Consider the following 137929-nt stretch of genomic DNA (forward strand, 5'->3'; position numbering starts at 1 on the left):
GTCGCAGAACATCTGGTTTAGATCTATCTCGTTTGAGTTTGAGGAAGGACTTCCTGTGCTGTGCTCCTATACTGGACGCCCAGCCCCTGGCCCACAGCGAAGAGCCTGTGGGGGACGACAGTCCCTGCTCCCATAACTGCAGGAAGACCCTTTGTCTGTGGCAGTAGGATGGTCTGAGACTAGAGGACAGCCTGTGGTCCTGTGAACAGCCTTGTTGGAGGCTCCTGCCCACTGAGGAGAGGCTGAAAACAGCTGCAAGGAGCTGCTGACCCAGCTCTGGGGGTCCTGGGCACTCAACACCTGTGGAAGCAGGCAGTGGTGGACAGCTGCAGCCCTAGGCTGGCAGAAACCCTGGGTCCCACCCTGTCCTGCCACGGGACACCTCCGATGGCTTTCCCAGGAGCACTGGTGATCTCTGGTACGTGGAGCCAGTACAGTGGGGATAGGACCCCTGCAAGCACCCCCCCCCCCCAGTTCACAGGGCAGTGGCTCCACCCTGTGGTGGGAGCCACAGTGCGGCCACCACCCTCTGGCTGCTGGCAGCCTGGGCTGGGCTGCCACTCAGAGACACTCAGTGGGGGAGCCTTTGTGCTTGCAGTCACCCCCTGGCTCCAGGATCCTGGAAGGTTGTGTAGACAGGAATCTGAGCACGTGCTCCCTCTCCCTCCCTTGTGCTGTGTTTTTCCCTGTGGCCAGCAAAGTCCCGCCCCTAGTCTGCAGAGCTGCCAGGCAGACACTCCTCACACAGAGCTGCAGGGGCCACCAGGGCCTGGGTCCTAAGGCACTGGTGCAGGGTGGTGCCTGGCCAGGCCAGGCAGGTCTCACCTAGGCACAGCCTGTCCATCCGAATTTGCACCAAATGGAGGTCTTGGTGGCCTCCATCAGCCCTGGGCCCTGGAGAGAGGGCTGTGACACTCCCAGTTTGACACCCCTGTTCCGGAAGGCCTGGAGCTGTAGGGGAGGGAAAGAGGGTTCTCCTGCGGCCTGTAGCACCCTGAACTCCTGGGTCCTCTGCCCCCTCCAGAGAGGAGAAAGGAGAGGCTGGAGGCTTCAGGCAGGTGTTTAGACTCCTGTGTGCATGTGTGTGTGACATGAGTGTGCCTGCATTTGTGACTGTTGTGTGGCTGAGTCCAGGAATCTCCATGATAAACCTGACTCCTCCAGGCAAGTGCATTTGTTGAGCATGCCTCTCTCATGTTCTCTCACACATGTGCATGTGTTCATATACACACAAGGGCACAGTCACACTACTGCACACATGCCAAAGCACATGTAGATACAGGCATATACACATACACACATGAGGTTGCACCTCTACGCACATGACAGAGACACACAACTACACATGTGTGCACACACAAGGCTGCAACCCTGCACACACGCCAAAACACACATGCATATATGGGAGTGCAACCCAGAACACGCCAAAATACACACAACTCTACATGTGCACACATGAGGGTGCATGTTTGCAGACATGCTAATGTATGCAGTACGCCTCACATGTGAACACACCAAAACACACATGTACAGGCATGAGGGTGTACCCCGCACACAGACCACTATATACACTCTTTCACATGCACACTTGAGTGCACACCCATGCATGCATGCCAACACGTACACCTATCTGCTCACACTGTGCCCAGTGGATGTGCACATATACACATGCTCCTGCTCGCACATGGTCCTGACTTGGACACACTGCTCCCGCTGTCAGTTGTCAGCTGCCCAAGGGGCGGAGCCCAGGAATGCCTTCCTGATTCCAGCAGTTGCAGATGGCACTGGAATGTGGACCCCTTGGGGTCTTGGCTGTCAGCAGAGGGTTGATCTGGCTACACAGGCCCTTTGGCAGTGCAGGGAGGCTTCCTGCGGGTGGGGGTCCCTGGCCTGCCTGGGTTCTGGTTGCCCTGGTCACTGCAGGACCCCTCCACACCTGGCATTTTTGTGGCCCATCACCTTCCTCTGTCTCCACTGGGCACCCTCCCACACAGGGTGCTCTACCCCTGCCCCCCCCGACTGGAGTGGCCCCGTAGGTCTCTGCCCACAGAGTGCTCATCCGCACCACCACCCCTGCTGTGGACAAGGTGTGATGAAAACCCTGGAATCTTCCTCACAAACTCGGGTGAGCCACCCCCACCCTGTGCCCAAGGCAGCCGCCCGAAAGGAGGACCCAAGGGTGGAAAGCCATCTCCCTGCACTGCCCTGAGCCAGAGTCCAAGATGGACGAGCCTCCTGCCCCCTCCCTACCCCCAGCTGCGTCCAGAGCCCCGAAAGGTTAGTGCTGAGGCATCCAAGCTGAGGCACTCGTCCCGTGGGCCTAGTTGGAGTGTAAGTAGAGCCAAGAAAGGCTGCCGGGCTCCCAATGCAAAATTGCGGACTCTAAACCCTCTGGCTTCATGGCCCGGGCGAAAACCACCCGCAGGGACAACTGATGTCTGTCCACTCCCCTCCCTCTTCCCCTTCCCCAGGTCACCTGAGTGCTAGGAGGTTGGGAGGGAGCCTGGAGAGCCCGTTGGAGTGGCTATTGAAAGCCAGCTCCCCTCCCCTTGCTCTCAGGTGTGCCTCCACCTGGACCTTAGCCAAGCACCAGGAGGGCTTCCAGAAAGGTGGTGGGATGACTCGGGGTCCAGGAGACCCGGAGGCCCAGCCCCCAGAAGCCCAGCAGGGTCAGGGTGTTGCTGTGTTGGGGCATTCTGGATGGGGCTAGTAGCAGGCCCTGTGGTGGGCGAGGGTGTGTGAGTTGAAACTCTGAGAGAAGGTTCTGGAAAAGGCCAAGCTGGGAGGGCAGGGGGGAAGGTGGTCCTTGGAAGACAGGTCCCTCCTAGAAGCATAATGGTGACTGAGTGGTTCCAGGGGGTGTTGAAGAGCTTGCCTGGGGCCCTCACGCTGTCCCCACCCTTGAGGAGGGTGTGTGCCTGACCCCTTTGCTGCCCCAGAGCCCAGCTCAGGTCAGCCTCCTCCATGGGGGTCCCCAGACTGAGGTTGGGGTTCTGCTCCAATGGGCCTTGGTGACTTTGTTGCCTTAACGTCACTGATGGAGACCTGCAGGTCCCCTCCATACCTCGTTGTTCCACAGGGCGGAGGCTGGCCAGCACGTCCCCCGGTGTCTGAGCAGCACGGGCACCAGCTCTGCACCCTCCGGAGCTGCCCAGATGGGCAGGGCCCACACACCTTGACACCCAGACTGCCCACCTGGTGTCTTGCTGGAAACTCCTGCCTGGGATCTTCCTGGCCCCACAGGGGTGTGCACCCCAGTGCACATGTGTCCATGCCCACCTCCATGTGTCCACAACCTGGTCACCTCTCCGTCTGCACTGTTTCCTTGGCTGCTTTGCACTTTTGTCCCTGCTTCAGAGTCCTTGGTGCACGACTTCCTCCTGCGCACACTTCCCGTGGAGCCACGGAAGCAGCCACGGAGCAGGTCGCTGCCCTGCTGTCCCTCTGCACCCTCGAATTCTCTAGGGATAGAGGCCCAGGGGTGAACTCTTGTTTTGTAACCTCACCCAAGTCACTGTGGGGCCACCTGGGAGAGTGGGACGGGGGCTGGCGCAGAGCATGTGGACGTGGTGTTCTGCGTGGACATGCTGGGAGGCCGGGTCCTGTGCTCTTAGTAAACAGCGACTCCACCAGAGTGTGGCCCTACTCACTGTCACGCCGCCTCGGGGCTCAGGGCCGTCAGGCGGGAGGTGGGCGGCTGGCCGGAGCAAGCAGGTCCAGGACGGGGATCCTGTTAACAGGGCTGGGGCCCTGTTAAAAGAGCAGGTGCTACCCCCTTCATGTGGGGGTGCTGGCAGGGCCCCCACTCCCAGCCTGAGCTCCAGAGGAAGATTGCAGAGGACCCCAGCCTCTGGTGGCCCCAGGCATTCCACGGCTCAAGGCGGCATCTGGCCTCCGTCTCCCCAGGTTTCTCTCCTCTGTGTTGTCTCTTAGAAGGACACTGTGCATGGATTTAAGGCCTGGGTTATCTGGGAGGACCTCACCTCAAGGCTCAACTGACATCTGTAAAGACCCCCCTTTCCCAAACAAGGCCCTTTCCCACACAGGCCTCTGACCCTCCTTCCAGCCAGCAGAAAGGGGCCCTCAGGAGAAAGCGGGCATGGGGCCCCTGCGAATGCCCCTTGGCTTGAACAGAGCCATACCCAAATTGGCAGGAACTAGTACCAACCTGGCAGCTGGCCTGGGTGCCCGATTAACCTGGCCACATCTGGGCTCTCACGCCCCATCCCTCCACCTGTTTAGTACGGGTTGAGGTGCCCTCCAACAATGTGCCCCACAAACCCTAACCCTGCCCCTGTGGGCAGAAGCCTGGCAGTGCCCTGGTTGGGCACTCGACTGCCGAGCTGAAGACTGAGAACAAGCATCCACTGAGAAAGGGGTGCAGTCCTCGCTGTGAAGATTCATACCAAAGGGCCCCTCCCAGCATGACCACAGTGGGTCTTAAAGGAGTGGGGAGACAGCCAGTGGGGACTTGACCAGACCGTTCACAAGCAGGGCTCACTCAGCTCTGCACACAGGAGGACTCTTGTGGCAAGAGCCAACTGCCAGGTGAGGGGAGAGTAGAGCATCCAGGTGCCTCCGACGGTTCTGCTCCTGCACAGGTAGATCTGGGCCTCCCAGCTGAGGCTCTCTGACTCTTGCTGCACTGCCCAGCCGGTTATGACGGCCAGCTGCCGGGGCCAGCACCTCACTGATGCCCGCTTCGACATGCTACTCTGGGTCAGTGTCACCACTGCCCACATGGTGGCATCGTCCATCGCTCACTCAGTTTCCTTGGGGGAAGTAGGGGGATGGGGTGGGGGGCATTGGAGATTGGAAGGCCCTGCCAGTCTCCAGGCAGACCCCTGTAACAGACACTCAGAGGACAAACACTGTCCAAAGCCCACAGACAGCAACGTGTTTCAGACCCCTGGTTCTGAGAAACCAGAAGCTATGACCAGGTTTTGGATTTTGTCTGTGCACATCCTGTTCTGCCCCTAGGACAGCTTGAAGAATCCGTGGCCACTGGGAGAATCCTTTCACTCTTGTCCAGTTAAAGAACTTAATGTGCTTGAAGCAAGAGATCGGGTTTTTAGTGAGCAAGATGATTGAAGAATAAAATCAGGGTAGGATTCATGTTAAAAACAACAGCAGCAAAACCCACCCAAACTACCTGCTCCATATATTTAAAGTAATTTAGAGTTTCAGTGGCCACTAGAGACTAAATTACAAGACGCTCAAAGAAGACAAATTATTCTAAGGTGGCTCTCTAAAGTGTCTGATAAACATGCCAAAGAGAAGGCTATGAGAACATGCGAATGTCCCAGCTCCAGAGGATATTATGGGATACAATTATAATGATTTCTCAAACAGCTTGCTTTGATGAGTGAACCGATAAATTAACACTTGTATGAATCAAATGACGCGGATACTAGTACCATTGAACTTATTAATAAAGTAAATTCTGTCTGCGAACCGACTAACACACAGTCTTAACAATAAAGCCTTTCTAAGTTAACCGAGGCTCAGTGCGCTCGCTTTCTTAAGGGGAAGGGAGGGGCAGGTTGCTCTAGACCTCAAGGGAGAAATCCCTGGAGGGGAATCGAGGCAGCTCTGGAGGCAATAGAAACAATGGCGGCCAAGGACAAGCAAGTCTGCCCAAGAGAAGAGCAAAGAAAACCCGGTTTGTAAAACCAGCTTGATCCACGATCAAGTTATCGCCCAGCTCTCAAAACGACCTGCTTCAACCTCAATAGACGCGAATAAACGATGTTTCCTTTTTTGTAGCCATGGAAAGCTGAGGGCCAGGAGGAGCGTGTGTGCGGACAAATCCCCTGCCTCGTGATGTGCAGCCTGGGCCGCCGGGTCCTGGGTGGAGCTGGAGAAGACCAGCCCTCCTGGTACTTCTCACAAGCACACGGCTGGTCAGCATGTCCACAGCGGCAAACCTTGCTGCAGGAGCAGGTGCACTGCTACCGCTTGCCCAACTCGGCTCAGTGGACCCTCTTCTACCTGCCCCCAGCACTGGTGTTAGCCTCCCCCCCCATCCCCCCCCCCGCCATGAACTCAGGCACATCTAGGTTTGGACCCTGCCCACCTTGTTACAGACAGACAGGGTTGTCTGTAGGTAGGAGGGCTTGTGTGTCCCTAAACAAACAGACGTTGGTGAAAGAATGTGATCGCTCTCTTCCTTGACCCTGACCCCGATGCAGGAGGTGAGCACACTATTTTCTTTGTCTTTAATTTCTCCTTAGTTGTGCAACCGTTCCTTAGAACCCAATCAGTTGTGGGGGCTGGTTTCCCCCCCTCAGTAGCCGTGAGGATTGTTCCCGGTAGCATCAGGACACAGGCAAGGGGAGCAAGGCTCTTTGTACCACCAGAGGGAGGGGCCAGAGCAGCCTGCCCCTCCTCGTGCTCTGGGGCTGAAGCTGGCTACTTAGCTCATTGAAATGAAAGTAGCGGATAGCAACGGCTATCAGTTTATCGGCCCTCATAAACACGCATCGATAGAGAAACATGCACGGAGGGAGCAGCAAACAGACAAGACTCCAAAGGGTTATGGAGAGGATGTGTTTGATTGGGTGAAGGTGCTTGTTTGTCACAACCAGAGTCTGACAGGTTCATTTGTGAATGTGTTTAAGAGCCTTCAAGTCGAATTGCAGAGTGCCTAGGTGCTCACTGTTAAGAGAGCAAAATTGCCTGCAATCACTCAGTTAAAAAGTTAATTTTATTCTCACTGAAATCTGCCTTGAAGGCAAGATTTTCACAGAATAAATTCCTGAATCAGCAACCAAGCCACATAACATTAGCAGAGACGAAAGCTTTCATCTTCACAGTCTTTGGTTAAATGACTCAAATGTTACTTTTTGGTAACCTGCAATAAACGCATATTAATTTTAAAACGTCATTCAAAGTCATAAGGAATTTGTTTCCATTTTCTAAAGAAGAAAAGGCTTAAAAGATTAATTTACTGTGACTCATGAAATGTCTTGTCAAATAAGGAGCGGTGTCGGTTTTGCTTTGAAGCGGAAACATATGTTAATAATGTTTGCCTGGTGTGAGGCAAACTACATTGTATTATGCTGATTTTCTCGATAATTTGGTGGCAACTTTGTTTCCTTTGGAATGAACATCATCAAGGTCAACCTCTCTCATGGGAAAAGCCATCTCCTTACTCAGGAGACGTTATTACTATTTGGACGCTTGGAAAGTGACAGCCAGCGTGCGCCTTAGAGGCCACCTCCCCTACTGTGGACATGCAGTCGGCAGAAACTGGTCGCTGGAGAAGGACATCGTGCTTGGACAAGTAGAGGGGCAGCGAAACGGGAAGGCGCTCTGTGAGATGGACGGAGAGTGGCTGCAGCAATGGGCTCGAGCATGACCATGGTGGGGAGGATGGAGCAAGACTGGACAAGGCCCCTCTGTTGACGCAGGGCTGCTGTCGTAGGTTGGAACGACGGGAGGGCACCTAACAACAACAGTCAGATGGCTCGGGCTGCCTCGACGGTTTGCCGTCATGTGGGGGTTATTATGTTGCACCAAAACTGCTTTAAGAAATAGGGATAACCGTTATACTTAAAACACATTTATAGCTCAATTGTCTTTTAAAATAAACCTCTTTGGCTTGATGCCCAGGAGGTACAGTGGTTGCATGTTAGGCAGCTAACAACAAGGTTAGCAGTTTGAAACCACCAGCCACTGCTCCGGAGAAAGATGGGGCTTTCCACTCCCATGAAGAATGGACAGCCTCTGCGCCTCCCACAGCCGCTCGGCCCTACCCTGCAGCATCGCTGTGAGTCAGACTGGCCCCACGGCAGGGAGCCCTGCTTTGTTTCTCTGGTCTCATTGGACTTCACGTTAGTTTTGAAGTTGACCCTGTCAAGTTGTTCACATTTCATATTTATTATTACAAGTTAACCGTAAACATTGGCAGATAAGTTAAGTACAATGCTTCAGCAAAATTAACTATAACATTCCAAGGGAAGGTACGCTTGGTGTTTATAGAGCGAGGCATTTGCATCAAGAAGATGCATCTCACAGCTGTAAAAGTGTTTAAGTCCAAGGCTGGGCAGGTACCAAGCCCATGGGCCAGATGTTGGCTGGAGACTCCTCCTGACCTGAGTAACTGCAGAGGCTGAAGAACCCGAGGTCAGCAGGAAGATGACAGGCTCGTGGATGCAGAAGCAAATGGATGGCAGGCCGTTGGGTCAAGTCGTGAGAACTGAGGATTCATGGGCTGGATTCTGGAACCAGACCCAACAAAAAGCAAACCAACTTTTCCACAGAGTCCACTTCTACAGGAAGCAAACCACACTCCTAAAGTCAAGAAAGATGTGCAGCGGGGCTGTATCCTCTCACCATCTTCAGTCAATCTTTATCTTGAGAAAGTCGTCAGAGAAGAGGGGTGAGGTGGAGAAGCATGATGGATCAGGAGTGGAGGGAGGCTTACTAACCACCTGAGGTGTGCAGGTGACACAACCTTGCTTGCTGAAAGTGAGGAGAAATTGAAGCACTTGCTGATGAAGATCAAAGATTGCAGCCTTCAGTGCGGATGACAACTCAGTGTCAAGAGCACCCAAATCCTCACAATGGGACCAATGGGTAACATCATGATAAATGGAGACAAGGTTAAAATTGGATGCTGATGAAGACAGAAGAATCAGTGTATTTGAATGACGGTGCTAGCAAAGAATCTTGACAATCCCATGGGTGGCCCAGAGAACTGCCAAGTCTGTCCTGGAGTAAGTACAGCCAGAGTGCTCTGGAGAGGCAAGGATGGGTAGACTTCATCTCATGTGCTGTGGACCTGTCAGCAAGGCAGTCCCAGAAGAAGGAAATAATGCGTGGTCGCGAGGAGGGGCAGTGGAAAGGAGGCAGACCCTCCACAAGACACGCTGAGACAGTGGCTGAAGAAGAGGCTCAGACATCAGAGCCGCTGTGATGGCAGTGTGTGTGTGTGTGTGTGGGGGGGGCGTGTCCCAAAGTCACGTATCCGGCGTCAAATTGGACGTTTCTTCTTACTTACACAGCTGCAGGACTTGACATGCCCCAAACAGGAGGGCAGGTGACAGGCTGCTGGTTCTCAAGCCTGCAGTAGACCAGTTCAGCCCATGAGCTGCTGGGTTTAGGGGCTGACAAACCCAAAGAGGCAGTTCAGATGGCCAGCTGCTGGCTCTCCTTCTAAGAATTGCAGGTCAGAAGATGCAGTTGGAGTCAGGTCAGAGCAAAAGAGAGCTGGACAGAGTGCTCGCATGGGTTGGATGCTGGCCATACCCATAGGGAGTCCCTCTTACTTGAGCAAGGCAGTGCCAGAGTGTTACTTGAATACGGGCGGTAAAGGCGGTCACCTGGGTCTCACCCTCTAATAAAGCGAGTGAGTCCAGCCTCATGAACAGAACAGACCACTACTTTCCAGAGGCCAAGATCACAGGACAGCACACAATGGCAGACAATCACAGCCATGCTTCACCACAGGGCCCACCAAATCAGCACACGACGGTCGCTGGTTCCATACTCCTGACTTGTGTTGGTAGTCACCTGTCCACTGCACCTGGTGGCCACAGCACCTCATTTGCCTGGTGCTGTCCAACCACTGTGTCACTGGAAGAACCATGTTAAGAATTCGCCACACCACAGCCTGCCTCTGTTCGCTCCACCTAGTAAAACTGCCCTCTCTCTGTTCAGGACATACCACCACATCTTGTTCTTTGCTAGCTAGCGGAGTGGAAGTCTGGTGTTATCTGACAGCTGATGTCCATGGTTATCAAGCAAAGCCCATAGTTTCCATTAGTGTTCACACTGACTGGTGCAGACCTGTAGGTTTCTGCAGAATGTCCCACAGGACATGGTCCCTGCCCTCAAGATGCAGCTCACCCTCCCCTGGAGGTTCTCCGCAGGCCCACACTGGGTCCCGCAGTCCTGGGCATCTTTCCTCATCCTGGGAACGTGGCTCTGAGAAGGAGCCAGTGTCCAGGCATGCAGCCTAGAGCCCCCATTCTGGGGTCAGAAAGGGGGTGCTGTCTTTCCTGTCTGCCCCATGGGGCTTTGCTCTGGTGGTCATCACCATATGTTCCCTGAGACAAGGGCTTAAAGGGCTTTGGTAATCTCTGAGAGCAGGGCCTTGGGGAACCTGAAGATCTAGAATGTTCCACTGCTCAGCAGTAAATGGCCTGTCTAAAGGCAGAGAAAGTGCTGGCTGCAGGGGACAGTAGGGAAGGGTACATCCCAGGGACAAGCCTGGAGTGGATCCTGGTCCAACACCTTGAGGTGCTGGGAGGGAGGAGAGGCCAGGACGAGGTTGCCCCGGGCCCACCAAGCCCAGCTCCAATCTGACTGGAACCCGAGTGGGAAAGAGGCCCCCACCAGGCAGGCTCTACCTCACACTGCACCCCCTTACCCTGTGACCAGAACCATCCAGTGGGTCTGCCCTGTACCTGGACCTCCTAGGCTGATGGCCCCTACTTCCCGGAAGCCTGGTAACAAATCTGTCTCAGACTCTCAGAGAGCCCCCCTCCCTGTGGGGGTCCCAGCCATGAGGGCTGGCAGGGGACAGGCCTGCTCTGCAAACCTTGGTAACATTTGAGTGCTGACACCGGGGCTTGGCCCTTGGGGGAGGGGAGAGGTCAGTGTCCCCCAGCCCCGTCTCTTTCCACAAAGCCAATGGGAAAGATCTTTCATGAGGGTGCAGCTGGACTGCAGTCCTCTGGGAGAGAAGAGGTTTGCCACGGGGAACTGGTCTCTCTCCGCTGCCTCTCTCCCTCTTCCCCTCCTCCCTCCTCATCACCCACTCCTCATTGTGTGCTCCCTCACTCCCCCCAAAGTTTGCTCTGCCTCTTGCCCTTAGAGAGAAGGCGCCCCCCCCCTGGGGTTTGGCCTCTTGGCCCTGTGGCCCCTCTCAGACCTCCACGCTGGGGACAACTTGGGGGGAGGGGCTGGAGTTTCTGTGAGTCTGAACAGCTTCTGTGTGAGGCCTGTCCCTCACCCAGCTCTTGTCTAGCACACCCCGTGGGGTGGATCCCCAGTCAGGGGTTCCCAGGGGGCTGTCCCCAGGGGCTGGGTTTATTCTTCACTGAGGATGGCACAGGGCTGAGGCTAGGGAGCCTCGAGTCTCCGGGGTGGGGGGCCCACTTAGTGCACACACCGGAGTCCTGTGGGCCCAGCAGCAGCGTGGGAAAGCAGGGTTCCATGAGGTCGGACGAGCCCTTTCTTCTGTGCTCTGGGGGTGCAGGGTCCCTGGGCTGCAGAGACCTGCATCGGACCAAAGCATACCCCCATATGGGTTCTCTCATTATTCCACCCCTCGTGTGAATTGGGGTAGCAGATGACCCGTGTCGGTTGAATGTACAGGAAGCTGTACTTGGCATCACGTGGGGCTGGGGGGTCTCGCTGAGGGCCTCCTCACTGCCAACTCAGGTCCATGGGCAGGGGGGACAAGTTGGGGTCTGTGCTGCCCTGCCTCCCAGCCCACCAAGCTGTGGTGGAAAGCAGTGCCCTGTGGGCCTGTTGTCTGCAGGGGGCGTCCTGGGCTTCCCACCTGTGACTGCCTCCTCCCAGCACTCTGTGGGAGCTCTGAGAGATGGGCCTCTCCTCCACCTGCAGCCCTTCCGAATCTGCTGCCTTCTGACCACAGCCCTCTCCAGCACCCACATCTCCCATGGCTCACGAGGACCTCCCCTCTAGGACCCTGCAGTGGTTCCAGCCCCCATCCCCGAGGCTTATTCCTCTCTTGCCACCTCTAGCCCACTGGCAGGGCCCTCCTCCCCAGCCCCTGACTTAGAGCAGACTGCCCCTGTGGGTTTCTGAGACTGTCCGTCTGTTTACGGGAGCCCACCACCTCATCTTCCAACCATGGAGCTGCTGGCGGGTTTGAAACACCGACCTTGCCATTAGCAGTCAAGAGCTTAATGCAGGGCAACACCAGAGCTAGCTTCCATCCTTCCCCAGGTCCCCCTGGCCCTTTGAGCCTGTCCTGTTCAAGTGGCTTTGATGCCTGGGCCTCAGGCCACACAGTTTTTGTTGGGCCAGGTCTGCGTACACCAGGTGGGTTACAGGCAGGAAGGCTGGATGACCTGGTATCAGCTAGGTCCCTGGGAGTGGGGGGTTGGGGACCGGGGCTGGCCAGGGCTGTACAACTGGCACACCAGCCTGGTGGTAGTGTCCCTGAGGGCTGTCTCCTGTGGCTGCTGGGACAGGTGGGCACCGTCCAGCAGGCATCACAGGAATGGACCCCATGGCCCTCCCCCAGGCGGCCCTCCATCTGGGTCTCATGGTGAGGGGACGGGGGTCTCTGTGTCTTAAAGTGGTCCCGTGGTCTACACGCTGAGACCCCCACCTTGGGGGGTGTACTTGGAATGCACCAGCAGGGCTGCTTTCAGAAGGAGGCCCTTGGCTCCATGAAGACTGGCTGTCTCGGACACCCTGTGGGCAGCTCAACTCCGTCCTACAGGGCCTCTATGGGTCGGAGGCCACTTGACAGCAGTTTGTGTGTGAGTGTGGCCCCACTTGGAGAGTCCAGAAGCTTGGGGCCCCCAGGCAAGCCCTGCTAGCACCTATCTCCAGGTCAGTGCTGTTCTAGGTCCTGTCACCCACCCAGCTGCTTGGAAGGTCCAGAGCTCACCCCCCCCTTTATCCCCCCCCCATCCCAGTGTCCCCCTGTGGCAGTGTCTCCTGTCGCAGTGTCGTTCCACCCCCATGGTTTCCCCCCATCAGGAGCTGGCTCCTTGGACTGCTGGGCACCTCTTCCTGCTGCCAGCACCACTGATCCCCCCTGCCCCGCCCCAGCCCACTGAAGCTAGGAGCAAACAGCCTAGCAGCCAGCAGGCCCCGCTTCCTCCTTGACATTCACGAAGGCTGGTTCTTCCTGGGCGCGGTGGGCTTGACATTTGCATTGGAAGAGATTTCTGCTAACTCCGTGCCTGGCGGGCTGGCAGCAGCAGGCAGGCTCGCAGAGGCGGGCGGTAGCCAAGTCCTCTGAGGACACAGGTGAGGCATGGGACACTGCCTCAGTCACTGCCACCAAGGTGGCTGGGGACCTGAGGCCACCACTTGGCACCTTCACTGACCCTCTGCCTCAGTCACTCTGCACCCCATCCCCGAAGGGGCAAGGGTCCCATCCAGCCCAGTCAAGCTGCCAGACAACCAACCTCTCCCTGAGGGGTGGTGGTTCTGGGGTGTGATGCGGGGGAGCAGAGGACTCCTCTGTCCTCTCCTGGACTGCTCGCACTTAGTGACTGTGCTCTGTAGGGCCTGCCCGGGACCGTTTGGCAGAGTTGGGCAGGGCTGTCCCTGCCGCTGGGGTCCTAGGCGCCTGTGCCCATTCTCAGCCCTGTGCCTATGGGACCCCGGCACCCTGACCCAGGCCACTGCGCCGGCGCACACCCCCCAGAAACCGCCTGCCGTTCGGCAGACAGAACGCAAGCCTGCGCTTGGGAGGGAAGGCTGTGGGATAGGGGTTACCTTTCAAGGCCCCCCCCACCCCTGCTCTCTGTACAAGCGTTCGTGGTTCACCCTGCCCTCGCCGTGGCCAGTGAGCCTGGGGAGCGGGGGGAGCGGGGGTGGAAGGGGCGGCACATTGCTCTTCCTAGGGCAGCCTTCAGAGGTGGGCCTTCCCACGGCCTGGCACACTGTGGCAGCGGGGACTCGGGGAAACCGAGGGTCACAAGTGCCCAGTGTATGACGAGGAGACAGAGGCTGTGCCCCAGGCTGTGAGACTCAGCCCCAGTTCCCTCTATCTCTTCCCCTAGATGGTGGCTGGTTAGTGATCCAGTGGGGTACCCTCCCCTCAGCTCCCCTACATGTGCACACACATGCACATTCAAGCACAGGCATTCACACCCACACGCACACTCGAGCACATACACTCATACACAGGCATGCTTGAGCACACACATGTGCTGCACACACTTCCTGTGACTGCCCAGCAGGGGGCAAGGTAGGGACACACTCACACAGGCTTCTCTCTAGCCACCCGGCTTCTGCTCCAGGCTGGGCAGGGTCTTGGGACAGCTGGGTCAGGGAGGCACCCTTGGATGCTCAGAGCTGACCAGTTGGCAGCTGCATTGTCAGTGGGAGAACCTATCTTGTCATGGGTTGGTCCCGTGGGCCCCCTGTCAGATTTTGGCTTCAGTGGTGCTCTGACTGTGGCCGATGGGCCCCTGGAAAGGGTGGTTCCTGCACTTGGGTCCCCGCCCGAAGCCCCTCCCAGCCCTGCTTCCTGTGGCCCCTCAGCCCTGTCACCGGCTCTCCTGCCCGGCAGTGCGTCGTGTTACATGCTGAGTAGAACTGCTCAGGTGCAGCAGACAGACAGGTGATGGGCCTCTCAGACCCCACCCCACCCCCCATTATCACAGCTTGAAGTGTGAGGCTCACCAGGAGCAAGTTCCCCTGAACTACCCAGGAGGGGCTGTATGGGGGCCGGAGGTGCAGGTCAGTTGGGCTTCTGAGACATTCAACGACAGGTGGGTGATGGGGGAACACAGGGGCTGCAATTTCCACCCACCGGCCACCTTGTCCTTTCTGCATTCGTCACAAGCCACCGACTTGTCCACAGAGCAGCGAGTGACGTTACCTGCAAGCTCTGGAACGCCCACGTGATGACTGAGTGAGACAAGGCAGAGAAGGTGTCCGGGACCTGGATGGCCGAGACTGGGTGCTACCTCCTACCCATGCTTCCCCGCATGGTGTGGCTCTCCTGTGTCCTGTGAATCCTGACCTCTGTGTGTGCATGAGGCCGGGTGGGGTGGGGTGGTGGTGTTTGTTATGTGAATGAGGCTGGATGAGGTGGGGTGCACTCAGTCACCGCTGTACTCTAGTCTTGATTTTTATCTCTTAAGAGATAAAAGCAGAGAGAAGCCAGCAAAGAGAGGGGACCTGACTTACCACCAAGAAAGAAGAGTCAGGGGAGGGGCACATCTTTTGTGTCTGGGATCCCTGTGCTGAGAATATGCTAGACCAGGAGGCAGTGATCTGAGACACCAGAGGCGGGGGCATAGGGAAAGCAGCCTCCCAGGTTGTGGAACCAGCAGATGGTGTGGCAGACTTCCCAGCTCACCCATCCAGGGGGCAGAGCTTTAGGGCTGGGTTTCTGGCTGAGTGGGAACATCCAGGCACTTACTGAGGGAGCTAACAGGGTTTCTAAGTCTTCCCCTCAGGCTGCCCCCACCCCCAGAGGCTGACTGACAGGCTAGAGTAAGAGGCTGTCTTGATTTAAGAACTGTATCCTCATTCATTCCAGATCCTAAATTGTACCCTGTTGCTTTCCTGACAACCTGCTTAACTGTCATGTTGGCACAAACCGAAGAGCACAGCAGAGGAGGAGGACATGCTGTGGGTGGCATGATGCCAGTCAGAAGTGGTCAAATTGGAGAGAGGAGGTGTGTCTGGTCTCACCTTGCAGGAGTCAGCTCTGGGCCGGGCCGCGGCTCTGCAAAGTTAGTAGAGGTCACAAGTTCCTACCTACCAGTTGGGCCAGGTCCTTGGATCAGTCCCATGACAGATCGGTTGCCTGTGTCACAGTGAGGCCATGTTGCAGCCCTGACCCCCCAGGAACTGCGCATATGGCCTCATCTTTAAAGCTGTTTTCAGGCTGACACGAAGCCACTCTGTGTGCTGTGGGTCTAGTCAGTCTGAGTGGCCCTCTTCAAACAGGGCCACGGGCTCAGGGAATGTGGCCTTGTGACCTCGCACACAGGGTAGATGGTCAGCTGGAGCCCACAGCCCCCCTGTGTCAGGAGGCCAAAGCCAGGACAGCAAAGGGCCAGACACATGCGATTCCTTTGGGGACACAGAACCGTCACTGGGCATGGCAACCCAGGTGGACCTAAGGGACACCTACCCTGTTGGGGGTGTTGGCAGCAGGGCAGGGTGCAGGGGAGGCTTCTTCATTTGTATCCAGCCTGGATCCCACCTCAGGCTGCTCCTTCCCCTACTCTGGGTGATGCTGCCTCTGCTCAGGGCCAAGAGCTCGGGCCCCTGTTACTCCTGTCCTCTAGGAGGGAGCCCCAAGTTCTCAGATCCTCCTGGTCCAGTGCCCTCCCCCAGAACCTGCCTTCTGCACCAGAGCCCTGACACCCAGCCCACAAAAAAAAAACCTCCAGAGTCCCTGGTGCCCTGCCTTTCCTCCCCACCCCCATCAAGCGCTGGCTGGAAGGTGAGAGGACAGGGTGAAGGCCAGGTAGGTGGATGAGTAAGCGAGGGAACAAATAATCAGGATGGCTTGAGGAGGCCTCCGGCTGGCAGTGTCCAAGGACGGGGCAGTGCCCACGATGGGAGGCTCTGCCATCCCTAGCCAGAACCTAGCCTCCCACCCCAAGGACCCTGAGGCCCCCCATGATACCAGCAGAGCCTTCGGACTCGTGAAACCCCTGCTGTGCACCAGCGACTTGGCTCGGGGCTGCAGACATTGTCCACTCAGTGTGCTAGTCTCTACAATGGTCGAGATGTCCCCAGAGTGCTCCCTGCCACCGCAAGCTGCTGCTGAGGGGACCCCTGCCAGCCGTGATTAGCTGCTCCAGCAGACAATGCACTCAGCCCCCAGCCCCTCCCCCACCCACTCAGTCCCAGGGCCTCCCCCACCCGCTCAGGCCTCTTAATCATATTGAGTGCTTTCAGGTCAATTCTGACTCACAGTGACCCTTTGAGGACATAGTAGAACTGCCCCCGTGAGTGTCCAATGCTATAAATCATGGGGTGGGGGGAGCGGCGGGGTAAACAGCCTCATCTTTCTCCCCCTGCCCCCCAGCAGCTGGTGGTCTCAATATGCAGACCTGTGAGCAGCAGGCTAACCAGAAGCCAAGACCCTCCAGGGTCCCAGGGCTCAACCCCAGGCCCTCCCCTCCCTCACCCCTGCTCCCTTCCCCTCCCCCAGCTCATTTCTATCTACACCTCCTCAGCCCCCAGCTCCTGTCCCCTGCTCTCAACTCCCCTCCCCTCCCCCCTGCTCAGCCTGCCCCACAGGCCTGTCCTTTGTCTCTGTCCAGGGGCAGCTTACCATGGCCCTGGGCTGAAAGGAAGGACAAGAGCAGCCTTTTTGTTTCATGGGAAAGCACCAGTCTGAGCGCTGAGTGCAGGTGGGCGGGCGGTGGGCTCCGTGCTGGCCTGGGTGCAGAGCCTGCGTTCCTGTGGGGTCCCCAGAGCCTGCTGGCTGTCAGAGCAGCACATGGCTGTGCTCAGCAGAGCCTGGGGAGTGAGGAGGAAGAGCGGGGTGGGAAGCAGACCCAGTAAGTGGAGAAGAGAGGCGCTCACCTAGAGAATGGGGTCTTGCCTGGCATGGGCAGAGAGCAGCCAGTCAGGCCAGTGCCCTCTGGTTGACGAGGGTCCTGACAGCTGTGGTGCAGGGCGCATGACCCCTAGGAGGTCTACCACCCACCCATCTGGCACTCTTGTGGCCTCTGAGTTCTGCGTGTGGACCCCCTGCTTTTGCAGCCCTGCCTGCGGTGGAGACTGACCTGCTGCTACCTGTTCCCTGATAGTGTGGCCAAGTCTGTGGCTCCACTTGCCAGGCTCAGTGTGGACGTGTGGGACCGGCTCCCTCATGCAGGCGGTTGGCTGCTCTGGGCTGCCTGCAGCTGAGCCCAGCCAGAAACTGGACCGTGTTTTCAGTGACCATGGTGTCCCCTTGGTAAACCAGAAGGCTTCTCATTGGGGCTCCTCTGGGAGGGTGTCAATGCACAGACACCCCAGAAATCATGGATCTCCCCCACCAGGCCCTCACTGAATAGGATGAAACAAAACCCAATATCTGTGGGGTGGACCCCAACCCATGGTGACCCTGTCAGGCTGGGCAGGCTGGAATGGAAAGCAGATGGCCACCTTTCTGCCTCTCCACAGCGTTGGCTTGGACTGCTGTCTTTCCATGAGAAGCCAAGCGCTTTAGCCACGACACCACCAGGGGTCCTGGCAAAGAACACACACCAGCCAAGTCCACAGGTCCAGAAAAGTCTTCAACCACAAAGCACTGGTCCTGGTGGGGCTTCTCAGGGCAGGAAGAGCCCTGGTGGGGTCAAGTGAGGTGCAGGGAAACCCAAGACTTAAGCTGGGTTGAGGGCCGAGCACACTTCAGTGGGGTTTGCAGGAGCTTGAGGCACCCCTCCCCTACCTCCTCTTGGGGTCTCAGCACCCCTCCTTTGCCCACAGTCTGGGCTGCACCCAACACTGTGCCTCAGGTAGCCCTGGGGCAGCTCCAGCCCTGAATCCCTGCCGGATAGGACACCTGGCCAGAGTTCCTGGCAGGGTCTCCCCTTGGGTGGAGTGTTCAGCTGCTGTCCTTCAGCATTGTCTGGCTTCTCATCAGTCACTGCCAGCTGGGGCCCAGGTGGGTGTCACAGTAAAGACTTGCACGGGCCTCTGGGTCTGGAATCTGATGCTGTTCTCTGCTTCCCAGACCCGGGAGCCTTGGGAATTTTGCTCCAAATGGATTTCAGCTCCTGGAGACCTTAGGGCCTTGAGGTTCCCCCTCAAAGGTGACAGATGCGGACAGCTCAGTGCACTCCACAGTGACATGTCTGTCCTCCGGGGACCCCCTCGGGAGGCCTTCGACCCACTGGCTGGTGACACTGGCATTTGCCACCTCCAGCAATAGCCGCAGCTCTGCTCTGGGTCATGTTGTTGAGGGCTGTTGGTTCTGATGCAGTATAGCCAGACACCAGATCGCTTCTCCCTGAGTGGCTGACGTATTCAAACCAGCAGCCTTGCTGTGCTTCACACCCCCACCCCACCTCCCACCCCCGCCACTGAGCTCCTGGGCGACCCTCACCGGCACCACACTCAGGACATTCCTGGAACGCCAAGCCCTGGAGATGATCAGTATCGGGCCATCGCGACAGTGACATGGAAGGACGCTGCTGTGAGATAGAGGACCGACCAATGGGTCACAGGGCCACCAGCACTGGAGCCAAGGGCCTGCTTAGAGGCAGGCCTCCCATGTTCTGGGTCCTGGGACCCCGACCTCCAGTAAGCTCAGGAAACCCAGGAACTGCTTGGGAGAAGCACAGGGCCCCAGACTCAAAGGCGAGGCGCCCCAAGTGCTGGATGAAGGCTTTAAAAAGGAGTCACAAGCATACAGACCCATCGAAAGTATCAGGAATGGGCTCTGGTTCTTCTAAGGAGGCAGCGAGCAGACCCCATCCTGTCTCCCTGTGTGGTAGTGACATCGTCTGGTGTCAATTTGGGACATGAAAGGATTAAGAGTGAAGGGGTGGAGTCTAGTCTGTCAATCAGGTCATAGCCAATGAAGCCTCTGTGTGGGCATGGCCTTCTCCTGAGAATTCTGGGAACCCCTGTATTTCCTCCTTGGAGGTGGAAGACACCTCTTACTGCTCACTCCCTGAAAGACACTCTACTGACAAGACACATGGACCTACCCTGATGCAACCAGACTTCTGGAGCCGGAGAAGCCATGTAGAGACCCCTGCCAGCACTGAGATGCTTACAACACCACTGGATCCACAAGACTTCCCCCCACTGGCCTGTGATCTTCCTGCATTTTGCATGTATTTTGTGAGTCTGAAGAGGACTTTATAGATTGGTATTGGACACATGGGCTAATATTGGACTTGATCTGGACTGGGCTGGGATGTTTTCTCAATATTCAATTGCTCTTGTAGATAAACCTTTCTTACACACATATGTGTGTCTATGGATTTGTTTCTCTAGTTGACCTGGACTAACACACCCTGCTTGGGAGACTAGATGGAGTCTGAAATGGGAGCAGGAGTGAGGGTGCAGGCAGACTGACAGACAGACAGACGGGAACCACTGTGGGGTTGCTTCCCCTCATGCAGCTCACAGCCCAGGCTCAGTGCCAGGGGGCAGGGACTAAGGTGGAAACTCCAATTTTAAAATGCCTTGGTCCTTTTCCAAGGCTAGACGGGGCCCTGACTCGGTGTCCCTGTGGCGGTGGCGGCGGGGCAGCAACTGTCCCCCAGGGACCCCAGCACGTCCTCCCTGACCAGAGGAGCTGGGGAAGGAGTTGCAGGGCCAGACTCTCTCTTTTCTCTAACCCCAAACTGACCCAACCTCAAGGGGCTCAAGGCCCTGCCATTCTGTCCAGAGGACCCTGGAAACCAGACAGATGGACAGGGCCCTCACAGAACTGTGCCTGAAACACCGGGAGCCCCGAGTTGCCGTGAGTGGGAGGGAGTGCACACAAGGAGGACCACATCGGCCCCAGAGCAGTGAGGCTGGATTTAACAGTCCTGCCCAGGACTTGAAAATGTACAGGCCTTGGAGCCTCAGTGCGCAGAAGGCCGGTGGGTGTACAGCTCTCAACAGGTTGACATTCCCAGAGCGTTTCATGAAGACCCCGAGTCACCTGGCATAATCTTCAAAATGTCTAGGATACGATTCGAGAATCCGTTGTTCAAAGAACCAGGGACACTTCTGTGATTTTTCAGAAAAAACACCATCGACAACACCAAGTTCAATAGAAGACACGCTGAACCACCAGCCGCTCTGAGAACCCTAACGAGCCGTGGTCGCACCGGCCAGCGGGTGTTGGACCGCTCACCTCAAGGTTGGTGGTTCAAAGCCACCAGCATCAGCAAAAAGACCAAGCCTCCCTGCTCCCAGAGAGAGGGGCAGCCTTCGAAACCCTGTATTGAGTGGGGTGGGTCGGCGTGGGCTCAATGTCAGTGGGTTGGGTTTGGGCTTTTATAATCACCATGCTCCAAGAGGTCAGAGAAAACACTCTAGAAATGAACAGCAAGATAACAAGCCCCCGCAGAGAGTCGGATTAAAACAAAGCACAGATCACTTTAGAGCTGGAAATTGTAATGGTAGTAAACAGGAGCTACCAAGGATAAAGTCAACAGCAGACTGGGAGTGACTGAGGATGGTCCGTGATGATGTGTGTGAGTCTGAGTGCACTAGAGAAACAAATCCAGAGACATTCATAGGTGTGTGTGAGAGATTTATATCAAAGAGCATTGTACATTAAGAAAACATCCCAGCCCAGTTCCAATCAAGCCCATACATCTGATCCTAGTCCACAAATTCCTCTTCAGACTCACGCAGACACATGCAATGATGCTGGATGCAGGAAGGCCACAGGTTGGCGGGTGAAAAGTCTTGTGGGTGCAGTGGCGGTGGGAGCCTCATAGAGCTGTCTCTGCAGGTCTCCACCCCTTCACTCTTAATATCCTCACGTTGACACAAGATGTTGTAATGACCCCAGCAGGCCAGGAGAAGGGACACAGCCCCACCCAACGTAAACCCAAGGGAAGCGAGTGGAAAGTGGACACCGCCCAAAGGCCCTGCCTCGATGTCATCGGAGCCCCAGGAGTGGAGACGAGAGTATGGTGCGGGAAAAGTGTTTCAAGAAGTAATGGCTGAGAGCCCCCAAACTCCGTGAGAGATGTGAACTCATAGATCCAAGAAGCTCCGTGAACCTCCAGTGGAACAACCCGAAAAGAAAGTCACCCTAAAAAGAGGTCAGAGTTGGCTGAGAAATCAAAGAGGAAAAAGTCAATGTAAGCAAAGAGAAACAGTACATTGTATGTGCATCTGCATCTGAGGACAGTTATTTCATTGCCATTGTCACCTTTGCCCACCAGCCTTGTCATCATGGTGATGCCATTTTCACCACCCCATCACCATAGTCATCCCCACTGTCATGTTCATCACCATGCATCCTCACCATCACTGTCCTTTATCCCACCATCACCATCCAGCAGCATCATCATTCCCACCATCACCTCCACCTTCACCACTACCATCCACCATCACCACCCACCACCATCCACTATCACTATCCACCACCATCCACCACCATCCACCACCCACCACCACCATTCACCACCATCCACCACCATCCACCACCACCATCCACCACCATCCACCACCACTACCATCCACCACCATCCACCACCATCCACCACCCACCACCACCATCCACCACCATCCACCACCACCACCATCTACCACCATCCACCACCATCCACCACCACCCACCACCACCCACCACCACCATCCACCACCACCCACCACCACCATCCACCACCATTCACCACCCACCACCACCATCCACCACCCACCACCACCCACCACCACCATCCACCACCATCCACCACCCACCACCACCATCCACCACCATTCACCACCCACCACCACCATCCACCACCCACCACCACCCACCACCACCATCCACCACCACTACCCACCACCACCACCCACCACCACTACCCACCACCACTACCCACCACCACCATCCACCACCACCATCCACCACCCACCACCACCATCCACCACCACCCACCACCACCATCCACCACCACCATCCACCACCACCATCCACCACCATTCACCACCCACCATCCACCATCACCATCCACCACCATCCACCACCACCCACCACCCACCACCACCACCCACCACCATCCACCACCACCCACCACCCACCACCACCACCCACCACCATCCACCACCACCACCCACCACCATCCACCACCACCCACCACCCACCACCACCACCCACCACCATCCACCACCACCCACCACCACCATCCACCACCACCACCCACCACCCACCATCACCACCCACCACCACCCACCACCCACCATCACCATGATCCACCATCACCATCCACCACCATCACTCTTCACTACCTCCATCCACCACCCACCACCATCACTCTGGTCATTGTCATAAGCAGCAGTGGTAACAGCATATCCTCAGGGCCGTCTCCATCGTCAAATGGAGGCTACATGGCTCCCAGGCCTGCCCACCCCTTTGGCTGCCTCCACCTTGAGCATTGAGGAGGCCAGAACTAGGATTGGGAGCGCCTTATCTGGGCTGCACACCTGCACCTGCCCTGGCAGAGGACCTGCTCCCTGAGGATCTGCCAGGTTGGACCGCTACCGTTGGAGCCAGTGTTTCTGTGCAGCCCCCTGAGCCTTGGAGACGTCCCTGATCCTGCTCTCTCTGGCTTCACCCAAAGAGCACAGGGCCAGGCGATGTGTCTGTCCCGCCCGCCTGCCAGTGTGTGACCAGGGACCTGCTCAGGGCCTGGAAGACAGGGATACTTGGCTAGACTCTGACCTTGACTTCAGCCTCCCTGCGCGCGCAGCAACTCAAGAGCCTGCTGCGCTCCAGTGTGCCCTGTCTAACTTGACAGCATGGAGTCTCCTCATCCCCTGTGGGAGCAGGCTTTGTCCTGGACACTCACCCCTTCCTGGGGCTATGGGGTGGCTGGGAACTGGGGCTCTGGGAAGGCACCGAGAGGGGGGCTGCTTCTTTGGTCCCATCATCTGGATCATTTGAATGCTCTCCCAAGGAAGTGCGCCTGCATTCTCTGGGGAAAGACAGGCAAAATGCAAGAGGAATGAGTTCAGCAGGAGAGGTGGGCAGCCAGGGAGGGCCTTTCCCCCAGAGATGCGGGCTAATGAGGTCACAGAGCAAACCTGGGCTTCCCCAAGCTCCTTCCTGGGACGCTGCAGAGGGGAGCTGCCCAGAGGCCTGGGCAGGGAGGGCAGGGCACACTGGCTGCCCCACTCCCACAAGGCTGCTCCACAGCTTCCTGCTCTAAATAGAAGTTCCAGCACCGCATGCAAACTTTCTTTTGAAGCCCAGTCCTGTGAATAGGACAGTTAAAAATACTGCTGAGCATGAGCTGCCTGGGGCTGGCTTGGGGGCTGTGATGAGATCCTCTGGCAGTATGCCCACCCACTCCAGGTGAGGGAGACACCTCCCATCTGTCTCTGAGCTGAGGAACTGCCAGGGAGAAAGACCAAGAGGCGCCCTAGAGTGAGCAGCAGGTGGGTCTGTACCTGGACAAGGGGCCTGGCCACCTGGTGCGGTGGAGGCCCTGGAATCTGTGTGCGGCCCAGGCTGAGCAGTGATGGGCATGGGTCTCCCCCACATCCCCTCTCTCAGGAACATATACAGCAAGCAAGCCCTTGGGCACAGAAACCCTATTAAATACATTTCTATTTCTCGTTAACAGAAATTCTATTTCTGCTTAATAGAAACTTTATTAAAATTACACATCCTTTGAGTTAAAAATCTCTGCAATGGGAAACCACTCCAGTCTGCTGGCAAGGGGGCCCCCCACCCCATCTGGAGCTGGGGAGATGAAAGGCACCCTCTGTAATTCCCAGGAGCTGGATGTCCCTGAGCGGGGCTGCCGAGCTCCCTGCCCAGATGAGGTGCAGAATCCCAATCAGCAGAGCATCTCTGAGATACTCCTCAGCAATGGGGGATGGGCACTGCAGGGGGTGGGCTGTGCCCCTAGCTCGTTCCAGGTCAGAGCCTGGGGTCCCACTGCAGCCTTAAGGACAGACCCAGTCTCCAGGGCCCCCAGTCCTAGCTGATTTTTCCTCACTAGGGATTCCCCGTGGGGCTGAGAGAAACCGAGCACAGGACCCCTGCCCAGTGTGTGTCCAGTTCGGGAAATGGGCTGCATGGTCCCAGCAAGGCGGGCAGCCACATCCAGCTTCCCAGCTTCACCAAGAGAACAAAGGGGCCAATACATGCAGCCCCACCCCCACCCACAGAGAGTGGCCAGGCCCTGCTACCCCAGGGCAGGAAAGAAGAGTGGGGGAGGGGCCTCTATTATTGCAGAGAGGGGGAAGAGAGAGGGGGAGGGGCGGCGGTGCTGAATATTCATGAACACCCTGGCCCAGGTAGCCAGCAGGCCGCTGGCAGTCGTCCTTGGCTCTGCTGCCGTGGCGCGTCTGGATTGGATCCCCAGAGCTATTTGCAGATGTGTCTTTGTCAACAATGGGCCAGCACTCTCCCTCTTGGAGCCGCCTGTCCTGTCCCGCTGGGAGTCTGCCTGGAACTCTCTAGCTGGGGTGGGGCTCTGGGCAGGAAGCTGGGAGCCCTGGGCTAGAGATGCAGGGGCCCCAGCTTGAGGTCCACACTGGCTGGGTGACCTTGGCTTTATCCTTCTGGGGACAAGTGTAAAGTGAAGCCACCCACAGGAACACAGCATCACCGTCTGTGACAGCTGCCTCTCCTCCTCCCTGGGGAATGCTGGGTGGACCAGCTCAGAGGCCCAACACAGGGGCTGGAGTTGTCCTGCAGGACTCCTAGGTCCTGATGGATCAGGACAACCGGCTACAGCTGCACCTCCCTTCAAAGGCACCTTCATGTCACCTGATGCCCCACCCTGGAGGCTGCAAGCAGGAGACCGAGTCTGTGGGCTGGTGGTGGCCAGACCCACTATATGTCCCTGTCAGGGTCCTGGAGTGGGCTTTGGGGGCCCCTGAGCCAGGCCAGCAGGCAAGAGCTCCAGGGTGGTGCTGGGTTGGCAGGCCCCTAGCAGGAGGGCTAGGAGCAGTGGGGGTAGAAATCAGGTGACTGGAACACTCGCTGGGCCTGGACACCCTCTGTCCCTATGCATGGGGCTCCCTGCAGCCTCCTCTCCACCTGCTCTGCTGGCTTCAGCCAGATGTCCCTCGCTGAGCTCCTGTCCCCCAATCCATGCAGGGCCTCATGTGTGCTGGGTCTCTGGTCATGGCCCCACCATGCCCCTCCCCCCAACCTGGTCTCTCTGATGTCCCCTGAGTTGCATCCTGCTCAGAAACAGGGGAGCAGAGCCGCCACACCACCGCGGAGGGTGGCCCGGCGGAGGCGGAGGGAGCGCGGTCCCCGGGGCTGCCCTTGGTGGCCTCCTGGGCCAACACCGAAGCGGGGTGCTAGCGCACGCGGGCGCTTAGATGATGCCACTGGCGGCCGGGCCCAGGCCCGAAGTCCGCGGCCACCCACGGCTCGTCACGTACCCGCTGGCCCGGGGGAAATAGCTCCAGCTGCTGCACCCTTGAGCCAAGGTGCCCGGGGCGGCCTGGCTTCCATTAACGCTGGGCTCGTGGTCCCAAGAAGCATCTGAAGCGCGTGGCTGCTCCGAAGCACTGGATGCTGGACAAGCTCACTGGAGTGTTTGCTCCTCGTCCATCCACTGGTCCCCACAAACTGAGAGAATGTCTCCCCCTGATCATTTTTTTAAGAAATAGACTTAAGTATGCTCTGACAGGAGATGAAGTTAAAAAAATTTGCATGCAGTGGTTCATTAAGATTGATGGCAAGGTCCGAACTGATATAACCTACCCTGCTGGTTTTATGGATGTCATCAGCATTGACAAGACCGGAGAGAATTTCCGCCTGATCTACGACACCAAGGGTCGCTTTGCTGTTCATCGCATTACTCCTGAGGAGGCGAAGTACAAGTTGTGCAAAGTCAGAAAGATCTTCGTGGGCACGAAAGGAATCCCTCACCTGGTGACTCACGATGCTCGCACCATCCGCTATCCTGATCCCCTCATCAAGGTGAATGACACCGTTCAGATTGATTTGGAGACCGGGAAGATTACTGATTTCATCAAGTTTGACACTGGTAATGTTTGTATGGTGACTGGAGGTGCTAACCTGGGAAGAATTGGTGTGATCACCAACAGAGAGAGACATCCTGGCTCGTTTGATGTGGTTCATGTGAAAGATGCCAATGGCAATAGCTTTGCCACCCGGCTTTCCAACATTTTTGTTATTGGAAAAGGCAACAAACCATGGATTTCTCTTCCCCGAGGGAAAGGTATCCGGCTCACCATTGCTGAAGAGAGAGATAAGAGACTGGCTGCCAAACAGAGCAGTGGGTGAAATGTTCTGGGTGATGGACATGGAGAGATCTCAAAAGGAATAAATACAGCATAATTAATTGGCAAAAAAAAAAAAAAAAGAAACAGGGGAGCAGCACCCCTCTTTACAGAACAGGCAGGGCTGAGCTGAGAGCTGGGGGCTCTCTGGGGCCTCAGTTCCCTTGACTTGGGTCTGCCAGAGCCCCACTCCCACCCCCAGTGGCCAGACAACTCCAAGATTAATGGTCCAGCCATGACCCTCACACCAAGACTGCCCACCCACCCCCACCCACAGCCCCAGGGCCTTTGTGGCAGACCAGTCTCCTTTCAGGCTGGATGTGTGAGTGACATGCTCAGAGCCAGCAGCTCAGCAGCCGTCCACGTGCAGTGGCTCAGTCCTGTTTCCCCAGGGAGGCTGCCACCTGAGCTCCTTGGGCAGCCCTGGCAGAAATGTCTTGATCCCAAGTCTGCCGTCCCCCCAGGGCAGCAGTGGTGGCCAGAGGATGTAGGCTGGGGGGTGAGCAGGCATGCTTCTCTGTGCTGGTGGCTGAGGCCCCCGCTCTACACAGAGCTCGCCTGAGCCTGGAGCTGATGCCAAATCAGCTGCTGGGGGAGTGGGCATGGGGAGGGCACCTGGGAGGAGGTAGAAGACTCCAGCTCCCAGAAGTTACTCTCAGGTCCTGGGTTGAGTACTGCACCACACTGGCATACCGGTGGGCAAGGGGCACAGCTGGTGGGTGTCTTGTCTTTTTGCAGGGCCCCCACTCTGTGTGGGAACCTCACTCCTGACCTAGCCTGGGGCCAGTGCCCCCAAAAAATCTCTGTGACCCCGAGCCCCTGTCCCTTGGACACCAGCGCATAGACCATCCCGTGGAGCGAGTGCAGGAGGCGTGCAAGATGGAAGTGTGTGGTCATAATTTTAGCAGCACGAACAATTTAACCAGAAGCAGTGCCAGGTGCCCATGCCTGGCTGGCCTGACCCTTCTCCTCAGACTCCAGGGCCGCCAAGTAGCTGGGGCTGGCACTGTCCCCACCTTTCAGCTGCAGAAACTGAGACTCCCAGAGGGAAAGTGACTTACCCAGGACCAGGGCTCATGGTCCGGGGACACCTGGACAGGCTGTCTGTCTGTGCCAGTGCCCAGCCCGCTCCTTCCCATTCATTATGAGTCACTCTTGGGTCCTCCGAGGGAGCAACTTCACACCCAGGCTGGAGTCCTCCTCCCTGGGGAGCATGTTGGGACAACGAGGGACCCTGCAGAGGGGCAGGCAGGGAGAGTATGGGGCCAGCGAAAAATCCTGCAAGGTGGCAGGAGGGGCACCCAGTGCACTGGAGTGTGGCAGGCAGCTTTGAAGGTAGGGGACTGGGCTGATCCCCAACTCAGGGAGGCTTAGAGGAGCCTGGGGTCGTGCACTGGGGGGCTGGAGTTGCTGCAGGTTTTCTGGGGAGGGGACTGGTCCTTGCTCTCCTGGTACTCCTGGCTGTCCGGTCCCCATGCACCCCCACCTCAGGAAAGCATGGGTGGTGTCAAGTTGGGGCAGGCCTCCCCCGCCTCCAACCCTCCTCCTGGTGTCTGGGCCTGGGAGCAGCTAAGAGATGCCCACGCCTTCCTGTTTTCCTCACATTCAAAGGTTCTCAAGACGTTTGTTGTTGAAAAAGCAAAGGGGCCAAGACAGGGCTCAAAGATCCCCTTCATCCTTCATCCCCCAGGAAGGCAGGTCAGTGGGGGGAAGGCTGGAGCCACTGGGGGAGCTGCCCGTGGTGCTGGAGGCGGCGGAGGGGCGCTGTCCGGGGTGCTGCTAGATATCATGGGGCAGGAGTCACACCGGGAGAATGGGCAGGAGGGGCCTTGATGCTGGGGGGACCAGAACGCTTGTCTCCAGATAACGGTTGGGGTGGCTGGGGGTCTGACACAGACACTGCACACTGTTCTGAGGTGCCATCTCCAGGGGTGCAGGGCAGGCCCCACAGAACCTGTTCTCAGATGAGGCCCAGAGTGACAGCCTGAGGTCCTGCAGATTCTGTGCGCTGCCCTCGCCCTGCTGGGGGCTGGCCGTCATCATAACTCCACAAAGAAGAGGGCGCGTGTTGTCAGAGGGAGGGGTCCCACGTGCTGGAACTGGCCTCACCTCTGGAACTGGCAGAGAGGACAGCTTTCAGCAACGCAGTCACCAGCCCGAGGGAGGGGAAAGTCACCAAAGTGACTCCCTGAGTCACTCCTGACAGCTGACAGGGAAATCAGTGAGGTGAAATGGACAGCCCTGAGCCTGGCCCCAGGCCAGTGTCCTCACTCCTGCCTGTCCTCAAGGCTGGAGGTCACTCCCTCTCCTGGTGCTGTGGCTCCTCGTATCACCTGCCATGAAGCTGAGACTCAAGTCCACACCTGTGGACACAGCCTGCAGGGCAAAGCCCAGCCGAGGGGTAGAAGCCAGTGTGCTGCTAATCAAGAGTCCACTGTGTACCCAGTGCCCCTCATCTGCCATCCATGCACCCATCCAGCCATTCATCCACTCATCTATCCATCATCTATCTAGCCCCACAGCCATCCACCCACCCATCCACCCACCCACCCACCAATGCATCCACTCCTCCATCCATCATCCCCCTCACTTACCCATCCACTCATCTATCCATCTATTCATCCATCCATCACATTGAACCAGCCCCTGAGTGCCTAAGTACCAGGCATCAGGCATCACAAAGCACAGAGCCTCCCAGTCACTCCTTCATTTATTCCCTATCAGGCCATCCACTCAGCCAGCCAGGCAGCCATTCAACACATCTGCTGGACCCCTGCTGAGAACAGGGCATTGAGAACAGAACATTGATCTGTTCTCCCTGTGGCCTTACATTATGGGTTGGTGGGGAGAGGCCAGCAGGTGGCATGCATGACATCAGTGAGAACATTCTGGAAGGGAAAAAGGAGGCATGGTTATGACAGTGTGTATGTGTGTCGGGGGGCGGGTGTTCAAGAAAAACACATCTGGAAATGTTACTGATGAGGAAGCACAGGTTCCGTGCACCTCCTCTTGGGCGCATGCTGCTTTTAAAGGCCACAGTGCTGACCAGGGAAGGCATGGCTAACCACCAGAGCAGCCTTACCCGGTGGCGGGGAAGGGATTGGGCAGGGGCGGGCAGAAATAGACTCGTCCCTCCCCTCTGTTGGCGTGGCCTGACTGAAGGGTTGGAGGGGCCAGGAGCCCTCTTCAGGATGACGTTTCGAGCAGAAATATGGGTGTCAGGGCTCCAGGCTCAATGAGCCCCCAGCATGCCCCAGGGCTGCCTGTGGGTCCTGGGGCTGACAGCCTCTTGCATGGCCCCACCACTGCCTGGCCTCTTTCTCACCAGCCTTCCTCAGCCTCAGCTGGCAAGGTTACCCACCTCCCCTGCAGCTTGCACTCCCACCAGGCCAACTTCCCCCCTTTGATGGAATCCGTTTGCACCAAGGACTGGTTACCATAGAAATGTCCTTGGGACAGGTGGAGGGTGGGGAGGGCACAGAGAGGGGAGGGGCCCAAGCAGTAATTCCCCTCATGCTAGCCAGGGCTGCCTTTGGAGTGGACCAGGGCATGGACAGCGGTCTGAGAGAGACCAACCCCTTCCCCTTCCCCACATTTGGTGGAAGCAGGGCTCGCTGCACAAAGGTCCTAGCACTGGGACTCCAGGGTGCATCCTGGTCTGGCCTGGTTTGTGACTCACTCAGGGGTTTCCTTCGGAGCTGTGGTGGGAGGGCCGGGAGTGAGAGTCTAATTCAGTAGCTGAGATGATCACCAGCTTCCGGGGACTCATGCCTTCCAGCCGCGCGCAGGTGGGGAGGAGGAGTTGTGCAAATTAATGAGTGAGACCAGATTAATCTCGCTGCATTAATCCACAGAGACAGCCAGGCAGCTGCACAGCTGTGTGTGTGTGTAGTGTGCATACCCAGGCTGCATGCTGACCCTGTGGCCGCCAGCGCCAGGATCAGGGCCTGCTGGCCTGCCTGGATTCTCAGAACGCACCTGCGGGAATTCCATTGAATGCAGCCATCTGAGAAGGGGTGGCTTGGCCTAGCTGGGACACAGAGCACAGGGCACAGAGCAGAGCCAGCAGGGTCTTGGGGAGACTGCAGAACCAGCTGAACTCTTCGTCTGTGGCAGCCCCCCAAAAGGCCCAAATCTCTTCCTGGATAGGCAGACCCCCCCTTGGGGCAGGCTCCCAAATCGCCCAGGACACCTCTGTCCTCTGAGAGTAGGTTCTGTTTGGGGCCCCCAGTGGGGGTACTAAGTCACCTGCAAGCCGGTGACTTAGTACTTAATACTTAGTACTTAATACTCAGCCATGCTGTCTGGGCCCCACCCCAGACTCACCTGGTCCCCAAAAGAGGCCAGCTCAAGTCCCAGCATCTGTGGGTACACACTTATCAGGAACAAGGCCCCTACGGATGCAATGAACCTGGAGGGGACTGCTCCAGCACGAGGCAGAGGCTGGAGGGACATGGCCACAAACCCAGGAACACCTGGGAAGCAGAAGAGGAGGGCGCAAAGCCTGCCATGCCCTGACGACATGTCTGCTGTTGTCCCCCTCCTCCACTGTGTGGCACTTTGTGACTCCTGCTACCCTGAGGCACAAAGACCAGAGGTTTCTGGATTCTGGATTTTCAACACCACCCCCAAGCCATTCCCTGGATGCTGCTTGGAGAGCCATGGGGCTGTGGTCCCAGCTGTGTGCCCCCTTCTCTATGAAACCTTCAAGGACTGGCCCAGAGACCATATAGCAGCATGACTTCAAGCCGTCCTGGGGTGAGATGAGGGCCTGAGAGCAGACACCAGGGACCCCTCAGCTTGCTTACACAGGACCACCTGGGTGACATCAGTCACCCAGCCTGAGAGGGCCCTTGCTGACTTGAAAGAGGGCAGGCTCAGCGGCTTGGCTCTCCTGCCACCCCCCTCCCCACCAGCAAGGACAAAGGCAGTGTCAGGGGTGCTGTTCTGCTGAGCTCTGGGGCCCAGACAACCTCCTAGGAACCAGGGCCCCACACTGCTGGGGTCTGGCTTGGTGGGGAAGAAGAGGGTGAGAGCTGTATCCCCACCCCCGCATCTTCCCACTGCCAACAAGCCAGACTAGGTTCAGGGATGGGGAGAGGGCCGTCCCCAGGAGGGTGCTGGGTCCAGAGCCTGCAGCAGGACATTTTGTACCCCGGTCCAGTAGAGGGGTGCATCAAGGTGGGAACGATGGAGGAGGCACTGAAGGCGGAGGGGCTGTGGCTGTCTGCCCCTCTTCTCTGTTCGCCACTCCAACTGAAGTCTCCGTTTGGAGGCAGGATGGTGACCCTCATATTCTCCAGCCTGTCAGTCACACCAAGCCTAGAGACTCTGGCCCCCTCCTCACACTCCCTGAGGGTGGAACCCCACCCTGCCTAACTTCCAGGGGGCTGGGGGAGGGTGGGGGGAAGACACAGCTAGGGGACTCACAGGCAGGCACGCTGGGGAAGGGGCTGCTAGGTCACAGACCTTGCTCTGAGTCTGGACCATGAGTCATGGGGGGCATCTCACTGGGGGTCAAGGTGGGCTACATCAGGGTCCTTCTCACCCTTATACCACACAAGTACCCCCAGGCCCTACAAAGATAGATCCACACAAGGGCGGGTCCTCTTTCCTGACAGTCTTGGTGCAGAGGAAGGGGGGAGGGTACTGCAGAGTGGGGTGGACTCCACCACAGGCATAGGGCGCCCCTACTCCCACAAGGAGTCCCTACCTCCCTAACCCCCATGCTTGCCCTGCCTCCTGGGACACAGGCGGGAGATGAAGTGTTGGAGGGGAGGTCAGTGTCTTGTGACATAGAAATCAGGCCAGCCTGGGATTCCCAGTCCCACGCAGTGACCACGGGGTCCTCATGCCGGCTGGGCACGTCTGGGGCCCCAAAGGACACTGGAAACTTTACCCCAGCAGGTCCTCCGCAGGCTCTAAATCCCCTCTCCTTTCGTGATCCGCCCCCTCCCGCTCCTCCATTTCTCCCCTCCTTTCCCTCCCTCTCTCCCTCCCCTCCTGACCATCCTCCTCCCCTCTCTTCCCTCCCCTCCCGTCCCTGCCGGCTGGAGGCGCGCGTCCAGGAGGGCTGCGCCAAGCTCACAGCCTGGAATAGCGGCTGGGCGGGCGGGACGAGCGGCCAGCGCGGGGCCAGGGCTGGAAGTTGGGCGCGCAGCCTCGGAGCAGGGGCGCGGCGGGGCCGGGAGCCGCCTGCGTCCCCAGCCGCCGTCAGGCTTGTCATGGATCTCCAGCGGCCGGGGGCGCCGTGGCCGCTGCCGCCGCCGCTGCTGCTGCTGCTGCTCGGGGCCAGCCTCCTGCCTGGTAAGTTCTTGGGCTCCCGCAGGCCCCTCTTTGTCCCAGTGCAGGCGGCCGGGATCCCTGGAGCCGGTGCAGGCACGCTCCTGGCTGCGGTTTTAAGCCGCGGGGGCGCGAGCCTTTGGAGAGAGACGCACCGCCCGGGATGTCCTGCAGTGCCCGAGCTAGCCGGCGATGAAGGAGTTAATCCTACTGTGGACATGGGTGGGGGGCGACTTGGGTGGGTGCTGGAGGGGCTTTGGCTGTAAAACTTGGCAGAGGTGGGAGCCCTTTCACCCGCCCCCCCCCCACCCAGTCAGCCAGCCAGTTGACCCTGCAGATGTCTTCATACCTGTTAGGAGGCGGGGGGCGGGGTGTTGCTTTCCCTGGTGCCTGCTCCCCACTTCTGCTGGGCTCAGCTCCTCCAGGCTCCTGGGGTAGTGAGCCTCTCCTCCATTCCTCTCCTCAGCCCCTCCATGGGGGCGGCGCTTTCACCCCCTCTTCACCAGTCAAGGGGACTTGGAATAGCAGGTTAGGGGCACTGTGACTGTGGGTTGAGGGGTCCAGCATGCCCCTGGTCCTGGGGACCCTCGCAGGAAGCCGCCTGGGGCTCTCTCTTCCCTCCTCCTGGGAGGGGTGGCTTCTCTGAGGGAGTTGGGGCAGTCACTGCAGGCAGGATGGGGGGGGGCGGGTCAGGGGTGGTGGTGTCAGGCGGCATGGACAAAGGCCCTGTGGTGGGAGGATGGAGACTGCTGAGCACCCCCCTCCCCCAGGGAGCAGCCACGTGGAGACCCGGGCCCACGCCGAGGGGCGACTGCTCAGGAAGCTCTTCACAGGCTACAACAAGTGGTCCCGGCCGGTGGCCAACATCTCTGATGTGGTCCTGGTCCGCTTTGGCCTGTCTATTGCCCAACTCATCGATGTGGTAGGTGCCAGAGTGGGGGGCTGGCCTTGGCCTGTGGGGATGGTGGCCCTGGGAAGTGGCTACAGGAGCCTGGCAGGGTGCCACTCCTCGGCAGGGAGGCCGATGCCACCTGGCTCCATAGCTACAGACTCTGGTATACCTGAGCCCTGGCATGGCTGAGGCCCAGCCTCCACCTGCTCAGACAGCATGAGGGTCCTTGGGACAGGCCTGTTGTATGCAGCAGGCCCTCCACGTAGACACACAAGCCAGGGGTGGGGGGGGTGGGGCGGTAGGTAGATGCTGTGCTCACCTTTGGAAACCTGGGGCCAACCAGGCCTGAAGTGGCCACCCAGGGGAGAGCAGTCAGGTGCCCAGCTGGGGCTTTTGTGAATTCCCCCCTCCCCCCCTCCCCCCCCTCCCGCACTCCCTGCCCCATGGCAGGCCCTCAGCCAGAGATGAGATGTCACCTCCAGCCCTGCATGGCACCCTGACTGACTGACTGCCTCTGGGTGGGGCTAGGTGGGTGCCTTCCTGCTTAGGGAATGAGGAGGTCATTGGGAGGACATCACCACCTCTGGGCAGTCTGAGGAGCAGGTGCAGAGCTCTGAGAACTAGGGAGTGGGGAGAAGCCTGGCTCTGAGACTCTGGGGGAGGGGAGCCTGGCTCTGAGAAGTCGGGGGATGGGGAGCATGGGTCTGAGCAGCAAGTAGAGAGCTCAGCTCTGAGAAGTTGGGCTGGGGGTTGGCCTGGCTTTGAGAAGCAGGGGACACCAGGGTTTGTGCCTCTGGGCCTGATTGGAGCCATGCCTGAATCTCAGCCGGAGCTGTGGCTGGGCCATCCTGGGTCCGAAGTCCAGAGGGCCAGTCAGAGGAACAGGGCACTGTCCCACTTATCCTGGATGGTGGACGTGTGCATGTGTGCCCTGGATGTGTACAAGTGCACCACATGAGCCATTAAACAGGGCAGCGCCAGGTGTGACCATTTAGGGTGGGCCTGAGGTTTCGGTAGCACCCCAAGGCCCTGGCCTGCAGGAGGGAGGGGGCAGTATCGTATTGGTGGCTGGGGTCAGTAGGAGGGGCCTCCTCACCCACTGGCCACCTGCCAGGGAGAGAGTGCTGACTGGCAGGCTCCCAGGGATTTCGCTTTCACAGCTGGAGCTGGCCAGCACTGGGCCCTGCTGCTGGCTCTGAAGGGAAACAACCTGGGGGAGCTACAGTCATTCCCCAAAGCCCACCACATGCCCTGCCAGGACCTAGAGCCAGGTGCCCTGGGCTCCTTGGGGAAGGGAGAGTTCCCTCTCCGTGGGCTTGCACAAATCTCCCAGCACCTCCCAGGGAGTGGGAGAGGCTGTGGTTTTTCTGAAAGTTGTGTGTGTGTGTGGGGGGGGCGTGTCACAGCATCAGTGCCCTACCACACCAACACAGAGCCTGGGCATCAGCCAGCAGTCAGCTGTGCCCAGAGCCATGCCCCTCCAGCCTGGAACCCAGCTCTGCCCATTCCCATTAGAGCTTCCAGCAGGGTGTATGGCTCAGGAAAGCTACTGAGGTCTGCAGACTGGCTGCCGGCTGAGCATTGAGCGCTCCGGAGCTGTCCACTGCCGCTCGCTCCAGCCACTCCCCACAGAAGCCAGCGAGGGCTTGTCCAGGAGCCTGCCCCAAGGTCCGGAGTAGCCTGCCTGAGACACCTGGCGCCGCCCTCTTTAATGGCTCATGTGCAACTTGCACACACGCAGAGCACACGTGCACACACTGATACACACATGCATGTGTACACACTGATACACACATGCACATCCACTGCATGCACCACCCAGCTGGGCTGCCTGTGACAGTGGCTGTCGGTGCCCTTGATTTCTTTCTGGAAAAGTCCAGGCATGCTTGGGACAAGGTGCACACTCCTCTGGCTGTCACCACCCACCCTACACAGCCTGGGCCCTCCCAAAGTCCTGCGCCCAAGGCTGGGACCATGGGCAGGAAACACAGGCCCATGAGGATGGGGTCCTCCCTAGAGAGAAGTTCCAACCTTCCCCTTCTCCTGTGGCCTAGGATGAGAAGAACCAGATGATGACCACCAACGTGTGGGTGAAGCAGGTATGTGGTGGGTCAGCCCTGTGCTTCCCAAGAGCCTGGCCCATGCCCCTGTGTCCCGCACACCTTGTCCCCAGTCACTGTCTCCCACCTCCAGCTGCCCTCCACGGGGGGCAGGGACAGGAAGCCCCAGTGCCCTCCTTGTCCTGCGATCCCCCAGGAGTGGCATGACTACAAGCTGCGCTGGGACCCAGCCGACTACGAGAATGTGACGTCAGTCCGGATCCCCTCGGAGCTCATCTGGAGGCCAGACATCGTGCTCTACAACAAGTGGGTGTCCGGGGCTGCATCCTTCTCGGAGGCCGAGATGGGATGGGGCACAGGCTCTCGGCACCCCCCAGAGGGCCTTCCTGTTCACCTCCGTACTAGAGCCCTGCGCCCCTCTCACCACGTCCCCCATGGGGCTGCTCTGAGGGCCTCCGCTGGTCCCTCGGGGTCCCCCAGGCCCTGTAACTTGTCTCATTATTCCTGAGCTGGCAAGGTCAGTGTGACAACAAGGATGATAGACGAGACTGAACAGCCACATGAGCTCCAGGGTGACCACCTGCAGGTCCTTACCTGGAACAGTCCCCCACCTCCACCCCAGGGTCCCTGTGCTTACATCCCCGCTGGCTGCTGGCTCTCAGTCTTGAGCGGGTGGCCAGCACCGAGGGGCTGCACAGAACTGACAAACCAGAGACGAGCACTCACGACCTGCTTCTGCCCCCTGCCCTCCCCTTGCCCTTCTCCCACAGACCCCAGGGTTCCTGGACAAAGGAGCCTGATGTGCCCAGGAGCCCCACTGCCCACCGGCCACATGCCCGTTTCCTTAGATGTGGACAGATGGCTCTTCCCCAAACGATTTCCTATAATGTAGAGAGAGTAGCTCCCAGCAGGGCTGGGATGGCTTCCGGACACAGCAACAGAGGGAGGGTCAGCAGGCCACCCTCCCCAGGGCCCAACCACCCTCGCTGGGGGCCCAGGGTTCTGCAGCCGCATGGCCTCACCCTCAGCGTACCCACTGACTGGGGTGACAGGAGGTCTTGGGAGGGGCACTCTGGGTTGCACTCTTATCTCCATGACCGAGAAGCCCTGAGGGGCATGGGGGGCAGGCCGCCTGCTGGGACCTGGTTCTGCTGCAGCGGGTGGAAGGTCCCTGGGGAGGCGCTCACTGAGGCCCCCTTTGAGGCTCCCTAAGGTAGCAACCCTTACAGGGTCTGGGTGCTGAGCTGGGAGGGGGCAGATTGCTGGGGGTGCAGCTACCCTGGGGGAGGGACCCTGTCCCTCCAGTGGATCCCTGTCTCTTCCTGGAGTGTCAGCAGCTGCCTGTCCTGCTTGAGGTCACCCAGTCATTCTGGGCCGCTCCCAGGACATCGGTGGGAGAGTGAGGCCACCAGTGTCCCCCACCCCGGGTCTCGAGCTAACCCTGTGTGTGGTGGGCAGCATCTGAGTCCTGCTGCCCTCGCTGGGGGTGGAGTGGGAATGAGGTCCAGGGGCTGGGACAGCCCGCTCAGAGGGGCATGCACAGCCAGGGAAGGGGGCGTCAGGCAGGATCAGAACCTGGTCTGGCTGGGTGTGCAGAGCTCTGACCTGGCTCTCAGGAAGCTTCTCTGCTCCCTCCTGGGGGTGCAGCTGGGGGCTCAGGGTCTGCCGCCCCACACAACTTTGTCCCCCGCAGATATCTGCTCGCAGTGTAGTGGTTCAGCGGCTTCCCCATGGGGCAAGCTGGCACGGGGGGGAGGAGCATTGGGCCCAGTCAGCCCCACTGAGGCTGCCTCATTGAGATGCAGAGGAGCACCCGTCTCTGCGCACACGGCATGGCTGGGCTGGGCTGACTGACATCAGTTACAAGGACTGAGGAGGCCAGCTGCCTCGGATAGACTGTCTGCTGGGGCCTGTCCCGGGCAGGTGGGGCCCCTGAGGGCAAGTGGCCAGTTCTGCTGGGTGATCCTGGAGCTAGATCTCCAGGAAGGAGGGGAGCCCATGGGAACAAGGGCTTTAGGGTCCAGGCCTTGTGAACACCGCACTGGCTGCGGGGGGCATGTCCAGGGCTGAGCTGCAGGAGGGGCTTAATCCTCTGACTACTGGGCAGGGTGGCTGGGCTGGGCATGGGGAGCCATCAGCCAGTGCATTGTGGGGAGAGGCTGATGGAGGGTGGGCAGTTCCAGTTCAGGGTGAGCCCACAGAGGCCAGAGGCTCAGCCAAGAGAAGCTTCTAGGAAGGACCTGCTGATGTCCAAGGGCCCATGTCCAGGGAGCCCATATCCAGGGGCCCAGGTCCAGGAGCCCCATGTCCAGGGAGCCCATGGTCAGAGCGTAGATGGCTGAGGTGCAGATGCCTGGGGGTCATGCCACCCCTGCTGACAGATGTGATTGAGCTCTGAGAGCCCGTGAGGCCCTCCACGAGGCTCCTGATGGGGAACGTAAACTGTGGCACAGAGTTTAGCCAGATGCACGCTTTGTGTGGGGACAGCTTGCCTCTGCCCACTCACCTGTGAGGTGGGCATGCTGGGGATGCAGGGAGGCAGGCCTTGGTGGGGGTGGGGGTGCTCGGGCTGCAGGCTGGCCATAGTGGACCTGATGCCTGGCTTCCACTCTCCACTTCCCAGTGCGGACGGGGACTTTGCAGTGACACATCTGACCAAGGCCCACCTCTTCCACGACGGGCGGATCCAGTGGGCGCCCCCGGCCATCTACAAGAGCTCGTGTAGCATCGACGTGACCTTCTTCCCCTTCGACCAGCAGAACTGCACCATGAAGTTTGGGTCCTGGACCTATGACAAGGCCAAGATCGACCTGGTGAGCGCGCACCCACGGGTGGACCGGCTGGACTACTGGGAGAGTGGCGAGTGGGTCCTGGTGGACGCCGTGGGCAGCTACCACACCAGGAAGTATGAGTGCTGTGCCGAGGTCTACCCCGACATCACGTACGCCTTCATCATCCGCCGGCTGCCCCTCTTCTACACCATCAACCTGCTCATCCCCTGCCTGCTCATCTCCTGCCTCACCGTGCTGGTCTTCTACCTGCCCTCCGACTGCGGCGAGAAGGTCACGCTCTGCATCTCCGTGCTGCTCTCGCTCACCGTCTTCCTGCTGCTCATCACCGAGATCATCCCGTCCACCTCGCTCGTCATCCCGCTCATCGGCGAGTACCTGCTCTTCACCATGGTCTTCGTCACGCTCTCCATCATCATCACTGTCTTCGTGCTCAACGTGCACCACCGCTCCCCTCGCACCCACGCCATGCCCGCCTGGGTGCGCAGGGTCTTCCTGGACATCGTGCCCCGCCTGCTGCTCATGAAGCGGCCCTCCGTGGTGAAGGACAACTGCCGGCGGCTCATTGAGTCCATGCACAAGATGGCCAGCGGCCCGCACTTCTGGCCTGAGCCAGAGGGCCAGCCCGGCTTCCCAAGCCGGGACCAGTCGCTGGATGCGTCCTTCTATGCCCCGCTGGGCGAGCCCCTCAAGCAGCACCCCACACTCACACTGCAGCCCGAGGAGTCCGGGGAGCTCAGCGCCAGCCCCCAACCCGGCCCCGCGGAAGATCCAGGGCTGGCCAAGGCCAGGTCCCTGAGCGAGCAGCTCATGCCCGGGGCCCGCGAGGCGGATGACAGCAGTGTTCGGTGCCGATCCCGAAGCGTCCAGTACAGCGTCGTCCGAGACGAGGCGTCCACCCAGGCCAACGGCCAGGCAGCCCGATCCCCGGGCCCCTCGCACACCGCTGGGCCCGCCGCCTCCCAGCAGCCCTCACCCTGCAGGTGCAAATGCAAGGAGGCGCCTGCCGCTTCCCCATCTGCCACCCTCACAGCCAAAGTGCCACGCCACCACCCCTCCCTGTCGCCGGCCCTGGCCCGGGCCGTGGAGGGGGTCCAGTACATCGCTGACCACCTGAAGGCTGAGGATACCGACTTCTCGGTAAGTCCGGCATGGTCTCGGCCCCCTGGGGGGTGGCGGCGGATGGAGCGAGGGATGCTGCCTTGGGCCCACAGTGGCCATGCATCCCGGGCAGAGCTAGGGGGGCACTGTGAGCCTACAGCGGCATCACTGCCATGTTGATGGTGACACCAGGTTCAGGCCGCCCTGAATCACATTGCGTGTCCCTTGGCAGCAGGGAGTGTGCTCGTGGACAGAGCTTGTGTGTCAGGGAGGGCTGCCCCCTCCTCCCCCAAGTCCCAGGAGGCCTCAGAGGCATCCTAGCCTGTGGGCCAGGGGTACACCACCTCCTTTCGGCACTGGCGGGGGTGGGGACGTTGGGACCTGGCAGCAGGAAGCAGGGCTGAGGAGGGAAAGATAGGTCTGCACTCAGAGAGGGTAGAACCCACCCAAGCTGTGGGGTCATGGGGTCCTAGGGCCCTCAGAGGGGCCCCCATGATCCAGCATGTCTGGGAGTGCCAGTGGGGGGTGTCACCACACGTCCCCTGACATGAGAAGACTGTGAGCAGCTGTATGGGGGGTGGGGGAGGTGGGCTCGTCCATTCAGATGTGTAATCTAAACCTCAGGGAGACCAGAAGGCAGAGGTAGGGGGAGGGGAGTCTCCCCCTTCCTCCTCCCTGTCCCCCTCGAGTCCCTTCCCCCCTCCCCCCACCCCTGCCATGACTGGGCTGTGCTCACCGGCCCCTGTGGACAGGTGCTCACTTCACAGGAAGGGCCTCAGGCCGAGGTTTTGGTTGGTCATGCTCCATCCCCGGCAGTGAGAGGATCAGAAACAGAGGGAAAAGTACCAGGCTCCCAGCGGCCACCTGACCAGACAGCGAGGTCCAGCAGGCCCCCACCCTCTTCAATAAGCACACTGATTCCATGTGGTTTAAAACCTCCGGGAGGGGCATCCAGGGTGATGGGAAAACCCAGCCCCAGACCCCACTGGTAGCTTAGCTTCCCCTGGCCTGGCCCTTGGACCCCCCTCTTGTCCGTGGTGGCCAGAGCACATCTGGTCACTCATGGTGGAAAGCCCTGCCCACCTAGGATACCCCTGGCAGATACGACCCCCCCCCCTGCCAACACCCATCTGCAGAATTGTCTCTCCGATACCTCCTTGAGCCTTTAAGATGGACTTAGCGTGGCCTTGGCCACTCAGAGGAGACTATCCTCTTGCCTCACCTGAGCACAGGCCAGTGGGTAGGGGGCAGCATCCCTGGGGTCACATGGTTCCTCATGCGGAGTGCTCCTGCCCCGACAGCACTGCTTCCAGAGGGTGCTCTGGTGACTACCGGATGACCTCTGGGTGACCCTGGGTGGCCTCCTGCCCCGCAGGTGAAGGAGGACTGGAAGTACGTGGCCATGGTCATCGACCGCATCTTCCTCTGGGTGTTCGTGCTTGTCTGTCTGCTGGGCACCATCGGCCTCTTCCTGCCCCCCTGGCTGGCCGGCATGATCTAGGACGCTCGCCGAACACCTCCTGCTGTCTGCTGACCCCCAGGTCCAGGGGCCATCTGCCCCATCACTCATCTCCACTCCATGCCAGGCTGGCCTCAGGGCACAGGGCCCATGGGGAGGGGGCAGCCTGACCCCTGGAGCTCAGTGACAGTGGCCTCCTACCTCTCAGGCCAGGCCCCGGCGGCCTGGAGCCTGCTGGTCCTGGCCACACGGATCCTGACCAGGTGTCCCTTGTGCCCGGGTTCCGGGGCCTGAGGTACCTGCATGGGTGGCTGGTATCTCTTCAACACCTCCCAGCCCGCCCCCACCCTCTCCTGCAGCCCAGACCCCCTTCTCCCACGGCCCAGCCTCCACTCTCTCCCACAGCCTGGCCCCCTTTCTCCCACAGTCTGGCTCCCACCCTCTCCCACAGCCCAGCCCCCACCCTCTCCTGCAGCCCGGACCCCCTTCTCCCACAGCCTGGCCCCAAGCCTCTCCCACAGCCTTGCCCCCCTTCTCCCACAGCCCAGCCCTTCAGTGAGTTGGCCCTGTTGGTTTGTGGGCGTCCTCAGTCAAAATTTAAGTGTGTGCCCACTTATCCCCTGAACTGAGCACCCCAGCCCGGCACCCTTCCCCGATCTCACTGACCCAGAGTCCACCAGGGTCCAGCATGGAGGATCCATTATTGAGCTTTGCTCTGCCCTGACTGCCCAGGTGCAGGGAGACAGCTGGGCAGGCCAGTTCTCCCCCACGTCTATAGACACGGCTGGGGGCACTGGGCTTAGAGGAGGGCGAGAGGTGCAGGCCTCAGAGCGAAGTCCATGGATCTGAGTTAGCCAACTGGGCCCCTCGGCCAGGTGTGCCCTTGGCCAGGTGTGTGGGCATGCTACTGTGATACACTTTCTGGGCCAGAGGTGATGCCTGGGGTGGAGGGGCCTCCAGCAGCTGCCCCCGAGGTCTCATGTCCTCCTTCATGTTAATAAATTAGGTGGGAGGGGCTCACAAGCCAGAAACTCCAAGGAGGAAGTAGTTGGCTAGACCCCTGTCACCGCTTTGCTCAGCCCCCTGCAGCCACCACAATAAATACCACCACTGCCGAACGAGCACATGGGGGGTCGGGGGGTGTTCTCTGGGAACAAGGCTGGACCCAGGCGGGTGCTCTGGGAGGAGCCTGGTTCACTACTTTCATCCTCCAGCTGGTGTTCCTGAGCTGTCAGTCGCCCTGTGTGTGTCTGTCTGCCCGCTCCATTCCTGACTGCCCAAGCCTAACTTGGACCCGTGAGGGACAGGACTCAGGTGGCCTGGCCAGCACAGCAGAAGCACCTGCATTTCCAACCAGGGTGTGTTGACCGGGGTGGGGTGGGGGGGCGGGCTCGGACATCAGCACCTTCTCAGTTGTCTGTACCAAGACCCCGAGACCCACTGCAGGAAGTTCCCTCAGGCCCCTCCCCGTCTGCTCCTGCTTTGTGACAAGTTTGCCAGCCCCAGCCCCAGGCCGCCTGCCTGTTCTTCCCCAGCAAGTGGGGTCAAACAGTGTATTGTGCCCGTTGCTTCCTCCTGACTCGCTGCCAGGGCCTTTCTGTGTTGCTGCCTGTACCGGGGTCTTCCGCCACGGCCGTACCCCACATCTGAATAAAAAGTCCCATCACTGTCACCTGGGGTGAGCATCCACATCTGAGTGACTGGGCGGGAGCTGCCAGGAGCTGGGCTTGTGTGTGTGAGAGAGGCGGGGAGTCCGGCGGACCTGAATGCCCCTTTCTCTTGGGCAGCCCCTCGTGGGGGACTTGCTGGGCTGTGGACAGATATCTGTGAGAAACAAAGGTACCAGACTCTTCATGGTGGTTGTACCACTGTACGCCTCCCCCCACCGCCCCCTGCCCCGAGATGTTGGTGAGTTCTGGTCCTTCAGCATGCTCCTAGCCTGGCGGAGAGGAGACAGACCCGGGGGCCCCACACCACTCCTTCCTCTGTCCACGGCCACTTCCAGCTCAGCCAACAAATTGACTCCCTGTCTTTGGGGCCACTGTCCCCCTCCCCACAGTGGCTATCTGCCCACTGGGTGCCCCTGGGGACGCCTGGGGCAGGATGGGTCCCCTTCCTCATGGGGCCTTCCCCCCACTGCAGTCTTCAGGGGCTGGGCACGGTGGGGGTGTATGTGCCCACTACTCTCTACTTTTCCGGCCCAGCCGCTTTGATGCCCCTTTCCCTCTCCCTCACCAGCCTCGAGCCCTGGCCACCCATTGCCCACCTGCAAGCCTATGTTGCCTGAGCCTTCAGGGGCCAAACAGATGTCACAAGCAGACAGGAAAGGGGTCTGCGGCTAGCAGACCCCGATGCCTGTGTGGCACACACGTCACCAGGTCACCGGCGGTCCTTTAGGGTGGCCACCCCGAACCAGGGCTGTCTGAGGCACTGCCTGCAAATGCGCTTCCGTGCGGTCGTCCCCGTAAAATGTCAGGGAACACGATGGCTGATGAGTGAGGTGCAGGTATGCCACTCCGAGGGGCCAACAGCCCCTCACTGGGCTGCTAACCGGAAGACGACCAGTCCGAGAGCTCCTAAAGGCCTGTGGGGGAAGCCCTGGCATCTGCCTCTAGGAGACGCCGGCCACCTGCTCATCCCATGGGGTCTCAATAAGCACACGCCACAGCGATGGGTGCCACCTGTGTCTCTTCTCTTAATAAACCCCCTTCCCCTCAAGTGGATCTGAGCCACGGTGGCCCGACAGGGCAGCACCGCCATACAGAATCCCCGAGGTTGTACAGCGTTAAGGAAGCAGGTGGCCACGTCTCTCTCCCACTGAGCCACTGGTAGGTTCAAATGGCTGGAGTTTCAGCACTTACCACGGTGCCATCGGGTGTCCTCGCGATGTGGGCTTTCACGCTGTGTCTTCCTGTGAAGGCTTGGTGAGCCAGAGCCCAGGGCTCCTGGAGGATGCTCCCTGTGCTCCCAGGAGCGGCGCCAGCTTGAGGCCTTCTCATCACTTTGAGAACCCGACCATCTTTGTAGAAGTCACTGAGCACTAGCCCCTTTCCCGAGTGAGATGTTCAGCTTGTCCTCCTCGGGGCTTCTCCTGCAAGTATCTGTCCCACCAGTGGCCCAGGGCTGGTTCCAAAGCACCTCTGTGCCTGCTCCTCTGCTCAGGCCTTCCCTCCCAGTCCACTCAGGGACCCTTGCCCCCAGCACCGGGCAATAGGCAACTGGAGGAATGGGGTCCCCAGTGAACCTGTGTCACTGGTCACACCAACCTGAGGCTGGCTCTGCTCCAGCACAGGAGGTGACCAGAAGACCTCCTTCCTGAAAGCCACAGCTCTCCACTTGGGTCGTTGCTCTGCTTGTCATCTTCGATACCAGAGGCTGCGCCTGTAACTGTCCCTAGACGTGGCTCCAGCTGCACCTCTTGAGTTTTGCCGGGTCCTGATTTCACTGTGTCTCCGGTTAAGATGTCTCCGTATTGCCGGTGACTCCTTTAGCCTAGGATCTATTTAGATATATTTTGCCCTATGAGCCTAAATCACTGTGCTGTGGCAGGAACACGGCTCGTCGGCACTCGAGGAGCTTTCTGGTTGAATGTGAGCATTCGTGTGACTGGTTCACATGGGCTTGAAGGGCAGCGTGTGCACACGTGTCTTCTAGTCATGTCTGAAAACACCCTACTTGTCTCCTCCATGGTCGGATCATTTCTGGAACGGGTGGGCTGGTCCCCCCATGACTATGGTCTGAGCTGTCCCTCAGGACGATGGGTGGGCTGGTTGCCCCCATGACTATGGTCTGAGCTGTCCCTCAGGACGATGGGTGGGCTGGTTGCCCCCATGACTATGGTCTGAGCTGTCGCTCAGTAGGATGGGTGGGCTGGTCCCCCCATGATTGTGGTCTGAGCTGTCCCCCAGGAGGATGGGTGGGCTGCCCCCCCCCCATGACTATGGTCTGAGCTGTCCCTCAGGAGGATGGGTGGGCTGCCCCCCCATGACTGTGGTCTGAGCTGTCCTCCAGGAGGATGGGTGGGCTGGTCCCCCCATGATTGTGGTCTGAGCTGTCCCCCAGGAGGATGGGTGGGCTGCCCCCCCATGACTATGGTCTGAGCTGTCCCCCAGGAGGATGGGTGGGCTGCCCCCCCATGACTGTGGTCTGAGCTGTCCTCCAGGAGGATGGGTGGGCTGGTCCCCCCATGACTGTGGTCTGAGCTGTCCCTCAGGAGGATGGGTGGGCTGGTCCTCCCCCATGACTGTGGTCTGAGCTGTCCCTCAGGACGATGGGTGGGCTGGTTGCCCCCATGACTGTAGTCTGACCTGTCCCCCAGGAGGATGGATGGGCTGCCCCACCCCATGACTATGGTCTGAGCTGTCCCTCAGGAGGATGGGTGGGTTGGTCCTCCCCCATGACTGTGGTCTGAGCTGTCCCCCAGGAGGATGGGTGGGCTGCCCCCCCATGACTATGGTCTGAGCTGTCCGTCAGGAGGATGGGTGGGCTGGTCGCCCCATGACTGTGGTCTGAGCTGTCCCTCAGGACGATGGGTGGGCTGGTCCCCCCATGATTGTGGTCTGAGCTGTCCCCCAGGAGGATGAGTGGGCTGCCCCCCCATGACTATGGTCTGAGCTGTCCCCCAGGAGGATGAGTGGGCTGCCCCCCCATGACTATGGTCTGAGCTGTCCCCCAGGAGGATGGGTGGGCTGCCCCCCCATGACTGTGGTCTGAGCTGTCCTCCAGGAGGATGGGTGGGCTGGTCCCCCCATGACTGTGGTCTGAGCTCAAGGATGGTTGGCTTCACATGTTTGGGGCCATTACTATTGCACGTTTGGCTTCTTATCTGGACAGATGACGTCTCATGTTAGCCTCTGTGAGCCTCTCTCAGCTCCTTTGAACGGTTTTACATTCCCTGCCCCGCCATGATCTGGGTTCCCTGTTTGGGGGGCACTGTTTTGCCTTTGAAATGATTAGTTCTTTAGGTGGAGTCATGGGGATCTAACAACGAGCTAGTTATTAGAGTTGTTTGGGAAAGGATGTGGGACTGCCCTTGTCTTGGGGCCCTACCAGGACTGGATGGCAGGGAGGTACCTGGTTGTAGGAGGTTGGATGGCTTCAAAGGTGCTGGATCTGGGTGGGGAGAGGGCCCAGGGAGGGGAGCAGAGGTGTGAAGGCACCACACAGTCATGAGCCCCTCTGAGGGTAGCCTCACTCCCCCACACACAGGGTGCCATCTGGCAGCTACGTACATTCCTGTGAAAGGAAGGGCATCAGGATGGGCTGGGCACAAGGGGCACTCCCAGGCACCAGTGTCTGAGGCGTGTCTGGAGCTGTGGGGTAGAGGGTTGTGGGACAGGCAGAAGGGCCTGGGCACACACAGGGCACATGGGGGGGTGGCACACAACAGGTGGGTGATGGAGGTGCCCTTCGGAAGCGGCTGGCCTGGGCCACCCTGGGGTCGTGGAGGTGAGTCAGCTGTGTGTTTCTACAGGCAGGGGCACAGGTTTGCAAGGCCCCATGGTGGTGGTGGCCACTGGGCCAGTGGAGGGGATGAGAAAGGGCTAGGGGGAGGGGCGGTCTTGGAGGCCTCCCTTAGCATGCCATCTCAGGAGGCTGTGGGAGCCCCTGCTCTGGGCCACATCTTGGGGCTTCTCTCCAGCCACTATGAGGGAGGTGAGGGCCAGATGAGCCATGCACCCTCAAGAGTAGGGAAGGGGTGAGGGGGAGGGGAGGAGGCCAGGCTGAACAGCGAGCAAAGAGAGACCCCAAGCTGCAGAACAAGACTGGTCTGGTGGACACTAAGCTAAGCCCGTCAGGAAAGCCCGTCAGGAAAGGCTGGGTATGGTGACGCAGGGCAGGGGCCAGTGAGAAGCTGGAGTGTTCCTTGGGCCCCGGAGCTGGCAGGGCCCTCAGGGAGTGGCTGGTGACAGGGGCTGAAGGTGAAAGGGCTGCATTGCCTCAGGGGCCTGGGGACCCCACATTCTCCCTGTGGGGTTTCCCTCCACCTGCTCCTGCCTGAGCACCCTTCCTACAGCCTCCACCTGACTCACCTCTGACCCCATCGCTGCTGAGAGGTCACCCCTAGGACCTTGCTCCCAACTACCCAGTGACTGACTAGAACTCCCCAGGACACTGGGTGTGGGGCCGACTGCTGCTTGGGAATAGGAGAGGCCCAAGATATGGTCCCAGGATGGCTGGAGGGAGGAAGTGGCCATGGGTTCTGGAGAGCAGAGGGTCCTGAGGGTCTGGGGAGGCCATGGAGTGGGGGCTGGGGCCTGGGTGCACACTCAACGGGCCCCACACCAGACTGGCACTGCTGGGTGCACACTCAGTGGGCCCCACACCAGACTGGCATTGCTGGGTACACATGTGGTGGGCCCCACACCAGACTGGCACTGCTGGGTACACACGTGGTGGGCCCCACACCTGACTGGCACTGCTTGGTGCACACTCAGTGGGCCCCACACCAGGGACTGGCACTGCTGGGGACTGTACCCCCACCTGTCACACCCAAGTAGCGAGGGCCAGGTGTCATGGAGAAGGGGAAGGGCAGGGTCCTGAGGCACAGGAGGTGCCGACGGGTGCTCTCCAGAGGTCCTCTCCAGAGAGGAGCTGGTGGGACAGGGGACTCACAGTGACAAGGACAGAACCCGCCCAGGAAAGCGCAGCCACCACACAGCACCAGTCACAGGAAGTTTATGTGCTCAGAGCGCACATGGGGGAGGGGCACTGGGTCTCTGACGTGGCCACTCTCTGCCGGTGGCATTACAGCTAGGCAGGGTGGTACGGGTGTGCTCCTGGGGAGAGAAGGGTCACCAGTCAGCCTGCCTGCTCCTCCGCGCCCCCACCTGAGACCCTGGGGGCGGCACCCTTGGCCCATCCCCAGACTGCACAGGGTAGAGCTGTGTGAGTGGCAGCATGGGGGGGGGGGTGTCTGGGGTCCTGGACTCAGCTCCTCAGGTCAGCCCTGGGCTACCTTGTCCCAGCAAGCCCTGACACAGCCCTCATGGTCACATGTCTCTTGGGACCTCTGCTCCCACCGGCCTCTTAGCTAGGCACTGACCCAGCACATGCAGTGGATACCTGGGGGCTCTGCTTCCAGGGACTGCCCTCCCTAGGGTGGGGGTTCTGGCCGGGCCCTCACCACCGCCCTCCATGCTGCCAGCTGATGGTCAGGGAGAGGAGTGGGCCCTGTGGGAGCGGGGAGGGTGTACTACTACCCTGGAGGCACACCTCTGTCCTCGGGGTGGTGGTGCTGGACCCCTCCTCCAGGATGGCCCGGTCGGGTCACCACCTCGAAGATGGGCCTGGGAGGCCTGGGCTCCCTGCGGAGAACGGTGTCCAGCTGGTGCACATGAGCTAAGGGGACATGTGAGCGGCAGCAAGGCCTCACGGCAGGAAAAGGGCAGGGGACGCGTGGGGGTCCGTGGTCTGGACACTCACTCTGAATCGCTGCCTCACAGGCCTGGCTCACCAGCTGATAGATGGCCATGAGGGACGGCGGCTCGCCCTGCGGGGGGTGTGCATGTCAGGGACACATGTGTGTGGGGCATACATGTTAAGGATATGTGGGGTGTGCGTGTGAGGGACATGCATGTGGGTGTGCATGTTAGGGACATGCGTACGGGGCATGTGTCTGAGACATGCATGGGAGATGTTCATGTGAGGGCACATGAATGTGAGGGACACATGTGGTGAGCATACATGTGCAGGGCACACATGTGGAGGACATACATTGGGGACATGTGAGGAATATGTATGTGAGGGAAACATGTGAGGGACACGTGTATGTGAGGGACATGTGTGTGTGGGACAGATTGAGAGGGACAGATGTTGGGGGGACGTACATGTGAGGGACACACGTGAGGGACACACATGTGGGGGTGCATGTGAGGGACACATGTGGGGGTGCATGTGAGGGACACATGTGTGGGGGACAGATGTTGGGGACGTGCATATGAGGGACACATGTGTGGGGGTGCATGTGAGGGACACACATGTGGGGGGCGCATGTGAGGGACATACGTGTGAGGCCCAGCCCGGAGACAGTGTCAGCTGTTGCACTCACCTTCTCCCCTCGCTCCCCTTTCGGCCCTGGCAGCCCCTGGGGAGTTGGGAAGGACAGGTCAGCTCTGGCGGACAGGTGGGTGGTGCGGGGCCTGGATCTGGTCATCTGGTCCCCACTCCAGGTTGGGGACACCTGGTGCCCTGGGCTAAGGTCCCCAGCCTCTTTCACTGCTCATGATGGGCACAGTGGCAGTAGCAGAGGGAGCTTGGTGCTAAGGGGCCCCCAGGAGGACAGTACCATCTGCACCCCATCTCAGCAGAGCTCTACGGGCACCCTGACCTGGCTCCCAGGAGACATCACTGCCTAGACCCCCCCCCCCAGGAAGGGGTGTATCTACAGCAGAATCTTGGCTTACCGTGGGTCCCACAGACCCTGGGGGTCCTCGCTCCCCAACAGCCCCCCGGGCACCTGCCATGCCCTGGAACCCCTGCAATGCAGCAGAGTGAGCCCTCAACCTGGCCTCTGGACACTCCAGGGTTCCCATTACCCAGCACCCCAAAGCTCAGCCAGGCTCCCTTCCCACCCATGGCTCTGACTCCACCAGTTACTCCTCCCCAGGATGGTGCCCCTGGGCTGCCTTGGAGCCCCAGATCCTGGGTTGGGATGAAGCTCTCTTGAGGTGAGTGAGTTCCGGGTGCCCCGCCCCCCACCCAGGGACTGAGAGATGATCAGGACTGCTGATGGGGGCTCTGTGGGCAAGAGGAGGGGCTAGCGCAGGCGCACTCACAACTGTTCCCACTACTCTCCTACGTGGAGCACAGGGACAGGGCCATGAAGGCTAGCAGTGGCAAAGGCAGGGGACAGTCCAGGACTCTCAGGGGGCTACAGGCGGGGGTGGGGGGCACAGTCCTACCCTGGGGCCGGGGGGCCCGGGCAGCCCAGCGGTGCCCTCCAGTCCTCTCATTCCCTGAGGGCAAAGAAAGGCAGATCCAGTTAGGCCCGGCCCGCATAGACAGCCTCCCCCCACCCCACCCCCCCCACACACCACCTGGTCTCCAAGAGCTTCCTTCCACACAGAACACTGGCTCTCCTGGGCCTGGTTCCCCCATCCCCACACAGTGACCCCTTGAGCCAGGAGCCCGTACCTTTGGTCCTTGGAGGCCAGCTCTCCCAGGGCGACCCTGGGGACCAGAAGGGCCCTGAAAGGAACAGGGTGAGCAATACCAGGGCATGGTGGCCTCCCACCCCGGCTCCATTCAGACCATCTATCTACCTGTAAGCCTGTCAGGCCGTGGTCCCCTTTCTCCCCTTTGACTCCAGGTGGACCCTGCAGGGGACAGGGAAGATGGACACAGCCACAAAGACAGGGAAGGGGCAGGAGGGGCTGGAAGAGGCCACAGCACCTACCACAGGGCCCTGGGTTGTGCGGCTCTGAGTCCCAGGTGACTCCTGCTGGCTTCCAGGACCTCCAGGTAGCCCGGGGTTGCCCTGGAAACACAGATGGGGGCCTGAGAGGCTGGTCCTTTGGGGCCAACTCGGGAGTGGGCCCCACCCCCTCAGGCAGTACCTCAGGCTGAGGGGAGGTGTAGGGGCTCTGGGTCACCTTGTGGGCAGCCCACAAGGTGTCTCTGCACTGTGTCACACCTGGGGGCACACACATGGGGGCACACACAGGGGCACACGCCTGGGGCACACACTTAGGGCACAGATCTTTGGGGTCTGTGTGCTTTCAGTCAAGAACACTAGGACCCTGCGGCTGCCGTGGGCTGAGGGGCAGCTTGCTGTCTTTGCAAGCAGGAGCAGGGCACATGTGACATCCCCTGTATGACTGGACCCCACACAGACCTGCCTTGGGGCCTGGGCGCCAAGCCTCGGCTCCACTTCGGTGGCATAGGGTCACAGCACTGATGGGGTGCCGGGAAGGGGGAGGGGGTGACACAACCTTGTTCTCCCTTTTCTCATGTGCTGGGTGGGAGGCAGTCTCTGTCTACAAGTAGCCTTCAGGGCCCCCACCCAGGGCTCCCCGAGACCTCAGTACTTACCTGGGGCCCTGGGAAACCCTGCTCTCCTGGGGTGCCATCCCTCCCAGGGAGTCCCTGTGGAAGTAGAGCAGGCTGCCCCTCACCCACCCAAGAGCCCCCAGCCCCACCCTGCCCCTCTGGCTGAGATGCCACTTCGCAGCCCCACACTGCTACCTCTGCAGGCTGGGCCTCCCCACCCACCTGACTGCTCCTGAAGGCTGTCCCCCCTGTTCCCCCTCCGCCCTGTGCCAGGCACACTGGAGAGACAGTTTCCTGGGCTGTTTCTCCCTCCTTCCCTCTCCTGACAAAAGATTAAGGTGGGCAGGCCTGGGTTCAAATCCCACCTCACCCGCGGATCCCAGGAAAGCTCAGGCACCTGCAGGGGATGGGTAAGGCTCTGGCCCTGGGCTGGCAGGAGTAAGGTGGGAGTCAGGGATGGGGGCGCTCTCAGGGCACCACAGAAGCACCTTGGAGGGCTGCCTGGGTCAGCCACACACTGGCCACCTTAGCTCAGTGGTGAAATTAGGGCATGTGGGAGCCCACGTTAGACGGGATCCCCCCTAGGCCCACGAGGGGGCGGCCAGGGCTTGAGGGTAGTACCTGTCCCCTGGGGTCAAGGCCAGCTGAGTAGGATGAGACGGCCACCCAGGCTCCAGGCTCAGGGTGAGGGTGAGGGGCGAGGCTGGGCAGCCAAGAGGTGTTCAGAGACAGGCCACCTGAGGGCTATGGCTCACAGGGCTGGGCTGGGGGGTGCTGTGGACTCACGGGAGGTCCTTGGGGCCCAGGGGGCCCAGGGATGTCCGAAGAGCAGGCACAGGCCGACTTGGAGGTGGGACAGCTCTCGGTACCCCTCTGGGAGAAAGGAGACTCCCTTGGGGAAAGGACCCTCACCCGAGCTCATGGCTCCCAGGAAAGCCAATGCCCACCTGGCACTCTGAGCCTCTGTCCCTGAATCCTCTGTGAACCCACCCTGCTGCCCACCAAGGCCCTGGGCATGCCTAGCCCCTGCCTTTTGGCCCTGCCTAGCCCCTGAAGACCCCCTGATTCCCCCTATGGGAGAGGCTGCTGCATCCCTGGCAGGCTGGGTGATCCCTTCCTGTCTGTCACCCCTGCTGGCCCTCAGAGAAGGGGGGGCGGCCTGAGGATACAGCTGCCCCCCTGCACGACTCCAGGCTGGCCTGTTCTTAGAAAGCACCATAGTGTCCTGTCCTGCTCCCTGTGTGTGCTCACTGTGCCCTGCCTGGGCTCTCACTGTCCCTGCTCCCCCCTGGGCTCTCACTGCCCCTGCTCCCCCTACCGGTCCTCACTGCCTCCTGGGCTCCCCCTGGGCTCTCACTGCCCCTGTTCCCCCCTGGGCTCTCACTGCCTCCTGCCCCACCCCCCCACGGCTCTCACTGCTGGTCAGCCCCTCTGCAGGTTCTCACTGCCAGGTCAGCCCCGGGCCCGCCCACCCGCCCCCAGCCCTCACCAGGGCTGGCAGGTCGCAGCATTGGTCCCCTTCGGCCCAGGAGTCATTGCAGACAATCTGCAGCTTCTGGAGCTGGAACTGCAGGGCTGGTCAGACACGCAGACTCGGACAGTGCCCTCCGCCCCCCGGGCCCAGTCAGGCTCACCGCGGCCGAGCCGCTCCGGGCTCCCCTGGCCTTGGCCAGCCTCCCGAGTGTGACGAAGCCAGTGGTGGGTGGGCTGGCCACCTCCCCTAGCAGCCTCTCAGCAACTTTCCGGCAGTCCACATAGAGCCGGACCTTGGAGCGGCCCACAGCCACATGCACCTGCAGTGCGGGGGCCCAGTCAGGGCTGAGGTCGCCCATGCCCATGAGTGTCCCCTCCAGGACAGAGGGCTGGAGGTGGGGTTCCTGGGCCAGAGTCCTGGAAAGCCCCCGGTCGCCAGAGGGGACCAAAGATACTGCCAGGGATCCCATGGGAAGACAGGCCCTCAAGCACCAGAGTTCAGAGGGGCATGTGGGGTGGAGCTACGAGAGGCCAAAGGGGATGGAAAGTCTGCAGCCACCACAGGTTGCGGTGGGATGGGTGTGTCCCACCTAGCCAGCACGGGTGGGCTGCAGGCCCCTGAGCTGGGGCCAGTGTGCTGGACAGGACCTTGTGGAAACTCCCAAAGAATATCTTCTTCACATCTGGCAGGTCAAAGGTGACTCCTTGCCGAACAGCCCTGGGGTCGTGGTTGAAGTAGGTGAGGGACTTCCGGCCAGCTGCAGGGGCAGAGGGCAGAGGGCACAGAGAGAGGGGAGGGAAGGGTCGGAAGGTGCTGGGGGTCCAGGCAGGGTGGGCTTTCTGTGATAAGCAAAAAGTGTCCCTGAAGGGACATGCCAGCCCCCCAGGTCCAGGAGCATACTGAGGGAGGACCCATGTAGGGGCAGGATGTCAGGGAGACCAAGCCCCGCCCACAGCTGCCCGGCAGCTTGGGGCGCCTGGTCACCATCCAGCAGGATTCCGAGAGCGGGCTGGAGGTCCTCGGTGGTCATCTGCCATGGGGAGAAGGGCTCCCGTGGGGTCTCAGGCAGCAGGCGCAGGAGGAAGACCACGGTGTGCTCCCGGGGGAGTGCGGCATGGTGGATGTCACTGGGCAGGGAGGGGCACCATCCGGGGTGAGTGAGGCCCCCCCCACCACAGCCTCACTCTCCCGGGGGGAACATGGGGCAGCTCAAGGACTCGGTGAGAGTCCTTGGGAACACAGGGTTGGCTACTCCCTAAGGTCTACAGACAGCTGTGCCCTGGGACCCACAGGCAGAATGCTGTGGGCAGGAAGCGGGGCCCTCTGCCACCAGGTCCACAGAGGGGAGGGGAACTGAATAAGGCTGCCCGGTGGCTTACAGCCCAGCCTGGCCTTCGTTACTCTCGCAGAAAACCCACAAGGCCAACACCTGACAGTCACATCCTGTCATTCGGAAGAGACTGACCCTGAGGCCTGGGCACATGCTGGATCACACCTGTGCTGGTGCCACATCTGTGCTGGGGCCACACCTGTGCAGGGGCCACACCTGTGCTGAGTTACCAGCCTGATAGTGGCTGTAGGAAGGGCCACAAAGTGGAGAGGGTACAGGCCATCCTAAAACAGGAGAGGTCCCAGGTGTGGTGGTGGTACCAGCTGAGCTGCTGTACCTTGCTTGGGGTGGGGTGGGTGAGCAGACCTTGGGAGGATGTCCCAAGCCTCAGTGCTGCTAAAGGGTTAGATGGGGAGGGGCGGGGACTACATACACTGAGGCCTTCAAGTTCCTGCTGCTAGGGATGACCTGTCGGATATCCAAAACGCTGGCACTTAGGAAAGCCGTGCTGTCTATAGCAGCCCTTGCTCAGAGCAGTCAGGGGGCCTGGGAGAACTGACCAGTGGCCCATGACATCAGACCTTTCAGGAGCGCACTGCCAGGCACCCTGGAGGGGTGAGGTGGGGCAAGAGCTGCCAACCTTGTGGTAACAGGGGAGACCATGAAGGCTTGCACCCTGGGGTGCACAAAGCCAGTAAGGCCAGAGCTCTCATAGGGCCAGAGAGCTGCCTTGGGGAAAGGCCTGCCTCGGACCCTCCTCCCTACCTGCCCGCCCCCACAACCCGCCCGCACCTGGCTCGGCGTGTCAGCTGGGCGTCCTTGAAGAGTGTGAACGTCTGGGTGCCCCCGATGGCAGAAGGCTCCATGGCCACCCCTCGGAGGGCAGCGTACTCCCTCTCCACCAGGCCGAAGGCCTCCATGAGGTCGAAGCCTGGAAGTGGGGGAGACAGACTGCCAGTCAGAGGGAGAGGGGAGCCATTAGAGGGGAAGACCAAGAGCCTCAGAGACAGAGGATGCAGAGAGACTGGGGGTCAGGATGGCTAGGTTGGGAGTGAGACTTGAGCTGGCTGACACTCCCTGCCTGGGCCTGCCCTCATGCCTGGTTCTGCTCAGGAGGACCAGCACCCCTTGGAGTCATCACCCCCGGCCCACTGAGTGCTCCCTCAACCACCCTGCATCTCCACCTCCAGTCCCCAGTGGACAGGCATTTGTGGGGTTCTTTGTTTCCTTGAAGGGTCTCTTTGCCCCAACTGGTGTCAGCAGCCTGTCCCCATCACCCCTGCCACAACCTCATGTCCAGCAGTGGTCACCAGGCCCTCCTTCCCTTCCCCATCTGGACTGTATGGCACAGAATGACCTGAAGTTCATTTGACGCTCATCAGACTGTCAGCACGGTAGGGCAGGGCCAAGCTCCACCCCACCCCACCTGACCCCCACCCCCTGCCAGCCTCTGTAGGCCCTGCTGCCCAGTCCCTCCCTCCTCTAGGGTCACCGCTAAGTCTGTCCCTTGAGCAGACAGCTGCCCAGGTTGGCCTAGCTTTGGTCAGCTGTGACCTTGGGGAATCCTGCAGGTCAGGACCCCAGTTCGGCTTCTGCTCTGTGCACCCAGGCTGGGGTGCTATGGCCAAGTCCCTTGTCTGACTCAGTTTCCTTCAGTAGGACTGAGGGGTGCACCCGCCCTAACCAGGCAACCATCCCTCTACCCTGCCCCAGACCTTTGGGATGGGCAGGGCTGAAGGGCGGGTCCCAGAGGCTCCCTGGCAGACCTACCTGGGAGGGAGCCATCAGGGTGTAGTGCTGGGCAGGTCGCTGAGGGCAGAGATGCAGGGTCAAGGGTGCCAGTGGGAGGATGTCCCACCTTCCAGAGGTAGCTGAGCGTCCCCCCAGGACCCGGGGTCCCCCTCCCGCTGTCCTGGCTTCAGAGTGGCCACCTTCCCTTCCCTCCCAAGGCCCAGAGCGTGGCCAGACAACAGCCTTCCCTCTAGCAAGGTCCAGCACACCGAGGAGCAGGAGGGAGGCCCTGTGGGCGAGGGCTGTCTGGGATGCAGCCCGCCCACCTGTACGGCCAGTGGCCACGGCAGCCATGCTCTCTCCTGCCGTGTAGACGGCCCACAGCAGGACTCTGTACTTGGTGGCTGCCAGGAGGTCTGAGAGTGTCACTTGGCTCCTGAGTCCTGGGACAGAGAGCTGACCCCAGAGGGCATAGGTTACTGGGCCCTGAAACCTCCCAGGCAGGGCCCAAGGGAGGGCTGTGTCCCCAAGGAGCCCCAGGACCTGAGAGACCCACCGACTTCTCGGGTCCTGAGCCAGAGGCCAGGGTGTAGGTGAGCCGGTAGTGGAGAACATGGCCATGGGGGGGTGTCCAGCTGACTTGCAAACTGCTGGGCGTCTCTGAGGCCAGGGCCAGGTTGGTTGGGGGGCCCCGACTCACTGCATGGAGACCACGTGGCAGGGGTCCCCAAGCTCAGGCAGGTGCATCTAGCCACCTAAGGCTGGCCTCTCCCTTGACCTGCTCCTTACCCAGCTAGATTCTGCACACCCTGGAAGCCCACAGGATGGGGTTGCCCTCTCTTAGTGAGCTGTGTTGCAAACACTGAGTGATTTGAACCCCCACCCCCACCCGCCATCCCAGGGTCATCACCTGTGTGGGCTTGGAGAAGCCAGGAGGTGGGGGGCTGGGGATTCCAGGACCTGCAGGTAAGCAGGTCTGGGGGTCACCTACTGGGGGTGTAGCGCAAGGACACAGGGTCGCTGCGGGCGCCATCACGGTAGTAAGCCAGAATGGTAATGTCATACTCCACGACCCTCCCCAGGCCAGGTAGGACAGCTGAGCAGCGGGTCCCAGGCACCGAGACCTGAAGGCAGGACAGGAAGGGCTTGCGGCCAGCTTCCTGGCACCACAGGCCTGTACCAGGAGTTCAGAAGGGCGGGTGTCAGGGCCCCTCTCTGAATGGACCCCGCCACTGCCCATCCCTCACCTCGTGGGCCTGCCCATCACCCAGGGGTGTCCACTTGATCTGATGAACTAGCACACCGGATGCTGCTGCCCATTCCAGTTGGACCTTGTCCCCGGGCAGCTCTGTCACCACCAGCTGGCTAGGGGTGGGGACTCTCCCTGGGAGATGAGAAGACACAGGACTGGGGGTGCTGGGGCTTCTAGGGTCCTGGAGGGATCTGAGGGCCCTGGTGTGGCCGTGGTGTGCAGGTGCAGGTAATGCTGAGTGCCCACTGCAGTCACGGCCCTGGCATGAGGGTCCATAAGGGCCAGATGAGCCCAGGGCTCCCAGTGACCACATGACCAACAGCGTGCATGAAGTGTCTCCCCCGTGAGAGGACCCTCCACGCTGCCGTGGCAGATGTCTGATGCCTGCAGTGTGCCCAGGGGCAGTCATGTGGTCCCTGTCTACACCCTAGGGTCCCAGCTCCCTGCCTGCTCTGATCTTACTCCTCGGGGGCCCTATGTCCTCAGAGTTATCAGTAACGGGTTTATCTGTGGGGAAACTGAGGCACAGGGTGGGAACCCAGCACGTGCCAAGCATTCTGTGGCCATCAGGTGGGTGAGGGGCACGCAGGGCTTGAGCTCAACAGAGGCCCTGGGCCATGGCTGGTGACATATGGTGGGGGTCTGACCCTGAGGCAGAATCGGTCATGGGGACATTGCATTGGCTGTGCAGTGACCTCAGGGCCCTGGGAGGCCGGCCAGGGCTTGGGAGCAGTAATGACCCCTGGGAGATCGACCCCGGACCTGCGGGAGGCTCGGGGCCACCTCCCAGATGACTCTGCAGCAACGTCCTGGAGCTCCCACTCTGGGGTGTTCCCTGGCTCAGCCAAGCCACTGCCAGTTCAGACAGTCCCCTGGACAGGTTGCCTACCCAGCCCAGCCCCTGCCCCGCCCCCACACCAAGGCCCTGCCCCCAGCCCCGGCTCTGGCCTGCCCTTTCCCTCTCACGAGTGGTCACGCGACCGGTCAGCGTGGAAAAGCCGCCCCTGGGGTGGACACAGGTGACGCGGACGGTGTAGGTGGTGGAGGACGAGAGCGGACCCAGCGTGACAGAGGACGCGTTCACTGGAGCCTCCACCTGGTGGGGGTCGGGAGCTTCATCAACCCTCCCACCAGGAGGGGCAGCCCCGTCATGCACAAACCCAGGCCCAGCCGCTGCCAGCGGTCATCCAGCCCAACGGTACACTGATTTCCTTCACCAGAACTGGAGACCAGAGGCCGAAGGGTAGTAGTGGTGCTGGCCCCGCCCAGATGTGCGTGGGGTGGGGCCTCATCAACCGTGCTCCCTGGTGCCCACCTGCTCCCCCACCCCGCAATGAGCAACTTTATTCTGGCCAAGGGGTCTGATCGGTTCTGCAGTCCACCCAAAGCACACCCCCACCCAGGCACCCATGCCTTCACCTGCCCAGGGGAGCCGCCCTCCCTGGAGAGGTAGGTGACCCGGCAGAGGCGGGCTGGCCTATGGAGGTCTCCCCAGAGCACTCGGGCGGAGTCGTGGGTCACATTCTCGAAGTCCAGGTGTCGAGGGGGAGACAGCGCTGCTGTGGGGCACACCACCGTTCAGTCACTGGCTCTTGGCGGGGGGGGACTCCCAGGGAGCCCGTCTGCTGGGCAGGGCATCACAGGCACTCACGGGTGCTGGCCTGCATGCTCTGGGCCTCGCTGGCCTCTGGCCCTTGCAGGCTCTGCACGGAGATGGCGTAGTCCCGACCAGACTCCAGGCCGTCCAGTAGCGCCTCAGGCCGCTCTACCCGCACCTGGGTGGCCAAGACTCAGGTCAGTTCCTGCGGCCGCTCCCACCACCACCTGCCCACCTACCCTGCCCCACCTTACCTCTCTCCCCTCCTCCTCGCCCCTGGGTGGGGTGGGCAAACACCTCACCAGGTACTGGGCGATCCCAGGCACAGGCTTCCAGGTGAGGTGGATGGTGTGGGGTGTCACTGTGGCCAGGGCCAGTGTGTGTGGGGGGAGCAGAGGCACTGGGGGCAGAGGGTGGGCCACAGCCAGGAGATCAGGTAACAGAATTGAACAGGTCCAAAGGGAAACCAACCTCCCCCACCCCAAGCCCTCTGCTAGGCTTCACGGCGGGCAGAGCTCAGGGGCAGCCAGGGATGCCCCTAGCCAGGAAGAAGCTGAGTGGACTCTGACATATCCACAGCAGAGGACAATTATCTGACTGGTTGGGACATGGAGGGGGCTGGCCCGGTAGGTCCGTGGACAGAGCCAGAGAAGGGCACTGCAGAAAGTGGAGCTCTGGTCCCCAGGGGTTACTCATGAAGGCTGGGGTCAAGGAGGAAGTGTGAATAGGACTAGAGGGGAAACGACAATCACATCTCCCCTGTGTGCAAGAAGAGACTGAGGGTCAGGGTGGCCCAGGGAGTCAGCCTTGATCACAGAGAGTGGGGACAGCCAGGATGCCGCTCCGCTGGCAAGGGCTCCAAGGGGGCCCAGAGTAGGGGGAGCCCTCCTCCCCAGAGCCCTCCCCCCTTCTCCATTCCCCCTGCCTACGTGTGGTTGCAAGGCCCCGGAGACTCTCGCCAATCCCTCCTGCGTACACGGGGAGCACAGAGACCAAGTAGGTGGTGCTGGAGGACAGGTTCCGGAGCTCCACGGATGAGGTGGGGGCCTCCACCACCACCTGGGATGGGAGGGACACAGAGAACCTGGGTGCAGGGCCGGAGGACCAACAGGGGGCTGGGTGCAGGGCGGGAGGTTGGATGAGCATGGCGCTGGGTACAGGGCGGGAGGCTATGGGGGGTGGGGGGGCTGAGTATCAAGCAGAGAAGTTCAGGGAACAGAGATGCAAGCCTGGGGGTGGGGTCCTCACTCCACTCAACCAAGTGGAGCAAACACCCACTGAATTCAGTTGTCAAGCACCTGACAATCCCCACCCACCCATGAATCACCCCTCACCCACCAATCCCCACCCTGCAGTCACCACCCTCCTCCAATCAGCATCCATCCTCTCCAGCCGTCTGCGCTCCCACCAGAGCCAAAGCAGCAGAGTCCTCACTGGTGACTGGGAAGGGGCTCAGGGGGAGGAAGGTGCCCTCCACCTCTCACCTCCCTGGGAGCACCGCCCCTGGAAGGACGCCACAGGATCAGATACTTAAGGGGTGGGCGTACAGCTGGAGTCCAGGACAGGCAGACACTGGCAGAAGTCACCTGGGTCAGGGTCAAGCCAGGGGTTGCAGGCCGTGGGTCCAGGGTCGGAGCAGATAGAGCAGGTGTGACTGGAGGAGGTGGGGGAGAGGTGGCCACGGGTGGTGGGTTGTGGTGGGTGGTTAGAGGTAGGCTGGCTGCATTTGCCACTCCTCCTCCTCCCCCTGGTGGCCACCCTGAGAGGGGCTGGAGAATCTTATGTCCTAGCGTCCTCTGCTGACCGACTCTCCCCTGGAATGAAGGGGACCAGGCTGCAGCCATCCCCTGCCCTCACCTGGCCCCCACGGCGGCAGGCCCCTGCCCTGGACATGCTGGCAGATGAGGCGGCCAAGCAGGCCAGCCAGTGTGCGGAGCTGGGGGAAGTCCAGCACGTTGTGGACAGTGATGTCCAGTGGCCGTGAGGCCAGGAGTCTCAGTTCAGCCTCGTCGGCATTCTTCACACCTAGGGGAACGGGGGGCATGAAGGTCAGCACCCTGCAACCACTGCCCCGGGTCAACAGCCTCGTGCCCACCGAACCTGTAAGGACCTCCATGCAGGCCCCCAGCCCCTGCACGGAGCTCACCTACTGCAAAGACATCTGCACCCAGGTCCCTGAGGACGTGAGCGGCCGCGCGGGCATCGTCCTGGGACTTGCCATCAGTCACTAGGACCACAACTTTTGCTGCGTCCACGCGGAGCCCGGCCGAGGGCTGTAGGTTCTGCTCCAGAACGTGGGTCAGTGCCAGGCCTTCAGGGCGCAGGACAGAGTCACAGTGTGCAGAATGCAGGACAGAGTCACTCTGTCCACTGTGTGCAAGCTGGCCGCTCTCTGGGCCAAGGCATCTGGAAAGGGTCCCCTCTTCCCCTGCAGGCCACCCCACACCCTGGTACCCTCACTGGCAGCAGCCCCCACACAGCTTGCTCAGAGCAGCTCGAGGTCCTGGAATGCCCAGGGCCAGCCCTCAGTGAATGGATGGAAGAGATGGGCACCCCGGCAATGGGGCTTCTCTCTGCTGGACAGCCTCAGCAGTGGCATGCAAGGATGGCCAGGGCCATGCTCTGAGGGAGCACTGGCAGGGCAGAGGGGGTGCCAGCATGGCTGGGCACCAGCTAAAGTGGCAGAGATGGGGTGACCATGGCCTCAGGTTGCACAGACCTGGGTGATCAGGATGGGGGTGGGGACTTCAGCACAGACCCGGGTGGGGCTGCTCTGACTGGGGGGTAGGGATAGGGCAGGGTCCCATACCTGTGAAGGTATTGCCACCCCTGTAGCGCAGGTGGGCTATGGCGTGCAGTACCTCCTCCCGAGTGCTGAAGGAGTTGAGGTCCCACTCAGTCTGAGGGTCCCCGCTGTACTGAGTCAGACCTGGAGGGGGAGGGCTAGCTGGGCTGCCGCCCGTCTGCAGGATTCTCCCCAACCCCACAGCCAGAAGTCAGGAGTCCCCTGGCTGTCTGGTCAGCACGGGCCTTGGGTGAGCCAGCACTGTTCCCTTGGGCAGTGAGTGGCCAGCGGGTCCCATGTGGTCCTGCCAGATGTTGGGGACTCAGAGGGAGCGGCCTGCTCTCAGGGTGGGTGGGCAGGGCTGACAACACCCACCTACTTGGACCTTTTGGGGGCTGATCTCAAAGGGGGACACGATGCAGGCCAGGAAGTCTTTGACGAGCTGGAAGTTGCTGTGGCCAATGCTCCAGGACCCGTCCACCAGCAAGACCATGTCAGTGGGCACGGGGGGCGTGCAGCGGAAGGGTGCCCCTGTGGAAGCCGCATTCTGGAGGACCAAGGCCACACAGGCTCCCACCCTAACCCCCCCAGAAGACCTCTCTGCCTTCAGCTCCCTCCCTGGGGGCGTCATGGGCTATGTACTGGGCTGCCAACCACAAGGTTGGCAGTTCGAAGCCACCAGCTGCTTGAGAGGGAGGCTTTCTACTCCGTAAGAGTGGCAGTCTCGAAGCCCACGGGCAGTTCCGCCCTGTCCTGCTGGGTCGCTGAGTCAGCATCTACTCAGTGGCAGTGAGCTTGGCTGTGTCCTTAGCCCTCTGCCAGGTGGGAAATGAAGGCCCAGGAAAGCTGTCTGAGGCTTCACTGCCAGAATGTGGGAGTAGATCTAGACACACACACATTCCCCCACCACCCCTGACACAGCAGGACTCCGTCTCCCCTTACCAGACTGCTCCCTCTCTGCCCTGGAGCCTGGGCTGTGACGCTGTGTCCCCGGGCCTGGAGCAGGCTGTGCCGTCCCCACTGTCTGTGTGGGCTGCTCCTGCTGGGGCACTCCTGAGGCAGGCACACTGTGTCAGCTCTCACCTCCCAGCTCAGGTGGGGTCCGGGGGTGGGTCCTGGAGTACCTTCCCTGGCCAGCCACCCACCCTGGTGGCCTGTGCCAGGGTGAATCCAGGGGGTGATAGGAAAGTTAAGTAAAGCTAGAGAGGATGTGGCCAGACATGAGGAAGAACTTCCTGAACAGCCAACCTCCTTCCTTGGCTACAGGACCCACCAGGGATGGGAGGATGGAGGGTTGGCCCGGGGTCTGGGCTCTCCACTGGGTGGGGAGTGGGCTCTAGGGCCTCCCCTGGCCTCCAGCTGCTCCTGCCCACAGCGTGGCTCTTCAAATCCTTAACTGCAGGGGGGGGGGGGGGATGGACAGCGGCTGTGAGGGTGAGGGCATCGGGTGGGCTCTCCAGCCCCTCCCTGTGAGAGCCACCCCCAGCCTCCTGGTAGCCCTGGTGGCCGGCGGGGAGGCAGCCACATGACTTGCCCCCCAGCCCACAGCTTCGGGCGTTGCAGGGCTAGCGTGGTCTGGGGGTGCTGGACTTACTCATGAACTCCCTCTTGGCCAGCAGCGCCTGCCCGGAGTGGGAGAGCACGAAGACACGCAGCAGGTACTTCTTGGAGGGACTCAGGCCACCCACTGTCGCCTTGGGCGCCTTGGTAGTCAGCATCACCTCCAGCTCTGAGTCCCCTGTGGGATGGGCAGTGTCGGTCCCAGGTCCTCTGCACAGCCGTGCTCTTCAGGCTGGAGAGAAGGGGGGAGTCTGCACCCCTCCAGGGAGTCTAAGGGGCCCTGCCCCCTGGGAGTGCATGCTGCAGACACACAAGCCCTCTGCAGAACCTTCCGGAGAGGACTTGTCATGTGGGTGCCCACACACATGCACTTTAATGTACACAGACACTTAGAACCACTCATTCACACACACTCATAAAGTATCCCCTTTCACACAGACTCACTCACGTGCACACTTCCACATATTCACATACGCTCACGCACATAAGTAACGTATTATGTGCATGCACATAACACACTCATGTCTATATTCACACTCACACACCTAGTCACACCTATTCTCTCACTCACACACACTCATACTCACCCATAAATGAAGATCCATTCTCGCTCACTTACACAAACACACAGTGTACCCACGGACACACACACACACCTTCATTCATATGCACACATAGCCACGCACACACACACACTGCTCTCTGCTCACTGATATCACATTGCACCTCAGACCCCCCCAATGGCCTGGCCTGGGCACTCAGACTTCCTGTGTCCCCATAAACTCCGTTCAGTGTCCCCTCCCAGCCTGCAGCTTCTTTCTTCCAAGCCCACCCCTCTGCATCCCTGCCGCCCTACCCCTCCTGCCCACAGCTGCATTGCCCCCCTGAAGGCAGAACCTCCGCACAAGCAGAGTCCAACACCCGATGGTGCCTGTAAGTGCTTGTTTGGTGGCGGGACAGTAGAGAAACACGCCCGCAGGCAGCTTGGAGGCGTGCGTTCAGCAAGCATTCCGTGAGCACTGGCTGAGCCCTGCTTTCTCTGGGCAGAGCTGTCCATGCAGGGAAGCAGGCTCTGTGGGCTCCCTGCTCGGCCACCAAGCACAGCCAGCCTGGCGACAGCAGGCTGGGTGAATCGGACAGCCCTCCTGCTGGGAGCAGGCAGGACAGAGGGCCGGAGCATTTCCCCAGAATATGCTTGAATGCTGAGTTAACAAGGCAGCGAGGAATTGTAGGTCCACGATCAGGGGGAGGGAAAGACTCAAGGCGTCAGCCCAGGCCTAGACACTGCCTGTGGACTCCAGCAGGAAGCCCGGAGGCTGCGCAGAGCTGCTGACCACCTCAGGGGCTTGCGGGACACGTGGGAGACCTGGCCCTTCAGGCAGTGCTTGGACACTGTTTGGATCGTGTTAGGGGTGGGGTCGAATGGGAACCAGGCTGGCTTTTGCAGGGGCGGAAGCTGGACTGCAGATACTCTGAACTTTCAAAACCTGCATGCAGAGGATCTGAAGCAGCTAGGTGGCGGCTGTTTGCCAGAGACAAATTGTTCACATGTCCTTCCTAGAAGTTTTCATCTGTAACGTCTGGCCCTCAGTGAGAAGCAACCAGGTGTCCAGAGGAAGAAGACCGTGCTATTGAAATCAAGAGAACAACGTCATAAAAGACCCGCAGGGCAGGCAGACCACGGTGTGTTCAGGAGCAGGCTTTATGGTAACTGTCCTGGCTAGTCAGAGGGCTTAAAGACAAGCCTGTGGTCTTAGTCTCAAAACAGAAACAACAGGAAAGAGATGAAGAGGAATTCTAGAAACTGGAAGTTATACGTGTCAACGAAGACCGACGGCTGTTTAGACACCAGTGGAAAGAGAACTAGCAGACGTGAAGTCAGAGCCAGCTCTGCGGCTGCTGGGCGGCTCGTTACTGCACAGAGCATTACTTTGGGAACTACGGTGCCCTGACCCCCTGACCAACATGTTTATCAACTGCCTCGTGGATATGGATCAAACAGGGAGACTGAAGGAGAATCAGTACATTTGAAGTATGGGGATGGGGGAGAGGACTGAAAAGAACAAATGACTCTGTCTCAGGAGCAGGCCAGAGTGCTCCTTAAAGCAAGGGTGCTGGGACTGTCCCACGGACTTGGAACATGCTGTCAGGAGAGACCAGTCCCTGGAGGGAGGACATTGGGTTTGGTAGCGTGGAGGGGCAGCAAAAAAGAGGAAGGGCCTTGAGGAGATGGGTTGGCACAGTGGCTGCCACAATGGGCTGGGCATGGGAACGCTTGTGAGGGTGGCCCAGGACCAGGCCGTGGTTAGTCCTGTTGTGCATTGGTCGGTATGAGTCAGAACAGGCTCGGCTGCCCGCACAACATGCTACATTGTTGCATGAAGGGTAGAGCTGCACGGAACAACAGTGTGCTACATTGTTGCATGAAGAGTAGGGAGCCGGAGGTATGAAAACACAGGAGAAAGAGTACCAGAGAGCTACAATCAGATGAGGTCCTAGGAGAAGTCAGCAGGTGCTGAGACAAAGTCACCAACACGTTCATTAAACAAAAGTATCAAAGTGAGAGACTGCTGCTTCTGGCCCCATCTTCCACCTGGTCTGCACATTTCTGAGGGCAGATTTCCACCCCTCTAACCCTTCCCCAAGCAATGCTGCAGCGCTCTTGACTCCACAGCACCTCCACCTCACCCAGCGGCACCTTACTGCGGTGAGGGGAGATTCCCTGACATGACTCTCTGGCCTTTTTCTCGTCAATACAGTTTTCCATTTTCTTTACATTCCTTCCTAATAAAATGTCTTGTGTCCTTCAGGAAAGTCTACCAGGATTACCCCTTAGGACGCTCTCTCTCTCTCTCTCTCTCTCTCTCTCTCTCTCTCTCTCTCTCTCTCTCTCTCTCTCACACACACACACACACACACACACACACTGCTCTAGCCCTCAGAGTTTCCCTCCTTGCTTTGAGTTTAATGGGCTCATCAGAACCCCCCTCCCTTAGAGGTGACTGATTCAACTGGGTCATTTGCTGAAATGGGGTTACGACTGATAGAACGTGTCTGCAGCCATCCAGTGATCACAGAGACAGGTTTGAAGACACTGTGCTTGGAATAAACCTGTGTTTATAGCAACTAGGACCCTGGAGTGATATTTCTGTACTCAATCTCTGAAAGGGGATGATTAGAATCCCAGGAAAAGGGGAAAGAGAAATGGAGCAGAGTCGAGAATTAGACAATGATGAAGAATTTCCCCAAACTGTAAGATGAATATGATAGATTCAAGACACCCTAGGAAGTGGAACAAGATAAGGAAAAAGAAATCCACACTCAAAAGCATCAGACTAAAAGGAGTGGAGTGGGACAGAGAGAGTGTGTCTAAAACAACAGCAAATTCTCAAGGAGAAAACAGAAAATAAAAAATAGAGACTTTCGAAGAACTGAAATAAAATGCGGACTCGAACCTGATACAATAAAGATGCCGAAGCAACTGGGCATCCCTATGGAACAAAATCAACCTCGATCCTTGTCTCATACCATACGCAAACGTTAATTCAAGGTGGATTCCAGATCTCCAACTCTCACTTGAAGGTGGAAATGATAAAATGCCTGATCTTTCTGTAGAAACAAATGCCAGGCAGGACTCAAAAGGCTCTTTGCATGAAAGACAAATGATGGTTATTTAGACTGGACACTCGTCTCTAGAATTTACAAAGAAGCTAGGTGGGCCAGGAAGGATTGTCACTGGAAGGTGACTGAAGCCTCGGGGGGGGGGGGGGTGTGGGGGGTGCCCTGCTGGAGTCTGGAATTTGGATCTCCAGCCGCCAGCACTGAGCTATCAAATTCCTGTCTGAGGGGAAGCAGGACAGATGTCTCCACTGAGGCTGGTCATGCGTGCTGTGCCCTGGGGGTGCTGGCCACACTTATCCCCCCAGGAGCTGGTTCTCAGGGACCAGAAGGCAGGCACAAGATGGCTCCCCATGTGACCACCCCAATGCCCATCACGGTACGAGCCCGGGTGAGGGATGTTCCCATGGTGAGAGCACTGGGACCAGACAGCAGACACCCCCACACCACTGGGGCCGGGCTTGGGGAATGGGCAAAGCCCACCTGTGGCACTAAAAGTCCAGGCAATGGTTGTGGATGGGAGTCCGGGAGTCAAGATTGGGAGGTCTGTCTGGAGGGTGCCCCCCGTTTTCCCCGATGCCTGGAACTTTGGGTCAATGCACGGGACGATGCCAGGAGGTCACACAACACAAGGCCAAAATGCTGTCTGGAGGTTCTGGGACCCGCTCTGGACCGCAGACAGCTAAAGGGGAAGGCAGACCTCAGGACTGGGAGGGGACAGAGGCAGGTGTGCTAATGAGATGAGCCAGGGTCTGCAGGTAGAAAACCAGAGGGAAGCCTGGGCCAGCTTCCCCCATGCTGGGAGAACTGGTGGCAGAGTAGGTGAAGCCTTGGGCTGCTGACCACGAGGTCAGTGGTTCAAGCTGCCCAGCTGCTCCCCAGTAGAAGGATGGTGCGTGGGCTTCAGTGCAGACCAGTGGAAACCCGGGGGACAGCTCTGCTCTGTGTAGGGGCCACGAAGTCAAAATCAACGTGGTGGGCATTGTACAGGGGCCCCTCGGAGTCAAAATCAACGTGGTGGGCGTTGCGCAGGGGGCACGGAGTCAAAATCAATGTGGTGGGCATTGCGCAGGGGGCACGGAGTCAAAATCAACATGGTGGGTGCTGTGCAGGGGGCCCACAGAGTCAAAATCAACGTGGTGGGCATTGCACAGGGGCCCCATGGAGTCAAAATCAATGTGGTGGGTGTTGTGCAGGGGGAACGGAGTCAAAATCAACATGGTAGGCATTGCGCAGGGGCCCCACGGAGTCAAAATCAATGTGGTGGGCGTTAGCTCGCGTTTTGAGAGGAGGGAGGAGTACAGCCCAACACAGGTCTAGGAAAAGTCAAGAGAAGACAAAAGCCGTGCCCAGCCGCTGTTTTGGAAACCAGAAAGAGTCTGCGGGTGTTTGACTTTTCTGCGGGAGAGGTAGCAGGGACCTGGAACTGACGACACTGAAGGAAGACGTTGAAGTCGCACAGAAGACACTGGCCGTGAACTGACAGAAGGGGCATCACGACATCTCAACACACGGATGCAACATGGGGGCTCCCGATTACCCACGCGGAGAAGAACCTGTGACCGCTACCTGGCCAGCGGGCTGGCCGAGACCCGTGTTCGTGCCCCTGCCAAAGAAAGGTGATCCCGCCCACGGCTGAGAGTGTCATTATCACCACGCCCCAGGAAAACTGCTGAGGACACTAGAAATGAAAGGACACAGCAGCACGTTACAGGGGCTGTTAGACATGCCGGCCGGATCAGAAGACGGCACGGGAGAGGGCGTTGTTGCTGACGACAGAAAATTCTGGAAAGCTGTTTACCTGTGCTGGGCTGAGTGCTGCTGTTAGGTGCCCAGTCGGTTCTGACCCCTAGTGACCTCTGCCCGATGGAAGGAAACACTGGCCGGGCCAGCGCCAGCCTCACAGTGGTCCCCAGCCTTGGGCCCATGGATGTAGCCACGGTGCCTGTGCATCTCCTCGAGGGCCTGCCTCTTAGGAGACCACCCTTCCCCTTTCCCAGGCTTGATGTCCTTCTCCAGGCTGCTCTCTGCTGCCAACATGTGCAAAGTAGGAGAGATGAAGTCTCGCGCCTGCCGCGCCTCCGAGGGACACTGCGTGCGGCTGCTGGTTCTTTTCGAAGCCCTGGAACTTTCAACCTTCTTCTCCAGCTCCTGCTCCCCACGCCCTGCTCCTTCTCTGGTCTCCCCAGTCAAGGACGACTGACCAACTGACGCCCACGGGGCAGCCCGTGGGGCACTCTGGAACACTCTGTGTGCAACTGAGCTCCAGCCGAGAGGCAGTTGTTGAGCAGAACAGGGGGACATTAAGTGGCCGAAATCAGGAAAGGCATGTCCCCTTACACCCTCTCACTGAACTTATCCAATCCATGCATCAGGCAAGTCATCTGAGCAGCGGAGCTCTGACGAGGAATGCAGCATCAGGACCGAAGGAAGACATGTCAACAACCCGAGACACGCAGGGCAGCACATGGAGAGGGCCTGATGCAGGACTTAGGGGTGAAGATCAAACCTCAGCCTTCAGTGTGGTTCCCACATTGACCGACACAAGGAAGAGCGACTCCTCACCACCGGGCCGAGGGCAAAACGACGGGCCCGTCTCGGACTCCCTTTCACTCAGGTCCACGGTCAACACCCGTGGAAGCAGCAGCTGAGAAACCCAAGCAAGGCTTTCCGCTGAGGACATGGGGCGCAGTCCCCTCAGCTGTGTCGGGTGAGGGCCAGACAGTGAATAGTGGCCGGAGAAGAACCGATGGCTTCCCTAGCAGGATGGGGAAGAACACTGACCACACTGGGTGGCCCGCTGGTCTAGAAGGAAGGGCAGCCAGAATGCGGCTTACACGTGAGGGCGGCTTTACCTCCCACACTTGGGCGTGTGATCGGGAGGGGCCAGTCCCTGCAGGACATCACAGCAGGCAATGTGGAGGGTTCCCAGGTCTGCTGCAATGAGCCCAGGCATAAGGAGGACGGGGCAGCGGACGCAGGGCCAGGCTGTGCTTGTGGTCCTGGGGCGCCACTACGGGTCGATTCCGACTCAGCCACACCTAATCCAATGGCACGCAGTTACAGATTTGGGCTGTGTGCCCTTACCACATGTGGGAGGCCTCCACTTTTAAAAACCAGCTGCTGTGGCCGTGTGGCCGGTTCTGTGGGCCAGCCTCTCAGAGGGCCTCCTGTAAAGGGGCTGCTCTTGTCCTCACGCCCATGGGCAAGATGGATGTCAGAATAGACCCAGTGAGAACAGGGCCCCCTGGTTCCCTCAGGTGCAGGGCTCAGCCTGCCTTGAGTAATCCATGTGGCAGGAGCCCATAGATGCAGGTGAGCGGTGAGCAAGGGCCAAGCAGTGAGGCCACACCCCACCCTGCCGGCGCCCACAACCACACTGGGCTCAGGGACTCAGTTGCCTGGGCTGGGCCTGGCGGGGAACCTGTGTGCTGGCCATCTCGCTGCTCAGAGAGGGCCGAGGCCGGGGGATGACCGGGAGGAGGTGGGAGTGGCCTTACCTGCCATGGGTGTCACCTGCACCAGGTAGCCAAGGCCACTGTCCTCCACCTCCCTCCACGTCATCTGCAGCCGGTCCTCGGAGAGCACGGCTAGCCTCAGGCCTCTTGCTGAGAAGACAGGATGGATGTCAGGTCAGGGCCCAGCCCACATCTTCCCCAACCAGCTCTGTGGGGCCCAATCTCTGCCTGAAGGGACAAGGCCTGCCCTGAGAGGTGGAGGGGCCCCCTCTCCTCCAAGAGGATGACAGGATAGCTTCAGTGAGAGGAGTGTGTTTACCTGGGGGGCTGGGGTGGGGGGGACTCAGCAGCTGCCCCCGGAAGTCTGCCTGAGCCAGGGGCAGCTGTGCAGCTGCAGAACCCCCCCTGCCCCTAGCCTAGTCATGGAGGGGCAACCCCGGGGAAGGGGTGGGAGTGAGCAGTGTGTGGCTCCACTGTGGCCTGCCGGGCGTGCTCAGAGGCAACAGCCTCACAAAGGGCCGCCCAGGGCGGGGCGGGGGCCGGGTGTAGAGAAAACTGACCTCGGGCACCATGAGGAACAGCTCAAAGCCCAGGGCTCCTCAGGAAGTTTCCGGACCGGAGGGCTATTTTGGGAACCAGGGACAGAGAGGGCTTCTTCTGGCAGCCCCAGGCACTGGGGTGCCCCCAAGGGGGTGGGGTGGGGCACACAATGGCAGGATTCAGGCGCTGCCCCAGGAGTTGGGGGCTGAGGGGCCAGCAAGGCCAGCTGTGTGGCAGGCAGCTCCGGCTCATGAACAGCCATCTGTTCCCGTCTAGGGTACTGGGGGCCCTAGCCTTGTCCAGACAGCAATAGCAGAATAGGATCCCCAGCCACGTCCCAGCCTCCAAGAATATGTCTCTCCCAATCCCATGGTTCTTTACTCAGTTTCTCCCTGAGGCCTGGGCCACAACCCCTCTGTGAGCATGGGGAACCCTATGGGCAATCCCACCTGCTGTGTCCAGCCAGGGAAAAGGCCTGGCCTTCAATTGGAGGGCCAGCAGAGGCTGCGTTTGGCCAGGCCAGGCACCTCCACCTGCAGTGCCCAAAGGCCCTTCAGGCAGACCGACAGACAGGGGTGGGAGTTGCCCTTGAGCCCCCTGGGAAACAGAGCCAAATGGGGCTGAGCCTGGCCCACCTCCCCAGACCCAGACCCTGGTCTGCTGAGAGGGCAGAGGGTAGGAGGTCTGCATGGAGCCTTCTGGAAGCACAGCGGCACCCCTGCCGGACCCATCATCCCACTCCGGACCCAGGACCCCAACCCCCACCCACCAGAGCCAGTTCCCAACCCCCACCCACCAGAGCCAGTTCTCCACCCACCAGAGCCAGTTCTTTGGTCTTGGGGACCAAAGTCTGTGTGAGCTGCTGCCGGTGGGTGGGGGACAGTCAGGGAGAAGTTGCTGGAAGAACCGTTTCCCCAGAAGGGCTCCCAAAGGGGCACCTTCACCCTCACAGACAAGGTGACCTGCCTGCTCCAACCTGTCGGCCCCACCAGACCTTACCTGGGCCCTGCCCACTCCCCAGGGCAGCACCCAGCCACAGGCCCAGGCAGACGCATAGGTTCATGGTGCTTGGCCTGCAGGGGGAGGAGGAAAGGCGACTAGCCTCGGGCACCCAGCAGACCATCTGTTACCCCTGGCCACCCCCTCCCATGAACCCATGCCGGAGCTCCAGCTGCTCCCACTGCAGGCTCAGGGTCTGCTGGGATGATGCCCCCCTCCCCTCCACTTCTGAGGGTCTCCCAGTGACCCCTGAATTCTGATGCTGCCGAGAGGCTCTGAAGTCTGAAGAAGTCCCACCTGCAATGTCCCCACGTCCTGAGCAATGGCCCACCATGAGGCCAGCCCCTCACTAACCACTCTTCCCCCTCCCTGGGAGCACTCCCACAGACGTGAGCCCCCACAAAGGAAGACCCCAGCCCAGAGGGGCTGGCCAGGCTGGGAAGGCCTCTGCCCTCCTATATTGACCCTGCCTGGCCAGCAGAATCTGCCAGAACCACAGGGTGGCCAGATCTGCTCTTGGCCCCATACTGTCCCTTTGGGCACTGTCCCAAGACCCCCAGAGGGTCAGTGAGTGACCAGGGCTGCAACCACCCCATCTTCCCAGGTCGTCTCCCCAGCTCCTGAGCCCCCCTCTGCCCCCATCAGAAGTCCCAGACCTGCAGAGCCAGGGCCAAGCCCCACTGCCTCCTCTTCCTTCAAGGATGGTCACTCCGTCCGGCTCTGGCCACTGACTGACCAGGCTTTATGTGGGAGTGTCACTGCCCAGCCGACTCCTCCTTAAGGCCAGCCCTCCTGAGGGATGCTGAGCCTCATGCCGGCACCAGCTGAGGTGTCAACACCCCCTTGGTCTGGAGCCTGCACCAAAGGAGTTCACAAGGAGGCTGCTCAAGACTGACCATCAGGGTGGCCGGTGAGAGACACAGGTGACCCACTTGGCCATCCTTTCCCTGAGCCCTGGCCCCCTTTGGGGTCCAGCCCACTGATGGTTGTTGAGGCAGCCGTGTCCTCTGAGGCACTGGGGCCACACCACCACAGTACTGGCTCAGGGCCTGGCCAGCCCAGGTAACCAATGTCCCAGGTGGTGGTGGGTGGGGCTACCTGACCTGGGAATGCTTGGGAGGCAGTAGTGTGGAGTCCTGGAAGGAGAAGCTGCTTATTGAACTGCTAACCACAGAGCCAGCAGTTCAAAACCGCCAGCAGCAAAGGGCAAGCTACAAGGCTCTGGGCTCCTGTGAAGAGCTGCATCCTTGGAAGTCCAGGGGCATTTCGCCCTGTCCTGAATCAACTCGATGGCAGTGGGTGTTTGGGTTTTCCAGGTCATGCCAGTGTCCCAGCTGACCCCAGCACTGCCTGGACAGATGGCTGGCCCTGTGGGAAGCCCCCTAAGCTGCAGAGACTGGGAGGGCACAGAATGTCACGGCCTTCACTGTCCCCCAAGCCTGCACACCTGCCCCAAGTGGGGACTGCACAGCCACACCCTCCTCAGCAGCCAGGGAGAGCACACGGGGCAGCACCCTTGACTGTGGGCACATGGCAGGACAACACTTCCTGGTCAGGAGTCCAGAGTCATGTCTCTCTCCATGGCACTCACTCCCTGGGAGCCTTCACAATGTACCTGCTCTACACCAGGCACTGTGACCCAAAGTGGCCCCCTGCAGGGTGCCGAATTTCAGGGCCCCCAATACTGTTTGTCCTGAGTGCTAGTGCCCCACGAGCCTGGGCTCAGGTCCCAGAAAGGGCTTTCAGGGGAGTGCCCCCAAATCCAGAGATCCTTGGAGGTCCTAGCAGGAGAGTGAGCTGCAGTGAACCCCATGAGCTCAGGTCACTGCTGTCGGACCTGACACCCTGGCCCACCACCGCCACAAGGACACAGGGAGTCAGACCCACGACCCTGAGGGCACAGGGCAGGAAGGCCTGGCTGGCTGCAGGCTGGGGGCCTTGCTCTAGCTGATCCCAGCAGCTCCCGCAGACCTGCACCAGGGCCAGCTGTAGTGCCAGGCGGAGTAGGCCCCAGGAGGCACTCACCCACAGCCCCTGGTGACCCACCTTCTCAAAGGAGGCTTGTCCAGGGCCACAGGCCAAGCCACCCTGCCCCCAAGGTCTGGGGTATGTCCGCACCAGAGGTGCCAGGCAGGAGACACACCCCTGAGCCCGTACAAAGCTCAAACCAGCCCCTCCCTACAGCCATCATCCCTGGACTCCCCCAATGACCTGCTTTCCCCTCTACTGAGGCTTCTGTCCGACCAGCAGAGCACCAGGGGACCCCAATCCCCCACCCAACAAGCCTTGACCTGCATGCCCTCCCTGCTGTCTCTCCAACACCCCTACTAGCTTGAGCGATCCTCAGGGTATCCTGTCAGCAAATGGGGGTGACCACAGGTCATGGTCCCCAGACTGCCCCAGGGAGCAGTGGGGTGGCAATAGCCTGGGCCCATTTTCAGTCACACAGCTGACGGTCCACACTGTCCACGTGGGCCCATCTTCACAGTCACACAACTGCCAGACCACGTGTTGTACTTAGCTCCCACAGCAGGACATCCAGGCACCGGGCTGCCTGCAGGGACCCACCTTAGATAGCCTTGCAGGGCAGCAAGGCTCACGCCAATCCAAGGCTCCTGGGCTACCATGGCATTCCCGTGGGACTTTGGGCCACTCTTTCATATAAGCAAGAGTGACCAAGCCTTCCTAGTGGAGCAGTCAGTGGCCTGCTCGGACAGCTCAGGTTTTGTGGGAAGCCGCTGTCCCACCTGTGATGTGTGCTGCCACCTGGTGGGGATCTGTGCCACTGCACACATCTGAAGAAAGGCCTCCCACCCCACCCCACCCCATTCATCCAGGAGCACCTACACTCTATCGCACAGCCCCCAACTCGCAGAGGCTGCTTTCCCCCGATTTCAGCAGGCCTCTCATCCCGAGAACAGTGGTGGCACCGGCCAAAGCAGAGAATTCGGAGTCGTGATGACAGCAGGGGTCCTTTCTTCCATGACGGGCACTGGGGCCCAAGGGGAGGCGTGGGGGAGCAGACACACGTGTGGACGGTCCAGCTCGGGGACTGGACCCTTGTCAGTGGCACTCATCATGCCTGTAGCTGTGGCCCCAGTCCTGCCTCAGGCTCAGCCCCTGCTCCCTCAGTCGGCTGAGGGCATGGGTACCCCCTGGTGCTGCAGGCTAAGGGGAGACCCGGAGTCTCTCTTCCCATAGTCAGAGGGCTGTGGAGACCAGGCTCATGACCCAGGGGCAGCCAGCTGGGAGAGGACACCGCACCCCAGCCACACACCACTGGCACCTTTCCCCGCAAAGGTGGGGGCCGAGGGCCTTGGGTACATGCAGCGGGTCTGCCCAGTAAGGCGGTGACAATAAAACAGTAAGGGGGTCCCACCCCAGAACATGGGCAGGACCACCAAGGGGAGAGTTCTAGAAGCGGGGCTGGGGGGGGCGGCAGGCAGCATGCTGTGGACGGCAGGAGGCCGAGCAGCAGGCGCTGGAGTGGGTGGCACTGAGGCTGAGGGCTGACCCCCGCCCCCCTGCCAGGTCAGAGGGCTCGGGGGCCAGACTTTACGTGCACCCAGGTAAAGCCCGCAGAGGCGGTGGGTGAGTCCATCCTCCCACCCAGGTGAGGCTCTCCACGGAAGGCCTGGGGTGACCCCCAAGCAGCCGCTAGGTTGCAAGGCCCATGTGGAGACTGGACCGACCGGAGGTTTGCTGCCCACATGCAACTGGGGGATGAGGCCGAGGGCAGGGCCAGCTGGGGGTTCTCTCCAAAGAAAGGGGCTCCAGTGGGGCCCTCAGTAGGGGGCTGCACCACAAGCAACAGTAGTGTTCAGCACCTGCCCTGCCGCTGGGGCGTCCCTTTATTGGATGGTCTCAGTGCTGAGAGCCCAGTGGAGTGTGCTCACCTGACCAGGGCATCTGGACCCAGGGGGCCGGGAGGCTGCTGCTCATTGGTGGTGGTCGGGAATGTCTCAGGACTTGGGGGGCGGGTGGGGGGCAACACTAGGGCAGAGAGCAGGGCATCTACCAGTCCTGATTGTCCCAGCCCTCGTCAGTGGGCGCGGGGGGAGGCGCTGGTTTGTGGATGGGCCTGGCCCGGCCCTCCCCAGCCGCGCCCTCCCAGTGCTCCCAGCCATCACTGTTGCTGTCCCTGTGGTTGGAGCCGGTGCCCGAGCCCCACACGTCCCAGCTGTCCGAGCTCCGGTGCTCCGTCGAGTTGTCGGCACACGTCCAGCTGCTGCTGCTCGGGGACTGGCGGGTGCGCGGGGCCTCAGCGCTGCCGAAGGTCTCCCAGAAGCTCTGGCTGACGGCGCCACCCTGCCCATGGTCCCCACTGCTGTTCTGGTAGCTGCTGCCCTCCGGGGGTCTATGAGAGAGCCCGTCACTGCCACCTCCTCCAAGGGCACCCAAGTCTCACCCACACGCTGCTGGGGGCTCCCACCAGGGCTCACCTGTCGCCAGGCTCCTCGGCTTTCCCAGAGAAGAAGGTCGTCATGTCTCGCCAGCCCTTAGTGCCCACACCCTGGACCTGGGGGACACCAGGCAGTGAGCTGTGCATAGCCCCACACGCGATACACAGGTCCACATGCATGACAGGCACACAGCCCCACACATTACATACAGCCACACGTGTTACACAACCCCACAATTATCCAAGGTCATACATGTGACAAAGCTTGCACACATTACATGCAGTCCCATACTGACTAGTCATCCACGGTACACAGCCTCACACACGTTCCATGTAACCCTGAAAGGTTACACAAAGCCCCACAAGCGTTACATGTGACCCTACACACAGTACACACAGCCCTGTAGGGGTGTTCCACACGGCCCCTCACGTCACACACACGCCTCTGAGCAGAAGCCGCCACAGGCTGTGCTCAGGGTCCCAGCGTCCGCCACACTGAGACCAGCCGGGAGGGTCACGGAGCAGAAGGAAAGGCCCTGGGCCAGCGCGGGCCCCTCCAACACTCGCCACTCACCAGGAGGCCAGCAGCCGCAGGAAAGCACAAGGGAGAGAGGCAACAGTTAAGGAGGGTGCGAGAACCCACAAAGCCGTTTCCACGCTCCATGCCCTCAGCAGCCCGCATCGAAATGATGGTGCGGCTGCCGAGTGAGGGTTGGCCAGGAGCAAGGAAATTGGCTTTGCCTGGGGCCGGCGGGCCAGGCCGCCTACCTTGGACGCCAGCTGAGACACCCCACTGGACACGTCGTCCAGAATCTTCCCCTCCTTCACCTGCGGGCAGACGGGGCAACGGGCAGAAGCTCAGGCAGGCGTGGTGGGAGGAGACGGCAACAATGCAGAGCGGGGACCCCCATGGTGGGGGGTGGGAGGGGGCTCTGCAGGCCCTGCAGCAGGGATGTGTGACACTACAGCGCTCATGCCCACAGGACCCGTTAGCAACAGCATGTCAACACCACGCTCAGGGACCCTAGGGTGGCAGTGCTGATGGCGGGGATGGGGCAACAGGGGTCTGGAAAGTAAAGCTGAGTCCACAGATGCAGGCAGATGGCGCGGCTGAGGTGAGGGAGGTGCAGTTGGAGGGGGGTTAGGAGAAAGGATCGAAAAGCAGCAGACAGACAGATGCTGCACCAGCAGGGCCGATGGGGAGGACTTTGGACAGACGTGCAGGGCGGGCAGGGGCCCTCAGGAGCACACGTAGGCTTGGCAGCGGTCACCTGCACAGGGGCATTCACCTCTGCAGCCAGCACAGCCGTGCCTGTGCCCTGGCAGACAGGGGCAAGGCTGTGAGAGCCTCAGACAGCCCCGCACCCTGAGGGGAGGGGAGGGGAGGAGTCACGGGGCCGCAGCCTCAGGATCACCACGGTCACCCGGGCACTTAATGCTCGCCAGCAGCCCTCAGAGGGCAGGCACTGGCCTCTCCCCGCCTGGAGGGGAGCAGAGTGAGGACAAGCACAGGACGCACGGAGCCATGGAGTCCAGCGGACGGACGGACCACGCATGTCTGTCTCCACGGCCTGGAGACCAGGCCTCCTGGTCAGGCAGCGACCAGTGGGATCCCCTAGACTAGCACCCTTAGTCACCCTTCAGGTCTGGAACTGAATTCATCCCTGGGCCAGCATCAACCCTCTGAGGTCAGAGGGCAGTAAGGAGGTGGGCGAGATGGAAACAGGAAGCACAGGGCAGGAGCGGGGCGGGCGAGGGTAGCACTGCTGAGTCCAACACTGATGGCATTCTCCTGAGCCCTCACCAACGGCGCATCCCACAGAGCAGGGATTGCTTCCCCTCGGCCTCCACGCTCCCCGGCATCCCCCACTCGCCCTCCCGGGAGAGGGTGGCCCAGTCACATTACCTTCTCGTGAGCCGGCTTGAGGACGTGCTCGTTCAGGCTGTGGCCCAGCTCGGAGGCCTGCGGGGAGCAGACGGCGTCACCCAAGCCCGAGTCCCTCAAGGCACTGCTCAGCAGGTGAGGGGGGCCCAGATGATGTGCCGGGCCCAGGCCCATGTCCAGCCTCCAAGGCCACCAGGGTGTCTCCTGGGGCAGCTGCTTCCTGCCCCCAGAGGATGCCATGCTGGGAGGGGCACCCACCCACCAGCCAGCCTGAGCGACCCCCGTGTGGGGAGCAGGGGCCAAGAGGAGCCTCAGGGACAGGAGTGGTTTGAGACTAGCCCAGCTGGCCCACAGGGGTGAGCAGGGGCAAGAGGCTGTGGGCAGCAGCGGCCTTCCAGGTCCTGACCGCAGTGACGGCACTGGTGGAGCCCCCAGGACCCATCCTGCTCCTCACAACTGGGGCAGCAAGACAGCAGCACTTGGAGCATCTGGTTCGGAGATAAGCTTGCCCCCAGCCCACCCCCACCCATGGGCCAAACAGCTCAAAGGACAGCACCAGGCCCAAGCAGACGGCAGACAGGCCATGCACATGGACATTGACAGACAGGCAGACAGACTTGTGGTGTTACCGGCTCTGGCTGCTGCTTGGAGCCCCAAAACTTTACCCGGACAGCGTGGGGAGCCGGGTGAGTAGGGGAGGAAGGAGAGAGAACTGGGATGGGGAGCAGCCGAGATCAACTGAGCCCATCGGAACCACTCCACGTTGGCAACAAACAGGGGACACAACGCCCCACTGGCCCCACCCCACCCCACAGTCAGGAGAGTGTGGGGACAGTGCGTCGGCGGTGTCCAGGGAACGGTGGAAAGAGTCCGCAGGGGCACCATGTGCCCCTGCCAAGCCCTCACAACAGTGCTGTCTCCCAGGAAAGGGGCTGCCAGGACAGGCTCAAGCAAGGAACCACAGACCAGGAAACAGTGGGCGGGCCTGCTGTGGTGGCACCAGGCTGAGCTGAGCAAAGGGTGCCCCCAGACCTTCAGAGGGGACCAAAGTGAGTAGGCAGACTGCAGCAACCTCGGCACCCAGCAGACGCCTCGGCCTGCCACACCCAGAGTGGCTCTGAGGACCAGCCCACCAAGGTCACTCAGGGCCTGGACCTGGGGCCCAGCCCTGAGCTCTGGGGCAAAAGGGGCATCGCACAGCCTGGCTGCAGCCGTCTCTCCAGTACCTTCTGACTGGCCTGCGATCCAAACTTCGTGGCCTGAGGGAGAACAGATAGGCTGTGCACACGGCTCCCTCCACCGACCCCCCGTTTCCACCAGCCCCCGTTTGGCAAGCCACCCAATTCTACCTGTGAGGACAACAGCCGCCCCTCCAACCCCATGACTCTCTTCCTTTGAGCTGTCAGTGGGGGGTTGGACTTGGTGGGGAGGGGAATTAAGGGGGAGGAGGACTCAGTGGGCAGGGGGCTCTGAGGAAAAGGACTCAATATGAAGGGATCCCCCAGTGGAGAGAGGTCCCCAGCAGGGAGGAGCTCAGATGGTCTACCCCACTGGCTCCCATCTGTGCTGCCTCCTCACTCCCAAGTGGTACAATAAAGGAGAGGGTGGAAGACCCGGCCTGGACATCCTCCCAGAGGGCTGCCCTGCCTGCCCCCACCTCGCTGCACCCAGAGCCCCAAGAGGACTCTGCATGTGGTTCTCGGGGCTCAGGTGGCCAATTACACCCTCGTGGTCACCAGGCTGACCCAACCAGGCCTCATGGTGGTCTCTTGCCAAGTTACCCCCTGGCCCTCTGCCACACGGGCTGGGGTCACTCACGCCCTCCTTGGCCGCAGAGGCGAACCTGCTCGCTCCGGTGGTGAAACTGCTCCAGCCCTGAGGGAGGGTGGGATGGAGGGGGAGGGAGATGGGGGACGGAGGGAGAGGGAGGTCCTCAGCCACCCTGTGGCACAGAGCCCCTCAGTGACCTTACCTGGCTCACGCCCCACCCTCCCTGGGGCAGACAGTACTTGTAAAACTTCCAGTTTTCGGAGAAAATTACCTTGTGGGATTTAAAACATGCTCCTACAACCACAGTATGCAAGTGAGCCGATCTCTCGGGGACCTAAACTTCAGGGTCCTATCCCATGGGGGGATGGGTGGAGGGGCCTCAGGTGACATGGCGGGTGTGGGCTGAATCCCCTCACCGAGCACAGGGACGACACGGGACACATGGGGATGGGCTGTGCCGCTCACCGAGTACAGGGATGACATGGCATGATTGAGGAAGTCCTCGTCCCTCCGGGGGGGCGCCGTGGTGTTCCCGAAGCCCACGTAGCGGTTCTCCTGGGCCCTGCGAACATGTGTGACCACCTGAGTTGAGGGCATGGTGCCTAGGGCGGAGCCTGTCGTCTGGCCCCGGCCCTCCTCAAGCACAGGTGGGCCTGGGGGCTACTCCATCAGATCTGCTCAGAGCAGCGTGCCCAGTACCCAAGGCTGTGTCCCCAGGCGAGGCCGTGCCATCCCCCCCCCCACCCCGAGCCCAGGCCTCACCCCTGGTAGGCCCCCAGGTCATCGTTCAGCCAGTCCTCAAAGGCCTTGTCAGAGGAGGCAGTCACACTCTGGGGCTGGCTAGCCGCTCTGAAACAAGAGGGAGGTCTGTGTGGCCCATGGTCTCCTCCAGAGCCCCCCTGGACACAGCAGAGCTGACCCCCCATGTGAGCCCACCTAGCAGGAAGCAGGCAGCCTGCAGCCGTGTACCCCCCCCCCCCACACAGCCACTGAGACCCCAGGGTGCAAGGCAGGCGTGGTCCACAGACTAGAGACAGCTGCATCACCACCCAGAATGCCGGAGGTGCCCAGGCTGCCTCCACCCATGGTGGCTGTGTGACCGCCGTAGCCTTGGCTGTCCTGGGCGCCCCAAAAGCCCATTCAGGGCCAAGGCTACGTGCTCACAGCTTCGAGCCAAGCAGCTTCCCCACGCTGTCCCCCACAGGACGAAGGGCGCACAGCCAGGCTCTTCCCTGATTTGGGAACAGCTGGCAGTAGGTACCGGTGGGCAGACGGCAGTGGCATCTTGGGCTGTGGAGGGATCCAGGACTGGGCGGGCGACGACTCCAGGGACCACTCTTTACCTTCAGCCAGCGTAGCCACCTGAGAGGACAGAGAGCAGGTCAGAAGAGAGGACCGCTGTCCTGAAGCCCCACACCTGCTCAGCCCCACCTGCGAAATGTCCTCCCACCTGTGGATGCTGCAGACCCATCCCCAGCCGCCCCTCCCCGCGGCACCTCCGCCCTCTGACCCCAGCCACCCCTCCCCAGGGGCAGCTCACGCGGTCCCTGAAGAGCGCTGCAGCCTTGCTGCTGTACTTCTCCTGCAGCGACCAGCAGGGGTCGTAGTCTTCCTGGGACTCCAGGAACTCTCGGAACCTGGCGTTCCCACCAGCCTTCATCTTCTCCAGCTCCAGGTCTTTCCACTTGTCCATGGTCACGGAGCGTACAAAGCTGGGAACAGCACCGGGAGGGTCAGGTATGGGGAGAGGGAACGTGCTGCAAGGGCCAGGGATGGGGCGGAGGGGGGGTGACGGGGGGAGCGGGGAGGAGCACTTCGTGGGAGTCAAGTGTGTATGGGGAGGGAGCCCAGCCTGGCCCCCTGCTGCGCGCTCAGATGGCCGGGCTGGGGTGGCCGCCGGACGCTGCGCCCACAGACTGACCTGAGGTGCACACCCAGGCCGCGGTGCTTGCCCGAGCACTCCAGGCAGATCCAGATGCCATAGGTCACGCTCACCCACTGAGGGCTGAATGCACCACACTCAAAGCACACCTGCGGCAAGGACACAGGTGAGGCTCAGCAGGGTGCCCAGCCACACAAGCGCCCAGAGCCACAAGGCGCAGGCACAGACAGGGAGGTCCCAGGTGGAGGTGTCCTGACCGGCAACCGACCAGCCCCGGCAGCAAGTGCGGCACACAGGAAGCTTCTGGAACTGCACTCGACCTGAGACACTCGCTGCTCTACCCCCTGCCCCGAGTAACTAGCTCCTGAAGAGGCCAGCGGCTCTGCCCTGCTCACTCATCAGTCCAGTCCCCCAGAGGTCCCGCTTCACCCCCCCACCCCGGTCCCCAGCAAGGGCAGCACTCACGTTGTTCTCATCCTGCACCCTGACCTCCTTCAGGACCTTTCTCGTCCTGGGACTGGCCATGTCGCTGCCGAGGAAAACAGAGGGTCTTCATCTGACAGTGAGGGCAGTGCCCTCCTCAGGGGCCTGGGACCCGTGAGGCTGCAGCTTCTGCACCACCCACTGTCCAGGCCTCGCAGGGCCGTCACAGTGTGCCTGCCTGCCCACAACGCCCCCTGTCCTCCCCAGAAACACGGGGGCTCCAAGGGGTGGCTGGAAGCCAAGTGTTTCCTTTCTCCAGAGATCTCTGGCTTAGGGAGCATCAATGCCAGGGGACGTCCAGACTAAGGAAATGACCTAGCCCTGTGGGGCAGAGGGAGCAGGGCACCCACTACTGTCCTGCCCCGGCACTGCAGAAAGACCCCCTTCCACTGGCCCCAGCTGACTCACAGTTCTGAGGCAGATGAGAATGGACAGGGCTTCAGGCTTGGGGTGTCGGGAGAACGACTCTGAAGCTCTGGTGCCCACCCCCACTAGGTCACAATGAAACCGAACAGGCCAACACACAGCCTGTGGTGAGGGTGCTGGGGTGGACCATAGCCTCCTGGGGAGCAGCTGCTGCTGCCCGAGTGCCCCTTGTTACGGGCCCTGGGACTCAGCGACAGGAACAGCAGGCCCCTACCATGTGTGGATCCTGGGAAACCAGGGTGGCAGGTGGTTGAGCGGAGATAAGGCACCAGGGTAGAGGACCCACCCAGCCAAGCAAAGACTCAGCGTCCACTAAAGGTTGGTTCCTCGGCTCGGACAGCACTCAGTCCCGGGGCCGTGACATAGGTGATGGGGACACCCTGCCCCCAGTGAGATCTGAACCTGACATGGCCACATGACTCCCTTCGTGGGAGATGATGGGGTTTCGGGCGGGGCGCCTTACAGGGGCACGCCAATGGCAAGAACAACATGCCCTCGTGCTGCAGCACAGACGGCGCCCCACTCAGGCATTGGTGATGTCACAGCGGGGCCGAAGGCAAACGAGGGAGTCACTGTGAGCTGCTCTGAGCTGATCCCGGCTAGTGGCAACCCCACGGGTACACAGCAGAACGGTCCTGGAGGGTTTTCAGGGAAGGCACCGCTCAGTCTGCAGTTCAAACCTGGCAGCCGCTCCACAGGAGAAAGCTGAGGCTGTCTGCTTCCATAAGGATTCACAGCCTGGGAACCCCAGGGGTCGTTCCAGACTGTCCTGCAGCACTCTACGAGTCAGCGCCATCTGATGGCTGGGGTTTGGGTAACGGTTCTTAAGACTGGGACCTTTCAGAAGCTGGCTGCCGGCTTTGCTCCTGGGGGGGTTCCCCCTATAGGCTAGGGCCCTTGGAATGAGGGAGCCCAGACCTGCTCCCCTTGAGCACCAAGCCTGCGGGATTCTTTCTCAGAATAGGGGTGCGCGTTGGAGTGGTTTATGGGGAGGACCAGAAAACCCACACGGATTGAGAAAAGCCCCTCACCTCGTCAGTTCCCCACCGCCCCTTGACAACCATGGGGTCACAGAGCAAGGAAGCGCGGGGAGCCCAATCCCCCTGGGCCACTGGCAGAGGGCACTGTGGGGGGCTTCAGGTTGACTGCCCATGGCCCCTGTCCAGCAGGAAGAGTTTGCGGGGCCAAGGGCAAGGCCAGAGCAGGGGGGGTGGGTGACCTGGAACCCTGGCCCTGGTGGAGGAGCTGGGGGCCTGCAGGGAGCGGGGCAAATTTGGGGGGCGGGGGAGGCCTGGAGGAGGGGTCTCCGCGGGCGGGCGGGTGAGCGGGCAGAGAGCCCGCGTCTGTCCCGCCGAGCGCGTGCTTACCGGGACAAAGGGCGCCGGGGCCAGGCCGGGCCGGGGTCGGTCGGGCCGGGGTCGGTCGAGCCGAGCCGCTGGGCTGCACCAAGGCTGGGCTGCGCGCTCCCCACCGACCCGGCCGCCACCAACTTCCGGCTACGTAGCGCTTTCGCAAAGGCTCACGGGAAACCGGAGGCGGCGGGGGCGGGACTTCCCCGCGGTTCCTATGGAGACGCGCATCCTCCGCTTGCCGTGCCCGCTTCCTGCAGGGCTGGGCCTGGGTGGGCGAGCGAGCCGGGTAGGTGGGTCCGCGCTGGACCCGGCGGCCGCTTCCCCTCGCTCAGACCCTCTCCCCAGCCGACACCACTACAAACCCCAACAAGACAGCCCGCTACCGGCCCTTCCTGGCCTGGCGCGGCCCGTGGGCAGACTGGCGGGGACGGGCGCACCCGAGCGAACGCTCACCCCAGGATCATCGGGCGATTTGTATCCAAGGGCACTCGTTGCAAAAGTGGGGGCGGGGAAGGAGACCCCCCCCCCATCCCAAGTATATTCTAAGCCTTAAAAGAGGCAAAGACAGCCCAGAGACGCAGACACACGGGGCTCCTGAGGGAGGCCATTAGCACGAGGTCAGCCTGGATTCTCCAGGGTTCATGTCCGGACACCAGTTACACAAGGCCTGGGACAAAGGGAACGGTCCCTATGTCGTGATGGGGCAGATCACCGCATCTCCGTTAGAGGTGGCACTGCAGGTATAGGACAACGATTGGGGCAGTCCCTTGTCAGAGAGAAGGTCTTGTAAGATTGCTACAGGCCTTCCAATCGAGGCAGTCAGGGCATCACTGGCAGGGCATGACTCTTGACTGTCACACACTGTCCTGCACGCACCGTGCAAGCCCCCAAGAGAGACTGCCCCTCGCTGAGCTGGCCGGAGAGGGTGGAGGAGGTAACTTATTTTCTAAGGCACACTGCCTGAGGGCAGGATTTCTACGGCCTTGGGTAATATTCACAGCAGAACAGCCTAACTCGAGGGGACTACATGTGGATTTAAGCTTGGGGTACAAACCTCAAGGAATTTGGCAGCCGGACAAAGGCAGAAGTTATCAGCAACCCCGAAGCAGAGCCGATGGCTCTGAGGAGCTATGGAGTGTGGTTAAGGGATGACATCATAGGCAGAAGCCGCAGGAATACTGGGGCCTCTCTCCTCTCACCCTCTGGCTGAGGCCAATGGGAAGCCTGTGGGCAGGGGTGGCCTCAGGTGCTGCCCAAGGTGGATTTGCACAGCAGGGTCTCAAACGTGTGGACTGACGCCTGTTGGAAGCCCCATTGGTTCACTTCTCGAGGGTGTACCGCTAGCTGCTTGTGACTTGTCTCTTCCTTCCTACTCCCTGATTCGCCCAAGCTTTCTTCATGGATCAATGATTAAGCGTAACATTGTGTGGGCCTACACGTTGCATACAGCTAAATGTGTCCTGAACTTCATATATGTCTTTGTATGGGCACAGTTTCCTTTCTTGTAAAATAGCTGGGTGGTGGGTCAGGTGTGTGTGTGTAGCCTTATGAGGAAATGCCAAGCAGTCACCAGAGCAGCTGTACCGTTTTGTACTTCCACCCGCTGCATGGAACTTCCACTTGCTCCTCAGCTCCATCAGCACTTGGTCTTGTCTGGCCCTTTCACTTTGGCCATTCTTGTCGTTGATGTTGTCTTGTGCCGCTGAATTGATCCCAACTGCTCCGTGGGGCTTTCTTGGCTGGAACCTGGTGGAAGCAGTTTGACAGGCCTTTTCTGTGTTCAGAGCCACTGGGCAGGCTGAATGGCCAGCCTTTAACAAAGCGCAGTCCATGCATGCCCGTAGGAGTCCAGTCTGGTGGGTAGCCAAATGTGGATCAGCATTTCCCCCATCGCTGATGGAGAGGTGGCGGGTCCTCTGATTTACAGGCACTTTTGGCCTGGCCTGCCCAGTCCTGACTCAGGACACTCAGGAGGGGCTCACCCTGCACCCAGAGGACTGGAGGGGAGGGTATCAGTTCTTGCAGCATGAGGCAATTAGCATGCACAGGTGGGGGACTGGGGGGCATGGAAGGAGCAATACAAGACAGTCTAGGATGCGCAGTGAGGCCCTGCTGGGGGCATGCGGGCACTGCCGGGTCAGAGCGTGAGGTGTTGGATAAGTCCCGGTGGGCTTCCTGGGGGAGACCGACTGTGAAGGACAAAAAGATGCAGGACGGGAGGAAAGGAAAGAGGAAGCTGTTCCCAGAAAAGGCACCACCAGCGCCTGGCACCAGCTGACCAAACACCAGCAGAGGCAGACTTCCCGTTTTCTGAGCGCACAGTAAAAGAGTCCTCTAGTAAGAGTCCTCGAGCTGCCTCGGTTGCAGGTGGTGGGGCATTTAGGGGGTGGAGCTTGACCGCGATGAGCATGATTGTACACTGAACTGTGCCTGGGAGATTGATCCTTGGAAGGCAGGCACGTGTGCCTGCAGGCTTTGTGGACACAAAAGGGAGTGTTGCTTCTTCCCTGGCTCTAGGCTCCGTCCAGCAGGCCTGGCATGCTCACTGCAGCGTGGTGGCCTTTCCAGAGAGTGGGCCAGGCTACCCCTCACCCCCCGGAGCTGCAGCATCCAGAGAGCGTCAGCCCCTCTGTGGCCAGACTCCTCCAGGGAGGCAGGGGAGTGGATGTGGCAGCACATCTCCTGCAAATGGAGAACATTTCATTACCCACCTCAGATGCTTAGATCACTTGTCTTCTTTCAGAGCCACGGGAACAGAAGGCAATTAATTTCCAGTTCCGCTAACACAAGCATCTTGGTGTTTCCCCGGGGCCTGAGGCTCTCCATGTGAACCCCACAGAAGGCCACTAGGGAGCGGGGCAGCAGCACGCCTGGAGCTGGCAGAACAAGGGCTCAGGATGAACCTCCTGGGTGGGTTAGGTGAGGTTCTGCAGCCACAGGCTTGGGGGTGGCTTCTGGAGAGTGCTGGGAAGCAGGCGTCAGGCTTGAGGCTGGCAGGGGAAACCGAGTCCTGGGGGTAAAGGCCCAGCTCCCTGCCAGGGACCCTGCTTCCTGCCCTGTTTGCTCAGGACATGCTGCTGCCCAGTCCCCAAGTGGCCTGCTGTGGGATACAGGTCCTGGTGCTTGCTCCCTCCACCTTCCCCCACCGCCCCCGCTGGTCAGCAGTCTCTAAACCTTTAGCCCTACAACTGGCCTGGTGTCCCCCAGCAATCCAGTGGGCCTGCAGGAAGCCCCTTTTCCCAAGGAGCCCGAGATTCAAGAGGTGCATGTCTGGTATGAACTGTCCTGAGTGCTCTGCGGGGTGTGCACGGGGACACGGTGCATGTGGCAGCGTGTAGGAGAGGGTGTGTGGCTTCCGTCTGTGTGCATTCACATGCACACGCGCCAGGGTACATGAGTGCGCAAGTGTGGATGGCCGGTGTCTTCAGGCTCTCTCCCCTTGAGCCCATCTAGAGCAGTGGTTTTCGACCTTCCTAGTGCCTTGGCCTTTTCATACACTTCCTTATGTTGTGGGGACCCCCAACCACAAAATGACTTTCGTTGCTACTTCATCATTGTCATTTTGCTACTGTGATGAATCGGGCGACCCCTGTGAAAAGGTCGTTCGACCCCCAAAGAGGTTGAGACCCACAGGTTGAGCACCGCTGATCTAGAGTCCTGCCCGCACAGGGGTGCCGGTTCTGGACACCCTGCCCTTCAACGGGCTGGTGCAGCCACCGCACAGAAACCCCAGGACACTCTATCACGGACCAGGCCCGGCTTGTTTGAAGGTCTTTGTCCAGGGGATGGCCATCTCAACAGCTTCTGGGTTGAGGTCCAAGCACAGCATCACGCCACCTCACACACACACACCCCACCTCACATACACACACACACACACACTGTGCTGTGAGCAGTATGGCCCTGGGGTCCTTTCAAGGGGAAGCTGGGCCGCCTCATGGCCCCTGCCTGCCCCTCCCTGTGCCCCTCTGCTCCCTGGCCTAGGGAGGGATCTGGCTCTGGCAGAACTTTGGGCTGCATTTGAATACTCAGCTAGGCTGCTGCCAGGGGCCAGGGACACAGGATGCCCAAAGCCCCCGCCTATCTGTGGACACTGAGGTCACAGTGACAGGGAGCATCCCCCCCTTCTGCTTTGTATAGGCACAAGGCACCCTGGGGGTGTTTGGAGAGTATAGGCCTGCCCTTGTGTGCTTACCACAGTCCCCCCTCCCGTGTGGCACATCCCTCTACTCTGGGCCCTCCTGGCCTAGGGGCAATGACAGCAGGCTCTGCCCTCCACCCCTCCCAGTGACCACGGCCACCAGCTAATGGCCCAGCTGAGAGGGAGTGGGGCTCATGAGAGGAGCCCCTCAGCTGAGCAGTGGCAATCTATTGTCTGGCAGCGGATTGGGCTGAAGGAGGCTCCTGTGGGCTCCCAGACCCCCAGATGGGCACAGACCACAGGAGTGGGTGGAAGCAGCTGGGGGCAGGCTCACAGTTCCCTCCTCCCCCTTGCTCTCCAGGTTCCGTTCCTGCTTTCCTGCATCCAGCTTCATGCGGAGCCTGCACTGCTGCCCACCTCTCTAGCAGAGACCTGTCTGGCCACAGCTGTGGTTCTGTGGCCACCTCACGGGCCAGGCTGGCTGCTGTCTCTGTGCACAGCCTCTGCACTGACTCGTCCGTGGTCATGTGTGGGAGTCTATAGATGCTTCAGTCACCTCTGGAGAGATGTCCTCCAAGGCCCTGGCACCCAGCCTGGCTTGGTAGCTGGCCCTCTCTGGTTTCCCATTCCCCCGTGGTGGTAGGTAGGCTGAGCCCACACAGTCAGGGTTGTCCCCCCCTGAAGACGCCTGCGCCTGTTCTTTGCCCACCACCAGGCCCTGAGGGATGGCTGTGTGGGGAAAGGATGTAGCTGTCCAGGGCTGGAGGTCCACCACCCCACCACCACCCCGGCCACCTGGCTGTCCTCAGTCTTGAAGGACGAAGGGACATACATGGCTGTATCACACACCCTCTGCCACACCAGCAGGATACACCCTAGGCCGGGGCCAGCTTCACAGCCCCTCGGGGCCAGGGGGACAAGGATCCCATACCCCTCACCTCTGCCCCCTCCACATCTCTCTCAGTTAAGTAACGGCTACATCCTGGAACTGGGCTTATAGTTTCCAGACCAAGTGCCCAGCCCACACCCACGGCTAAACCAGGCTCAGCAATCCTGGCCAGCAGGTGCCCTGACCCAGGCCTGGTCTTCTCTGGTCTTCATACTTGGGCTCAGCTCTGAAACACCCCTAATACTCTCACCCCAGCAGAGGATGCTGCCCCAAGGCACGCTGGTCACTGTGAGCCAAGAGGAGTGAGCAGGGGTGCGTCCAGGGGCCCGTGCCTCCCCCAGGCTGACAGGCTCCAGCTCTAACTTCCTGCAGGTGGGGTTGCTCTGAGAGTCCAGCGTGGACACACACCTGTCCCCACCAACTGGCTGGCACAGCAGGAGGAGCAGTCATGGGCTGGGTGCACCCAAAATGGATGCCACAGCTTCCCAAAGACACATGGAGGGATTGCTCCTCGCCTAACAGGGTGATGCCAGTGCTGGGGCTTCAGTCCCAGGGACCAAGGCAAGGGGGCTGCTCCCCCCGCCCCCGCCAGCCACTGGCTTTCAGCCACTGGCCTGATGCCGGGCTGGCAGGTCCTAGAGGCCACCCACCCTGGCCTCCCTCCCTCCCTCCTGGGCTGGGGCCCAGCACTGCATGGTTGCGAGCAGCACAGATAGCCTCAGTGCCCTGGGCACCCGCCTGCCCCCGGAGCCCTGTGCCCTCTGCTGTGCAGTATGCAGGGCAGGTGGACCAGTGAGGGTGCCGAAGGACACACGTCCAGAAGACCTCTCCCCGTCCCTGCCCCCTCCACTGCCCCATCCGCAAACCCACAGAGGCAGAGGTGACAAATCAATGAAGTACTAACAGGTGCCCACAAGGCAGGTCCCCCCGCCCCTGGAACACAGCTGTCTCCTCCCTGAGAGCAGTTTCCCTGCCCCTCCTCGCCTTGGAAGGAAGGCAGCTGCTCTCTGTGCCCCCCTCCTCCCACACAGCAACCTCAGGGGTCCCCTTCCGAGCTGCACATACTCCCAGGCTTCCGAATTCTGAGGGGCCAGTCCTGGGGGTGGTATCAATCTACTGAAGGAGCTGGAGGCGAGGTCCCAAGCTGCTAACCCACCAGCCCAAGTCGAGGCTCTCTACTCCCGTAAAGACATACAGTCTTGGTTTCTGCGTCAGTCACCAAAACTATGTCTCAAGCTGAAAGGACTGAAGAAAATAGTCAAGTCTCTAGATATGAGAGTGAAGGATTCTATGGTCACAATCTTGAACAATTCTGAAAGAATGAAAATAAAACACCAAAAATAAAATTGTAAATCGATGTTCAGCTGTTTCAAGAGGCAACGGAGAGCCCATTGTGCTGCCCTGGAAGCATCAGCTCAAAGCAGGGCTCCGCGAAGGGACAGAAAGCCAACAGGTCTGTTTCCCCACACTGAGGAAGCTCCAGGAGCACTCACGCATCTGTGCCAGGAAATTGGGGAGATCTGGCCGGCCGACTGGAAGAGAGCCACGCCGCGTCCCCTCAGAGAAAGAGTGACACAACGGAATGTGGAAACCATCCCACGGTGTCCTTAACATTGCACACAGGGACATTTTACTGAAGATCGGAAGTGAATGGACAGCATGGCTGCTCTGAGGACGCATGGTGGGGAGGCCATAGGAGAGTCGGCACCTTTGAAGCATGGTGTGGCCGGATGAGGGTTGTACTGAAAGTAGCAGGCCCTGCCAGGAAAGCACACCAGGGAACGGCCAGGAGTCCAAGCCAGGTTCAGAAGAGGACGTGGAACAAGGCACATCACTGCTGACATCAGATGGATCTCGGCTGGAAACAGAGTACCAGAAAAAGGTCGACTTGTTTTACGGACTGTGCCCAGGCACGATGTGGGGCGTACCAAACTATGGTTGACATTGAGAAGGACGGGAATTCCAGAACCTTTCATTGTACACACTCAGAACTTGTACATGGATCATGTGGCAGTCGTGCAACCAGACGTGGTTTAAAATCAGGAAAAGTGTGAGTCGGGGTTACATCCTTTCACCACTTATCCAAACTGTACCCTGGGCCGATAATGGAAGAAGCTGGACTATGATGAAGAACTTGGCATCAGGATTGGAGGAAGGCTGTGACAGGCAGATGACAGGCAGATGACACGGCCTTGCACTTGCTAATGAAGATCAAAGACTGCAGTGTCCTGTGTGGAATGAACTCAGTGTGAAGAAAACTGACACCTTCCAACCTGGACCAATAGGGAATGTGATCAAAGGCTCCTCTCGCTTGGGTCCACCACCCATGCTCATGGAAGCAGCAGTGGGAAATGTCAAACAGCAGCGCATCCTTCACCTTTGCAGAATCTGCTGCACAAGCTTGCGTACAAGTGCTGAAGAACAGGTGTCACTGTGAAGGGCTAAGGCGCCCCTGAGTCAAGCCATGGTCTTTTCTTCTCCTCCTCCTCCTCCTCCTCCTCCTCCTCCTTCTTCTTCTTTTTATTGGGGACTCTTACAGCTCTTATCACAATCCATCCATTGTGTCAAGCACATTTGTACATTTATTGCCATCATCATTTTCAAAACATTTTCTTTCAACTTGAGCCCTTGGTATCAGCTCCTCATTTTCCCCTCCCTCCCCCACCTTCCTTCCTTCATGAACCCTTGACAATTTATAAATTATTTTTCCATGTCTTATACAGATTGCTGTCTCCCTTCACCCACATTTCTGTTGTCCATCCCCTTGGGAGGAGGTTATATGTAGATCATTGTGATCAGTCCCCCCTTTCTCTCCCCACCTTACCCTCCTGGTATCACTATTCTCACTATTGGTTCTGAGAGGTTTAACTGTCCTGGATTCCCTGAATTTCCAGCTCTTACCTGAACCAGTGTGCATCCTCTGGTCAAGCCAGATTGGTAAGGTAGAATTAGGGTCCCGTCCCTGGGTTTGTTGACACCCCTCCTTCCTTTTCCCTGCCTCTTCCTCTCCCATGGCGCCCCGGAGCCATCAGTCCTGTTGTTTTCTCCTCTGGATTGTTTATCCTGCCTATCTTATCTAGATAGACAGAGACAATAATAAACACAAGAAAACAAGACAGAGCAAAACAAAAGAAAAAGAAACATCAACAATAACCAAAAACTAACGACAAAAAAAAAAAGCCTATAAATAGTTCCAGGTCTGGTTGTTGACCTTTAGGAGTATTTTCTGGTTGAGTCTGATTGGGTGCCACACTGTGGCCCCACCGTTTTTGGAATTCCCCAGGGACTTCATTGCTTTGCTCCCCTTGCTGCTCTGTTGCACACCCTTAGTGTTTCACCCCGGTGTGGTGGGGTCAGATCAGGCACAATTCCTGCGCTGTCTCCAGTGTAGTTCCTGTAGCCCCATGGGTCAGTGAGGGACATTGTGTCTCATGTGGGGCCCCCACACACCCTCCTTTCCTCCAAGAAGAATGCACTACAGAGGACAGCAATGAAGCTGCAGCTCAGGGAGAGGGGTGCCTCTGATCAGAGCACATGGGAGCAAGCGAAGAGGGAAGGAGAGAGAGTGGAACACATCCTGGCCCACCAAGCCCTGAGGACAATGTACCTGCTCAGAGCAGCCAATGCCCGGAGAGGACCATAGAGCCATGGTAATTTCAATCACCTCATTGGACCATGAATAAGGAAGACCACAGAAGAAACGAGGCATTTCAGTTATGGTGTCGGCAAAGAATATTGAAAGGACCATGGACTCCCAGGGTCTGAGCAAATCTGTCTTGGAAGAAATTCAGCCAAGACACTCCTCGGGAGCCAGGACAGAGACTCCATCTCATGTACTTTGGACATGTTCCCAAGAGGGGCCGGTCCTGGGGGAAAGAGGCCATGCTTGGTAAAGTCAAGGGACAGCAGAAGAGGACCGTCAACCAGATGGAGCGCAGAGTGGCTGCTCTCCTGGTTAACAGTTGCTAAGGGCGGCTCTGTGTGCACAGGGGTTTAGCAGCACGCACTGGAATAGACTCGGTGGCAGTGGGTTGGGGTTTGGTCTACTTTAAACTTGTGGCTTCTATAGGGTATAAATCACCACAAATTCTCTTTTTCTGCATGCAACTTTTCATTGAAACAGCCCCATGCACTGTTGTGATAGTCTGGGTACTTTAGAGAAACAAATCCATAGAAATTCATGTATCAGAGAGAGTTTCATATAAAGGCTAAGTGCGCATCAAGAAAACATCCCAACCCAGTGCTGCCCAAGCCCACAAATCCAACATTAAACCATATATCTGACACCGATCCACAAAGTCCTCCTCCATCTGACAAAAGACACACTATGATGCCAACTGCAGGAGGAAAGCCGAATCAGTGAATGTGTAAGCATCTCAGTGCTGACAGGGGTCTCCACACGGCTGCTCCAACACCCAGGACTGTATCGAGGTAGGTCCACGCAGCTTCTCCTTGAGGATGTCTTGCAGGAAGTGAGCCTGGCCAGCTGAAGCAGGGAACTGGCTAAGGCACCCTAGTCCGACCATCACAAAGCGAGAGACCCGAGAACTAGAAAGGGGAGGCTCACTGAGCCATTTATCCCTCCGCCCTTCAATTAACCCCACATGTGTTTATTGGCCAGGTTGGCACAATAAGCTAACTACCTCAACTGTCCTGGTCACCATTTACTGGGCTGCATCCCCGGCATTTAGGACCTTCCCAGGGTTGGAATCCTCCTTCACCTCGAACTCCAAAACATTCTCATCCCTCAGCTGGGAGCCCAGGCCAGTTTGGGGCCCTGGGAGGCGCACATCCACACCCTCTGTTGGTGGCTTTGCCTGTTCAGTCTAGCCTGCAGCCACTGAAGGACTCGGTGCAGCTGCTGCAGGCATCGAATGGGCAGAGGCTGGGTGCTGCTGTAACCCGGTGCCCGGGGGCTGCGTTCAGGGGCGCCCCGCCCACAAACAGCAATGCTGAGAGGGGTACCTGCTGGATGTATGGTGCCACCATTTGCTTTTTCACTGTGACGCTGTCCTGAAGCTCTTCTCGGGGAGCCCTGCACCCCACACAACGTGGTCTAAAGGTCAAATTCAAAGGCCAGTGACTTCCAGCCTAGGGGCTCCTCCCAACATGTCTTCCTCCCTCTGGACTGACTGCCCCGGTGTTCCCAGCGGTTTCTGGGTGGGCCCCAGCTCCCACAAGATTGGCCCTTCAGAGCACATGCATCTCTGCTGCCCAACTGGGACCCCAGGGTCCCCCTGTGCTGGGCGGGGGGGAGTCCTGTGGCAGCAAGCCCTCCCCAGGCCCCTGAGGTCCCCACTGTGACCAGTCCTGCCCTCACTGGGTGCATGCACTCCATGCTCACCCAACCTCCCCTGCATGCCAACTCAGGACCTTCTCCTGCACTGGGCAGAGGGTAGGAGGAGAGGGCGGCAGGGGAGCACCTTCCTGGAGCGAGCCCAGGACCGCAGGCTTTCACAGGAAGAATGTTTGAGATAGGGGGTGGCTTGGTCCCCCACATGGAATAGGACTGATCAGTGGGTGCTAGGTCTTCCAACTGCTTGTATCCTTGGGCTTCGAAGCTGGGGGCTCCTCGCTGCGCCATCCTGTGCCCCTCCCCCTTTGAGGCACAGCCCCCAGGGAGAGATGCGGTGAAGCTGTTAACCTAACTGGAAGGGAACTGCGGGCAGGGCCCCAGACGGGCTGAGGGCGCCCTCGGCACCCTGGGCTGCTGCACGGGCCTTGACTCGGCTTCCTCTGTGTGTTCCAGCGGGTGAGCGGCCGGCGGACCGACTCCAGGATGGAGCCTAGGGAAGAAGGGACGGACCCTGGGCTTCCACGCCAAAGTTGGCCACCGCCAAGTGTGGGAGCTGGTGCCCTCTGTCCAATCCTGGTCACCCCGTCCCCATGGGTGTCTGTGCCAGGGGTGGCCCGGGGTCCCCAGAGCCGCTGGAGACAGGTCCACGGGAACCGGGCAGAATGAAAACCTAGGCGTGTGTGTGTGATGGGGAGGCGATGCTGCCCTGACGTCTAGACCTAGCTCTCACTGGCACCTGTGCACCGGCTGGCACCCAACAAGCCTGTGGGTGCCCCCAGAGGGCAGTGACTGCACAGAATGCAGGGTCCCTGGTGTGCGGGAGTGGGTGGGTGTGGGTGGTGGGGATGGATCCTGATACCAGACCCAAGTCCTGTTGCTGGTGCCCAGCGGACAAGTTCCTTGTGGGACATGGCACCTGAGGGGAGCAGTGGGTTTGCTGGTCACCTGGCCAGTGTGTGGGCCTGCTCTGCATCCGTTCCAGGGTTGTCCTTCCGGCACTGGCCTTGCCCTGGCCTGGTGAGCCAAAGAGCAGAGGGCTGGGGTCCTAGTCACCCGGCTGCTCCCCCAGGTCTCGCTGGAGGCCACGCACTGTCCGGGAGCTTGGGCGCAGGGGTGGGGGTTGTCTCTGGGCCACCTGTCTGTCAAACCTTCCTCTATGTGGCTCTCAGCCATTTCCCAAGCCACTGCCTCCCTGGAGGACAGGCCCAGTTAGCGGTCCCTGGATCTTGGACTGTCACCACAGGCAGCTGGTTATCCAGCCACTGGCTGGGGATGCCCAGGGTTCCACTGGGCAGGGCTGCCTCCTCATTGTCTGAGCCATGGCCTGGGAGGGACATTGAGGGAGGGGCAGGGGCTGTTTTAAAAGAAGCCATCACCTGAAGTGTTCTTGGACCTCAGTGGCCATGCTGACTTTGGTGCTCTACCAGACCAGCTGGTGAGGGGACATGCCATCTCTAGGATTTCGGGGTGGGGCAGGGGGCTGTGACAGCATAAATGGCCAAGGTGAGGGCCCACAGAGAGGGGAGAAGGAGCTGCTCGGGGAGGGCTCAGAAAGAGGGGGCCTGGCGGTGCTGCTAGAATCTAGGAGGCCCCAAGCACTCTCCATGGACTCTCCATGGACAATGGGAGCCACAGTCGCTGCCTTAGTGGGAGGCGTCCCTGAAGGGTAGGGGAAGCCTGAAGTAGAGATGGAAAGGGAGGAGGCCAGCCGGCTGGAGGGCAGGGGAGGGGACAGTGTCCCTAGTGACAGCAGTGGTGCCTGGACTTCAGGAGGCAGGGCTGCTACTCAGGGGTGTGGGGATTGCACTCAGGGGCGTGTGGACTTTGGGGTACAGGGCGCACTCAGGTTCGCAGCAGGGGTTGGGGGCAGGCAAGTCTGGAAATCCCATGGGGCCCATTACCCCGGGCTATGTGTGATACAGGGCTCAGAGGACCAGGCTGGTCCACACAGGCCTCAACTCCTCGGCGACAGGAGGTGCCAAGTCGGGGGACTGGAGGCAGAGGGCTCCCCAGACCTGGCTTCCCGAGAACAGACACAGTCACCATGCAGACCTCTTGTGCTGCTGGACCGAGCAGAGGGCCCTCCAACCAGCCTGGGAGCGTGGACAGCAGCCCGCTGACACCCACAGTGCTCCGGCTGCTGCATGCAAGGAATGGGGGCAGGCAGGCAGGCAGGCAGGCAGGCAGGCAGGCAGGCAGGCAGGCAGGCAGGCAGGCGGTCCTGTGGCCTTTCTTCTCTTGGTGATAAGTGTGAGAGGGTCCCATTGCCCAGACTCTGCACAAAGGACCAGCAGCCCCTCTGGGGCTTTCCCAGAAGGATGATGAGAACTTTGCCCCCCAGCCACACCCCATCCAGGCTGGTTTCTAGATGGGACTACAGCCCCCCTGAGGTTGGGCGGGCAAGGCTGCGGGCCGGCCCAGCTGTAGCTGACCCTGAACTGCCCAACCCTTGAGACTGTCTTCCCCGCCCTACCCCCCAGGTTGGGGCTGGAGAAGTGAAAGCAGGATTCTAGAGATGTTGCCTCTAGAATCAGCTGGAGGGCCCCTGCTGGGGGACGGGGGCCCACACCATACTGGGGCTCTTGGTGGGGGTTTCACTCTGAATTTGCCAAGGTGGGGCAACATCCTCGCTGCCCCCACAGGGTAAGGTCTCCTTGCCAGCCGAGCTGACACACACCCCGACTTTGAAGTGTTCCTGTGCACTGTACCCCATATACGTGACACCCCACTGGGGCTGTGGAGCTCTGGGTGGGCAGGCCGGACCTCCTGCATGTCTGACATCTTTGCTGCTGTGGGTTCTCTGTGCTGCCCATATTGGTGTGGAAACGGGCCAGGGGAAGCAGGGGTGGGCTTCCGTTTGCCTCCTGGGGTTTGGGCCACGTACCCTGGCTTTCAGAGGACAACCCCCGCTGCAGGGGACTCTCAGAATTGGATCCTGTGGGCTCTGAGGCAAAGCCCCATCTCACAGGAGTGAGTTCTGCCCGCACTGGGGAGCTGGGGGGAGCTGGGGGCAACCTCAGCTGAGCCCACTGGACCCATGAAATGCCGTGAGTCCTGCCGAGGGCAGCCCATGTAGGCCCTGACTCCACCCACAGACACCAAGACTGACTCGGCTCCTGCCCTCCAAGGCTCCGATGTTGGTCTGTCTGTCCATCATTCTGTTTGTCGGCAGGTTGGGGACTCTGGCTGTTGGGGAGCCAGCACTTTCTCTTGGTGTACACAGGGCACCCACCTAGGCATCCTTCCTCACCGGAGCCTGGCGCTCTGAGCCACGCCCCCTTCCCTGGATGAAGCTCCCTCGCCTGCTGGGTGTGAGCAGCCCACCCTGAGGCATGGGGCTTCCTGCTGGCAGTGGGGACAAGGTGGAGGGGGTGCATGTAGCCCACAGTTATGTCCGGATCATCTGAGCTAAACCTGCCCCGGCCCTGGACGTGCCCACAAGCCCCAGGCGGACTCCAGTTGCCCATGCCCATTGTCAGGATTCCTGGTGGGGGCTCAGGGGTTCAGCCACCCTGGGCCAATGCCCAGCAAGTTTGAAATCCACATCCACAGGGCCAGTCCAGGGACAGCATCCTCTACATCAGGAGTGTCAAACTGGCAGCCTGCAAGCCACATGTGGCCCCCGAGATAATTTTTTGTGGCCCACGATACTCAGAAATAAAATGAAAAGAAAATAGTTAAGAAAATAGCACTTAGGAGGATCAAGGCAATACTGTACACACAATTCCCTCATCACATTTTATTTCCCCCTTGTGGGGCATCCAGTCCTGACCGGGAAGGCAGTTTCTGGATATGGCTGCTCCCCACCTGAGGGGCCCAGGCACCCACACCTTTACTTGGTGCTGTCTTCCAGGAGAGGGTATTGGCTCTCTGTGGTGAAGACCATGTGCCTGGTCACCAGCCCCTGGGCTGCCACAGGTATCCTTCATGGGACTACCCTTCAGGAGATGGTCCCCCAGCCTGACAGGCCAGGTGGCCTGTGGCTGTGAGGGCAACAGCGGGCCTCAGGCCAGGCGTGGACTCCTCGGGCCTCCCAAGGGCATTGAGGAAGCAGGAGGGCCCTGATTCAAAGAACAGGCTCTAACTGTCCCCCTGCCCCCCATACGCAGTGTGGGGGGCTGTCCGGCTCTCCTGGAACATCTTCACCATCTGTTTCTACCTGGAAGTGGGAGGCCTCTCCAAGGTGAGCCGGGGACACCTTGCTTGGGAGCCTCACCCAGGTGGGCTATGCAGGGGAGGGGTACTCACTCGTCCCTCATCCCAGGATGGTGAGCTCCTGACCTTCAACCTCTCCCAGTACTGCTCCTGGTGCCATGAACACGGGCTGGGCTGTCTGCACAAGGAGATGCCAGCCTCCAGCCTGGGACCTGGCCCTGATGTCAGGCGACGCCTGCACCCTGGGACATCCTGCAGGCCCTGGTGGTGGTGAGCGTGGGTGGGGTGGCCCTGTGGGAGGGTCTGCCCTCCCACACGAGGTCAGGCCCACTGACTGTTCCCCAAGATAGCTGAAGCCAGCCTGGGGCCTTGCCTGTGCTGTGCTGCCTGGACCTTGATTTGCCCAGCTGGAAACAAAGATACCTCCTCAGCACCTCCCTGCCAGGACCAAGTGTTTCAGTGCACACCCCCCACCCCACCCCACCCCTGCCCAGCCAGGTCCTGGCCCTGGGCCACACTCAGTGCCCCAGCCCCCCTGTGGCCTTTCCCGGTGCCTCTGGTGGCGCCCCCCCCCCACTAAGGAGGAGCCCCAGAACTCAGCCCTAGCTACCTACTGTGTCTTCCAGCTGGTGGGGTTTGTCCATGCCTGCTACGTGGTCAGCGTGCTCAGGAAGATGAGGACAGCTGTGAGCGAGCCACCTGTGCCAGGGCTGCGGGGCCAGACCCCAGGCCTGCTCCCACCCAAGCCCCAGGACCTCGCTCCACACTGCAGTCTGTGGAGGGAGACTGGGGCACGGGGACCTCAGGTGCCGCCCCCAGCCTGGGCCCTGGCAGCTTTCACTCTGGTCCCAGTGCTTCCTTCAGCTTTCACTGGGAGGCTACTCACGCCCCCAAGGACCCCCGAGTCTGGCCCACCGGGGGTAGGTATGGGGGTGGGGCAGTCAGACTCAGCCTTCACCCAGCACAGAGCTCTCAGGGCTCAGACACCAGCCTTCCTTACCACGCGTGCCTGAGAGTCAGGCCGCCATGATCGCCCACATCCAGGAGCCAGGACCCCCTTCTTGTGCCCACCCTGCCAGACACATGGCGGCTGGGAGGATAGTGGGCGGGGTTCGCATGTCAATCTCAGTGGTTTCATTTCTGAGGGTAGAAACTAACAAAACACGTAGCTCCACTGGTCACCCACCACTGCGCCCACCCAGACACTCTCCAGCACACCCACCAAGCCTCCCTCCCTCCCTCCAGCACACCCAGCCACGTCCTCCTGGAGAGCAGCCCCCCTGCTCTTGAAGCAGCAGCTGGTGTCCTGGCTCCACCATGTGCCAGGGCTGATCCCTCCCTGTTGTATCAGAGACACTGCCTGCTGTGGGGAGCCCCTCAGACAGGTACAGCCGGGGCTTGGGTGGGGTCAGCTTCCTGTCCGTCCCCCAGACCTCACCCCACTTGGCTGCAGCAGGACGGCTCTGCAGCCACCCGGCATCATGGCACCACTGTGTCCACTGTCTGGGTTTGTTTGCTGTGGTCTTGGTTTCTTTGTTGATTTCATTGGTGGATTCAACCCATTTCCTCTACCATGTCCGTGAAAAACCTCCCCACTTCTTGTTCAAGCAGGCTCTGCTGGCGGGTAGAGGATGAATCCCAGCTGCCGGGTGCCCTCCTGGGAGCCTCCACCAGGTGCCATTTGTCTGTCTCTCCAACCGTCCATCCATCTGCCCATCCACCCTTTCCCTTCCAGGCCAGACTCTGGGCTGGGTGCAGGGGACACGCGCTGTGTGGAGCCGGGCAAACTGGGCAGCCGGCTAGGCAAGGCCGCGCTGACCTGCTTGGAGCAAAGGGTCAGAGTGTCCCCAGGAGCCAGGGCCTGTGACCACTGGGTTCCCTGCGGCCTCAGTCCTTAGGACCAAGCTTCTTTCCCCAAAGGCAGCCAGGCCTCAGAGAGGACAGGAGGCCCCTCCTGTGACAGATGAGAAAGCAGGTCTCAAGGGAGACAGCCTGACGTGGCACTAGCCAGGGACCTTGGCAGGAGCCTTGACTGCACAGGGCCCAGCCTGCTCTGACTGGGACCCACTTGCCAATGGCCAGCAGACCCTCTGGACCTTGAGCTGTCAGGAAAAGGGGCAAGCAGATGCCCACAGCGGCTGACCACTGACCCTACCTTGCCCCCTCCACAGGCAGGCATAAGCGAGAAAGCATCTGAGCTCGTGGTGGGGGTATAGGGCCCTCCAGTCTCCAAGACAAAGACACACACACCACCACCACCACCACCACCACCCCCCTCAGTGGCTTCTACAGCCCACGCCAGGGAATCCACTGCCCTGAGACTTGGCCAGCCTGGAGGACATCAGGAGAGCAGGGCAGGACCGGAGGCTACAACTTTGAAGAGATTTTGTCATCAAAAAGAGGATTAAAAAAAGAGCAAGCATTGTTTGTATCCTCTCACCATTGGGCCTCACTGTCCCCCCAGACCTACCAGGGGGCTGCTGCTCAATCCCCTCTGTGGGGCCCTGGCAAAGTGCACCCCATGCAGGTGAGCCCTTGGCTGGGGCCCGAGACCTGGGCCCATGAAGCATGTGCTCCCTGTGGCAGGGTGAAATAAGATCTAGTGAAATCATGCACCCAGGGCCCATCGCTCACAGGCCCCTCCAGCAGCCATCCAAAGGCAGACATTCATCCAGCGGGCACTGGGTTGGCCAGGCCCTCATTCCAGGAGGGAATGCTGGAAGTGGCAACCGGATGGCGGCCAGAGTCGAGGTGGGCTTGCCCTGGGTGCTGCCGCCGAGAACAGGGCTGCAGGAGCCACCAGGAAGTGTCCACTTTATTCACAAGATCAGTTGCCCTCATGTCACACTATCCGAACTAAGAATGATAAAACTGCTCGCCCACCCTCCACAGCTGTCCAGAAACCAAGGCTGCTCACAGCAGACCCCCCCAAAGCTGGAACTCACACCATTCCTACACCCCAGGACAAGGTCCCAGGCACCTACTAAGCCCCAATAGCCAGGCAGGGGCAGGACCTCCTTAGGGAGAGGGCAGAGGGGTGTCAAGGGATGACAGCAAGGAAGGTCCCCCCCATCCTAGAAATGTGCAGGCGGGTTGCCCCACTAAGAGGCTCCTGCCTGGCCCTGTGAGGTCAGCATGGGGAGTCAGCTGAGTGCGGACAGGGGTGCTGGTGGGGCAGCATGTGGGGATCAGAGATCAGGGCCCAGGGCCCAGCAGGCAAAGCCACTCTGGAGCTGGGGCTGCTGCCTGCAGGAGTATCCTGAGCCAGTCTGGGAGGGCTGGAGGAGACGGGCTCCGGGCCCCCATCCTAGGTCAGGAAGGTATGAACACAGCTGTTGATGGACATCCGGCAGATGGGGCACAGGTGGCACAGACCAGGTGACCACAGGGCACCAGGACAACGCCCACTGGGTGATCCAGGTACACCTTGCTGGTCCGCTCCTCCTGCAGCCTCTGCAGCTCCTCGGTGTTCTGGGCACCTACAGTGGACCCCACAGTGCTGGGACCCTGCCCCAGCTGTGAAGGCATGGCCCACTAATTGCAGTCCGCCTCCCAGATTCCCCCACACCTGAGTCCTTGTTGCCCTGGCGGTTGGCGTCACTCCTCAGCATGGCCACGTCAGGGTCCCCTTGGACAGGAGCTGTGGGCAATGTGCAAGCATCAGGCCCATGGGTGCCCCAGGCCCACGGGTACCCCAGGACATACTGCTGCCTGGCCTCGCCTGCTCAAACCCAACACCCAGCCCCCTCCCCAGCACTGCAGGTCCCAGGTCACCTGACTGTGCCCACAGGCCTCCTGGAAGGCCAGGCACACTGTCCACCCAGCCTCTCTGTGGGCATGCAGGACAGCTGTCCCTGCCCTCCCAGCCTCGCAGCCCTGAGCCCCTGCTGTCCATGTGTGCCCCGACCCAGTGGCTGAGCCAGGTGGACATGGGGGTTCACCAGAGCAGGTGGCGTCTCCCGGTGGGTCCTAGGAGAAACCAGAGAACATTCATGCCAGCTCAGAGCAGGGGCCTTACTGACCACCCTGCCCCCAAGGGACGGGCACTTACCCAGCCCCGACTTGGGTGTAAGGTGCGCGAAGCCCTGTCCTCTGGACCTCAGCAGGTACTCACACCTGAGGGAAGCGAGTCGGAGCCCCCAGGCTGTGGGCTTGGCTATCAGACTCCCACCCCACACCTGGGAACCAACCTTCCCGCTGGGGGTCCTGCAGGGCCCGTGCAGGGAGGACAGGGCCCCCGGGGCTGGGCACTGGATATGAAAGAACATACACAGCATCAGGGACAAACAGCAGTGGGAGGGCTTGCAGAGAGTGAAGGTGAGGGTGGGAGGGCTGGGAAATGAGACTGGGTAGCCTGAGGGGCACGAGGAAGGGGAGAGTGAGAAGGCGTGAAAAGGGGAGGGGAGGGGAGGGAGGTGCCCGGCCAGATGGAGCCCTTACCTGGGGAACCACTTGGTGTGCTCTGTCTAGGGGTCACCATGCTCCCAGCTCTGCAGACCCCCACAACAGAAGAAGCACCTCACCTTGTCCTGTGGTCCTGGAGTGGGCAGAGATGTTGGCCCATTGACCCTTCAGGGAGGGGTGGGCACACTGGCCAGGGTCCAGGCACAGAGCCACTGTCCTTCTGTCCCCGGCACCTCTAACAAAGCCTACCCGGCTAAGCTAGAAAGCTCTGGAAGCCAAGCGAGCCTGGGGCAGGGAATGTGGCCTGGGGGAGGAGCCTAGGAGGGGGGAGGAGGACTTGGGAGAAGGGGAGAGCATTTGGGTCTCCCCCACAAAGGACCCCTGTGAGAGCAAGGAGCAGCCCAGGTGCGGCTGGCAGAGCTCCAGGCTGCTGCCATGGAAGAGCCCTTCCTTTGGGGCAGGGGGCTCCCCCGCACTTGGATGGGGCCCTTTCCTGCCAGGTGTCCCCTGACTCTCCTGCTCTGTCCTTCTGTGGGGCAGGCTCAGGCAGAGAGGTAGGGAGTGGGGAGTGGGGGCACCCTTTCCCCTCATGGGCCCACAAGTGGCCCAGAGACACAGAGCAGGTCCAGAGGTGTCCAGCAGCAGGAGGGCAACAGGTCAAGCATGTCACCCCATTGCAGAACAGCCCTCCTTCCTCCTCAAGACCCCAGTGTCCCCTCACTGTGGCTCCCACCCCAGCCCCTGTGGACTGCTGACCCCGCAGAGCTGGCTGGAGAGGCCAGTAGGCCAGCACAGGCAGAGGGGCTAGGGAGGGGCTGCAGGTGCCAGACCCCCTCCTCCCTCCCTGCTGTAGGCAATGGGCCATTGCCCCAGGTCCCTCCACTCACCTGTGTGGAAGAAGCCTGCCTTGGCCAGCCATGTGGGGTGGACCAGGGAGGCCAGCGGCCAGTGGTGGAAGGAGGCCAGGTGCAGCTCCTGGGAGCCCCTGCTGGGGAAGGCAGCGCCCAGGAGGCAGGCAGCCTCTTCCTCATCCTCAGCTGCCAGGGAGCACAACTGGTCCAGGATCTGCCCATCCACACTGTCCCAGATCAGGCCCTAGGGGCACCCAGCATGGGGTGTGTGGTAGCCCTGCGAGGGGTTCAGCCCAGGGCCCCTGTCCTCGGGCACCATGGGAGCACACCAGCCCCACACAAACAGCTTTCCAGGGTGTCCAGCCAGCCCAGCCCGGGGCTTCAGAGCCCCTCCCAAGGTGCTCTGTCAGTCTCCACTCCCTGCAGCTGGGAGAGGGCGGGTGCCAGCAACCTGTGCACCAGGGGCCCCAGGTCAGGCAGCGCCTCCTTGGCCGGGAGAGCAGCAGAGGCCCACTGCAGCCTTCTGGGTGGGCCCAGGGTGGCAGCGGGCATCATGCATTCTCTGCAGAGGTGGTGCATCCCCCCCCCAGGGTCCCCAACAGGAAGCAGGCTCTCCGGGTTTGGGGACAGGAAGACCCCCTCCTAGGGCTGGGTGACCTCCTTGTACCCAGAGGAAGGCAGGCGGGTGGGGAAGGCTAGCAGGCCACAGGACCGCTGTTGGGAGGTCCTCAGGTCTCGGGCCAGGCCCCAGGCACAGTCCCTGCAAACAGAGGCACCTCGGTGTCCTGGGCTGGGGGCCTTCCCAGGGGAGCTGGAACCAGCGCCTCACTCATGGGCGGGCCAGGTGGCTGGGGCGCAGGTGTTCATGGGGCAGGCTTACCAGGGTCTGCGGCTGGCTCTGAATCCCAGAGCTGCAAGCCTGCCCCTTCCCCACTGGGAAGCCAGAGTTCCACCCTAGGCTGAGCAGATCCGAAGATAGGACAGATGGATGGACAGACAGGGCCTAGTCACCTCCAGAGGTCCTGGGCACAGAGGGAGCTCCAGCCTGAGCCCACAGTCCATCACCTGCCTGGCCTCTCAGTTTCCTTCAATCCACACTGACCCCAGACGACGAAGCCGCTACATTCCCACTACCCTCAGGTCCCTGCAGGGAACTCGAGTCCTGGGGTGCCTGCCTTTGGGACCAAATTTGCTGCAGGCCCAAGTCCAAACTGCCCCTCCTCCACCATCTCCACGACAGGCACAGGCTCTGAGCACCAAGGAGTGAGGAGGGGGGGGGGGGGTCCTGAAACCCCTGGAGCCGGAGCCCAGGGTGTGGGAGGGGAGGGGAGGGCAAGGCTGCACAGAGGAAGTCATGTGTGGGTGGGAACAGCCTCCCCCCCCACCCCGTCAACCCCTTCCCAGGACCCCCAGGCCTCAGTCCAGAAGGTTGACTACCCCAGGCACTTACTCTCCCACCTGGGACTCCAGGTAACACCTAGAATAAACCAGCCCATGGCCCCAGAGACATGGTTACATAGTCAGGGGCAGGAGAGGGTTAATGCTCAGCCCCTGGGGCAGAGGAATCGCCCCTGCAAGCTCAACAGCAGGAGTGGCCACTAGCCCAGTAGAGGCTGAGGTAACAGGGGGATCCTGTCTAGCCCTCACTCACCTCTGATAGCCCAGCTGCTTATTGCGGCTTCCTTCTGCCTATATAGCTGCCTTCCCCAGCGGCCCCTCTGTGGCTGTCCGCACCTGTGCCCGCATAGTCACGTGCCCCCCCCCAATGCCCAACCCAGAGGCTCCTTGGCCCCCGCTGCCTCCTTCCAACTCCATCTCGCATTGGAAGAGGTTTAACCATGCCTCCAAGGACCTCCTCAGCCCCTGAATTTCAAGGGTCAGGGTGCCCCCTCAGCTACAGCCCTGGGCCAGACTCCAGAACTCATGGTGGGGGTGGGATGGGGAGGGAGGACAGGGCGTTGCAGGTAGCTGGTAAAAGCAGGCTGGGAGCAAGTAAGGGGCTAGGTTGGACATGAGAGGCCTCCTAGGGCCCACCCCACCCCCACAAACCTGCCTGTGCACCTGGCCCTCTTGACCATTTCCCACCCACCCAGCCCCCAACTTGGTGAAGTGCCAGGGACTCAAAATGCTGGAATTTCAACAAAACATTGAGTGCTCCCCCCTCCCCCAGCCTTCCAGGAACGGCAGGCACCACTGGATCTGCCCGCCTGGCCTCACCCTGCCTAAGATGGACAAGCCAACCCCAGGAAGTGGTCGCCTCCAGATGGGCTCACAGCCAGGGGAGGGGTCCCCTGTGGGCGCTGTGACCATAGACCTGTGAACCCTCAGTTCTAGAAACTCCAGGTGGCCCACTCTTTCTGAAGCCCATGCTTTGAAGACAAGAGGGCAGTGGGCGGGTTCCCCTAGCCTTGTGGTGGGGTCTCCTGGTCCTTCCACCTGGAAGGAGGGTCCCTGGGGCTTGGTCTGATGTGAGCCTTGGGAGGGGTGGGGCTGGAGACCAGGACTCCTGAGCTGCCTGAGATGAAAGGTGGGGGGCACCCACCCAGAGCCACACATGCGGGTGGCCATTTGGGAGAAATAGCAAAAATGCAGACAGCATCGGCACCCAGCCCCACTTGGCCTCCTGGTGCCACAGAGGCCCTGCAGCCCCCAGCAGGGGTCCTCATGAGACTGGGGTGTCCTGGTGGGACTGAGGCAGGGGGAGGGGGACTTTCTCGGGATTGGGGGTCGAATCAAGTGCAGGAGGTTGGGGAGACCAGGTTGGGGAGACCCGAGGCTCACCAGGTTGGGGAGACCCAAGGGGCAGGAATGCCCTGACCGAACAGGAGCAGGGAGTGTTTGTCCCTGTGACTTGTCGCAAGCCCTACATGGCCCAGCTCTCACAGGGCTGTATCTGACGATGACACATAGCTGGTGGATGGCCCTCAGTAAAAGGTCGGGCTCTGCCTCAAACTGTGGGAACAGAAATCCTGTATGATCCCAGCATCCTGTCCCAGGCAGGGCACGGCTGTTCAGCTAGCCCTGTCACAAGAACAAGCCAGATGTTGGGAGTGGCTAGGTGCCCCCCAGGAGCAGAATGGAGGGAGAAACGTTGATACATGCACACAATGGAAACCTCCCCAAGCTCACAGCAGCCCTGCGGGACAGGGTAGCACTGTCCCTGTGAGTTTCTGAGACTAGCAGTCGACAGACAGGAGTAGAGAGTCCCACCTGGCTCCCTCATGGCAGCTGCTGGTTTCAAACTACAGACCCTTGCGAATCGTAGCGCAGGAGCCCTGCACTTCATTGCAACCGCAGCCCAGAAGGTGCTGCTCAGTCACAAAATGGGCCCTGTGGCCTGAGACCATTGCTGGGTTGTGGATAAGAACCTAGGTTGGGGAGGGCCAGCGGGCAAGACGAAGCTATGGACTTGGGGCTGACAGGCATTGCCTTGAGTGGAAGGGAGGATGGAGGATCACAGGAGGGAGAAGAGAAGTCGGGGAGGGGGCAGAGCTGGTGAAGGTGAGCCCCACTCAAGTCACAAGTGTTTAAAAAGCCAGACAACAAATTTGAAATCCTATTTTGGCACCTAGGGGGTTGTTGTGGGGTTAGATGAGAAGCCCCCGCCCCTGCACCAAGCTGAGCGTTAGCCCACAGGGACAGAGCCTGGCCCTTTAAGGCAGGAAAGCATTGTCGGTGGAGGCCAGGCCGGACACTATCCACCACAGCTGCACACGCAGCCCCACACCCACCTGTGCTCCAGCTTCAAGCCCATGCCATTCAAATGCACCCCAGCTGCACCTCAGCATGGCTGGCACCAGGGCACCTGAGTGAGCAGATCTACTAGAGGTGGTCCTGGTGGCGCTAGACTCCTCCACCACCAGAGCTGGTGTCCAGCCACTGACCACTAGTCCTCTCCCCCTTGGAGGATGCACAGTGAGCCATGAACACTCTAGTCCAAATGAGTCTCTTGCCTGTTTCTCAGAGATGGGATAAGGGAGAAAGACCTGGAGGGTCCAGGTGCTTCTGATCAGAAGAGACAGCTGTGGCTCAGAAGAGGGCTCTCCTTGGCTGAAGGCCACATCGATTTGAGATGCTCAGGACGGACCCACCAAGAACTGTACCCCGTTCCCTCCTGGAGTCCCCCCATGGCCTTTGAGGTAGGAGGAACACAGGCTCTGGAGGCTGACTGACCGCCAGAGAACACTCCAGGGGCGCAACACAAGCCCCTCCGCCTCCCGTGGGCCCTGGTCATTCCACAGACACCTGCGCCCACTTCATGAGTCGAGATCTGGGTGTGTCTGGCTAGAACTTCCCCGTGCAGCCTGCCCCCTACTCAGAGCCCCCGCCCCCACCCCAATTCCGGGTCTATGCTGAGGGGAGGATGAGGAGGATGGGCCAGGGGTGCACTGTACCCAGTCCTTCCCCACACCTCCCCGCCTGGACGCCGGCTGCTGTTCTGGCTGGTGCCTGCACACTCCTCCATGACAAGGCACAGCTGGTGCACATGGGCAGGAGGGCTGGGGCAGGGCGGGGCGGGGCTGGGCTGGGCTGGGAGCAGGGGCAGAGGCTGGCCCTCTCCTCCTGGGGGCGGCCCCTCGCAGTTTCTGCTGAATACTGACCCCGCTGTCACCTGGGCACCCCTCTGAAGGCCCTTCCAGCTTCCTGCTGGCTCAGCCACATGACTGGACACTGGGTGAGGTCAGCCTTGGCCAGGCAGGTGGCGGGCAACTTGACAGCACTGTCCTTGGAGGGGCCTTGAACTTGGCCAGGTTAAAGGTATTGGAGCGGTGGGGGGAGGTTCTGAGGGCACGTGTTTGTGGGGTCTAGGCAGCCTGGAGCACCAGCAGCAGCCCTGGGCACTCACCACTAGGGGCGGCAGAGCATTGGGCACTGACCACTAGAGGCCAGCTGGGGCTTTCGTGGCAGGTGACAGCCTCTTGCCTTTGAGTGTCCCCTGTCCCTAGGAGGTTGCCAGAAGGTCAGCCCAGATCCTAGAGGCCCCTTCTCTCAGCCCATCATCTTGCTGTGAGCCCAGGATCTGCACCCAGGTGCTTGCTCAGTTGGGGTCCCAGCCTCCATCTGTGGCTGCCAGGCCCACGGAGCTGCCCAAGAGCGCTCTGCCGGCCGAGTGCCTTCCCTGGAGCAGAGGGACCTGCAGTCACTAGGCCTTGTGTGTGGGTGGTGGTGGTGGGGTGTTCCTCGGTCGCCAGGCCTCGGGGCTGCGGTGCACATAGGTGTGCGGCTGTGGGTGACAGCAGGGTGTAGGGCCGGCAGGGCCAGTAGGGCATCATCCTCTGAGGGCCTGTTATCCCCCACCACGCAGGCCCAGGGACCAGTGTTCAAATTCTCAAGACACAGCCCTACCCTGGGGGCCACAGGTTGGGGCTGGGCACTCCTGGCATGTGGCGGACCACGCACAGGGCAAAGCCCCCACCAGAGAAGCAGCCAGCTTGGATACCCTCAGGGCACAGGTTGGAGATCCTGTTCTCATCCTACCCTGGGCAGATATGCATGCGCTCCTTACTTACACAGGCCTGCCTCCCCTCGCATGCCTCTACTGACCAAGTCCCTCATTGTTTGTGCTGGGAACAAGCTCACTTTTCCCTTGGAGTCAGAGGGGCAGGGTCCAGCTGGAGCTGTCTGCGGTTGGTCTCCAGGCCCCTCCTGACCAGGCCTCCTTGATTTGGTTTGCTCCAGTGCCTCTGGACCCCAAGGGTACCCCAACCCAGAGGTAGCCCAGAGTGGGGGGTTGGAGTTGGGCTTGAAGATTGAGGTCCAGGTTCAAGTTCAGGCCTCTAGCACACTGGCTGTGTGACCTCAGGCCAGCGAGGCAGCCTCTCTGAGCTTCAGCTTCCTTCGCAGCCAGAGTCACTCTCCGAGGAAGCAGATGGCCTTCTTGACCTCAGCTGGCATCTGGTGCTTAGCCGGCCATGCTCTCAGGGCGCCTTGCGATCTGCTATTTGGGTTGCACGCACCAAACCACCTGTGGAAGGATGTTCCACCTCTGTCAGCAGAGGCTGGCTCAGACCGGCACTGACCACATGGAGACACGGGGCTTCTTTCTGACTGGCTGATACAAACTGTCAGTCCGCATGGCGTGCCTTCAGGACTCTGCTGGTCCACCGAGCAAGCCTGGACGACCAGTCAGGACCTTGGCAGCAGCAATGGCATGTCAGTGAACAGGATGCCGTTTTGTCACTGTGAAGCCCCTCTGCTCTCGTGGCACAGCTGCAGATGGAATTGATTCCAGGTGGGCAGGCCCATCACACCCTTCCTCTGGTGCTTCCCATGTTGGCCACCACCCTGGGCCTGTACTGGACCGTTACAGCACCCCAAATGTGTGCCCCTCTCCTTGGCACAAGCTGTCCACACCCAAGCCTGTCAAAGGTCTTTGGATGCAGATGTGTCCTCGGAGGCACCTGACACCTCCCCTTTGTGCAGCAACCTAAGGACAATGAGGGGGTTGTCCTTGTCTCCTGAGGGTAACTCTGTTAGAGCCTGCAAGCTGACTCAAGGCACACCTGAGAATTTAGGCTGAGGAGGGGGGATGTCTCCCCAGGCAGACCCAGCAGGGGATGTGACCTCGTCCTCTCAGGGGGCGGGAGACTGAGCTGTCATGTGACCAGTGTGGCACTTGGTGACACCCCATGAGAACGCTGGGGACGGATGGCAGGCATCTTTGGCAGCTCCCAGCCTCCCATCCTTCCACACCCTTTGCCTCCGTGAGACTGTACCCCTATGTTCCCAAGTTGTGGGAGGCGCTAGCAGCTATTAAAGTGGGAATCCGAAGTATCAAGTCAGTAGGTCTGAGAGCAGGCATCTTGGGTATCCCCCCAAACCTTGAACTGGGCCCCCTAACCTGTGAGGCCCACCCTGCCATGCTGCTACTGACCTTGAAGCATATGACTGCACCCACCAGCCCAAGACCTTTCTGCATCCTGCTTCCCTTTCTGTGTCATCAGCCAGCAGCTATGTGAACCTGGGGAGCCAGTTCTGGCTAGCCTCTGTCCCATGACTTAAGTTGGACTGGGCTGGGCTAGGCTGATTTCTTGATATAAACGTCCTTCTCAATCTAAAGTGCCTTCGTATACATAGATGAGTGTCACCGGGTTTCTCTAGACCAGGGGTCCTCAAACTACAGCCCGCGGGCCACATGCAGCCCGCCAAGGACATTTATCCCGCCCACCGGGTGTTTTTGCCCTGTTTTGTTTTTTACTTCAAAATAAGATATGTGCAGTGTGCATAGGACTTTGTTCATAGTTGTTGTTTTTTTTTTTAATAAACTATAGTCCGGCCCTCCAACAGGTCTGAGGGACAGTGCACTGGCCCCCCGTTTAAAAAGTTTGAGGACTCCTGCTCTAGACACATGAGGGTGCGTGTCTGCCCCTCCATGAGGTGAGCGGAGCCTGGCAGGAATCTCCAACTGTCAGCCAGCAGAGGCCCCCATCTGTGCCTGTGAAGATGCTCCACCTACTGGAGCCAAGGGAGGAAGACTTGACTGCAGCCTCCTGGGGACAGGCTGGACACGAGCAGGAAGCCTGGAGGTGCCCGGCCAGGCTGTGCTCAGGACGCCCCTGCGGGAGTTTGGAGCTCAGGGGCTGTCCATCCTCACACAAAATCCAGCAGCCCTCGAGTTGCCCAGGGGTGGGGGGGTGTTGAGGAGGGAGGGCAGTACCTCTGTACGGTGACTCTAATATGCAAACCAAGAACGCTGACCCACCCCTGGGCTCCCTCCAGTCAGGGCTCCCTCCAGGGCCTGCCCAGGGGGGCATCCACACGCTGGGGACTGACCAGTGGAATTTCAGCCCTAGGAATGAATGCCAGACATTCGGACATTCGGATGGGGGTGGGGGAGGGTTGTTACACGCATGGTAGGGATTGGTGGTAGTGGCTGGGGGTCAACTGCAAGGTGAGAGGCCTGGGCTCCTGTGCATACTGGGGTGGATGACAGGCCCGGCTCTGAGGTCTTGGCGAGCTTCCCCAGAGCTGGGGGCGGGGGCGGGGGCGGGGGGTGGTAACAAGCAGGATTGTGCTCAGGGATTACACGGCGCATCCGCGGAGCACTTTAAGTGCTTCTTCGCCACCACATTACGGCCTCCGTGGTCTGTGCGAACGCCAGGCCGCAGGTCGGGGTCGTCCACTCGGGATGGCCACCGCCCGCTTCCCGCTAGCCCCGCTGGAAGCGCCGCACGTGACTTCCCGGGCCCGCCGCCTCCACGTCCGCCGCGCCAGGCTCCGACCAGGGCGCGAAAGCCTTCCCAGAGGGCCTCAGTGCGCAGGCGCGGCGCGTGGCGGCCGTCGGAACGTTCCCGGCCTGCCCCGCGCGCGCGCTGACGTCCGCGCCGCCTCGTCCCCGCCGTCGCCGCCGCTGCCGTCGCCGCGCCGCCATTGGAGTCGGCGCTTCCTCCCGGCGCCCGCGCCCCTGCCCGCCGCCCCGCGGTCCCCGCTGCCTCCAGCGCCCCGCGGCCCGGCCGCGAGCGCGGGCAGTGACAGGCCGGCGCCTGGGGCCCGGCCCGCGGAGGCTCGAGCCAGCGGGCGCCCGGGCCCGCGCCGCCCGGCTGTTGATGAAGCATGTCGGCCACCAGCGTGGACCCCCAGGTAGCGAGCCGGGCGCAGGGCCGGGACGTCGGGGCGCGCGCGCGCGGGCCCGCCCGGGAGGGCTCCCCCGAATAACTCTGTGTTTCCCTCTCCCCCGGGCTCCCGGCCTGCGGCGATGCAGAGAACGAAGGGCCAGGAGAATAAAGGTGAGCGCGGCCCGCGGCCTGCGGGCAGGGAGGGGCGGCCGAGCCGGAAACTCCTGGGTGAGCGGCTGGATCCCGGGCTGGCCGGGCAGTGGGTAGTGGGCAGCCAGCGGCGCGACTTCCGTCTGTCGGTCCGCCCTCCCCGCCGCTGGAGCGCAGATTCGGGCGGGGGAGGGGCAGGGGAGACGGGCGCCGGCTGCCAAACGGAAGCGGCTGCCAGCCGGGTGCGCTATCTCCGAGCACCGAAGAGCGCCGGCCGGAGGGCGAATCCCTTCTCCCCAAGAGTCCCGCAGAACTGGTAAGGGGCGCCTGGCCTCCCTTCCCCAGGCCGTCTTTAACCGGTCTGTTCCTGGGGTGTAACCAGATAGGCTTCATCGGGCTGTAGGTCTGGAGACAGCCCAATCTTGTTGGCTGTGCGTTCCTAACAGTGGAAAATAAGCAGGGGCCGCCCAGAAAAAGCCTCAGAGAAGCCTGCTCCGTGCAGCCCTTCCCCCAAAGGTCCGATCTGCAGCCTCTTGGCACCTGGAGGGCAGGGGACCCTGTTCTGCAGAAATAACATCTTCCGGGGCAGTGTCTGCTCACCAGAACCTAGCCTCTGAGGAGATTAGCATTGACTCTTTATCAAATACACAGCCCAGATCATTGACAGTTGGGCCTTCCGGTTACTGTGTCAACCTTTCCGGTGCAGCCTCGCCACCAGTAGGTTTTTAAGGGAAAGTCCCGTTTTTAACTGTAAAGCTGGACAAAACGCACATAGGAGACTTTTGATTTCCCAAGTGAAAATGTTTACTTAAAATTCAAAGACACTGTCTTGAAACTTGTCTTTCCTAGTACAAAATGGTTCGTTGCATCAGAAGGACCCTGTTCATGACCATGACTTTGAGCCCTACCTTTCTAGACAGTCAAACCAGGTGAGTGTGCTCAGTGAACCTTTGTCCATGTCTGTGCCAGGCTGCGTTTCATAGCACACCTCTCCAGCACACGCCTAATCTTCTTGTTATGCTCAACAAAAGAGGCATTCTGCCAAGAACTGGAGTCTTAAGAAGGTGAGTGAAGCTGGACGCTATGACAGTAGGCTGCGTGATGTACAGAGGTGGGCTCCACTGTCTCGCGGGAGGAAGTAATGCCTCTCAGGGTGGCCACCAGGCAAGGTCAGTGGAGACTACATGCTGCACTGCTCTCTGCACAGTCAGCAGTTCAGAACTTGTAGCAGCTCCTTATCTTATTTCTAGAAGTAAGATAAGGCTGTCTGCTCCCCTTAAGCGTTACTGTTTCAGAAACCCGCAGGGGCAGTTCTGCCCTGTGCTGTAGGGTGCTGTGAGTCAGAAACTACTGAATGGTCGGGAATTGGGTTTGGTTTGGTTTTACATTTGTCAGGTAGTTGAAGGTTTCTCTCATGTGGGCTTCAGAACCTCAACACGGGGGCAGGCGGTGCTGTGTTGGGCATTGTGGGTTGTTTAGCAACATTCCTGACCACTACCCACTAGGTGCCCATGACATACCTTTCCCTGTCCAGCCAGCCCCACACACCATCAGGACAGCTGGAAATGTCTCTAGACACTGACACATCCCCCTTGTTGAAACCATCCAGCCACTGGGCTCCTTAGAGCTGAAGTTTAAACACAGCGTCCCCCACTGTTTAATTCACCAGGCGTGGCCTCCCACTGGTGGACTAGAGTCTGCCGTCTTCCTGCTTGCCCACCTCTTCACAGCAGCAGAGCCAGACTCCCTCCACCCCTCCCAGAGCACTTGAGGTGCTCGCCCCCCTGGGTTCTGCAGAGCCGACCTGGCCAGGGAGATGGTGGGCTTTGGGGGCTGTAGGCGAATGGCAGGAAGTGATTCCTTTCTTTATGTGACTTCTGTATGCCAAAAGCAGGGTCACTTCACTTTACTTGAGACCCACTTTTGTAAACTGGGAGCCGTATGGAGCAGATTTGAGTGGTGTCCGCTGCGTGGCATCCCCTCTGCCTCACCTGTGGGAGAGGAGACTGACCAAGGCCAGTGCCGCAGTGAACAGCCCAGGCACACTTCTGCCCGTGAGCAAGAAACTTGGCCGACAGCACGCTGGTGTCTGCACTGTGCTGGTTGATGATGGCTTTCCAGAAGCACCTGCCACAGGCGGGAGCACCCTGGGCTTGGAATGTCCCATCATCTGTCTTCTAGAGGAGGATGGGGTGGACAGCAGGGGCTTGCGGTTTGGTCAGGACTGGTGCTCCCCACTGGCAGGGCGATCCTCTGGTGTAGGTAGCAGATGGCTGCTCCCAAGTCTTTGCTGCTGTTCGTCCCATCAAGTCAGTTCCACCCACAGCAACCGTGCGCACAGCTGAGTGAGGCGATGCCCATTCTGCGCTGTCCTCACAGTTGTGGCCGTGCTTGAGTTCATTGTGGCAGCCAGTGTCGGCCCATCTCGTGGGGGCCTGCCTCGGTTTTTGCTGCCCCTCTACCAGGCACGATGTCTTGTGATCAGAATGGGCTCAGTGACGATGCAGCATGGCTAGGTCTGTGCAGTGGGTCAGTTTTGTCATGTTCTGCAACCTGTACAGATTTTGCCTCGTTTGTCTAAAACACATTGCCATTTTCCAACTCAGCTATCCCTGGGCGGGTTCCTGAGGCTGTGCATCTGTGTGGGAGAGAGAACCTTGTCTTTTGAAGCGGTAGAACCCCTGACTTTGTGGTTGACAGTCCAACGCTTACTGATGGTGTCTGAGGTCCCCATACGGTGCTGGTTGTGAGTCATCACCCGTTGTCTTGGTTTTTCTGCAGAAAATTCTCAGAGTAAGGACACACGAAGAAGCCCACTCAGCTCAGTGGCTTAGATTGGCCTAGAGATATCACCTGGAGCCCCCAGGTGGAGTGGGCTTGTTTTCCTGTCACTCACAGTTTGGGGGCTGTGCGCACTGACAATAACGGCATGCATGCACACTGCACTAGTTCTGCAGTGGAGACACACACACACACACACACACACACACACACACGGCACCCGCTGGTACCTCATGGAATCAATGTGATCTCTCCCGAGTTGGCGGGACGACCAGGCAGCCGCCCCTGGTTAGGGTTTCAGCACATCCACGTAGGCCACGCCGCCTCCTCCTTGCGCACTGTGACCCCTGCAACTTCCCGGTGCTGGTTTTAATGGCGTGCCAGCTTCTAAGAAGCCAAGTGTGGTTTGGGGGCCACTGGTAGCAGAGCTGTATTTGAAAGTACCGTGTATACTCAAGTATAAGCTGAACCGAATATCAGTCAGGCTCCTACTTTTACCACAAAAACTGCACTTAAAATGTGTTGAAACATGGCTTATACACGAGTGTATACGGTAATTGGTCGGGTGTGCATATTTGCTGCGCTGGACGTATTTGCAGTTGCGATGCTGATACTTTGCAGTTGTGGGTCTCTTCGGGACCTACCACTCTGTTGAGACCCACACCGTTTATCCAGAGCTCTAGCATGTACAATTGTGCTTGACATGATGGATGGATGGTGATAAGAGCTGGACAGGTCACTAATAAAGTGATTAAAAAGAGAGAGAGGCTTGGCTTGTGCCTTGAGGTACACACAGGCTGTTGAAGTAAGGGGGGGACAGGGGTGGGGGTGCTGTGTGTTCGGGGCTGGGTGTCCTGAGTTCCGGCTGCATGTATGCTGTTCGCAGGGGACCCTGAAACTTGTATCTGCGCTCTTTGTTGGCAAGACATTGTCTTTGACCCAGAAGAGGTTTCATTTTAGAAAAAGCAAGCGTGTTGTGGACATGGGCTCGGCTCCCCTGCTGCCTGAGGGACCTGCCTGCTGTACTGCCTGTGCTGTGTTCCTCCTGGCAGCACAGAACCCCATGTCGGTGTGCTGCCCAACCAGCTGAGAAGTCCTCACCTGACTGCTGAGCTGCTGGTACACGCACCCAGAAACAGCCCCTCCCAGGACGGACGGGTGGGTGACCACAGTCGCTTTGTAGAAGCATGTCTGGGAGGACACAGTGGAGCCTGGATGGGATTCCCATTGGCAGGTTGTGCAGAACTGCATCGTGTTGCGTCCTCTGTCGGCCATGGCTGCCTTTGTCGGGCCGCAGTGCACACGGCTTGTCCCTGCGCTTCCCCGAGGAGCCCTGGCCATGCAGCGGGTTAGGAGCAGGGCCTGGGGTTCCAGTCTGCTCAGTCTGGGTCGGCTCTGTGGCAGTGGCTTTGGGCTGCTGCGGAAGGACTGTCCTGAGGGACACGCCCAGACTTGGGGGGGTTTTGTACCTGTCTTCAAAAGTTGCACTTTCCTGGAACTGACTCGGGTTTCTGCTTGTTTTCAATGGACTGTTGGAAAAGTAATGAGTTAATCCTAGTCATGTTTCTTGTAATTCCTATTAAGTGCCTGAGGGTAGGAGGATGCAAACATGAGGTATCAATAACATGCAGCTTGCAGGGTGGGGGCCATCTGCGCCTGCTTCACAGGAATTGGCCAGGGTTTTGGGTAGAGTTGGATTCTCCTTCCTGTGTGTGACCCTAGCTGCCACACCCCCACCTCCCCCATGTTTACAGTGGTGCTAAAATGTGCTGCTTGTCTTGGGCTTCTAGAGGTCACTGATTGTCATGACACCCCTTTGTGTGTGCAGCTGGCAGTTTTGGGTGCAGTCTCTCTGTCTCAGAAGTAGGTGTAGACAGGCAGTGGAGACATGCTAACTGTGTGCACATGGGTCTGGTCACTTGGGAGGGGGTTGAGGTGGGGGTGCCTGTTTGCTTGCTTGGTGGTGAAGGAACCCTGGGGCACGTTGGGCTGTAATCCGAATGGTTGCCAGTTCAAAACTACCAGCTTCTCTGGAGAAAGACTGGACTGTCTACTCCTATAGACAACTACAGTCTCAAGAACCCACAGGGGTCACTGTGAGTCAGCACTGACCCCCCACCCCGTGTGCTGGCTTCCTTCAGGTCTCCCCATAGATTACCTTGCTCTCAGAGTCCCAAAGGAAGCCTGGCCTGGAGACTAGAAAGTGGCTCCTCTTGACTGTCCAGTGGGGCCCAGCAGCCAGCCAGGCCTGGGGTGGGGGTGGGGGTTGTGAAATGGTGGATCAGGTTGGAGCCTGAGGGTTGTGAGGTGGGCCCAGCTTGTGCCCTTGGTGGTGTGGGGCTGGGTGCTGCCCCCCCTGGGGCCCCAGCCTGCCTGGCACCCTCTCCCAGGACCCTCACGCGTGACGAAGTGCAGGGTGTGCTACGCTTGGCGGTGGCACCCAGGGGCTCAGGGAGACCTATCTGGGACTTCCTTGTCACCTTTATCATGAGCCTAATAATGGAAGAGAAGGGTCTAGAGGGTTCCTTGAGGGTGGGGCCTGGGGAAGGCAGCACTCTGAGGTACGCGGGCCCCCCCCCCCAGGGAGTTGGAAGTCAGAGCACCTCTTGTGCTGCACCCTGAGCATGTTGCCTCTGGGCAGGGCTTTGGGCTACCTGGGTTCAGGACACTTGGAGTACGCCCAGGGCCAGTGAGAGCACTGGTGTGCGGCTGCCCCTCTCCAGGCAGCTTGGTCACTCCCTTAGTTTGGCCTTCGTCCTGGGGGTGGAGTTGCAGTGTGGGGTGCTGGCCTCGTGGCTGCCCTCACTGCAGCACCTGACCCTCTGTGCTTTTGTCCCCACAGAGCAGCAGCTACCCCTCAATGACTGACCCCTACCTGTCCAGCTACTACCCGCCGTCCATCAGCTTTCCCTACTCCCTCAATGAGGCCCCGTGGTCAACAGGAGGGGACCCTCCCATCCCATACCTCACCCCCTACGGACAGCTCAGCAACGGGGACCACCACTTCATGCACGATGCCGTGTTTGGGCAGCCTGGCGGCCTGGGCAGCAGCATCTACCAGCACAGGTTTAACTTTTTCCCCGAGAACCCTGCCTTCTCGGCATGGGGGGCCAGCGGGTCCCAAGGGCAGCAGACGCAGAGCTCGGCCTATGGCAGCAGCTACACCTACCCGCCCAGCTCCCTGGGTGGCACGATCGTGGACGGGCAGGCAGGCTTTCACGGCGACACCCTCAGCAAGGCCCCTGGCATGAACAGCCTGGAGCAGGGCATGGTGGGCCTGAAGATCGGCGATGTGGCCACGTCTGCTGTCAAGACTGTGGGCTCCGTCGTGAGCAGTGCCGTGATGACTGGTGTCCTTTCTGGCAACGGGGGAGCCAGCGTCAGCCTGCCCGTGTCCAAGCCCACCTCCTGGGCAGCCATCGCCAGCAAGCCGGCCAAGGCCCAGCCCAAGGTGAAGGGCAAGGGGGGGCCTGTGATGGGCGGCACAATGCCGCCCCCGCCCATCAAGCATAACATGGACATTGGTACCTGGGACAACAAGGGGCCCCTGACCAAGGCCCCAGCTCCCCAGCAGGTGCCCTCCCCCCAGGCAGTCCCGCCACCGCAGCCCCTGGTCCAGCCTGTCCCACTGCAGCCACCTCCTCTGGCCCCGCCTCCATACCAGAACTCCCAGCCACCACCCCAGACCCGCTGGGTAGCCCCAAGAAACAGGAACGCGGCCTTCGGCCAGGGGCCAGGAGTGGGCAGTGATGGGAACGGTCCCAGCAGTGCACAGCCCAGCGCGGCCCCGGGGGCTGAGCCCCACCCAGTCCTTGAGAAGCTGAAGGCGGCCCACAGCTACAATCCGAAGGAGTTTGACTGGAACCTGAAGCAGGGCCGCGTGTTCATCATCAAGAGCTACTCGGAGGATGACGTGCACCGATCCATCAAGTACTCCATCTGGTGCAGCACCGAGCACGGCAACAAGCGGCTGGACGGTGCCTTCCGCTCCCTGGGCAGCAGGGGTCCACTCTACCTGCTCTTCAGCGTCAACGGCAGCGGGCACTTCTGCGGCGTGGCCGAGATGAAGTCCACGGTGGACTACGGCACCAGCGCCGGCGTCTGGTCGCAGGACAAGTGGAAGGGCAAGTTTGACGTCAAGTGGATCTTGGTCAAGGACGTGCCCAACAGCCAGCTGCGGCACATCCGGCTGGAGAACAACGACAACAAGCCTGTCACCAACTCCCGGGATACCCAGGAGGTACCCTTGGAGAAGGCCAAGCAAGTGCTCAAGATCCTTGCCTCCTACAAGCACACCACCTCCATTTTCGATGACTTCTCCCACTACGAGAGGCGGCAGCAGGAGGAGGAGGAGGTGCGCAAGGTGAGCCGGTGCCCGCCCGCCAGGGGTGGTGGTGGCGGCCAGGGGCATCCTGCATAGCGTTTGATTCCTCCCTCTCCCCCCCCCCCCAACACACACACAGTTAGTTCTTCTCCAGCACAGGACTTTCTGAGCTGCGCTGAAGCAGCAGCATCATGGGGAGCACTGTCCCACAGCACGGAGGGGGTATAAGAAGGTTGCCCAGCATTTTGGAAGTGTGGGCCCCGAGCTCATTCCTTCTTAGAAAACTCACTGTCCCCGTGGGTTTGTGCAAGTCACCTTGCTCTGGCAGTGGAGCGTGGCATTTGATAATAACAAGTGTGGACATTTAGGGCCTGAGGCTGTCCCCCCACCCCCCTCCCATAACAGGAAACCCCCAGCCCGGCCTGTGGCAGCTTGCCCCAAGGTGGCTCCTTGGTGCTAGTCCAGTATTGTCCATCTGTTCTTAAGAGGCCTGTATCAGACCCCAGCATGAAGGTGGGGGATGGGCTCCCACAGTGGGTCTCAGGGTGCCTGCCCCAGCAGGCCTCCCTGGCTGCGTGGCAGATGGCACACTGCCCTGGTCAGCGAGCCTGTCAGTGCCCTTGCCTTCAGCAGGAGCTCCCTCAGGCATCTCAAACATCTCACCCAAGGGGAGCTGGCCCATCACCCTCCTCGCTGGGAAACTGGGAGCAGGGTGGGGCCTGGGCTCAGCCGTAGCAAACCCTTCTCAGAGCCCCCGGGAGGGGCTCCGGCACCCTTGGACCCAGTGCTCGGTGCTGGCATGTCAGCCTGGGTGCTACTTATATTTCAGGGGAGGCCCTGGACCCCTCCTGGCAGTGGCGGGCTGGTGGGCTTGGATTTGTGGCCAGCATAGGCAGGTGACTCAGGGAGTGGTAGGGCCAGGAAGCTTGAATCTGTTCCTCTGAGGGCTGGACAGCAGGGTTTCCAGGCAGGGGCAGCTGGGACTTTGTAAAGAAGTGCCGAATTGGGGGGTGAGAGGCGGGGCATGACAACTTTGCAGCTGGGGGCCCGTTAGTCCCTAGTCTGCCCGGGTGCTGACCCCGCACAGTGGAATTTCGGAAAAGCCAGGGTGTGGTGTCACCTGTCTCCAGAGTGTGAAGTCACTGGCTGGCAGTCCCCCTCGAACTTGATGCTGTGCCAGCGTTTTGCTGTGCCCTGAAGGAGGGTGGGGCCCAGAGGCAGGCGACCTTGGTTGGAGGTGGCCTGCTGGTGTTGAGAGCTAACCCTCCTCCTCTGCCTCCGTTTGTCTCCCAGGAGCGGCAGAGTCGGAGCAAGCAATGAGAGTCGGTGTCCCGCCCGCCCTGACAAACTACGCTGCACACCGTTGGCCTGGTGCTTCTCCTGGTGCCCGCTCCACCGCGGGTCCTGCTGGGCGCGGGCTCGGGGGCCTTGGCGCCAGGCCTGTTTGCCGTGTATCATAACCCGGTAGTGCTCACTAATCCAGGGTTTCTGTTTGTCCCCCATCAGCGTGTCACCCAGACGGGCCTAGAGCTATGGCGGTGTCCCGAGGACACGCACGCCCTAACAGCCCAAAGAGTCTTCTTTAATCTGGCAGAAATTAGGTTGCTGAGACCCCTGACCTCTGTGTGTCACCCAGCCCACATCCCCCACCCCCCAGCCGTCCCGTCCCTGTCCCGTCCTTTCCCACTGAGTGTGGGTGGTGGGAGGCGCCGGAGATGGCGCCTGCTGCGGGGGCTGGATGTGAACCCTCTGTGTTGGCGGGTCATGTTTTGTTTCCCCCTTTCACTTGAGAGCCCACCAGTGAAGGGTGGGGCACGGTTGTTGTGACGCCCACCCTGTCGCCCGCTGTGCTGGCCCTCCTTGGCCTGTGGAATGGGTACAAAGCAAAAAACAAGTCCCTTCATGGCTGACGGATGGCAGGAGCCTCAGTCTTCCTGGAAGGGGCCCCCGCCTGCGGCCCAGCACCTGCCACCGCTGTGCCCCCACAGCCCCTGCCGACCGTGGCGCCACTGACTGATGCACGCTGTGCCACGGAGACTCGTACGAGAGCAGCTGCCTCTCCCACTCGGCTGCTGCGGGGCGGCATGGAGAATACAAGCCTTAATAAACGATCCTGTTTAGCACACGCGTGTCGCTGCTGCTTCTGTCAGTTGTCTGTGGGTGGCTACTGTGCCTCCCTGCCCATCACAGCTGGTGAGCTCCCCCTACTTCTGAGCACCATGTTCTTACAGAAAAGCTGCACTTCCCCAGAACGTGGCGTCTGGCCCTGCGAATCCAACCCCACCTTGGCTCTCCACACCATGGCGCCCCCAGGACCTTTCTCAGCAGCCATGCTGCAGGCTCCACCCCCAGTAACATCTCACCCTGCAGACCACACACACACACACACACACACACCCCCGTAACTCATGCCGGTCTGTGAGCACCGAGGCCTGGCGCCTTCTCCCCCAGCAGGTGCCACTCACTGGTCCTGGTGAAGACCTGTCAAGGACCACCAGTAGGCGCTGCCCGCCGCACCCCATTGTCAGCCTCCCCGCAGGGGCGCTCCCATCCCTGCACTGGCAGGGCTGTGATGGATAATAGGAATGACAGCTGCTCAGTGCCACAGACTTGGGCTTTCAGTGCCCCCAGCTGCAGCCCCTGGTGGGCACAGGGCACAGCACTGTCACATGGGTTGCCTTCGTTGTGGTCCTTAGAAGGGGAGCCCTCTCAAGTGCCAGGTCTGCTAGAGGGCTGTCCAGGCACCTTGGCCTCCAGCCCTCAGCAGAGCTGGTCCCAGACCAGTGCCTTGGGGACTCCCATTCATTGCCATGTGTCATGGCAGGCCCACCCTGCTCCCAGGGGTCCCAGCTTAACAAATACACCTTCTGTGCCCCTGCCTAGCTCCCAAGGGGTGGGTAGGAGGTGAGTTGTGGTCCGAGGCTCAAGTGTAGAACTGTCCCGGCACAGGAGCTGACAGCCAGGAACCAGGTTCTTGGCCTTCTCATGGGGTCCTGCCTGCTTGGGGGGGAGGGGGGGTTGCCAGGCCCCTGGCCCCCTATAGGGCTATTCTGGCATGGGGTATGTGGGGGGTCGAGCCTTGTGCCCTTTCTCTGTTGGGGTACAGATCTCCAGAGCCTATGTGGAGGCCCTAGGAGAGCCCCTTTCGGAGTCAGGCCCAGGGTAAGCCCCGTCCTTGGCCTGGTGGACAGCCCGGCTGCCTACCCCTCACCCAGTGGCCGGGCTGAGCCTTTGAGCAGTGTCTTTCTTCAAGGGCGGCCTTTTGGGAAAGGTGTGGGAGTTTCTGCTTTTCAGATGTGCTCTTTTCCAAGGACGGGTGTGAGATCCTCGTACTCAGAGTAGCTTCAAGTTCCCTGGAGCCCTGGGTTCTATTAGGGTGGGGGTGTGACTGCTGAGAGGGCACCAGAGGAGGGGAGCTGCCTCTGCCTGGCATTGAACTGCATCCTCCCAACTTTTCTGTTGTCAGGGGCCAAAGGTCAGGTCCAGTCGGACAGCAGCCAGCACCACCGGCCTGCACTGACTCCTAGAGGTGGTCAGGCCGGAGCCCATCGTTGCAGCCACTGTCAGTCCAGCTCCTTGGGGACGGGCCTCCCTCTTTTTCATTGTGAGTGAGGAGCAGGTTTAGGAGCCAATCATTTCACCTCAACAGTTATGTACCTTCTGGTGCAGTGCAGGCGGGAGACCCTCTACAGACGAGCACTCATCCTACTTGCACCCGAGTTACCTGTCTCCACCCTCCCGCCCTCCCAGCCCTCTGAACTTTGACCTTGGGGGGATGTTGCCCTTTCCATCCTATGTGCTTGATGATTCTAACTCCGGGTGAGTTCAGTTCCAGACCCGAGGGTAAGGGCATCATCTTGGGGTTCCACCTGTCTCATTCTCACCAGTAGATCTTTTCGACGGATCTCCTACTTGACCAAGTATGAGGTCCTTGGGTCTCACCTTCCGTGCTTCAAGGAGCGCTTGAGCAGTCTTGCTTCCAGGACAGATCGGCTGCTTGCTTTTCTCAGCAGTCCCTGGTACTTTCCATACTCCTCCCCGGCACCACAAGTCATCTCCCTCATTGATTCTTCTCCGGTCTTCCTTCTCAGTGTGTGGTGCTCACGTGCAGTGATGCACTAGAGGACACCATGGCTCGGGTCAGGCCCACCGTGGCCCTCAAAGAGCCGTCTTTGCTTTTCAGTCCTACAGAGGGCTGTGCAGCAGCTTCACCCAGTGCAACAGGTCTTTTGATCTCGACTGCTGCTTCCATGAGCATTGATGATGGATCCAAACAAGACAATGCTTGACAACTTCACCCTTTTCCCATTGACCATGATGTGGCCTATGGGTCCAGTGGCGAAGATGTTGGTCTTCCTCACATTGAGTTGTCATCCGTCAGCAGGGGCTTCAGGGCCTCCTCACTTTCAGCCAGCAGTGTTGTGTCAGCTGCATTGTACAGGTTGTTGAGGAGCCTGCCTCCGATCCTGATGCCTCCTCGTTCTTGTTGACAAATGGCGTAGTCAGTAAGACACAAGCACACTTCTTCCTGGTCTCTGCTTTCTGCCAGGACCCCCTGACATCAGTGATGATCCATTCCCTTCTGAATCCAACCGGAACTTCTGGCAGCTCCTGTCGAACTGCTTGCTGCAAGTGGTTTTGAAAGATCCTGAGCAAAATCTCACGTGCCTGCGATGCTGGTTATCTGTCAACAATGTCCACGTTCCGCCTGCGCAAGCGCCTTCTCTTGGGAGCCGTCACACATGAGCTCTTCCAGGTGGTTGGCCAAGCAGCTGCTTTCCAAATGTCTGCCGAGTGCCCCCAGCGCTGCCTGCTCCGGTGGCAGCGGCTGAGCTGAGATGCTGTCTGCTGTGGGCGCTTGTTTGGGATAAGGCCTTCAACACCGTCTGTTCTTGGCCATAGGCTGCCTCCTGAAATGATTAAATGTTGACTGGTTCTTCTTTTTTACGTTGACTGGTTCTTTTGGGGGCAGAGACTCTGTGTATTCTCCCACCTCCCGTCACGGCCCCTGCACTCTTCAACATTGTGTCCACGGAACTCCTGCAGTATTGCAGCTCTGGGCTCGACGCTGTCCTCCCGTCCTTTCAGCTGGAGGGATGCTGAGGCCGTGCCCCATCCTTGGCTTTCTTCACACGTCCTCATCGCGGTTGGTTTGGTCACCAGGCCATAATGCCACTGGGAACGGCTTGTCTGTGTCATGTTAGCGAGACACGATCGGTGTCGCGTGAGTCTAGCGTGACTCCTGCGATTTGGAGAGGACAGAACCAGCCACCATGAGAGGTAGCTGAGCAGGAAGTGAGCCACATCAGCACCTTCCTGCAGGACCGCTGCCCTGGCTGCTGCTGAGAGCGAGCCTCCCTGGGGCCGTCGCCCAGAAGCCGGACTTCTAGTTCCTAAACAGTCGGCACACAGGTTGTTTGCCAAGCTCCCAGCTATGTGACTCCTGCAGTCACGGCCCTAGACAAATGGAACAGGATGGAGGCAACCTTCCTGGAGTCTCGAGCCCAGGTGGGCAGGACGCACCACGGCGGCCTGGCTGAGCCTCCTTGGCATCACCTGCTGGCCTCCTGGGCGGCAGGATGCAGGTTTGCTGGGCCCAGCTTCATAGAGCGGGCTTCCCAGAGGGCAGGTACAGAGCGGGCTCCCCTGGAAGTCAGCTCCCTCCTGCACTGATCCTGAGTCTGCTCCACTGAGGCCTGCCGCCCCAAACATCCCATCATAGGGGAGTGACCACACCAATGCCCAGAGATGTCCTGGGCAACCTGAGCCCCTTGTCCTCCCATTCCAGCTCAGAGACTCAGGTGGGAGCTGCCCCAGCTGAGGGTGCTGGGGTGGGGGTGGGGGTGGGGGTGGGGGTGACATCTTCCCTGCTTCACTGGCCACATCCTGAACTCAGGCTTCCTGGGCCTCAAACGACCACCCGGGAAAATGGCCAGCAGCGGGCAGCAAGGCCACTTTCCCACAGAAAGAGACAGCTGTCAGGGGGTCCTGGTGTGGGCCCACAGGTGTGGGGTACCCAGGCTGGGGGCGGGGCACTTTGTCCGGATTAGAACTGAGGACAGGGACCGTAAATCTTAGTATAGATACATCCCCCGCCCCTGCACCTGAGGACACTAGACCCCTGAGCCTACCTTGTTGCTAGACCTAGCAAGAAAAGGAGGTGGGGTAGAAGTCCCCTCGATTTGGGGGAGGCCTGCGGGGACGCGGACCTGGGCTTGTTCCCCTGGAGATTGAGGGACAGAGGGCTCAGGCCACTTCACTCATCATGGGAACTTTACACAGACTCTCGTGGACCCTGGACGGGGGTGCAGGCAGTCTTTATTGTTCATTTTTATTTGATGTCAAACTTACAGAAGAGTTACAGAACAAGAATAATACCAACATTTTTTTTAAAAGAATCATCCAGAAAATTCCCTTCCCTCCAAGTCACTGGTCAGTTTTGGCTGCAACTGGTGAGCTCTGTGAGGGAGTGAGGAGGTAAGTGTGAGCACACCTGTCTGTGCCCCCGGGGGTGAGCGTGTGTGGACATGCACGTGAGTGTGAGGATAGCATGTGAGCATGGGTGCATGTGAACACATCTGTCCGTGTTTACGTGTGTGTATGTGTGCTGATGTGAATGTGAGTGTGCACGCCGTGGGCACGTGTGAGAGCCTGCATGTGTGTATGAACATGAGAGAAGGATGAGGGTGAGCCCATGTGCTTGTGCATGCATGAGTTTATACAGCTGTGTGGATGTGTGAACGTGCGTGTGTGCTCGAGTGTAAGTTATGGCACGTGAGTCAGCATGTGTGAGTATGTGTGCGTGCACACATGTATCTTCTGTGCCATTTCAGAACCCTGGGTTTGGTTTTGCCCTGCTGACCTGGGCTGACTTCGGTGGAGGGTTGGGAGGCAGTGCTGACCGCCAGGGGGCAGCAGAGCCTGCGCAGTGAGCCCCAGAGTGGGGTCTCTGGGCCAGCCCCCCCCCCCTCTCTCTGCCCTCCCTACACGAGGGTGACCCCAGGGAGCCTGCTCTGATAATGCTCCAGCCTCCCTCTGCCCCAGGAGTCTCTCAGCCTTAGTTAGGGCGCACCTCCCCTCCTGGGCCTCTGAGGGAGGGCCCCCTTTGGCTGATGGGAGGGGGGGGGCGAGGCAACTGCTCCTCACTCCCACTTCTCCCTGCAGCTAGGGCCCCGCCCTGTGCCTCCCCCTCCTGCCCCACCCTGCCCACTTCCCCCCATCTCCAAACCTACCTTGTCTGTCCAGAAAAGGGTCAGTGTGGCCAGGACTTGCTCTACAGAACAAGGCATTTCAAGTTTCAGGCAGGCCCAGAGATTATCCTGGTTTGGCAGGGTGGGGGTTGGGGGGCAACTGGGTCTCAGGAGGCCATAGGTGGGTGTTTCTGGAAGGAGGAGTTCCTAGGGCACATGACCTGGTGGTGAGGCGCAGGCTATTGGAGGGCATGCTCAGAGCAGACAAAGCTCAGGTCGCATGGAAGGGACTGCTTCCAGGGCTTAGACTAGAATATGTGAGCCCCCACTTTTGGTGTGGTACTGAGCATGAAGCAGATGTGCCAGAACTGGGTGGTGATGGGGGGACACCATGGGTGGGTGCTGGGGGAGGGTAGATTGGATGTGAGGGGGGTCAGGATCAGGGCTGACCCCCTTGATCAAGCAACCTGTGGGAACTGTCCCTGTTGTCCAGCATCAGGGGCGCTGGAGGTGCCCAAGGACCCTCTGTCAGCAAGTCCTCTGTGGTGGGAGTGGGGCCGTCAGGCAGCGTTGCAGAGGGTGCAGAGGTGGGTGGGTGGGCAACAGCAGAAGGGAGAGTTGGCAGAGAACATGGGTGAGGGCATGAGGGGTTGGGGGCCTTCTGGCAGGAGGAGCAGGAGGGCCTCATTTCTGAGCTGCCTGCCAGGCCCTTCATGCGTGCTCGCGCGCGCTCATACACACACAGTCATGCATGTGTCCACATATGCACATGTGTGCACACAAACACAACTGAATTCATGACACACCCAGGATCACACAGCGCTCTGGGTATACACACTCAAGATCACACAGCCCCCTGTGCACACACAGGATCACACAACCCCCTGTGCACACACAGGATCACACAGCCCTCTGTGCACACATGCAGGGTCAGACATGCAGGCCTTGGTAAATGGATGGACTGACTGCAGATGGCAAAGGCCCCAAATAACAGCTACCCTTTGAGAAGTTGGCCAAATCCCTAGTCTAGGCTCCATCTGAGCACTCCTGGGGCCGCACATGAGGAAAGGTGAGACGGAGCTGAAATGAGACGGTCACCCTTGGGGTGTCAGCACGGTGGGAAGAGGTTGGGAGTTGGAGCAGGGCTGCCTGGATTTTCTGGGGCATCTGGAGAAGGATGGACTGCCTGAGAAGGGCAGCTTGGCAGTGGTGGCTGGGACTCTGTCCTGGGCAGAGCTAAAGGATCAAGGGCTCAGGGGCTGGGGCCCGAGGGTCACACGTTCAGGTGATTTGTCACAGACCCTCATGCTTGCCACCACCCTTCCTATGGTCTCAGGCCACTGGCAGCATCTTAGGAGCTTACGGGTCTCCTGAGTAACCTCTGGGTGCAAAAGTTCTAAGAATGGTGCCTTCTTCATTCTCCAAAGATCAGGATCATCAGCTGTGATGCTGATGCCCGTGGTGATTTTGGTATGGATGATGATGAAGATGATGGTGGTAATGATGGTGGTGGTGATGGTGGTGATCATGATGGTATTGATGATGGTGGTGATGGTACAGATGCTCAGGATGGTAGTGGTGATGGACATGGGGAAGATTATTTATTGACCTCATTCCATTCTCCTTCACAGATAAGGAAACTGAGGCACGGGGGGGGGCCTATCTTAGGGCTTGTGAGACTCATGTGGTTCCTCCTCCCTGATTCCAACCAGGAACCCCATTTCTGTCTCGGCCCCCAGGCTCTGTCCGATCTGCTGCTCTGTAGTCTGGCCCTCAGAGGCTCACAATGACCTGGTGAATGATGAGTGACCAAGCCAGAGCATCGTGCTCCCTCCCTTCTGATGTGTCTGGCAAGCCTATCCTTGAAGCACCCTTCATCAGGGTGCTGGAGAGGAGAGCTGCCTCTGCTGTCATCACTCATACAGGTTGCCTTGCAGCTGGCCTCTGAAGTCCACCTAATGCTCCTGGTCCTATTGGTCCCTCCCATCTCCAAGGTGCCCCATGTGGTGAGCACAGGAACCTGCAAGGAGGGACTGCACAGAGCAGGTGGGGCCAGGTGTGTCAGGCTGGGTGCTTGTGGAGCAGCTGTCCTTTTCCATATGGACCTGGCCTCCTCAGGCTGGGAAGCTTCCAGAGCTGAGTCCTGGGGGTCTCTCATTCAGGAGCAGCTCACAGGGGCAGACCAGGGAGGAGGGGGCGCTGAGCAGGGGTGCTGGCCTGGTTGGGGCTCTAAGTAGGAGGACCCAGGACTTGTGGCAAAAGCCCGTGTCATTTTGAGGCCCAGCTCCAGGTTGGAGGGTGCTTGAGGGTCGGTCATGCGAGGAGGCCCTGGGTACCCTGGGGTGGGGAAATAGGGAGTGGCCGCCTGGGTGGAGCTGCAGAAAGGGGCAGAACCTCAAGGCAGGAGTCCTACTCTCTATTGCAGGGGCAGCATCTCCAGCCGCTGGTCTGGCAGCAGCCTTCAGCCCGGCTGGGCCTGTCCCCATCCAAGCATCTCCAGAAACTGCTGGTAGGCGGAGGACTCAATCCTTGGAACTGCCAGTGTCCAGAGTTGTGTGTGGGTGGGGTCTCCACTTGCCCAGAGGGTGGTCTTCTGGGGTCAAGTCCTGCCCCCAGGTTGCATGTGGGTCTGGGAAGGGCAGAGTGCCTGGGACTGAGCCCCTCGCAGCAGCTCAACGGATGACAGCTTCGAGCATGTAGGCAGGGGGTGGTCTACCCATGCAGATAGATCTTTCCATGACCCCAGACCTCAGCTTCCGGGGTCTCTCCCCTTACCCACCCTTCCCATCTTCCAGCTGCCCCTCAGGAGGGCCTGGAGATAGGTTGGATAATTCTTTGCATTTGGCAGAAAGGGTGAGGTCTCCTTCAGGGGGGTGCTTAGACAAAGGTAGCCCCAGAGTGACTACCAGGCCAGCATCCGCAAGAGTAGAAGGTACACAGGGTCCTCACCCATTCTTTGTGACACCCAAAGATGGGGACAGGGGGACTCCAGGACATGTGTGGGCACAAATGCATGTGGGGACACGTGTGTCAGTCTTCTTTGTGCACATGTGTGCTCACAGGCCCTGCCCCTCCTCATGGCCCCGCGATGGATCTCTGGGCACATTGCTGACTGCATGGGGGCTGTCCACCTCCCTCTCCTCTGGCCGCTCCTGGAGGAGCTATGCCAAGCTCATTTCTGGGCGGTGCAACCTCAGGTCTCTGATTCCCCTGGCCCCGAGCCCCGGCAGTCATCAGCCCAGGCACCATGAGCACAGTGAGGCTGTGGGGTGGCTTCTTGGTGGTTCCTAACTTCTGCCCTGGCCAGGACCCCCGTGCCAGCTGTGGTGGAGGGGAGCTGTGGGAAGTGGAGGCAGGGAGGCAGCTGATGGTAGCCAGCCCTTGCAGATCCTCCCAGGTGACCTGAGGGGCTGCAGTGACTGTGGGGGATGGCTACTTAGAGCAGGGTTGGGGGACCTTGGCCCAGAGCTGGTGGCTCTGACCTTGAAGGAGAGGGTGGTGACAGATGATTGCAGTGGCCTGTGGAGCAGGGCGGCCCTGCTGGGGACCTGGTGCTGGGCATGTTTCAGGTTGACTGTCTGCAAAAGGACCCACTGCCCCTCTTTCAGAGGGTCCCCATGTCCCAGCAATCTCCAAAATGGACAAAGGCATCTCTACCTCTGTGTGCCCAGCTGGGAAAGGGAGGTAGCTCTGATCATGTGGAGGGGGTGGGTGGAGCAGGTGCTAGTGAGTGTGTGTGTGTGTGTGTGTGTGTGTAGCAGCATGTATGTTTATGAGCAAATGTGTCTTGGCATGCAGTGTGAGCACGTGTGGGGGTGCATGGATGGGTGTATGAGTGCACACGTGTGGGCATGCAGGGTGGTGCTAGGATGGCAAGCAGCATGGTTAGTCCTGGCGGGCCACTTAGTCGGGAGCTCTGACCCTGGTCCTATGACACTGACTGCCGCCCTGAGCAGCACGGCTCCCTAGCACCCCCACCTAGGTGCAGCCTTGACACCCCTGCTATCCCTCCTGGAGCAGGACTTGTTTGGGTGGGGTGGACACAGCCAGACTCCCCAGAGGTCCCCGGTCTCCACTCTGGGAGGGTGGGGGCGGGTTGTGAGCTGAAGCTTACAGGGAAGGAGGAAGAGAAGGCCAGGCCACCCCCAGAGCTAGCCCGCGGAGGAAGGGCACTCGGGGCAGCCTTGGCCCAGGCTGCAGGGCAAGTGACTGGGTGGTAGGACGAGGGAGGTACTAGGGCTCTGTTGACGCCTGCAGGCTGCATTTGGTTGTGTGTGTGTGGTGGGGCGGGCTGCAGCACCCACCTCTGCAGCAGGTCTGTGCTGAGGAACCCCACCCCACACCAGGGCACCTGAGCGGGTGACACCGCCTCCTGGCTTTCTCCTCCCATGTGGGTGTGGGAGATTCTGGTGGGTGAAGGCCCTGGCAGAGAGGGTGCTCCAGCCCTGGCCTAGTTAAAAGAGAAGAACTGCGCAGCTGCAGAAGCTGGGCGGGTACCAGCCAGAGGGGAAGGAGGGGGCTTGGGGGCGCCCCGTTTCATGACCCATCAGCAGACGGGGTCCTTTCTTCCCTAAGGCAGCCAGGCCCTGCATAGGGGTGGGGGTGGGGGTGCCGCAGTGGCCCTGGGCGTGGGGGCAGTGTGGGCGCGGGCTGGGATGGAGGCGGGCGCGCCGGGCGGGCGCAGAGGCCGTGCCCGAGCGCCAGCAGGTGGCGCCGGCTCCGGAGGATGCAGAAGAAAAAATCCCTGCAGTAAACCCGAGTGGGTGTCACGCGGCTGCAGATGTCGAAGGGGGCGGGGAGGGATTTGTCATTCTCTCCGCGGGCTGCGGGGCCTCACGTGCCTCGAGACCCGCAGAGCCGAAAGCGAGGTTTGGGGGCGGGCTGCAGCCCCAGCACCCACTGGTGCTGGTCCACATCGTGCGCGCCGGCACAGACGTGGGCCCCCGCCCTCAGGTCGAGGACCCTACCGGCATCGAGGCGCGGGGGCCCATCCTAAATCCCCCACCGGGCCCTGCGGCCGAGTGGACAGACAAGGAATGACCCCAGCCCCTCCCTCGTCCTCACGTCCGCTGCCCGGCACGTCCGCGGTGGGGGCAAGGGTGACAACCTGGAGAGTCTCGGGAGGCTGGCCCGGGTGCTGCTGACCCTCGTGGAGACCCGGCGGCAGCACTGCGGACAGCGCCCGGCCCATGCTGCTGGCCCTGCCTCAGACGCCTGGCCCGCGTCGCCGCCACGTTTTCCGGGCGCGCCCCTTCCCGCCGCCTCCTGCCCCCCATCCAGTCACTCCCTGCCGACCCTCCCTTTGTCTCCGTCCTCCGCGGCGCCTGGACCCCGCCGCGCGCCACGGCCCACAGCCACGGCTCTGCGCTGCGCACACGTGGCCGGGCACCGGCGGGCGGGCGGCCGCAGTCTCCCGCGGCGGCGAACCCCCCCTCCGCCTCCCGCCCGCCCGCCCCGCGAAGCCGGAGGCAGGCGGCCCCTTTGTGTCCCGCGGGCCGGCCGGCCGGCAGCTGGGCCGCCCTCCGCGCGGGCGCATTGTTCGCGGGATTTGTCCGCTGCTCTAGGGGCCGCCGGGGGCCGGGCTCGCCTTCCTCCCGCGGGCGGGGCGCCGCGCTGGCCGGGCTCGCGAGCCATTTCCATGAGAAAGGAGCGGCGGAGGGGCCCTCTTGGCATTCACCGCGTGCCTTAATTGTATAGACATTAAATCAAGGTCCACGGTGAACACGCAGAGGGGCCCTCAAGGCTGGGGCCGCGCTCCGGCGTGCGTGGGGTCCTCGCCCGAGGGGTGCGAGTGCCGGGCGTCTTCTCCGCAGGGCGGGAGGGGCGGGCGCGCTGGGCCCGGCCGCCTCCTCCTCCTCCTCCTCCTCCTGCACCACCTCCTCCTCCGACTCCAGCTTGGGGCGGGCGCCCAGGGCGCGAGGAGCGCTCTCCTCTCTCCCTTCCGTAGCAGGGACGCAGCCCCACGCCAGCCCCTCGGGACGTCTCCGGAGCTCGTTGCCCCGCGCTGTCGCCAGCACCTGCGGTGAGCGAGCGCCGCGTGCGCGTGTGTGCGCGCCTGTCCCCACCCGCGGGCTGCCACGGGCGCTGAGCCACTCCGTGGGGCTTCTCCCAGCGCTCCCCGCGCGCCCGACCCAGGAACACGCCCCGAGCCCGGGTAAAGAAGGAATCTCGATGCTGGGGGTGCAACGATCTCTTTAACCCCCGGTGAGCACGCCCTGCCCGCGGGCGGACGAGAAGGGGTCCCACAGAGGCCAGCTCCGCCGGCCCAGAGCGCAGTTACCCGTCCCGGGTGGGGGCCGCCGCTGCTGCCTGCTGCTCCTCCTAGCCGCCGCCGCTGCTCCCAGCGCCGCCCTGTCCCGCCTCCTCCTGGGCTCCCTCCTCAGGCCCCTGCCCGAGCAGAGGACGAGGGGACAGACTGCAGGACAAGCGCGGACGGCGGGCACGCTGAGGAAGCTGCCAAAGGAGTCGGACCAACTCCCGAGCCCTGCGGGCAGTGTGTCAGCCGAGCGTCTGGACGCCGGCCTGGGCTGACCAGGCCAGTCTTGTCTCGACTGTCCCTGCACCCGCCGCCTCCGCCTCCGCCGCTGCCTCCGCGCGTATCCGCGCTCGGCTCCAGCACCGAGCGATTTTCACTGGGGCGCGCGGTGACGTCACCCGGACACCCGCCCCGCCGCCTCCTCCCCGAGGTGTCCTTGAGAACTGCGGGGCACGCGCGCCGCGCACACGCGCGCACACTCCCTCTGCGCCCGGGCCCTCCAGCACACGCGCCGCGTCCCGCCGGGTGCCTCCTCCGCTCTCATGGACGGCGTCCTCCAGACGCCTTGACCTGCCAGGCGGCCCCCAGCCACATGTATACCCACGGAAACGCCTCTCCCCCACCCAGAAACGCTTCACCCCGGAACCTACACGACGTCCCAACTGGGCCCACGCCAACACGCCTCCCGCAGCCCACCGGCAGCAAGCTCTCGGGGATGCGCACGCAGCGGCCCCGGTAGCACATTCCCATACCAGCCACACCTTGCGCGCACACACACACCTGCACAAGACCAGGAGCACTTCCGATACCCTCCGAGTCAGGCCCACGGCCGGTCTGCTCTGCGCACGCACGCCCAAGACACTCAGCTCTGCTCCGGCTAAGTCACCTGGTCCTAGAGCCTGAAAGGCTGGACCCCCTTTAGGGGAGGCCCAGTAGGGGCTGGGCGGAACGCAGCACGTGGGCAGGCGGGTGGCCTCTCTCTGTTACCGGCAGGGAGGCTGAGATCCGGTCGCCCGTCGTCAAAGACGTTCCCTCCTTCATTGTCTCTTGGCCCCAGGGACCACGGAGGCACTCGGACAGCCCACAACCCGACTGCACGACCAGTGTATGCACCTTGGGGTCTCAGGAAGGCTGACCCTAATCTGTCCCTCTAGGACCAGGGATCCAGGGCTCCCCCAAACCGCCGGCCACCCCAGCTCCTCGCAAGGCCTTTGTTCCCTGTGCAGACGGGAAGGATCTGCTGGCCCAGGCCCGGCCGATGGCCTGTCCTCCGCCTCATTCTTCTCGGCACCCCCCTCCTCCAGCCCCTGCGCCATCTGCCCTGGAGGCCAGCCCCGCTGACCCTCCCCACCCTGCGCACTGGCTTGCGTCCTTCCCCAGTGCGGGCCCGCAGCGCTGCGTCCACAGTTTCTGGAGCTGTCCAGAAGAGCCGGGAGGGGGAACCGGATTCGGGCCTCTCCGCTTCCCTTACCAGGCCGGTCCTTCACCGCGCAGGGCACCCCTCCCCCTTTCATGCGGCTTCAGGCCGACTCTTCCAGCTGCAATACTCGTCGTCCCCTCCCCATCCTTCCAATGCTTCCAGCAGGATCCGGTCCTTCCTGCTACCCCCAGCTCAGAGCTCGGAACGCAGGCCCAGGCCCGCAGGCTGCCCAGCGCCACAGCCAGAGACCCCAGCGCTCCAGAGAAGAATTCGGGGACCTCGGCAGCTGCGGTTCCGCAGAGGCCGCGTCCCTAGTCCTCCGCCGGAACCTAGGTGGTCCCTTCCGCCCAGAGCGCCTGGAGCGGGCTGCACTCGGTGTACGCTGTCCATGGTGTTGAATCAGAATTTAAACCCTGTCTCATGCGCCGGCTCCCACATCGAGTCAGGAGCGACGAGGGCTCTCCCTGCCCCCACTGTTAACTCCCTGGACGCCCTCTTCCCAGCCTCCAGCATCCCGACACACAAACCTCCGCAGGACGCCTTGGGTTTATAGACCCCGAGTCTTCAGACGAGCTCCTTCGAGGGCCAGGGGAGGCACTACCCCGCCTGCCTCCCCTCACCTCGCCCAAGGTCTCTGCAGATGAGGTAGGGAGAGGGTTAGGGTCCCACCTACGACAACCCGGGCGTCTCCTCTGGCTATTGTCCCTTCGCCGGTCCTGGACACCGATCGGTGTCCCAGGCTCCCCATCCAGCCGGGCGTCTGTCCTGAGGACCTTGTTGGGTCGATGGGCGGAGGGGTCCGCCTTGTGGTGGGGGAGGAGTCGACCCGCTGGTGCCGGAGGAGAAAAAGAGCCCGCCTCCAGCCCCCGCCCCTGCACGACCGCCCTGCAGGGACCTTCTTGGTGGTCCCGCGTCTCGGAGGGTTTCTTAAAAGTCAACTTCCCGCTGCCCGAGCCGAGGCGGGTTTGCGTTCCGCTGCGGCTCCGCGGGCGCCCGGCCTAGGCTCGCCTCTCCCGCGCCTTCTCTCGGCCGGTCTCCACGCCGTCGCCTTGCCCGAGCACGGAGGCTTTGTGTTTGTGGATTTATTTATTTGCCAGCTCGCGGGGACAGCGGAGGCGGGAGGAGGGGCCCGTGGGTGGGGCGGGAGCCACGGGCTGGGCTGGGGCGCGGGCTGCGGGGCGCGGCGGGGCGAGCCGGCTCTGCTCTCGTTTGCCGCGGCCTCTCTGCGCACAAAGGCTCCGCGCGCCTCGGGCCCGCAACTTGGAGTAGGGTCAGGTGGCTCCGGCGGAGGCGGGGCAGCAGCGAGAGGGAGGCGGCCGACCCCCAGTCCTTTCCTTCCCGCCACCGCCGAGAAAGCCGGCGAATAGCGTGGGATTTAATAAGCCGACCGATAGCCTCCAGGAGCCCCTCCCTTCCGCTCCCGCAGCCTTCGTCACTCCGCACCCCCCCCCCGCCCCCAGCAGTTAGCCATTCCTCCAGAAAGGGGAGGGGGCCTGCCGACATCTGGAACAGCTGGCTCGCTGCCTCCTGACCCTGCCCGCTCCACTGGACAACCTAAAGGTGGAGCGGGTCCCCACGTGACCTAGCCACGGTCCCCTGCCTCTGAATTCCTGCCTCGACAGTGGAGGGAGTCCAGAGTGCCCGCCTCGCCTCGTGGAGGGTGTGGAGAAAGGACTGCGGGGAGCATTGCGCGGGCACTTGGCGGAGCTCAGCGGCCTCCTTCTTTTCCCTCACTCATCCTGTGACTGCAAACACTCCTTGCAGGGGGAGCTGCACGTCCATAAGGCAGGGCAGGTGCCTGACAGGGTGGCGGTACCCAGCGTGTCCATCTGTCCCTCCCCTGGGACTCCTTCCCCGCACCCACCTGCCGCTGCTTACCCAACCTGACCGGTGCGCCCACATCGGAGGCTTCTCTGCCTCCCCTCCCCGCCCTCTGGACTTCGATCTTGAGAAGAGCCCGTCCCTTTGCCCAGCCACCTGGTGGAGCGCAGGGACCCTCCTTCTCTGGTCTTCCACAGGGCCCTCAGACCGCCGCTCCCCCGGGGGAAGGCGGGAGAAGGGGCGCCCACAGGAAAGGAGAGAGATTATGAGCCAGGCCCGCGCACAACGAGCAACACACGCGGGCCCACCCCTGCTTTGCTCTCCTCCAGCCACCCCACCGTCCTCCTGGGTGCTGAGCCCGCGCGGTGGGACAGAAGCACGGCCCCAGAGGGCCCGAAGGGAGCCAGTCTCAGCATCCCTGTGCTCGCTGGACGTGCGCCCTAAGGCCACGGGCGCGGACGCTGAGTGGTCGCCGCAAGCCCCGCAGGCAGGCAGGGCCAGCAGCCCGAGAGGCGGCGGGAACTGGCCCTTTGTTCCCCGGGGGCCAATGTTCAGCCAGAGCAGCGACAGGTCAGTCCCTGGCGTGCCCTCAGGTTTCATGTGACAACCCGGGCTCGGCTATCTTCCGTAGGGACTTCCCAGCCCTGCCCCCTTCTTTCATTGGGCAGCTCCTCCCCACTGCCGCGGGACTGCAGAGAGTTTGGGGAGGGTGCCCAGGCCTACCAGCTGGCTGGTGTAAGGATCTGGGAGGCCCGGGCTGGGGGGCTGCTTCGTGGGAACTGCTGGGGGGCGGGGCGGGGAGCAGAAGCTTGGAAAGGCTCTGCGGGATGGTCTCCCCATCTCTTCGGAGATCACAGAAGCCCCCTGCCCGCCAGAAGCAACTAAGGCCTTTTCTGCTCAGCCAATCACGGCCTGTAAGGCCTAAGGGACCTGTAGGAACACGTGGGCGTGGCCTGGAGGTCCTGTGGGCGTGACTTGTCGGAGGGCTTTGGATGGGCCATAGCGGGACTCTGTAGGGTCCTGGGGCTGGGCTAATCAGTGGGGCACACAGTCAGGATTCGTGGAGCCTGTGGGCGGGGCATGGAGTCTGTGGGCGGGGCATGGAGCCTGTGGGCGGGCCGTGGAGCTGTGAGTAGGCCTGTGGTGGGATGTGTGCAGCCAGTGCGCGGGTCCAGCTGCTTCGTTGCCGGGTCTTCTCTGTCTTGGCAGTCCTGAACAGGACTTTGTGGAGCTGTAGGCTGCCGGGCCCTCTACCCCTCCAGCCCAACCCCCGCCACCAGCCCACCATCCTTCCCCGCAACTATCCAGGATGGGTTTCTGCTCTCTGAGTTTGGGAGCAGCCTGGCGGGAGGCAGAACAGAAACTGGGGACCCTCAGGTCGCCCTGCCCCCATCTGAGCATTGTATCCCCCCCATCACAGGGCTGCACCCCTGCACAAAGGGTGTGGCAGCGCCTCACTCTGTCAGCTCTCAATATCCCCAGGCACAGATGATGAGGACCGCCAAGGTGGCTGCCAGCAACCTGGGGCAGACAGGTGCGTTCTGGAAGAAGAGGGCAGCAGGAATGCCTGGCTGTGAGGCTGCTGACCCTCCCCTCAGCGCCCAGTTGTCCCACCCACAGGTCCTCCTAACCTGGCTTTCTCTGTCACTCTCTCTCTGTCAGATACTGCACCTGAGGGTCTGTCCCTGCTGCTGCTTCTGGTTTCCCTCTGGGCCATGTTAGCTCTCTCCTCTCCCTCCCTCAGATGGAATGTACTGATCGCTCCTCCCCTCTTTCCCCCCTCAGCCTCTGTCCCTTGCCCCACTACCCATCTCTGGGGGCCTCGCTCCAGCAGGGAGACCCTTATCCACCTCTCATGAGACTGCTTGGAAGGATCACAGAAGGACAGCTTTGCCTTCAGGGATGAGGGCCTGGGGAGTAATGTCACCCACTGCCCCCATGTCTTCCTGGGACCTAGACAGCTGGGGGTGGGGTGGGGTGGGGTAGGCAAGGATAAGCCTGGGGCGGGAGAAAGGGA

At 60.5% G+C, this 137929-nt stretch overlaps 5 protein-coding genes across 12 annotated transcripts; 3 read left to right on the top strand and 2 right to left on the bottom strand.

Annotated features, from left to right (window-relative positions):
* Positions 1–25780: 25780 nt before the first annotated feature.
* Positions 25781–26624, top strand: LOC142422265 (small ribosomal subunit protein eS4, X isoform-like; the record flags this gene model as incomplete). The annotated part of the gene is made up of 1 exon (XM_075527674.1): positions 25781–26624. A coding segment is annotated over one exon (786 nt), but the record flags the coding sequence as incomplete, so codon positions are not given.
* Positions 26625–38426: 11802 nt separating this feature from the next.
* CHRNA4 (cholinergic receptor nicotinic alpha 4 subunit) lies at positions 38427–42433 on the top strand. Its single transcript, XM_075527711.1, has 2 exons — positions 38427–39725; positions 41062–42433. Exons 1-2 carry the CDS (start codon positions 38565–38567, stop codon positions 41185–41187), a joined length of 1287 nt encoding a protein of 428 aa, XP_075383826.1. The 5' UTR covers positions 38427–38564; the 3' UTR covers positions 41188–42433.
* A 3757-nt stretch (positions 42434–46190) lies between these two features.
* On the bottom strand, positions 46191–71543 carry COL20A1 (collagen type XX alpha 1 chain). The gene is made up of 35 exons (XM_075527675.1): positions 71480–71543; positions 69983–70090; positions 62899–63042; positions 62578–62700; positions 61680–61835; positions 61329–61448; positions 60666–60830; positions 60377–60544; positions 60004–60173; positions 59449–59578; positions 58774–58919; positions 58574–58697; positions 58342–58481; positions 57889–58018; positions 56918–57054; positions 56659–56794; positions 56227–56372; positions 55997–56126; positions 55710–55748; positions 54732–54870; positions 53594–53736; positions 53257–53366; positions 52770–52928; positions 52625–52702; positions 51922–52008; positions 51178–51231; positions 50409–50462; positions 50281–50334; positions 50049–50102; positions 49551–49622; positions 49196–49231; positions 48571–48637; positions 48361–48486; positions 46377–46380; positions 46191–46257 (listed from the first exon to the last, which is right to left on the bottom strand). The coding sequence occupies exons 1-35, from the start codon at positions 71541–71543 to the stop codon at positions 46191–46193; spliced, it is 3780 nt and encodes a 1259-aa protein (XP_075383790.1).
* Positions 71544–74438: 2895 nt separating this feature from the next.
* ARFGAP1 (ARF GTPase activating protein 1) lies at positions 74439–83829 on the bottom strand. Of its 3 annotated transcripts, XM_075528315.1 has the most exons (14): positions 83695–83829; positions 81884–81947; positions 81458–81567; positions 81077–81248; positions 80798–80898; positions 80299–80385; positions 80002–80098; positions 79585–79641; positions 78993–79025; positions 78396–78425; positions 77788–77844; positions 76650–76709; positions 75922–75998; positions 74439–75836 (listed from the first exon to the last, which is right to left on the bottom strand). In XM_075528315.1, exons 2-14 carry the CDS (start codon positions 81941–81943, stop codon positions 75494–75496), a joined length of 1284 nt encoding a protein of 427 aa, XP_075384430.1. In that variant the 5' UTR covers positions 81944–81947; positions 83695–83829; the 3' UTR covers positions 74439–75493. The 3 variants fall into 3 exon arrangements, with proteins under 3 accessions (XP_075384430.1, XP_075384428.1, XP_075384429.1); XM_075528313.1 differs by lacking the exon at positions 78396–78425; XM_075528314.1 differs by lacking the exons at positions 76650–76709; positions 78396–78425.
* A 27699-nt stretch (positions 83830–111528) lies between these two features.
* On the top strand, positions 111529–121348 carry YTHDF1 (YTH N6-methyladenosine RNA binding protein F1). 6 transcript variants are annotated; one of them, XM_075528317.1, is made up of 5 exons: positions 111832–111995; positions 112117–112198; positions 112970–113049; positions 117744–119264; positions 120519–121348. In XM_075528317.1, exons 1-5 carry the CDS (start codon positions 111969–111971, stop codon positions 120543–120545), a joined length of 1737 nt encoding a protein of 578 aa, XP_075384432.1. In that variant the 5' UTR covers positions 111832–111968; the 3' UTR covers positions 120546–121348. The 6 variants fall into 6 exon arrangements, with proteins under 6 accessions (XP_075384431.1, XP_075384432.1, XP_075384434.1 ...); XM_075528319.1 differs by having other exon boundaries at positions 112117–112141; XM_075528316.1 differs by lacking the exon at positions 112970–113049 and having other exon boundaries at positions 111529–111995; positions 112117–112141.
* Positions 121349–137929: the final 16581 nt, after the last annotated feature.

Source organism: Tenrec ecaudatus, chromosome 12 (genome assembly GCF_050624435.1).
Source record: "Tenrec ecaudatus isolate mTenEca1 chromosome 12, mTenEca1.hap1, whole genome shotgun sequence".
NCBI classification, from domain to species: domain Eukaryota; kingdom Metazoa; phylum Chordata; class Mammalia; order Afrosoricida; family Tenrecidae; genus Tenrec; species Tenrec ecaudatus.

Bases quoted from the DNA above. Each gene is read 5' to 3' on its own strand.
- COL20A1 (XM_075527675.1), bottom strand. From the start codon at position 71,543: ATGAACCTATGCGTCTGCCTGGGCCTGTGGCTGGGTGCTGCCCTGGGG. The intron at 60,831-61,328 runs GTATGGGACCCT...TGCGCCCTGAAG, and splicing joins GGGTGGCAATACCTTCACAG to GCCTGGCACTGACCCACGTT. The intron at 53,737-54,731 runs GTGCGGGCGGGT...CTCCCTGCCCAG, and splicing joins CAGCTGACACGCCGAGCCAG to TGACATCCACCATGCCGCAC.
- CHRNA4 (XM_075527711.1), top strand. From the start codon at position 38,565: ATGAAGTTTGGGTCCTGGACCTATGACAAGGCCAAGATCGACCTGGTG. The intron at 39,726-41,061 runs GTAAGTCCGGCA...CCTGCCCCGCAG, and splicing joins CTGAGGATACCGACTTCTCG to GTGAAGGAGGACTGGAAGTA.
- YTHDF1 (XM_075528316.1), top strand. From the start codon at position 111,544: ATGGCCACCGCCCGCTTCCCGCTAGCCCCGCTGGAAGCGCCGCACGTG. The intron at 111,996-112,116 runs GTAGCGAGCCGG...GCGGCGATGCAG, and splicing joins CCACCAGCGTGGACCCCCAG to AGAACGAAGGGCCAGGAGAA. The intron at 119,265-120,518 runs GTGAGCCGGTGC...TTTGTCTCCCAG, and splicing joins AGGAGGAGGAGGTGCGCAAG to GAGCGGCAGAGTCGGAGCAA.
- ARFGAP1 (XM_075528315.1), bottom strand. From the start codon at position 81,943: ATGGCCAGTCCCAGGACGAGAAAGGTCCTGAAGGAGGTCAGGGTGCAG. The intron at 80,099-80,298 runs GTGAGGCCTGGG...ACATGTTCGCAG, and splicing joins GACCTGGGGGCCTACCAGGG to GGCCCAGGAGAACCGCTACG. The intron at 75,999-76,649 runs GTAGGCGGCCTG...GGTGTCCCCCAG, and splicing joins TGTCTCAGCTGGCGTCCAAG to GTCCAGGGTGTGGGCACTAA.